At 41.3% G+C, this 144,179-nt stretch overlaps 1 protein-coding gene across 2 annotated transcripts; it reads left to right on the top strand.

The window, feature by feature from the left end:
* Positions 1–51,978: 51,978 nt before the first annotated feature.
* On the top strand, positions 51,979–116,560 carry TRS120 (transport protein TRS120). 2 transcript variants are annotated; one of them, XM_087698716.1, is made up of 11 exons: positions 51,979–52,976; positions 53,489–53,695; positions 72,570–72,752; positions 75,658–75,740; positions 76,036–76,095; positions 77,415–77,706; positions 77,826–78,106; positions 78,198–79,072; positions 79,165–80,094; positions 115,648–115,949; positions 116,071–116,560. In XM_087698716.1, exons 1-10 carry the CDS (start codon positions 52,563–52,565, stop codon positions 115,866–115,868), a joined length of 3,546 nt encoding a protein of 1,181 aa, XP_087554842.1. In that variant the 5' UTR covers positions 51,979–52,562; the 3' UTR covers positions 115,869–115,949; positions 116,071–116,560. The 2 variants fall into 2 exon arrangements, with proteins under 2 accessions (XP_087554842.1, XP_087554844.1); XM_087698718.1 differs by lacking the exon at positions 72,570–72,752.
* The last annotated feature ends 27,619 nt before the right edge of the window (positions 116,561–144,179 follow it).

The following is a 144,179-nucleotide window of genomic DNA, read 5'->3' as shown; positions in this document are numbered from 1 at the left end:
AAGGGGCAAAGATAACATAGTGGTTGATTCTCTCTCTCGTATGTGGGCCTGCAAAGTATCAGCCATGACAGAATTACATAGTGATTGGATTGAAGAGCTACAAGAGGCATATCTCTTAGATGAGGAATTCAACCAAATCTTTCAGAAATTACAGCAAGGTCTTATGGAAGAAAACTCACATTACCAGCTTAAAAATGGTCTTATTTGGTGGAAGGGCAAGATTGTTATTCCCTCTACTTCTTCTTTCAAGCGAAAAATTATGGAGGAGTTGCATTCTTCACCTTTAGCTGGACACTTGGGAGTTTTCAAGACTTATGACAGGATCAGCAAGAGCTTTTATTGGAAAGGACTGTGGAAAGATGTCAAGGACTTCGTTATGAAGTGTATGCCTTGTCAGCAAAATAAGGATAGCACCCATAAGCCAGCAGGTTTATTGCAGCCATTGCCTATTCCTACGGGTAAATGGACTCATATTACTATGGACTTTATCACTGGCTTACCTACTACCAAGAAGGGGTGGAATAGTATTTATGTGGTGGTTGACAGACTCACCAAAGCAGCTCACTTTATCCCAACAAAAATTCAGTTTACTGCTTCTCAGGTGGCCAACCAGTTTATGGAGCATATTTTCAGATTACATGGATTACCGCAGGTGATTGTCCATGATAGGGACTCAAAATTTATGAGTAACTTTTGGCAAGCGGTATTTACATCTATGGGTACTAAGTTGGCTCCATCTACGGCTTATCATCCCCAAACTAATGGACAGACAGAGAGAGTTAATAAATGGTTGGAGACTTATCTTCGCCATTTTTGCTATGATGTCCACCACTCATGCGAGCATAGGAGTTTCACCCTTTGAGGCTTTGTATGGTTACAAGGTGCCCCTACCCACAGTCATTTTTAACGAAAAGATCAACCCTCATGGGAAGGAAGAGTTGGAAAGAATGCAGACCCTTCTTCAGCAATGCAAGGTGAATCTAAGGAAGGCTCAAGATCATATGAAGATGTATGCTGATGAGAAGAGGAGGCCTTTAGAGTTCCAGGAAGGAGAGCTGGTTTTGTTGAAGTTGCCCAAATCCAAGTACTCTACATTGAAAGATGGATCCAGTAATAAGCTTGCCCACAGATTCTATGGCCCTTACAGGATCCTTAAGCGGATTGGAGATTTGGCATACAAACTAGAGCTTCCCTCTTCTACAAAGATTCATAACGTCTTCCATGTTAGTCAGCTCAAGCCCTATTATGGTGATCCAGTGGATTTAGTTGATGAGCTGCCATCTATTGATGAAGATGGTATTGTTCAATACATCCCAGAGGCTGTTATAGGTCAGCGTGAAAAGAAGCTTCGATCACGTTCTATTGTGGAATATTTGATTAAATGGAGAGGTTTACCCTCTGAAGAGGCTTCTTGGAGACCTGATTCAATATTGGATGAGTATCCATACTTGAAGGATACATTGGTGGCTGAAGCCTATTGTTTATGGAGCTAGTATTGGTGCAGACTGGTTTAGGACAGCACGTTGTTTTAGAACAGTTTTTGTCGTACCTCATTTTCAGAATTGAGCTATCTACATGAGCTTAAAGTACTCTTCAAGAGCTTCGTTTTGATATGTGGTACGTCTCATTTGGATACTTCTATCAAAAGTTATGGCAGATTTGGTTCAGCAGATTGACTGTTATTTCAGCAAGCTGTCTACTTTCTTCTGAAATTATTTGTTGAAGATTCTATGGCTCCAATGGCTTCTAAAGTTCTTCAAATCATGTATATAGCGGGGTCCTCCTTCCGTTCTTCAAATTCAGCCCTTGTAATGATAATTCTTCACTCATCTCCCATTTGTAAGCTGTAAAACAGAGTAGTACTCTGTTCTATCCATCTCTCCTTTAGCTCTTTCTAGGTTTGTTTTTTAGGACAAAAACTTTTGGGAAGGGATGGATTGTAAGAAGTTGGGAATAGTTAGAATGTTAATAATATGCCATGTCACATAGACACTGGTATATAAGGAGAGAAGTTGTAATTTTTCACATCTTTTTAACATATCAATACATATACAAACTTTCTCTCCCTACTTGCACTACAAGGGAATGGGGCAATAGCGACGCCGATTAGCGACGGCGGATATCGGCGTCGCTATTGGCGTTGCAACTGGCGTCGCTATTTGCGTCGACGCCGCAGGGAAAAAAAGCGCGGCCGAAACCAGAGCACCGTTTTCATTTTCTTTTCTTCGCCTATTGAGAGCGAGAGCGAGGGAGAGAGCCAAGGCTTTGTGAGAGAAGAAGAGGAAGAGACTTGCTGCCGCCGCTGTTGTCGCCACCACCACCGCCGTTGTTCGCGAAGGAGAGGAGGAGCCCTCGTTGCAAAGAGAAGCTGCCCACGCTCGCCATATCTCATTAGTGAGTCTCCCTCTCTCTTTCTTTTACTTGTTGAAGGTTTAAATCGTTCTCTTTTGTTTGTTTAGGAGAGGAAATGAAAGAGAAGGAGAGGGAGAGGGAGAGAGAGGGAGAGAAAGAGAGGGAGAGGGAGAGGGAGAGGGAGAGAAAGAGAGGGAGAGTGCATTCTCTCTCTCTCTCTCCCTTTTGCTTGTTTAATGTTTAAATTACTTTCTTTTTTGCTTGTTTAGGAGAGGAAACGAGAGAGTAAGAGAGGGAGAGGGAGAGGGAGAGGGAAAGAAAGAGAAAGAGAAAGAAAGAGAAAGAGAAATAGAGGGAGAGAAAGAGAAAGAGAGGAAGAAGGAGGGAGAGTGCATTCTCTCTCTCCCTCCCTCTCCCTTTTGCTTGATTAATGTTTGAATCACTTTATTTTCTGCTTGTTTAGGAGAGGAAATGAGAGAGAAAGAGAGTGAGAGGGAGAGGAAGGGAAAGGAAATGAGAGAGGGATAGAAAGAGAAAGAGAGGGAGAGTGCATTGTATCTCTCCCTCTCCCTTTTGCTTGGAGGATGTTTAAATCACTTTATTTTTTGCTTGTTTAGGAAATGAGAGAGAAAGAGAGATAGAGAGGGAGAGGGAAAAAAAGAGAAAGAGAGGGAGAGGGGGAGGGAGAGGGAGGGGGAGGGGAAGGAAATGAGAGAGGGAGAGAAAGAGGGAGAGGGAGGGAGGGAGAGGGAGAGGGAGGGAGAGGGAGAGGGAGAGGGAGGGGGAGGGAGGAAATGAGAGAGGGAGAGGGAGAGGGTGAGAGAAAGAGAGGAAGAGAAAGAGAGGGAGAGAAAGAGAGGGAGAGGGAGGGGAAGGAAATTTAAGATAATATACGTATTGATAATGGTATGCAATGTGCTTTGCATACGGCCACGTACTTCATCAAAATGAACCCAAAATTATTGTTATAGAAGAAGAAACCCTTAAATTGAGTATAGGATAATTTCTCTCAGGTCTTATGACTATGAGTAGAATTGATTGAAATAAATTTTATTACTATAGTTATAAAATTTCATAGATGGCGCGCATTAATTTTAAAATGGATTACTTATACTCAAAGCCGAGATATAACAAAAAATTATCTACCGGGACAAACAAATCGTTGAGCATGATACAAGGCCGAGATATAACATCGAAAAATCTCTCGACTACTATATACAATGCAAGGTTTATGGTCAACTTGCAACTTGACGTACATCTCCATAAAGCTATCCATTTAAGCCTCGTTTGCTATAATGTAGATAAGATGGCAAACGAAGAAGGTCTTATTGTTCAAGACCGCGAGTCGTATCTTAATCAGCGTGTCCCATATCCTTGCTCTCAATGCAAGTTGGCAATTAGATGAAAACGCCGATTGTCTATAGAACGCGTACGACGATTTGGCGAGTTTCAATCTGAGATCAGTGATCAGGCGATTGCAGATTTTCAGCAAACGGTAATTTGAAGTTAGCATTTTTCATGCATTGTACTCTCAAGCTAATTGAAAACCATATACAATAAGATTGGGTCTTGTTGGCAAATTTTGTATCCAGGGGGGTGATGTCTCGACCCAAGGGGGAGTTCACCCTTTGTGGCCAATTAGAAGAGTTCGTGGACGTGCGATGGATGGATTGCAGGAGCCAATCGACCACTCGCAAGGCCCATCTATACTGTCAATGCCAGAGGAGACAGACAACCTTCCCGACTTGCCTACAATCTTGGAGCCTGAGATGGAAGCAATGATCGATGCATTGATTCCCATGGATGTTGAGACATCTGACCCGCTTAGAGAGGAAGCATCCATACCATTATATGATGGGTGCCGAGTATCTCGGTTGAAGACATTGCTTGCACTCTTAAGTGTGCAAGCAAAATACGGTTGGAGCGATACGAGTGTGACTGAGTTATTCAGGTACCTTGCACACAGACTTCATTGTTTTTTTTTAAAACAGTATTATTGCAAACATGGATGGATTTTTCAAGGTGTTTTATGATTTTTTCATGTTATTGAAATATCATATATTTCCACTTGCAAACACCATGCCTGAGTCTCGTGATGATGCACGACATGTTTTACGGAAGCTTGGCATGGACTACAATAACATCCATGCATGTATCAACAACTGCATATTGTTTCGAGATGAATACGAGACTATGGAGACATGTCCAAAGTGTGGTGCTCACAGGTATCGACAGGACTTGCAAGGGCAGACCATCCCTCAAAAAGTCCTCATACACTTTCCGCTCATCCCCCGCATAAACCACATGTTTCGCACGTTTGCCATGGCAAGCTTGACAACATGGCATGCAGAATAGGTCCACGGATGGAGTGCAACGAATATCAGCAGATTCGCGCGCATGGAGCCACATTGACTCTACCTTCCCAGGCTTTGCGCGAGAGCCAAGGAATCTTCGGCTCGGTCTCGCCATAGATGGTGTGAACCCATTCGATCTGCGCTCGACTTCTTACGATGTGTGGCCTATAGTGCTTGTCAACTACAACATTCCTCCATGGCTTTCTACGAAGAAAGGACATCTCATCCTTAGCTTGCTCATCCTGGGCCGCTACAAAGTAAAAAATATGGACGTGTATCTTCGTCCATTAGTCGATGAGCTTAAGATTTTGTGGGAGGAGGGGGTCACGGTGCAAGATATGAGCAGGCGCGATGGTCGGCGGTCAGTCAACATTCGAGCCATTCTCATATGGACGATGCATGACTTTCCGGGATTGGGAGAGTGCTCAGGTGAGCAGACCTTTGTTCTCACCGATAATATCTATATTTTATTTCATTCAATCAAGTATTCACTAGGTCGTGGATCGCCTTGCAGGTCTCGTTACCTCAAGTTATCATGCATGTCCATTGTGTGGGCCACAGTTAGACTCCCGAAGGTCACGAACCATGAAGAAGATGGTATATCAAGGACACGCCGCTTTCTTGCCGGAGGATCATGAACTCAGGGAAGGTTTTCTTGGACGACCTCCAGCACGTATGAACGCTGCAAGCTGGTACGAGCTGAAAATGGTAAACCCGGAATCACATCCAAATGGAATGCGACAGTTCTCAGTTTTCTACGAGTTGCCATATTGGACCCATTTACAGGTCAACCACTTGTTGGATCCCATGCATATTTTCAAAAATGTGGGCAGCTTGCTATGGGACCACATCATAGGAAAGAGAGACACTATAGGGTCACGAATGGATTTAAAGGAGGTAGGTAAGATGGAGGCGCTTTGGCCCGCAGACGAGTGCTGAAGGGGGAGTGTAGCTTCCTCGCGCTCCCTGGGTTTTGTCTACCAAAGAAGAGCGCATTGTGAAGCAAGTAATCACGTCTATCCGCACTCCGATGGGTATGATGCGTTCTCTCAGATCCGCATTTTCTAAAGATGACCAAATGTCTGGCCTAAAATCCCATGATTGGCATAAGATATGTCAGGTTTGTGAACAGAATGGATTTTAATTAGCGTGGACATTTTGAAATTTGAAAAGTGACCATTATTCTTAATGCTTTCTCATTTGTGGCAGTTTGTCCTACCGATCCCGATCGCGGGATGCCTAACTCCAGAAATTCGCGGGGCCATTTACAAGTTGTCGACTTTGGTGCAATGGATCTCACAGAAAGAGATTAAGACGTCCTCTATTGAATCCGCAAGGCGGGGAGCAGTTGAGTATCAAGAATCGCGTGGTGGAGGGGGTTGCTCAAGATGCTGCGCTGAACACACACAGAATGCACAAGGAGAAGCTCACTCAAGAGACAAGAAGAGAGATGGAGGCCAAAACGTTTTCTTACTGATTTCCTCTTCTTCTTCACACTCTTCACAATGTACACAAAGTATAGATAAGATACAAGATAAAAGGAAAGTGACCTACTAAGTCAAACAATGCATAACCGACTACACTAGTCGACTGGCGCTATAACTATGCCAGCTGTAAATAGGTGTGACAGCCTGAATATAATAAGTAATGAGTCAGTGGCCATGTGAGAGTCATAATGACCACCGACGTGCACCGACGTGCTAAGTGTAGACGTGTGGACCCATCTAACCAGGCGATCCATCATCAATGTCCACATGTATTGAGCTTGTCATCTCAACACTCCCCCTCAAGCTCAACTACATCTCTGCAACTCCAAGTAAGCTTCGAAACTTTTGAAGCTTCTCTGTACCCAATGCCTTCGTGAAGATGTCAGCTATCTGATCCTGTGTGCTGACATACACCAAGTCAATCTCACCTGTTAGTACCTTCTCTCTCACAAAGTGGTAGTGTACCTCAATATGTTTTGTCCTGGCATGGAACACAGGGTTCCTAGCCAACTGTATACTGCTCATGTTGTCACAATAAATGACAACTGGACCTTCCACCTGGACATCCAAATCAGCCAATAGCTTTTGCAGCCATAGTACCTCACATGCTACAACAGCAGCACCTCTATACTCAGCCTCTGTACTCGACAAAGCAACTGTAGATTGCTTTTTGCTACTCCAAGCAACTGCTGCACTACCAAGAGAGAACATGTATCCACTGGTAGATCTTCTATCAGACATACTATCAGCCCAATCTGCATTTGTGTATCCAAACACTTGTACATCTGTACCTGCCTCATAAAAAAGTCCATAATGTAATGTGGACTTTACATATCTCAATATGCGTCTGACTGCATCCAAGTGTGGCTTTCTAGGTACTTGCATAAACTGACTCACAAGACCAACAGCGTAGCTCAAGTCTGGCCTTGTAATGGTCATGTAGATCAAACTCCCCACTATTCTCATGAACATAGTAGGGTCTTCTATCTCATCTCCAACATCAGCACTTAGCTTTACATTCTGCTCCAATGGGATTGAAAGTGGTTTGCATGCTGCCATACCATACTTGGACAACATATCCAAGCCATACTGTCTTTGGGACAGCCATATACCATCATCACATCTGACCACCTCAATGCCAAGGAAGTACCTTAGCTCACCTAGATCCTTCATCTCAAACTTCATCTTCAACCAGCCCTTAACTTCAGCAATCCCAGTATCACTATCACCTGTAATAATCAAGTCATCCACATAGATGACTATGATGACCAAACCTGCATCTCCCTTTCTCACATAAAGTGAGTGATCAGCATTAGAAACATAAAAACCAATATTGACAAGATACTCTCTAATCTTGTCAGACCATGCTAGAGGTGCTTGCTTGAGCCCATAGAGTGCCTTCTTCAACCTGCAGACATACGTGGGATGCTCTAAATCTTCATAACCTGCTGGCTGATCCATATACACTTCTTCCTGCAAATCACCATGCAAGAAGGCATTCTTTACATCCATTTGCTGCAACCTCCAACCTTTGGCTGCTGCCAAAGTAATCACACATCTGACAGTTGCCATCCTAGCAACTGGACTAAAGGTTTCATCATAATCTATGCCATATTTTTTAGCATAGCCTTTTGCAACCAGCCTAGCTTTGTACCTGCTAATAGAACCATCTGCGTTGTGCTTAATCTTATAAACCCATTTACATACAATAGCTTTCTTTCCCTTTGGCAATGATACTAGATCCCAAGTCTTATTGGCCTCTAATGCAGCCATCTCCTCATCCATTGCTGCATCCCAATGAGCATGACCAATAGCCTCCTCAAAACATGTAGGCTCAACATCCTCAACTAGTTTCACCATATAAGCATAATAATGAGCTGCATAACCTTCAAAACCAAATCTTTTAACAGGGTATCTCACCCTGCTAGACCTGCGTACCACTAGATCACTCAATGGAGTCTTTGCATCAGTGCGTGCTCTCTGCACACCTGGAGTCCTCACTGAAGGAATGCCAAGCTCATCATCTAAGCTCTCTGAGCCACTGGAGTCTCCATCAAGAACTGCATCAATGCCTTCTGACACTTTATTCTTTCCTTTGTCTTTACCTGTAGTGCTACTAGATGCACCTGAAGATGTAGAGGTACTCCTTAGTCTCCCAGACCAAGGACTACTAGATGATGTCTTTGGTCCACTAAGAGTCCGTGATTCTTGCTTTTCAGCCTACACATGAGTGTCATGATCATCATCAACATCCAATGCATCACCACTAGATGCATACCAGCTGCTCATTTCATCAAAGATGACATCCCTGCTCACTCTGAACTTACATGTGACAGGGTTGTAACAGCAATACCCTTTCTGCTCTAAAGAGTATCCAATAAAGACACACTTTTCAGCCTTTGGATCCAGTTTCTTCCGCAACTCATCTGGCACATGAACATACGCAATGCAGCCAAATACTTTCAAGTGTGAAACATCAGGTTTCTTACTTGTAAAACATTCTTCGGGGGTCATACCATGAACTGCAGCTGTGGGAGTTCTGTTCATAATATAAACAGCAGTATGAATAGCCTCAGACCAAAAATGCTTAGGCATATTCTTTTCAGCCATCAAGGCACGTGCAACTTCTGCAATATGCCTGTTTTTCCTTTCTGCAACCCCATTTTGCTGTGGGGTATACTTGCATGTGAACTGTCTCTTTATCCCATGAGACTTCAGAAAATCACTGAACTCATTTGAGAGGTACTCTCCCCCTCCATCTGACCTCAGGCACTTTACTTTCAAGCCTATTTCTCTTTCAACTGCAGCCTTGAACGTTCTAAAGTGCTCAAACGCTTCACTCTTTTCCTTCATAAAATATACCCACAGCTTTCTAGAACAATCATCAATGAATGTAACAAAGTATGAACTGCCTCCAAGAGATACATTTTGTGTAGGCCCCCAAATGTCTGTATGTACAACATCAAGAATATTTCTGCTTACATCTCTATCATGTGAAAAAGGTTGCCTTGACTGCTTATCAAACTGACATGCTTCACATACCTTTTGAAATTCTGCAACTCTAAATGTAGGCAAACCTGTAACCAACCCTTTGGTTTGCATTAGTTTCAGCCTTTGTATATTTGCATGTCCAATGCGTTTGTGCCAAATTTCAATGTCTGCAACAACACCTTTTCCTTTGGCATACATAGCAGCATTCATAGTAGGAATTCCAGCATCTAGAGTGAACATACGTCCAACTCTACTTCCCTTTGCTACCAACCTACACTTGTCATTGAAATCTTCTACAAAGCAGCCCTTTGCATTAAATCTGACTTGCAGCCCTTGCTCTACCATTTGACCGACTGACACCAAATTCTTTGTAATAGATGGCACATGTAATACATCTAAAAGATTTTTGTCCTACCATCATGCAAGGACAAGGGAACTTTTCCAATGTGTGAAATTGGGTGGCATGAGTCATCACCCGTCTGCACATAACCTACATTCTGCAAATCCTGCATCTCTCCAAACCATTCTGCATGGCTAGTCATATGATTGGATGCACCTGAATCAACATACCAAACATCTTCATGTGTTCCCTTTCCTGTAACAGCATTCAGCATATGCTACATAACAAATAGACGTTCATTTTTGTCTTCATTCTATCGTGAAGACGATGCATAGTTTCCTTGCTGCAACTTACCACTCCGAATATCATCTTTCTTGGCATAACATTGGGCTGCAATATGTCCTGTTTTGCCACAATACTGGCACACAATACCAGAGTTGTTAGAACCTCTGTTCTGCCATCCACCTCTTCCTCTAAAGCTCCCCCTGCCTCTAAAGTTACCACGACCTCCTGTAACCTGCATATCGCTGAATTGTTGATTCAATCTATTTTGCTGGTTGTCACTACCACGTCCTGTACCACGGCCTCTTGAAGAGAACCTACCACGTCCCCTTCCTGAACTGGAGTAGAAAGCCTAGACCTGTTCACCACTTCTTTCAGATATCTCACTCTGCATGTTGATCTCTTCAGTGATCATAAGGGAGACCAACTCATCGAATTCTGGAAATGGCTTTCTGAAATATACGGAAGTTACAAAAGACTTCCAAGCCTTTTCATTGTTAAGTCCACCCAAGGTAGACGACACCAAATCATCATCATCGGGCATTGCATCAATCGCTGCCAATGCATCTGCAATGCTCCTTACCTTCAATGGATACTCATTGATAGACATCTTCCCTTTCTTCAATGTATTCAACTCTTGCTTGAGTTGAATCTTTCGTGCCTTTGTATTTACAGAAAACATACTTTCAAGTATGGTCCAAGCTACATATGCATTCTCTGTATTTCTAATGTGTCCCAGCATATTATTGTCAATTATTGCAGACAACCAATACATGACCTTCTTGTCTTTTGCATTCCATTCCTTATGTGCCTTTATCTCTTCTGCAGTTGGAGGAACACTCACCTCCGGCTCCTTTTCTTCACCTGAAACGAACTCGTAGAGGCCTTTTCCAATAAGAAAGTTCGTGACATGGAACTTCCATGAAGGGTAGTTGTTCTTGTCGAGCTTCTCAATGATGGGGCTTCCACTGTTCTCTGCCATTATCACAAGAATAATACCAAACAGCAAGCAAATCTTCTGCAACCCTCGACCTGTAGTGCACAACAATACACTAGACAGCCTTTTTCACTGTCTGCTCAAAAATATATGCAATCTGCAACCTATTTGCAGATAAACCTTGTGTTTACTCACTGGTAAACACCTTTAATCTTACAGATCTGAAATCTGTAACCTGCGCACCCACTGTCGGTCGATACAGCTGAAGTCACAGCGTACCCTGAAATTGCTGTCCGCAACTTGCGGCTCTAAAACGGGCCCTGAACCGGCCTCAAATGCCCAAAATAACTGCGGGCAAGCCCTAAAGGGCTTATCTGCAGAATATACAGTGCTCTTCGCGCACACCAAATCTCACTGCAATCTGAGATTTTTGCTCTGCCCTGCTTCCGGTGCCTCCATAGGCACTATCCAAGAGAAGGAGTGGAAGAATGGAAGAGATTCTTACCCGTAGCTTGCTTGCTCGAACCTTGCTTCTTCTCCTTTGCTTCAACCTTCGAAATCAGCCTCTCTCAGTGATGCGGCTCTAATACCATGTCAAGAATTGCGTGGTGGAGGGGGTTGCTCAAGATGCTGCGCCGAACACACACAGAATGCACAAGGAGAAGCTCACTCAAGAGACAAGAAGAGAGATGGAGGCCAAAACGTTTTCTTGCTGATTTCTTCTTCTTCTTTACACTCTTCACAATGTACACAAAGTATAGATAAGATACAAGATAAAAGAAAAGTGGCCTACTAAGTCAAACAATGCATAACCGACTACACTAGTCGACTGGCGCTATAACTATGCCAGCTGTAAATAGGTGTGACAGCCTAAATATAATAAGTAATGAGTCAGTGGCCATGTGAGAGTCATAATGACTACCGATGTGCACCGACGTGCTAAGTGTAGACGTGTGGACCCATCTAACCAGGCGGTCCATCATCAATGTCCACATGTGTTGAGCTTGTCATCTCAACATTGAGACGGTCTATCTCTTTGAGAAATACCTGCCCACTAGCATGCTCACGATACAAGTTCACCTTCTTGTGCATCTTGTGGACGAAGTGGAGATTGATGGACCTGTCCATACGCGATGGATGTTCTTCTTGGAGCGCTTCATGAAAACCCTGAAAGGCTTTGTGCGACAACGAGCTCGTCCGGAAGGTAGCATGGCGGAAGGTTGGTTGGTGTCAGAGGCGTTAGTGCATATCTCACAATGGCTACCAACGGTGGAACCAGACAATGAAATGCTATGGACGCTGAAGGACGATAACAGGCTGACTGGAGATGTGGTGGTTGGAAATGGGGTAGAAAAAAGAATGGATGCCTCAATGGAAGAGAAGGTGAATCGCTTTTGTATGCTGCACCATGCCTCCATGGAGACATGGCTCGCCAAGTACCAGATTGCAAGGCAAGATCGAGAGGAAGTGCGAGCTGAATTTAAACGCAGTACGCGTCACCAACCGATTCGATATCCCGAAGGCATGGAGGAGATGCCGCGGTTTATGTCAACACGATGGTTGCACGGAGCCTTGACCGCAGCATTCAGCGAAGGGACAGAGGTCTCAATGGAGGAGTGGGAGTTCTCGAGGGGATGTAGTCCAAAGGTAATGAGGGGTTTAGAATGTGTCGCATCTAAATTTACTTGCTACATCTAATTTGAGTGTTTCAATGTGCAGTACAAAATATATAGTGCAGCGTGGTCGTGCGGACGGCATTTTCGGGTGGAGTGTATTGACCAAATGCGCTCCACAATGGACTGTGGTGTCATGGCAAGGTTTGAGCAAGAGAGCCGGCGACGAGCAACGGATTCAAACACGGTTGTGGATGAGATAGAGTATTTTGGGAACTTGCAAAGTATTATTACGGTGGATTACCGTAGCTTCTCCGTGATAATATTCGATATGCAGTGGTTCAAAGTGGTACTTGGAAGAGCTGGCGCAACAGTTCGACGAGGTCCATCTGGATTTCTCGAAATAGATTCCGAAAAAAAATGGATGGATTTGCGCGACACCTTTGTGTTGCCAGCCCATTGTGAACAGGTACAACTAGTCATTTGCTTGCTAATTGTAATACGACATGGTTTATGTCACAATGGTTTGAAGCCGCTTTGTAAGTGTTTGTGAACAGGTAATCTTCTATCCAAATCCCCGACAACCTCGATGGTGGTATGTTATACCTTCAACTCCTCGAGGTGCGAGAGTATACGATCAAAGCAATGTTCCAGGCATAGATGAAGAAAATATGCAAATAGAGGGATCGAAATTACAAGGGGTGGAGACCACCGCAAGCTTGGAGCCCGCATCGGCTAACAATGATGGAAATACAGAAGTCGTAGAATTTTTTGAGAACGAGGCAGACTCGTTCTTTTGTGGTGACATGTCTATCGACCTTCCAGTGTATGCAGAGTTGTGTCAGGAGATTAACATGGGATCATAGAATACTTCATTCTTGGAGAATTGTATTACTCAATTCGTTGTTTAGATCTTCCATAAAGGTAGATAAGATATGCATTTTAAGAGGGATTTTTCAAAAATGATTTATATTAATGTGCTTTGTATAGTTTAAATTGATTATTCTAACATCATGTTTTATCTGTGCAGGTATCGACATTTTCAGGATGAGTCGAGGGATGAGCGATGAGGAGTTTCAGGAGATGATGGCACGCATGTCTCCAGATCAGCTCGTGAGATTCAGAGAGATGCCAGATCAGGAGCTGTCTCGTTCTTCGTCAGGGCGCTCTGCTAGATCAGCTTCAACGCGATCAGATGCTTCAGCTTCGAGCAGACGATCTCGACGCTCGCGACTTGGGCCAAAGGGAGGGACTCCGACTACAGGAGGATCAAGGGGGTGCTGCTGTGGAGACACGGACGCGGTGTCTCCGTCTCGTCGTTCAGCTGGAGCTCCATCACCTCCAGGATTTGTCACACCTGTGGGGACGTCCACTCCAGTTACTCTGGCTTTTGCGCAGCCATCGGCAGATGGCACGCCTTTTGGTGGCACTCCTTTTGGTGGCACCCCTTTGAGTGGCACTCCGGGAGAGGGTACCCCCGTCGGTACACCGGATGTACAGGGGTCTCCTAGATATGCCCAGGAGCATGGACGGAGATGGGAGAGGGCCCATACAAGGCACACTCCTAGGGATTATGGATACCTAGTGGATGGCAGATCAGGAGCCATCATCATGAATGATGAGGGGAGGAGGGTGATGGCTCGCATGAGGGAGTTGTGCCAACAAGTTTTTCGGCACAACGTCCTGGATCATTGGAGGAACATACCGGAGGGGAGCAAGGAGTACATAGTAGCATCCTTGCATGAGGAGTTCCCGGTGCCAACCGCAGTGGATAGATTCTCTACGGGCTGGATGATGGATTGCATGCAATGATACATGTCACATAGACGATCCAACGCACGCAAGGCAATCAAGAGTGGGGCTCCAAAGCCCGAGTGGCTAGATGCAGACGACTGGCACCGACTGAGGGAGGAGGCTACAAATTCGCCAGGACGTTGGAGTCAACAGCGGGAGGCGGCGAGGGCACGAATCGAGGCCGGATCGGTACATCATCTTGGGAGTGGCGGCCACAGGACATATTTGGAGGACTTTGTAAGTTTCTCTTTTGTTTTGCTTATTTGTTTTTTTGAGATATTCTTTGTACTGACAATCATGTTTCTAACAGTTAGCATTTTGTTTTCTTTGCAGCACTCCATTACAAATCGCGATCCGCAAGGCCTTGAGACTCGATATGCAGAGAGGCACGGTCTCAGATCATTGATCGACCGATTGTATAGACGCGGCGGCCCAGTAAGTCACTCATCTTTCTTGTACGTAGTTACCATGAGATATTTGAATGCATTATTGTATGGTGGATTGATATGTTGTTTCTTTTTCTGCAGAATCCGTTTGATGCTCCTTTGTAGCGGGAAGAGCTTTCGGGGGACGAGGATTTGTAGCTCGCCCTTGGATCCTTAGAGCTCACATACCTTTAGTTTTTAGTCGCCCGATCTATGTAGATATTTTCCATGTATTAGTGATATTGTTTTATGATTGTACCAATTGCATTTTATGCGATATCATGTATTTATTTCATCCATCAGTTTTATGATTTCAGTATACATTCTTTTTGTTTGCAAACGCTTTGTATGCAGCAGTGCAGAAACTATTTTGTATGGCTCTCATACAGCACACAGTGCTATATGTGGCATTGCAGCTTGCTGCCCTACCACAAAAAAAAAAAATTCTCTGTTACCGTCGTTATTTGCGTCGCAAATTTACTGCACGCGTCGCTATTGTCGTCGCTGTAAGCGTCGCAATTTCTCTGTAACCGTCGCTATATAGCGACGATTCTATGGCGTCGTCAATAACGATATAGCGACGACTCTATGGCGTATATAGCGACGATTCTATGGCGTCGTCAATAACGATGCTTTTTGCAACGACGGGGGCAAATTTTGTTGTTTGTATTTTCGTCGCTTTAAACGTCGCTATAAGGTCTATATCTTGTAGTGTTGCTCCAAGCTTCCATGGCTTCTTCATCTTTCTTGTCTTTCTCTCTCCAATTCTAGTCTTTCTCTCTCCTCGTCACTCTATTTCTCTCCCTTCCTGCAGTCTTTCTCTCTCCTCTGCAGTCTTTCTCTCTCCCTAGTTCTCTCTCTGACACCCACTCATGCAAAAATCCATAACCCACTAAGCATGTATAATGATGCCAGGAGGCATATTCCATGGTGGATTCCGTGAGGTTTTTCAGTGGATTCTGTAAAACTATTTATTTGCCACGGTGGATTCCGTGAGGTTTTTCGATGGATTCTATAAAACTATATGTATTTGCCAAGGCTCATACACAAGGTGGATTCCTTGTGCAAGAAGTTGACGTGGACGCATGTCCTTTTCGAGTGTCACATTAATTTAATGTGCACGTGGGTGATTCCACAGCGGGTGATTCCGTAAAATACATATTTAAATTAATGTCATTTATGAGTTTAGAGTGCACTTGTATTAAATTAAAGTTAAGATAGAGTTCCAACCTATTTGATTATTTTGTAGCTGAAGACTGCTAAGTATTCACTTTTGTTGGGTTTTATCTTATTATTTTCTAACAATTGTGAATGCTTCAATTGATGTGTAGAGTAAGTAGCAGTGGCTTTGGGTAGCACTGGATGTTAGCGTAAGTCCAAGCGTAAATTTTATCATTATAATTGGTTACCTTAAGTATAATATATAATATTATGTATTTATATGATATTGTATTATTAGAATTATTACTCTATTTGTAAGTTATAAGTTTAAACTTCTTTAGTAATAATTAGATCATTATTCTCAGTACTATTAATTTATTTATTTTTAATATAGATTATTTTAGAATATGAGATTTAAGATATAATTTTATTGAAATAAGCTTTCTTTATGGAATATCTTGCTATTTTCTTAATGTGGTTAAGTGTAGAAGGCTTTTCTAGCTTTCTTTATAAAAACAACAAGATCACGTGCAACATATGAGAAGAGGGTGAAAACTGAGTTTTTTCGTTTCTCCCTCATCCGGAATCAAAATTCAGAGCTTCAAGAGTCGTTTTGGGAGTTTTGGCACGCTTTGGACGCGATGGTGATGTTAAAACGTCAAGTTTTAGAGTACGAAATTTTCTGCAGCAACTGTAGCATGTTACAAGATACCTCTTAACTCTTAAAACTTTGTATTTCAATTGATATTTGTACTTTTTTTGTTATTATATGTAAAATATGAATACAAATAACTATGTAAAACTATAATATATAATTAAGAATAGCAACCATGGTTTTTGCCGTAGGGGAGGTTGGGCCCAATTGTGTGTTTTTCTCTTGTCTTTCTCAATCTATTGAGTTATTCAAATCCTATTATGTATTATAATGTTGTTTGTATTTAATAGATGAGATACTTGATTTGCTAGATTTGCCACGTGTTCCGCTTCGTAACATTGGTATCAGAGCTTGGCTACGCTCTGAGTTTTCAATTGTATGATATCAGTGTGTGAAGGTGAACACCATGGAACAATTGCAATCTACAAGACAAATCACTACATATGTATATTGCAGCAGCATTTCTCATGTTTTCAACAGCCTTATATCCATAGTTGATTAACTCGAATTGATCCAATTTGTTCATCTCTGAATTTGGATTATAGCATGGACTTGGTTATGCAAACAAGATATTATAGCCAAAAATCTTTTGAAGTTTATTTCATAGTAAATCATAGCTCTGTTTTATTTTATAAAAGTTTTAATTTTAAGCATATTAAATTTTTATTTATGTAACAAGCTATATAGAAGAGGCGCTTGAAAGTAGTCTAGCTATTGCATATGCTTCACCATAAAAATCCTCTCGAACAACTATTTTTCAAGTAATGTAACTTTTTACTGGTTTATATTTTGAGGATGGTATAAAAATAAACATTTTAGCCCTCAAAAATATATGCAATTGTTATTGGGCACATATTTTACAAATTTTGAATATTTAGTGAGTTATCTAAGTCCTAAAGTGACCCTGAATGCAAATTTCACAGCAGTATGCAGAAAATTGTGTAGTAGCCAACTTTGAGCCCTATTTTTTATGACCTTACCTTCAGATTTGGTAATCCCTCATAGGGATATGAATTGTAGACCTTTTTGTTCTCTACAACTCTCTAGTTATCATCATGACCTGATTCTATGTACAAAGAAAGTTATTTATCTTGAAAGTAGGTCTTGTAGTTGACCCAGACCTAGTGAAATTTGTGAATTTCAACCTATATAGACATCTAATTTCCTAGTAGGCTAGCTTTTAATCCATTTGGAATTTGAGTATACTTCCAAAAGAAAAAAATTTAGCTTGTACAAAGATCTAAAACTTATATTAGACATGGTTTTGTCTAAATATGCATATATTAAAAGATAATCATATATAAATATGCCATAGAACTTGAATATTACTATTTTTTACCAAGAGACTAGTATTTTATCCAACTTTAGCCTTATCTTTTCCTTTTTTAGTCTTAGTAAGTAAATGTTTTGTAAAATTCCTTATAAGCTCCAACTCTCTAGTTATAAACTAACTTGATTCACAAGAAGATATAAGTTGTTTTTATTCAAAGTAGGCCTTCAATATGATTCTCACTCTAATTTTTGACGATTATAGTATGCCTTTAATGTTGTCATCTTTTGATTTGATAAACATTGAGATTAACAAATTAACTCATTCAATTGAAAACGTGCAACAGATGACCCCCCATACCCTTAGTGCTTACCCTACACTGCTAGCTCCACGTTGAGCAACTAATAGCAATTGTGGGCAATTGCTATCCCACCCCGGGGGTATGATGCCAAGAGACATATTTCACAATGGATTCCGTGAGGTTTTTTGGTGGATTTCGTAAAACTATTTATTTGCCACGATGGATTTCGTGAGGTTTTTCGGTAGATTCTGTAAAACTATATATATTTGCCAGGGCTCATACATAAGGTGGATTCCTTATGCCAGAAGTTGACGGGGATGCCTATTCTTTTTGGACGTCACATTAATTTAATGTGCAAGTGGGTGATTTTGTAAAATACATATTTAAATTAATATCATTTATGAGTTTAGAGTGCACTCGTATTAAATTAAGATTAGGACAGAGTTTCAATCTATTTGATTATTTTGTAGTTGAAGGTTGCTAGGTATTCACTTTTGTTGGGTTTTATCTTATTATTTTCTAGCAATTGTGAATGTTTTAGTTGATATGTAGAGCAGGTAGCAGTGGCTTTGGGTAGCACTAGGCATTAGCATAAGTCCAAGTGTAAATTTTATAATTATAATTAGTTATCTTATAATATATAATATTATGTATTTATATGATAATCATTACTCTATTTGTAAGTTATAAGTTTAAACTTCTTTAGTAATAATTAGATCATTGTCCTTAGTACTATTAATTTATTTATTTTTAATATAAATTATTTTAAAATATGAGATTTAATATATAATTTTATTGAAATAAACTTTTTTATGGAATACCTTGCTATTTTCTTAATGTGGTTAAGTTTAGAAGGCTTTTCTAGCTTTCTTTATAAAAGCAATAGGAATGCGCGCAAAACAGGAAAATAGGGTGAAAACTGAGTTTTTTCGTTTCTCCCTCATCCAAAATCGAAATTCAGAGCTTCAAGAGTTTTTTTGGGGGTTTTGGCATACTCCGGGCACGATGGTGATGTCAAAACATCAAGATTCAGAGTACATGAGTTTTTGCAGCACTACAGCATGTTATAAGATATCTCTTGACTCTTAAAACTCTATATTTTAATTGATATTTGTACTTTCTTTGTAATTATATGTAAGATATGAATACAAATAACTATGTAAAACTATAATATATAATTAAGGATGGCAAACCATGGCTTTTTCCATCATGCATCTCATATTCAAAGACATGCTATCCTAGTAAGCCAAGTTATCCTAATTGATAAAGCTAACTTGCAATTAACTAATATGGTTGAACCTTAAGAATAAGTCACCTTAGCCTTGCCTTCTCAGCTAGACAATCTAGGATTCCTTTTTCAAGAATCTGGACTATGTCATCCACCTAGTAGGCTGTGAGGTGTGCTTTATATAGCCCTTCTTTATTGGATACTTTGAAGAGATGGGCATTAGGTAAATCATCCATAACTTAGATCCTCAATTTCTCAATGATTTCTAACTAGTGTTTTGGGTCAGGATACTGTCTTACCTAGCACTCCTCTTTTTCTCAGTTTTTGGAGTTGAGGTTTCGAGTTTTGCATTTGGTACTCCCTGACTTTAGTGTAATGACACTATCACTCTTCCTATTTATTTTTCATTTTGCTCTTTTCTTCTTTCCCTTCCTATGTTTCTTGCCAATTAAGGAGACATCTATATTGCTAGGCCTAGGTATCAAGACTCCAGCTTGTTTTGCATGTGTCCTAGTTGTCACATTGAGTGGAGTTGGTGTGGCTTCATCATCAAGGGATTTGACAATAAAGAGACTTAGGGAATTGATGGCATGTGTGAGTTGCTAGATATACTCTTCTCCCTAGACAATCTCCATATAAATGTGTAACCCCACACTCATGGCATCTCAACTTGGCTTTCTACTTGTTGGCTTATTCCTTTTCCAAACATTGAGATGAAATGTTTCTAGGATGACCACATTTCAACAAATCAACCATTCCTGTGATTGCATTTCTCCTGATCCTCATCCCCTTCCTCTACCCAATGTCATCGATGGAATCAACCTAATGCATAAGAAGTAGATTTCGCTCTTCATAGCATGAGATGTAGGGGTTCATGTAGGGTTCTTCTTCCAATGGCTCCTCGGCATAATGTACGGGAGCATCACTTTGTGGTAGTATTATGATTGGTACTACAGGGGGTCTACGTATGCTAGGAGGATTAATTTTTGCCCTAAATGCATGACATTTGAACATTCGGTGCTTAGAGAGCTAATGGTGCTCCTTGTCCAAATTGAAACTGTCAAGTCATTGGATATTGCTACTAGTATGGTTGTTTTGGTAAGGCAATCATCATGGCAATCTACAATGAATAGCTTCATATCCATACCTTTCGTAATTAGTGTATGTTGTAGACTTGGATTCTGGGCATTTTGCTAGTATGTGGTTACCTTTATAGTGTACACATTGGACATTAGGTCTTGAAAGGGGATGGAAAGTGAAAGCATGAGCTAAAGCGAGAAGAGAACATGAGCTGAAGTGAGAAGAGAGCAAGAGCTATGGAGATTCAAGAAAGAAAAGAGAGATCAGTGTGTGGAAAATCCAAAAGTCACAATGTATTATCTATCTTCCATTATTCTATTTGTTACTAAAAAAATAAAGAATAAAGTGACATTGATGGGTGTCTACCACCTACAATGTATAGATGTGTAGATCTATATATAAGAAAATATAGGTAGCTAGGCATAGGTAGCCTTTATTCCCTAACAATCTCCTACTTAAAGGCAAATGTGTCTTAGTAAAGGGTTTAAAAAAAAGTATAGCATATACAAATATTACAACACAATGAGGAAAGATGTCCTCTCATCCTATGCATATCATCTTCCTAAGGAAGGCATATTGTTCCACTTGGAGAAACATCTATAGGATTTCTATCTGTAGGGATCTTGACAAGCTCAGTAGACTTATCCTCTACCACCTCTTTGATGAAGTGATACCACATCTCAATGTACTTTATCTTCACATGGAAAACTAGATTATGGGCCAACTAAATGGCACTCATTGAATCTGAATGTAGGGTAGGAATCATAATCATATCAAGATCTGCAACTAGATGGCCTAACCACTTGCAAGCCTCAGTGTCGGTAATGTACTGAGCCTCAATAGTAGGTAAGGCCATACATTTTTGCATCCTGGATATCTAAGAAATAGCACCTCTAGCATAGGTAAATACATACTTAGAGGCGGACCTCCTATTGTCTACATGTCCTCCACAATTTGACTCAATGTAACCCATGACTCCCATATCCTAGCTACTATAGCAAAATGCACATATCTATTGTGCGTTTAAGGTATCACACGATACCTTTCATATGTCCCAATGTCGCCTACCACATGTAGCCATATAATGTGCTACAACTCTCACTACAAATGCTATGTTAGGATGAGTGGCTATCATGGCATACATCAAATTTTCCATTATGGATGCATGCATAAGTTTGTCCATCTTGGCCCTCTCATCATCTCACTATGGACAATGTGCCTAACTAGTGCGATTGCATGTCATGTGCATACTAAGTATCTGTGAGACCTTTCCCATGTCCTTCATCTCAAAGCTGTTCTTAAGTTTAGTCTTTAAGGCATCCAACTCAATATGAGTACTCCCATCTATAAGCATGTCATCAACATAAAGTACTAATATAATAAGGCTATCAACACGGGCCTTCTTCATGTATAACATAGATCCATATTTCGGGAATACCTCTAATAATGCATGAAAGCATCAAACTTATTGTACTACTTCCTTGGTGCTTACTTAAGCCCATAATGAATGTTCTTCAATTTGCAAATCAGGTGCTCCCTGCCTCTTTCTACAAAGCCACTAGGCTGCTACATATAAATATCCTCATAAAAGTCCCCATGTTAAAAAGTTGTTTTGATATATATACGATAAAGATACAAGTCTAACTAGGCAACCAAGGCCAAGACTTATCATATGGTAGTTATCTTCACTACAAGACAAAATATCTCATCAAAATCAACTCCAAGTCTCCTCATAGGTAAGTTTGTCACCATGGCATAATCCATAGAGGGATCTTTGTGATTAGGAGGACGCAAAGCTCCAGTAGAGCATCTTAAAACTAGTTATGGGGCATGTATGGCCTTCCCTCTTTGTCCAACATCATGATCCTAAACAATAGGCAAATCATGGGTCATTACACCATCAACAACTATAGCAGGCTATCTCACTACAACTGGTTGCACTATAGGCTCCTCTTGAAAGATCATCATGTGTATCTGAATCACCTACTTTGGTCTGATATGCATTTTATCCTCATGGAAGATAACATTAAGGATATGGATGACCTTCTAAGTTGTAAATCCTAGAGATGATAGCCCATCTCACATACATCTCTGTATCCAAGAAATATACATTTGATAGACTTTTGATCGCACTTGTGTTTGGGAATATGCCACAAAGTCTCATATCCAAGGACTCACAAATGTGCGCATGAGGGAGGTTTCCTAGACCATAGTAACTCTTTCACTAAGAGAAGTGCATGGGGATCTATTAATGGCATGCACAACAATAGTACCTACATCATTCTAAAAGTGCTATGGCAATCTTACTTGACTAAGCATACCATATAGCTTTTCATAACAGTCATGTTCATGTGTTGTTTAGTGAGCAGTGTGCAAGAATAAGTGTCTTACACAACCCAAAAACATACATCAAGGAGTGTCGATTATGGAGTTGACTTTGTCTTGTTACCACACACAAAGATAATATTTTCAATTCTTAAATACCAATACATCAACACAAATTATCTATGATACCTCTTGTAGCTAAAATTTTCAAAAAATACACACACAAAAGTTGTGTTTCAAAAATTTTCCACAAACGAGACACACAAACTTTGATTTAACAACTTGGAATAATAACCATACCTTAAAGATTTGTGATCTTATGGAACTTTCAACACAACATCAAGTTTGATAGCCTTGGAGTGATCCTCCTTTCTCTTCTCTCACAAAACAATTTTTTCTCATAAGGAAAGGGCCCCTTGCTCTTCACTCTCTCCTCTTTATATACTATCTTCTCTTCCAAAACACTCGTGTTTTTGAAAAGCCAAGGCTTTTCTAATCGTTCTTCCTTTGTTCTTTAAGCTTTAATCATTCAAAAAAACCTTGTAGCCTTTTAGGTTTTTTAAGATTTTCAAAAAGCTTAACTAAGCTTTTTATTTTTATTTGCAACCTTCTGTGTTCCCTTCTTTAAGTCTCTGCATGCGTATCTCCTTTAGTTGCTGCAGTGCAAATCTGTACTCTTTGGGTGTAAACGAAAAGCATTATGCCTTTGTAAACATTTTCTTGCAAGAGTTCTACCTCCATTCTCCTTTAAGCTTCAACAAAGTTCATTGAACCAATGTGCTTGAGAAAATCTCCAATCTATGTATATTGATATGCTAATACATCAATTTTGATTGATTGGGCTAATGCGATCCTAGTCCCCTTTCTTAAATTCATTGGTTGTAAAACCAAACCTAAGTCAATTTATATTGTGATTGTGAATTTTTGGTCAAATATATAGTCTTTAATCAACAAATCTTTAGTCTTCTTGCCAAAGTCTGTGAGCAAGCCGGGTCCTTTTCTATCACTAAGATGACATAGAAGAAAATGCCGAGAGGTAAACTGCTCCCTTCCCTCTATTTCTCACAAAAACTGTTCAACTCAGAAGCATATTGTTTCTCATTCAAATCCTCAACAAGGTCCGCAAAATATTTGAAACAACTTGCGATATTATCCATATCTCACACTGCCTCTTCCAGGTTTGATTAAGCTTTTCATCTTTTTCATTTGTCATAACTATTCTTTAGACATTTGAATCAAGGACTAAATACTTGATTGCATCTTGTACTTGTGGTTTCTGTAGAATTTGAAAAGCCTCAGATACGGAGCTACTTTAGTTTATGTGTTATTGTTGCTCTCGCGAGCAAACCACCAAGACCCACAGACTGCTTATTACTTCAAGCATTTTAAGCCAAGAGCTATGGCTACCTCTTACATAGCCATGCACACTCTTACACACACCAATGTAGTGAGCTTACCTTGGAATTTGATCGAGTACCTCCTTCCACAAATTCACCAATAGCTCCACGATTCAAGATGCACTCTCAAGCAAACTCTATCTCCAAGATCTGAGCTTCGACCTCCATAGCTATGCATGTAAGAAGGGGAAAGAGAAGATGATGATTATGAGAGGAGAAGAAGAGTTTCTCGATAGTCCCTCACTCTCACACATACACTCTCTCCCTCTCTTATACACAACACTCTGTTCCTCTCTCATGCACAAGAAGGAAGTAAGAGTAAGAAGCAAGAAGAGAGCAAGTTTGGCCATATACAAGAATGAGCTTCTTCATTTATTTCTTCACTTTTATACATACCCTTATCCCTCCCTTGGGTGGCCATCCCATTTTTGGTTTAGCATTTGTCTATTCCCCTACTCTCTTTTCTTCTCATTCCTATTATCATAGGCCTCAACTTGCATCTCTCATTCTTAACATTTGCACATGAGAGAGCTCGGTACTCTTTTACAAAATGAATTGCAACGTGCTTGGTGCTTTTCTTGCTAGTATATCACAGTGCGCTTATTATTGTGTGCTTCTATAAAGAAGCTAATTCCCACATGAAACAATTAAATTAGAAATACAAAGAAATAGAATAATTTGCCAAGAAACCATAGCCAAGGTGGCTAGGTTGAAATGATATTAGATGAGAGACTACAGCATATTATGCACCCCAAGCTATGGCGGCCAAGAATATGCACCCTCTTAGATGGTGGGAGGCTGAGACCTCAAATATGAAATGTTAGAAATGGCACAAAGATCCTTGGCTAGTTACAACTTAGCCTTTTATACTTAACCCTAATAGGCTAAATATTGGCTAAGACAATTAGGCATTTTTACTCTATTACAAGCCATCCCAACCTAGAAGAGCTTTGTTCTCAAAGATGAATTTGGGACAAGATACAAAGATGGGTACAATACTAGCTTAAAATAGATGAAATCATATTAAAATAAAACTCCATGCTAAAGAAGACCAAATGAGTCGATGAAGAAGGACCATGTAAGTGGAAAAAATTGCTCTTGGCTATCCAAAATAGGTTGCAATACAAATTTGGCCATGTCTTGAAGTAGAAGTGTCCAATTTCTATGTGCGAGCTATAGAAATGTGGAGAAAAATATGAGTATCCAGCCATGCCATCAAAATCAAATTTTTATGAGAAGATAAAACAGTCCCAATTTCTCTTTCACTAGCATCCACACATATGATAAACTCCTTCGAGAAATCCGGGCATACAAGGATAGGTGCTAAAATTAAAAGAGATTTCAGCTCATTGAAAAAGTATCTTTGTTAAGACTATCTATCAATCGAGCTACCACATGAGCACAATTCTTGATGAGCCTCCTATAGAAGGATGATAGCCCAAGAAATCCTCTCAAAGAGCTTGCATTCGTCAAAGTAGGCCATTCTTTAACACATTTCACCTTGTTGGGATCCACTCTAATGCCTTGCTCTCCCACAATACGACCTAAGTATTCCACTTCATCTTCCATGAATGAATACTTTGTCATCTTGGCAAAGAGTGTGTGCCTTCATAATGTGTAAAGACCTCTCGTATATACTTCAAATGCTCATCCTTGGATTTGCTATATATAAGGATATTATCAAAGAAAACACGAATTGTTTTGAATAAGAACTGTAATATTTTATTCATGAGGGCTTGAAAATTAGTGGGCACATTGGAAACCCCAATTGGCATAACCAAGAAGTGGTATAATCCCCTTTTAGTTCTAAAAGATGTTTTGAACTCATCTCCTTCCTTCGTTCAAATTTGATGATAACTCGAACGAATATCTATTTTGGTAAAGACCTTTGTATATTTAAGTTCCTCCAAAATATCATCAATTCGGGGAATAGGATTTGTCATTTAGGGCCTCGTTTCTTTGCATACCTTTTAAGGGTAGGTACGTAGCATCCTGGCGGAGGAGCTTGTGTTGCATGCTCCCTTCGACGGCAAATAGCATCCTTGCAAGCCAGCTGCACTGGGTGCTCCATGTCGGCTACCATAGGGGGACCTGTAAAATGCAAACCAAGGATTAGGCCTTGAGGCATGATAAAACTATTCGCATGGAAGGGATTATACAGTGGGTTATCAAGCGCATATAATGAGGAGGGGAGAGGTGAGGCATGTAGTGTTTGTTGTAGAGGGATGGCCCCCATGATGATGTCCATTTCGCCTCCAGCCATTAGCAGATCTTTGGCTTATGCTAAGTTGCGTGGACTAGTTGTCATTGAGTGGAGCGGAGCTCATCCCTGGAAGGATAGACCGAAAAAGGGGAAAGGTGTATAGAAAGGGACGGTGCCCCATCTACACCATCAGAGATGTTGGTCAAGGCTTCCTATGGCGATAATGAGGGTTGCATGCCTTCCAATTGGAGACGGGAATGGTCACACGACTTCTAAATGTGTGTTGAGAGGAGGACCTGAGGAGCTTACCCTGTCAAACCCAACTCTTATCCTTGTGCTAGACTATCATTGCTTGTGTGTGTTGATATTATCTATACAAGGTCACAAAATTCATTGTTTATTTATATACATATTTACTAATCCATGTCACTTCACGAGGATAAAAGCCAATTGTAGAACTCCGGATTGTACTGGAGTGTGGCACACGCATCTCATACTCATGGCAGCTTACTTAATAATGATAGATATTTTGCAACATCGAGTATCATGGTACCTTGTCTGAGTCTACTTGCAACATGTAGCTCCTCCTCAGTGAGAACCTTATTAGCTAAAGAGTTCTCTTGGCTAGTTCTAGCTAAGTCCATACCCCGAATGGCAATTAGCACCCGAAAGGAAGTTGGCGCCACATAGGTTGGGTCTCTTTGAGACCGCCATTTGGCCAATCGCTCTTCTGAGACTGTCATGATTTGGGCTCCTAGTTCGGCCATTGCAACACGATTTTCAAACCAACGTTTCTCAAATTGACTTTGACCCTCCGATTATCGCTTTAGTTGCTCTATCTCTAAGAGATTTGGTTAGTAGAGTACATCATTGAATGTTATAGTTAAGCCTAGTTCGTCGGCTTCCTCGTCAAAGATGAGTCGCATGCGTTCATGCAGGAGCCTATCATAGTACTCATTAAGTTGTTCTTACTCTTCCCAGGATAGGGAAAATGGCAAGTATTCTCCAAGGTGCTCCTTAGGGAATGCGTCCATGTCCACAAGGACGTAGACAAATGCGAACACCTTGAGCTTAGCATCCAACCCAGTTAAGCATTCTACGACACTTCTATGTTCAACGAGGGCTTGCTCGATTGCTATCTCATGCAAGGTTCTAGGAGTTTGCCTAGGCTTTAGCATAGCTGGGGGCTCATGCCTAGATGAGCAAGATTGGTCAACACTAGGATTGCTCATGCTCTCGGGGTTTCCATGTTTCTCCTGAGGCTTTGTTATTGCGTCATGGTTCTCCTTGGATGTGACTGGTATAAATTTGTCACCATGTTGTGGCAGCGTTGCATCCACTCTTGATTGGTCAATGCAGGTTCTGTTGTCAATGGATTGAGTGTTGCAAGAAACCGTTGATGGTAACAGCTGCTTTGATTTTTCAGAGCACACGGGTGTGTCTGAGGTTTCACCACTATTAAGAGAGACATCAATGGGTTCATTGGTGGATGGACTTGATGCTTTATTCCCCAACTCTCCAGCACTCTTAGTCTCAATGCTCTTGGGGTCCACAACCACCTATAGCTGCTGTTGTTTTCGTCATTTTCTCCTATTTTTCTTGGTCAGTGAAGGTGCATAACTTAATGACTTATGACCCTAAACTAGGTCAGTTGTTGATGTGCTTGGTTTGGCCTTAGCTTTCCCCTTCTCTGGTGTGTCCTCATGGGACGTAGCTGCGACCTGTTGGACAACCTTGCTAGGTTGATTGGTCAGATGCACCATCTCCTTGGCCACATCTTTGAGAGATTTCTCCTCAAGCCTAGGCTTTAGGTGCTTTGAAAGTGCTGGAGTTGTCAAGGATACTGGTTGCGGCACCTCCTCCCCAAGTGAACTGCTAAGGACACATTCCGCAAGGGGCATTGTCATGGCCAAGGGCTGTGACTGCTGTGATCCCTGATTGGAAGAAGTAGCGGCTAGCCCAGTGGGCTAGCTACTCTTGGTGGATTGCGGTGTCAAGTCCCTAGGGCGATCGGAAGTGGTCGTGTCTTTTATTTCCCTTTGAACATTCACCTGTGTAGATCGAGTATGAGTTGATCTAGTCACCTTAGGTTGCACAAGCATATCCTTGGGCCGAGAGCTACAGATGGTGTCATGTCCCACCTCTTGGACATTTGGAAGCTTAGATGGAGATAGACATTGGGATTGAGCAGCCGCCCTTGACGACTGCTATTGTGCTTCCTATGTCTGTTTGGAAAAAGAGGGTGTAGGAGATCTAGGACTCTTAGGTGGACTTGGCACTGGCTGAATGATTTGCTCGAGGCTATTAGATGATTGTGCCATTTGCCTTGTTGAGCAATTAGCCTTCTCACAAGCAGCATGGTGCCTCTAGTGCTCCTTATCCTCTTGGGGAATCGAAGGCTCCTTGGGCACTAGTGGCTTTCGTGTATCCTCAACGATTATATCTGATATCTACTTGTCAAGCACGCTAGGCTGAGGATCTACCCTCCGATTATTCTCGTTTGTTTTCTTGACTTCGACCATGAGGTGCTCAATCACTCCAATGTTTTTGACTCAAGACTTGGTCTTTCGTTTAGGTCTCCTCCTACACTTCTTTGCTCTTGATACGAACTGGCCTTCAATCGATAGAGGAGGTTTAGCAGGGGGTTTTGGCACCCAAATCCATCGGTTACCTGCGTAATACACTTGAGCACGTAGCAATGCTTTGGATATCCATCACGGCGTTGTGCTGACCCTCCATCGATGCCTTCGTCTATAAGGCTTGGGCTTCTTTTGGGGTCTTCTACGATATTTGTAAGTCCAAAGCCCATCCTTGGCATTGTCTCCTGACCTTCTTGTTTCAATCATGGCCTCACTCAATCACTGGTTCTCGTTGTTCGACCTGTGCTTATATCAACTCTTCAAACAAGTCCTTGCCCTCGTTAGTAGGCTTGACTGTTATGTCAGCACCTTCCTTGCCTTTCCCTCGAGGTTCGATGAGGCCATCCTTGCTAAAGGTTGTGACTATCCTTACTCCCGATAGTGTCAGATGTATCCTCTATGCTACATAGTTAGCCTCACACTTGGTCGCCCTTTTGAAGGGTCTTCCTAGGAGGGTTTCCTTCCCGCAATTAGCACTATTTGGAGAAACATGAAATAGGATAGGCAAGCTTTCAGTTTCAATTGTCGCAAGGATTTTGCACTTCCCTATGAGTGCTTGTGGGTGTCCCCCGTAAGGGCTAAGAGTTGCATTAATCGGTGTGAACTCTGGTTGGCCTAATAGGGTCCATTCTTCATAAGTCAAGGTATTAAAATTTGATCCTTCATCAATCAAAGCATCGATAGTGTGCTCTCTTTCCACGGTGAGCTTGACCCTAAGATAAGCAGGTGATACTATGTCTTCGTCTTCTAGGTCTTGGCTTGTAAATTTAAGCCTTCTAACAAATGCCCTTGAGTCCCCAACTGCACGACTAGATGTGGATTCTCCACTGATGTCTTGGATCGTCAGTGCAGTGCTATTCAAGGAGCATCTATCGTCAGGACTGTCATATCTAGTTCTCGCTATTGTAGCTTGATGTTGTTGCTTTCCGCTTTGACTAGATGCAGTTCGAATGCAACACGTATGTGTTTTTGCAGTGTGGCCTTTTTGCCCTTATTGGCTAGATTGGCCCATTGAGATTCTAGGGTCTCTCTTTCTCTATGTTCAGGTATGGGTTTTTGGTTCCTCTTTTGCAAAGTCAGAATCCATGCTCGTGTAGAGCCATTACTACACTAGGGTCCAATTTGGAGGACCTATTAGGATGCGTGCTTTCTCTCCAACCTACTTGGGGGAGGTGTGGAGGGAGCAGAGCCCCCTCTGCAAGGGTCCAGGGGGCAGTCCCCCCCGGCTCGCAAGGCCGTTACGGTAAATGCCATGCGCAATTTGAAGAACCGTTTTTGTCAAGTTTTGAACTACTTGCTCTAGATTTCAGCCTAATGATAGATCTATGAGGTGGTTTCGGCTCTATATGGTCTCTTGGTTAGTTTCAAGGTCTACAGGTTAAAATTTGAAAAAATCTAAATTCGGCCCCGTCCGAGGGCCGAGTAGAAAGGGCCGAATGCAATTGGTCCCAATGTCAAATTCGGCCAGTCTGAGTCTAGTTGTCCGAGGGTCGAGTCGGCAGGGTCGAGGGCCGAATTTCAAAGTTGGTCCGAATACTTCACTTGGAGAGGCTGAGTGAAAGGCATCTAAGTGTAGTGGGCAGAATGGTCTGAGGGCTGAGTGGCCGAGTGGGCCGAGAGCCAAGTCACGTGGGCTGAGTCAAGTAGTCCGAGTGGTAGTGGACCAAGGGCCAATTCTGGGACTCAGCCCAGAATCGTCGTCACTCGGACTAGCCAAACGTGGAGCAACTCTGGCCGGCACAATGATAAATCGCTCGAATCACATGATTCAGGTCACGGCCTATCTCACATACCTCCAGATCAAAGCTATGGATGGAGGGGAAGAGTTGTATATACCTGGAATAGCCAATAAACTCCAAAATGCAAATCGGCCACCAAATCAAATCCTCATGCCCTGTTATGACAGCAGAAACCCTAATGCTTATTTTTCTTCTTTTTTCTTGGCTTTTTCCTACCCTAATGCACCCAAATCACAAAGCAAATAATTACCCTACTCCAACATGCTTTTCCAAATCCAAAAAACCAAAAATCTACTTGCTAAGGAGATCGAATACCTCTTCAAACTCCCTTGCTTCCTACCTATCTATCTCAAGCACTGGTTCGGGGAAAACCCTTACTTCAATGCTCGATTCGAAGTGCGCAAGCGCTCAAGGCTTGAATTCATTGGTCCTGGCAACGGAAGCAAAATGTGGGAGCTTTCGCTCAACTGCTAAGACCCACGGATCGCTTATTGTTTCAAGTGTTTCAAGCCGAGCACTAATGGCTACCTCTCACATAGCCGACGCACAATGCCTACCTTACAGGTGTAGTGAGCTTACCTCCATGCCGATCGAGTTACCTCCTCTCCCGCACACTCCGATAGCTCCACGATCCAAGTGCAAGCTTCAAGCAAGCTCCATCCTCAAGCTCCACGCTCTAAGCTCCATAGCCGCGAGCAAGAGAAGAGAAGAGAAGAGAAGAAGAAGAAGAGAGGAGAAGATGGAGAGCTTCTCCTCCTCGGTCCCTCACCCTCACACACTCACTCCCTCACACTCTCACACAGAAATTTTGTATTTTTCCTTTTAAATAATGGAGAAAAGAAAGGGTTTGAAGGGTCATGTGAAGAAGGTAGTTTCAAGGTGGTTTCAATCTGACGCCTACAACTAGTCTTCCCAGCACTGTCTTTTTTCTCTCTTGCTTCTGCACAACTCTTGCTCTCTTTTCTTGTGCTTCATGTTCAATCTTGAGGGGAAGAGATATGTTTTGATCTTTTGTGTGTGTAATTAGTTCATAGTCAATTTGTGTGTAAGAAGAGGGTTTTTCCACTACTTCTTTTCTGATATTCAGGGTCTGCAAGAGTACTTGCGGCCTCCCTTACCTAGGTTTCCATGGCCTTGGAAGGCTCAGTCTCATCAGTGATAAAGAGAGATGTAAGAGTATGCAATGGAAAGAAAAGTAAACATGGAGCACATAGAGAAGATTGAATGAATGCAAGATAAAGAAGGACAAAATTGATTGATGGAGTAAAAAGACACAAGGCTACAATGGTCAACCCAACATGTAGTACTTAGTGTTAGTGTGGCCACTAAACAAAAGTAGGGGAATGAGAAAATAATGAGGAGGGTTGGCTAAATGAAGAGTGTATGATACCTATAATTCATCAAATTAAAGCCACGCAAAAATATGGATGCTTGAGTCACCTCTCCCAATTGATCAGAATGGTTGGAGTGCCAAAAACGAAATGCACTAATGTACCCTCTATTTGATGTGTTTAAAACACATGAAATGACTAACGAACACAATGGTTAAACCCAGAATGTCGTCGTCTGAGGGTCACAAGTACGAGATGATTGTACATGATACACATGTTTGCTAACACCCCCTCTTAGATCTTGGATGTGGTGGAAGGCCAAAAGATGGAACAAATTAGAGGTGGGCAAGGGAAATGCCACTATTGATGAAGTCTATCAATGAAGAATGATATAAGAGGAGCAAGAACCCCTCTACAGATGAAAGCCTAATCCAAGAGAAAGCCACCATAGGCCAATGGGAGTGGAGAGGTCTTGAATGGATTCCTCCAAAAAAGGCTAGTTAGGAATGGATAAGCCAAGCCTCTAACCCAATTGGGAAATGATAATGAGAAGCTATTGAAGTCATCATAACCTACCAAAGAAGAACAAAGAAGATCAAGTGCCATAGGATGGAAATGCAAGTGGAAGGGGATGGTGGCTCAATAACAAACAAAAGAGGCCACCACATGAAAGAAAGGCCCAAAGATTATTACAATCCTTGAAGAAGCTCTTTGTGATCCTGGAAATCCCCCTCTAATGCACAAAGGACCAGGGAATCCACAGTTGCATCTCCAATATCATTACTCTCTAAAAGGGATAGGGCGTACAAGGAAGCCACCAAAGGAGATGGTGAGGAAAGGGACGAAACCTCTGAGATGGGTGGTGCTCAAACAAGAATGGGTGTGACAATAGAAAACATCTCAAAGGACCTTTCACAATAGAAGAAAAATGGATTTTGCATAGCTTCCTCTTCTACCAACCTATCAACACTATAAATAGGCATGATGAAATATCATGTGTAGAGATTATACCCTTTGATGACTTAAGATCCTAGAGTCAATCTCCCTAGGGAGTTGTATGATTTGATATACCAATATTAATGAGCTAGCCAAAGAAGACTCCTCCATCTCATAGATGTGAAGGAATATTGACTCATACATAATAGCTAGTATAGACTAAGAAGTAGAGGTAGAGGAAAGCTTCCATAATATAGCTCCATTCTTCACTCCTAGATGAAGGTGAGAGTATTTTTTTCAACACTCCTCCTTGGGGGCACAAGGTCTTCCCATGGTGAGGACACTTAGGATATCCTTTGTTGTTGTGGGAGCTCACACTCAACTGCCAAGACCCACGGACTGCTTATTGTTCAAGTATTTCAAGAAGCTCTAATGGCTATCTCTCACCTAGTTGACGTGCCTCTGATCCCATGGGTGTAATGAGCTTACCTTGATGCCTGAGTGAGTGGTCTCCTCCCGCAAGCACTCCGATAGCTCCATGATCCTAGTTGCAAGCTCAAGCAACGTCATGCCTCCTCCTTCGAGATCCATCCTCCATAGCCATGCATGGTTCAAGAGAAAATAAGAGAAGAGAAGAAGAGAAGAGAATATGGATAGCTTCTCCACCATGGTCCCTCACCCTCACACACTCACTCCCCCACACTTTCACACTCCCTCTCTCAAGCACAAGCACAGACAAGCAAAAAGAAGAGAAGAGAAGAGAAGAAGAGAGGAAGAAGAAGCCACTCTAGCCATACACCAAAGAATGAGCTTCTCATTCACTTTTTGAGTTTATATACAAGCCCTAAATCCCTTGGGCACCCTTCCCCTTTTTTACATGACTGGGCATCTTGCCAAGGTCCTCTTTCCCTATTCCCTTCTAGTTGCCTTATCCCTTCACCTATGCCCATCTAGATTTTACAATTTCCATAAGAGGGAGTGTGGCACTCTTTTTACAAAATTTTGGTGACGCCTTTGCATTTTTTAAATGTGCCTTCACCTTCAACTTGACCTTTTACGCTTTTGGCCTTTCCTCTCTTATTCATTTGTCAAGCTGCCTTTTGTTGCATTATTTTTTATTTTGAATCTTCTTTTTTTAGTCTCACATCGGGGTTAACATTAACCCCCTCCTAGTTGAGTGCTAGTCCCATGGCACATATGGGTCTTTGTTGGTGAGGCTCGACGATGTGAAGAGCGATCGTGTGAGTTGATGATGGGGCCTTGCGGAGGTTGGTCATGGAAGAGAAACTTGTTAATTGATGGCAATAATGGAGGTTGAGGGGATGCCAAGTGTATGGCGGGGTCTTCGATGTCACTAGTTAGGGGCATTCGAAGGGATCTGCAAGGAGAAGAAAAGTGCACGGCCTAAGGGGTGTGTCTATCTTACCATAAATGCAATGCATTGTGTTTGTGCTAGTGGAACTCGGAACTAGATCAAACCAACTGATAGGGTTGCATCTTAAGGGGATGAGTTGCTAAGTCAGGCCTTTTCGAAGGATTCTTTTGAGTAGTTCGTGTTCAAGCACTTGGACTATGTCATCTGCCCAATATGGCATCAAGTCAGCTCTAAGAAAATATTTCTCACCATGCAAGTTAAAGAGATGCGCATCAGGCAAATCGTCGATGATACCTTGTCTAGCGGCTTCTCCTGTGGGTATGCGGGACATGTGGTTAGCCATGTAATGTTGTTTCCCCTTACGCACAACCACAGAGAAGTCGAATTCTAACAGTAAAAGTAACCATCGAGCAATGTGTCTTGTAGCACAAGGTTTATTAACAAGATAGAGCAAAGCTTGATGGTCAACAAAGAAAGTAAAGGGCGTAGCCCCAACAGATAATGTCGAAATTTCTTCACAGCAAACACCATGGTTAAACCTTCTCTCTGTGTGGAATAATTCATTTTGGTATCCATGAGTTGTTTGCTAGCGAAACTCACCGAATAGTCTAGACTGCATCAACAAACACTTCTAACTCCCGTTAAAGCATGTCCTTGAAGATTGTACACGTGAGCCATTGAAATGTGGCTAGTGCATTAGTCAGTCCGAAGGGCATGACTATGTAAGCAAAGACACCCCATTCGATAGCGAATGTGGTCTTATGCCTATCATCAAGATGCACTTGCACCTGATTGTAACCTAAGAAGCTATCCAGGAAATTGTAGGCTTCCTTGCCAGCTACTCTTTTGATCATATGCTCAATGTACAGCAATGGATAGTTGTCTCTCTTTGTAGCAGCATCGACTTACTTATAGTTAACGCATACTTTGATTTTCTTGTTCTTTTTTAGGGCGAATACAATGGGCGAAACCCCCAGTCTATGTGCTCAATTTCGTAGATGAATCCTGCTCTCAAGAGTTCGTCTATCTCCTCCTTGACCGCATGAGCATGCTTGGAATTTATCGGATACGGTCCCACTACTTGACCAACGTTGCATCAAGTGTCATGGGAATGTTATGAGTCACTACACTCGGATCCACTCCTTTCAGCTCGTCGAGTGACCAAGTGAAGACGTCTATGTATTCTCGTAGGAGAGCAATGAGCCTTGCTTCTTCCTGCTTGCTCAAGTCATCAACTATAAAGACCAGTCGGGGCGTCTCCCCTTTCTCCACTAGATTAACCTTTTTTACTTTGGCAGGTCCTTCTATAGGCTTGCTCACTTGCCCTTGTCATTTTGGCTCCTAGTAAGATCACTATCCTATCACCTTTCTTGAATTTTGTGAATCGTTTTGGTAGGTCTGTGGTTTTTTTTGTTCTCTAGCTTTAGACTCCCTAGTTTGTCTCTTCCTTTCCTCCTTCAACCGTTGATGCCTCAAGTGTGGACCGATGGGTCTCCCTTGGTGCGTTTTACACTAGCGGGTCAAGGTATCTCATGGTCATTGTCTGAGCTTACTTTCAACTCAAAATTGAACTCTCCATCTTTGCTGGAAGAGGGAATGTCTCCTAGTGGTCATAGCTCTAAACAATGACTCCGTTCTCACTAGGATCATGGCACGTGACTCAACTAACCCTGCTTGCTCGTAGTCTACCACCCTTACATGGTCTAGCCAAGTGTAATCACACTCAATTCTAAAAACTCCTCTTTTAATTCTAGATGCATTGGCGCTCTGCGGCTTTGAGTCTACTCTGATTTGCTCAATCACTTAACCATCTGTGTCGTATTCTATGGTGTCATTCTCCTCTACACCATCCTCGTTTGTAGAGTATATACTCTGTTAACGGCCCCTAAGATTTTCTGACCTGAGTGTCACCCTTTAGCAAAGCTGAGATGGTGTCGAGGTTGACTCGTGTAGTCTTCCAAGTGTCCATTTCTACCCTCACTACTTCCGTTCGATTTCCTAAGAAGATCACACCATTGCCCCAATCTTCTATGCCTCATGCATTCTGCATCCAGGGTCAGCCTAGTAGGATATCGTAGTCGACTCCCTTCATGACGATGAATTCTATTGAGAACTCCGCATCCAATGCCAATTTTTTAGCACTCCGAACTGTTGAGGGTTGAAATGACCTGTGTTTTTTGGTTGATTTTTATTGTTTTGAGGGCTAAATGGTTGATTTTATATGATGATTGAATGGTTTGAATTTTGAGAGTGTTTTGGATAGGGTGGAATGGTTTTGATAAGCTTATGATGTTTTTAGCATAGATATGAAGTTCTGTTTGGTTTTGATAGCTTTTGTTTTGTTTTGTTTTTCTTCTGTATGGAAGGATGGAGTAATGATTGATGAAGTTTTTGTATGGTTTTTGATGGTTTGAAATGGTTTTAGTATGAGTTATTTGGTTTTGATGCCTTTTGTTGACTTTGTGTGAAATCTTCTGTAACCTTCTATTGAGCTTCTGTAGAGCCTCTATTTCTGTTCTATTCTATTCTGTATGCCTCTATAAGTGTTCTGTTGGATGAGGGTGTAGTATGGAAAAATTTTCTAGCCTTGGAAAGAGGTGAATATAAGTTCAAATTATCTCGAAGAAGTTGAAGAAGTAGTTGTTGAAGACTTGAAGTAAAGACTGAAGTGAAGTGACTGTAGTGAGCTCTCAAGGGACACTATAGTGGCTCTGGTGATCTTTCATGTCAGACACACCTCTTGGGAGGGGTATTCACGACCAAAGAAGGGTGATTGTGAGTGATTATTGAGTATTGTAGTGAGGAGATGATGTACTATTGAGAGAGAGAGAGAGAGAGAGAGAGAGAGAGAGAGAGAGAGAGAGAGTCAAAGATAGCTAAATCTATAAAAGACAATGTATCTACCTATGAGAGATTGTGAGAGAAAGCTATGGAAACTTTGAGGATAATATGTGATATCTTTCATTTCAAAGTGGTGTATCATCTTGTATTTTTTGGTTTGTCAAAGAATTCTATGAAGAATATGAAAAGCATGATGGATTTTGTTAAAGTTAAAGCCGTGGGAGAATTGTTTCTATGAAACTACGTGAAGATTTTTTGTTCTTGGTGTTCTTTTCTTTGTTGTGGACATATTAAATATGAAAAAGATGGTTGTTTATAGTACAATATAGATTTTTTTGCAATAGAAACCCCATTTTCTTAGTGTCTTTCTTGGGGCTCCACGAATGGTTTGACCTTCATCCCATGGGCTAGTCTGACATTAAACCTAGCGTTCTCAAGAGGCGAGTCACCCCAGGCCTGGAGCACCGCATGGCTAAGCACACTAACTCATGCCCCCGTATTTATGATTTCTTTCCTTGTGCCATCTCCTAGTGCTAAGATTGGAAAGATTGCATGCATCTCTGTGCCTTCCTAGAAAGTGTTGACATGTAACGACTTGGACACTGAGTGCAGCATCAAGCTTGATATCTGCATCACTGCATCATGGTCGTGTAAGTCAACTGCCTCTTGCTGAAGTGGCCTTTCCACCCACTATTTCAACTCTTGCCATAGCGTCGAATGCTGCCTAAGCAAGTCTCCTAAGCTTAGGGTCATTGGGGTGGTTATTAGTGTCATAAGAAGATTGCTAGTTGCTTGCCCCTCTCCTGGTTCTGCACTTCTTGGCCAATGGCCTTGGCTAGCTTGCTAGCCCGTGGCATTCAAGTTTCGTCTATTCAGTGGTGCTTGAGGTGTAGTGACATCTTTTGGCTTCCTTTAGTCACATAGGTGGAACCAATGTGCTCACACTAGAGAGATCATCGATTTTGTCCTCCAAGATGGGCTTAGTGTCCTTTAAATGTTATTGGGCTTCTCTCACCCACTCCTTGACTTTATCTATGGCTTCGAGTTGGCGCTTCAGATTGGGGTGCTTCTCAACCCTAGCACTTCCTTTTTCTGTAGTCTTCGAAGCGGATGTTTCTGCCTCTACGTCCATGGCTTTCTTTCCTGTGGGTAGTGTCATGGCACTCTCAATTTTAAGCGTGACCTTTGCTTCACTTTTCTTCTTCCTTCTCCTACGACTTTTCTTTCCCATTGAGGCTGTGTCTAGGTTGCTAGGCCCCAGCAGTGATATGCCGATCTGCCTCATCTTTGTGCTCAAGTCATAACATGCAACGAGATGGGCATAGCATCTTCATCAAGTGTTTCAACTCCAAACAGCCCCAATGGCACTGATGGCATGATCGCCGAACCAAAGGATGGTTTCCATATAGGGCAATCAGCAAATAGATGTGTGATTCCACACTTTGCGCATCTGAGGTCAATCTTTTCTTGGTTGACTTGCTCCCTCTTGGGGTAGCGCTATGAAATGTGCCCTAGCAGAGCTGACCACAAGTCCAACATCTCTTGGGTCTACCCTCCTAGGCCTCTATTTCTACCTCTGCCTAACACCATCACCGGCACTAGTCGATAGTCCATAAGAATCGGATCGCCCTCTTCATCTCATATGAGATGTAAGGGTTCACATATGCCTCTTTGTCATTCGGCTCCTCCACGTAGTGGATTGAAGCATCGCTCTCATTGGTAAGGCTCGAGCAGCCTAGGTATTTATCTATGGCTTCGAGTTGGCGCTTCAGATTGGGGTGCTTCTCAACCCTAGCACTTCCTTTTTCTGTAGTCTTCGAAGCGGATGTTTCTGCCTCTACGTCCATGGCTTTCTTTCCTGTGGGTAGTGTCATGGCACTCTCAATTTTAAGCGTGACCTTTGCTTCACTTTTCTTCTTCCTTCTCCTACGACTTTTCTTTCCCATTGAGGCTGTGTCTAGGTTGCTAGGCCCCAGCAGTGATATGCCGATCTGCCTCATCTTTGTGCTCAAGTCATAACATGCAACGAGATGGGCATAGCATCTTCATCAAGTGTTTCAACTCCAAACAGCCCCAATGGCACTGATGGCATGATCGCCGAACCAAAGGATGGTTTCCATATAGGGCAATCAGCAAATAGATGTGTGATTCCACACTTTGCGCATCTGAGGTCAATCTTTTCTTGGTTGACTTGCTCCCTCTTGGGGTAGCGCTATGAAATGTGCCCTAGCAGAGCTGACCACAAGTCCAACATCTCTTGGGTCTACCCTCCTAGGCCTCTATTTCTACCTCTGCCTAACACCATCACCGGCACTAGTCGATAGTCCATAAGAATCGGATCGCCCTCTTCATCTCATATGAGATGTAAGGGTTCACATATGCCTCTTTGTCATTCGGCTCCTCCACGTAGTGGATTGAAGCATCGCTCTCATTGGTAAGGCTCGAGCAGCCTAGGTATGCCTACGAGGTTAATTTCCATCCCGGGGACAGTTAGTTTTGCATCATTAGGTGCTGGAAGAGCCAATGGGGCTCCCCTCCCAAAGAAGTTCAGTGACCGACTCCCTAGGTAAGGCTAGTTGTGTAAGGTTGCGAGTATGGAAGTCTCCTTGGAAGTCTGCAATGCATGGCATCATGACCGAATCTACTGCAATTGATGCAAGGCCGAGACCGAGGGACTTGACACTCTGCTGGGTGGTTGTTTCTATCACAATGTACAAATTGAACATGTGGACACATAGGTCTCCTTACCATCTCTTGCAGTTTAGCTAGCTCCATCTTCATTTGGAACTAGCTCTTGACTCTGGTCGACACTTTTCCCTTTATCTTGGGCACTTGGGATTGACCGTTCACTAGATGTTGTGACCCTTTCTAGGGATCAAGCATTAGCTTCATCTCAACTATAGCTCCAGGAGCTTCTCTCCTCGAGCTGGTCATCGTATGGCCTCTTCAAAGACCTTAGCTAGTGTGTCTCTCTACAAGTTCAAGTTCCCTACCAAGGCCTTAGAGAGTTCATCACTGCATATTTTGCTAATAAATACTATGGAGATTGCTCTCTCGGTGGGTCATTTGTTAGTTGGGATTCTCTTATAGAGACTCTGCACAAGAGTAATGTAGTCCCTAATATCCTCTTTGTATTTCTACTTGACATTCATTAGCTGATGAACTATGAGATTGTCGAAGTACCCAGCCTCAAAGAATCTCTTAATAAATAGATTCTTGAGGTTGTTGAAGTTATTGCGTTCCACCATGTCCAACCTCCTGTACCATATCCTTCCCTTATTGCTTAGGCATAGGCCAAAAGCTTGCGAGTGTTGAGCAAGATCAATGAGGTTGTTAGCCTCGTAGGCCTACTCGAATTGCTCTATGATACTATACGGGCAATTGATATTTGTCTAGCTACTTTGCAACTGCATGGATCTTTGATTGGCTCTTGGAGCCCTGGGGGACTCCTAATCTTGCAAGCAACGAGGTTGCTAAAGTTGTCCCGCTTTGCTCTACTGATGTATTATCAATGAGCCGCTTCCTAAGAAGCTTGCTCAGCATTAAGTCTGTCTCTAGCTCTCTCTCTCTCTCTCTCTCTCTCTCTCTCTCTCTCTCTCTCTCTCTCTCTCTCTCTCTCTCTCTCTCTCTCTCTCTCTCTCTCTCTCTCTCTCTCTCTCTCTCTCTCTCTCTCTCTCCATGTTTGATCCTATTTGATTCATATTCTCTAGATTCGCTAGAGCTAACATGCATTGGACTTCTTGCATCTCTATGTCCCGTCGCAATCTCCTAGCTTGATGCTCCTGGTTGTAGGTTGCGATACTCTACAATGCCCTATGTGCTAATCTTCTCTCCTCCTTGAGATTTGCGACAATGATTTCCTCTGATGGTCTACCATGGTGGTCCATTTAGGTTCAAATATCGTATTTACCTACCATTTGTTGGATCTCAACTAGGAATCTCCCAAGTTGAGCTCATCACCTTCGTGATTTGCACTGGTTCTTGCCATATCTATGGGCTCTTGCTCCACCAAATTGTTGTTGTGGTTGGTTAGGTCGAGCAGTGTTGCGCCTCCAATGGATTTGATCCTTCTATGCGTTTGGCTCCCTGTGTTGGGGGTCTCTCTCTTGATCCTATAGATCGAGATTCTTGACTAGGTCCGAGGGGTCGTCTCCTATTGGTGGGTTCATTGTGTTATTATTTTTGGGTGTGTTTCTTCCTTTATCACAAATAACCCTCAACTTTATGTTCACTCCAAGTGTGCATGGGGTTCTTTTCGTGCACTATGCAAAATTGGGCTTTCAGTTTTGTTAAGTACACTTCAAGTGTCGAAAACCATTGTGGGGTGCGAATGCAAGATGATAAATGCAGGTCTCTCACTCCCTTGTACGTTCTTGACCAAGTATGATTCCAGGCTCAATTGTTGGCCACTCTGAAGGGTCTCTAGGATCTCTACCATGTCTTTCATCTTGGTCAAATCTTAACTAGGGTCTACGGGTCGATTTGTGGCTCTCTACAGGTTAGATAGCTAGTGAGTCAATTAGTGTTACTTCTAAATCTACACGTCTGATTGCGCGCAGTCAAGAGGCTCCACGAGCTGTTCGATGCATTTGGAAGGCTACCGGGAGGTTTTACTGCTATGAAAGGTGCTCTACATTGCCCGGGATGCATTGGAGTAGTTAGTTTTTACCATCCACCTTTAGTCTGATTTGACAGGGTCCAATTCTCAATGTCCATACGTTCGAGGGTGGTCGGATTTTTGTTTATTCAATCTCACTATGTCCAATTTCTAGGTTGTCTGATTTTCGCCGTCCGATTTTCATGAGTCCAATTGTTTGATTGTTCGAATCTGACGAGCCACGTATCTGATTGGATGGGCTGGGTGGTGTTCAAGTGGTCTGAGTGGTCCGAGTGGTTTGGTTTCCAAATTTGGACTGTCTGATTATCTGGAATTGGGTGGTCCAAGTCCAATTATGGGAATCGGCGGACTCTATTAGTCACGTGTGATTCCGACGGCCGTTGTTCCAATCGATGCAAAAATTGAATCAATGGCAGCGATTTTGGGCATGCTAGGCTACACAAACTTCTAGAAAGGAAGAATAGATAAGGGGCAAGGTTTGTATATACCTAATGTGACTAGAAAACACCCGTCCATGCAACGATTGGCCATGTACTCTCTCTTCTCTCTCAAGATCTCTATCTCTCTGTGCAGAAGCTAAAAATGAGCCTTCCACCCCCCTTCCTTGGGTCTTAAACCTTTGTCCTAATGCCCAATCATTGCCCTGTTAATGGTCATGCCTTGTCAATGGATTTCAACCTTGTTTTTGCCCTGTTTTGGGCTTGTTTTACAGTAGTAACCCTAAAGCAATTTGCTTCCATCTCTCAATCCTATCCTACTCTAAATGCAACAAAAATCACAACTTAAGTATTGAAATGATTTATCCTACTTTCCTAATCATCAAAATCCTAAAATACTTACTTGTATTGAAGATTAAACTTTGAAATCTCCTACCTACATTAAGCATCAGTTCGAGGATGAAACCCTACTTTGACGTGCTCGATTTAAGGCGCACAAGTGCTTAAGCTTGAATCCATTGGTCCCAGCAACAAAACCAAAAAGTTGTGGGAGCTCACTCTCAACCATTAAGACCCACAAACTGCTTGTTGTTCAAGTGATTCAAGACAGCTCTAATGGCTATCTCTCACCTAGTTGACGCACCTCAGATACCACAGGCGTAGTGAGCTTACCTTGATGCCCGAGTAAGTGGCCTCCTCCCACAAGCACTCTGGTAGCTCCATGATTCTAGTTGCAAGCTCAAGCAACATCATGCCTCCTCCTTCGAGCTCCATCCTCCGTAGCCATGCGCGGTTCAAGAGAAAATAAGAGAAGAGAAGATGGAGAGCTTGTCCACCATGGTCCCTCACCCTCACATGCTCACTTCCCCACACTTTCACACTCCCTCTCTCAAGCACAAGCACACAAGCAAAAAGAAGAGAAGAGAAAAGAAGAAGAGAGGAAGAAGAAGCCACTCTAAGCCACACACCAAAGAATGAGCTTCTCGTTCACTTTTTGAGTTTATATACAAGCCCTAAATCCCTTGGGCACCCTTCCCCTTTTTTACATGATCGAGCATCTTGCCAAGGTCCTCTTTCCCTTCTAGTTGCCTTATCCCTTCACCTATGCTCATTTAGATTTTACAATTTGCACAAGAGGGAGTGTGGCACTCTTTTTACAAAATTTTGGTGACGCCTTTGCATTTTAAAATGTGCCTTCACATTTGACTTGTTCTTTTGCACTTTTGGCCTTTCCTCTCTTATTCATTTGTTGGGCTAGCTTTTTCAACATTATTCCTTATTTTGAATTTTCTTTTTTTCATCTCTCATGGGAGTTAACATTTGTGCTTCCTCTAGAAAATCTATATTAGAGTACAAATATGACTTTGATTCTTTAGAATTCTTATTCTATTTCTTTTTTGACTTGTCCTTTACCTAAAGATGATGCCAGCAAGGCACAGCTTTATACTCTAGCTCTACCAAAATCTATCTCCTCATGATGCACATATTGATCAAGCACCATTAGGACCAACTCCTTTGAAGTGATAGTGTCTCTTGTGAGATGTGAGGAGACTAGTGTAGAACACATTATACTTTGGTCACAATAGATGTGAGAGAAATGTCACGCAAGGTCCTTTGAAGACACAATCTCACTAAGGAATGCAAGCCTATCCTTGATCTCCTCCATCTTAGTGATGTGATCCTTCATCATAAGCAAATTTGCAACAACAGAAAGCTATTGAAGTCTTGACTTGAGGGATATATGATACCTAAATATTTGACCCTAGTAGAGATATGCCAATCTCTTCCACACATCTACAACATTGTAGATCTATTTTACATGCACAAACGTAGAATCTTCACAACTTGAGAAAAGAAAAGAGTAAGATCCATCCCATAAAATTGCCAAGCTTGAGGTCACTCCAACATGGGGATCCATGATAGGTTGGGGAATAGGGACTATCACAAAATCCCAAAGGTCAGAAGTGTTAAGGATACAATTTGACCATAGAGGGTAGTTTGTCATTTTTTGATGCATGCAAAGAGGGTATGGCAAGCAATTGCAAAAGGGAGAGAATGATAAGATCATTGCCCTACAATCCTCATGATCATGGATCTGTGAATGCCAATCTTTAAATTGTCAATCGTTCCTTTAATAGTCCTTGCAGTATGCTCCACATAATCCCGCGAGTCATACTCATTGACCTTAGATGTCCTTCAAGAACACCTACAAAAACTACAAGAAAAGATTGTTGCCATGGATGTTCACTTGTTTGGGGTTTATTGGTCTACTAGGCAGTAAAAGACTTGTGAGCAATAGTGTAGATGAGGGGCATTCAAGGTGTAGATGAGGTGAGAGGGGTCACATGATTATGAGAATTTGGGCCACACTACAAATGTAAGGACTAACCATTAGAAGTTTGTATCTTTTAGCCAACAATTAGTTTGTTCCTTCTTTCTCCTATGTTTCAATCACTCTACTTCTTTGCTATTTTCTTCATGTTCACTTTCCTTTTTGCTACGCATTGTTATATGGTATCTTTCGCCTTTCTAAGAGCTAATGACAATGAGTTAGAGATATTGTTCACATTGTAACCAGCTAGATGGCATCATCTAGCATTGAAGACCTTCTATTTTGACCAAGGAAGCCTCTTTACAACCCATTTGTTGTTGCATTTGCTAGGGAGATACCTTCTTTAATCTACATATTGCACAAATTGTCCTCCTTATTGCCAAGTGGTTTGAGATCATTATAGATTTACTACATAGGCTTAGGAACAAGAACAAGCTAGGTGAATCTTTAAATAAGGGGAGAGAGACACACCTCCTTACACGTGCATGTAGCTGGAAAGAGAGAGAGAGAGAGAGAGAGAGAGAGAGAGAGAGAGAGAGAGAGAGAGAGAGAGAGAGAGAGAGAGAGAGAGAGAGAGAGAGAGAGAGAGAGAGAGAGAGAGAGAGAGAGAGAGAGAGAGAGAGAGAGAGAGAATGCAAGAATTCTAGGGATATTCTCACTTGCGCCATATGCCAACAAAGCGGGGAGAAGGGAGAATTTTCAAAGAAAGAGATAGAAATAGCATGCTGCATGAGAGATGCAAAGATGTAGAATGAGATGAAGGTAAAGACCATTAACTCATCAATACCAAGGAGAGTAGTCTTTTTCTAGTCTTTCCTTTTCTTTAAAGTAAGATAGGGGGAGTTCAAGATATCCTGGTAGAGTTGTGCAGGCTTGGGAATAGGCTAGGTGAAGCTTTGCATTATATATTATACAGATACATATTTGCATTATGTGTTATTGTAGATTAGTTGATGTACGTTGATTTGAGAATCATTACACGCCCCAAATAAGAGTGCATATATGAGCTTATTTTCCAAAAAAATTCTCACTAAACTAACATAGGTTGCATCTTGTTGTAACATGAATTGGCCCCCTTACCTTGTTGTAATATCTTCCACCCACACTCATGTGCCGTGCTTGCTTGCAAAAGATAATGAGCCTCAAGGCTAAATCAAAGAACAAGAGATTGCCCATATTAACAGAGAGGATTCCAAGGTCAACCAAGAACTCAATGAAACCAATGAGACGTTGGGGTTCGAGAATACACAATCATTTTTGGTCTCGTTTCTTGTAAATTTTCATATCAATGGAAGCTTTTAAGGGGGACACGTGTCGTCACATGTGCCCCCCTCAACTCACAGGTGTTCTTTCAGTCCTGCTTGCTTCTCATCAAGATCTGTCTTGCAGCCTGAGACACCTATAGAGGATTGCGGATTGGACACAGAGAGGTATAAAGGCATGCTTTGAATCCTTGTTCTGTTTCGTTCTGTTGCAGAGGGTTGCAAGTATGTTGCTCTCTCTCTCTCTCTCGGCCCCCTTAACCACCCCACCAAACCATTGCAACCACCCCCTCCCTCTCCTCCACACCACCCCTCAACAAACGACATCCACACCTCCCTCCCACTAACCATGTTGAGCCCCCCCCCCCCCCCCCCTCCAAAAAATCAATGTTGCCACTTCCCAATAGTATGTATGTGTTAATGTTATGTATTAATGTGTGCTCATTTGTGCGAATGTGTTATATTAGTTAAGTGTTTGAATAAATAAATAAATAAATATAAATATAAATATAAATAAATAAATATATATATATATAGTATGTTAGTATTATTATATGTATTGATATTATGTGTGTGTTAATGTAGTGTATTATTATGTGTGTGAGATTAATTAATGTGTTAAAGGATGGTTTGTCTTTAATCTCTCTAATATTAGGCAAAAGAGTGGATTTTGTTTTATCCTTCATGAAATGTTGCAAATTTTGGAAATACGTCCATTGGCAACTATTTTGCTCTTTCAACAACCAAGTATACATATTATTGGTATACTTTATGAGGTTTTGAGCATTGCATGGCAAAGCTTTGGCACTTTAAGACAACAATTATGCATTCTATTCCAACTAGAAAACATCACTGTATAGGCAGAAAAGTTATCTTGCCACCCCTGCAACATCTACCACAACCTTTATGTAGTTTGCTGGATGGCTCACATCCACATAGTATAGGGTTCAGAAAAAACATACATGTATATAATAGTGCTCTGGCTTTTGTTTCAATGAGTCCTAAAATTGATTAGCTTTTTGCCTCAATATAGAAGTGGCTATACTTTTTGGGTCCATAGGTCTATATATCATCACATAGGTTCCCTATTGCCAAGTGAGAATGGAGGTCAAATGACAAAGTTTGAACAGCTTTATATTATACCATAATGTTTATGCTCAAATATTTAGAACCATGGGTGCCAATTTGCAAACTAATCCTTTTGCAAAAATAAGAATAACATCTTTGAGAATTGATCCACTTCTAGACAATATTCTGTCCCAACAATGAGCGAAGTTGCAACAATTATGCTTGAACAAGGTGACGATGATACTATTGAATATTGTAGCATTCAAGTTTGCACTAGGCAAGGGCATTTGATTATTATGTCTAACTTGCGTAAGGCCTATATGTCTTTATTGTGTGTACTTCTCTTTTCAAATGGAGAGGATGAATGGCATATTCGAGTTCCTTATAGCTATGTGGATACTCATTTGGATATTCAAAGTCTCACAAATAAAGACTTTGTTACTCAATTGTAATACTATGCTTATCGACTTCTAATTCACGATGACACAAATGCATGTCTCTTATGTGGTAGCTACTTGGTATAGCAATACATTGTTGATACTTATTGTAGTATTGAGAATTTAGATTGGATTGGTGTCGTTGTAAATTAGGCAACTGTGCAAATTGAAATGTATAGGGGATTGGATGACGTGATATATGTAATGGATGGAAATGACAATAACATTAATGGAGTTGATGTGGGTAAGAGAATAGTGTTGTCATCCTCATTCACACGTGGACCTAGATTCATATACTAGTTGGATCAGGATGCTATGAGAATTGTGCATAGCAAAGGGAAGCATGATTTATTTATCACCATGACATGCAATCTTAAGTAACAAGAAATTTCAAATGCTTTGTTGCTAGGACAAACTGCATATGATTGACTAGATTTGACAACACGAGTTTTGCATGAAAAACATAATGATGTGATGAAATAGTTAATTGAAAAGGAACTATTTGGAAAAGTTGCTATGTATGTTTCTATTATAGAATTTCAAAAGAGAGGCTTACCTCATTCACACATACTGTTGATATTAGAAGCACTGTTTAAGCCCTTGGAACCACAACATTATAACAAATTTGTATGTGCGGAGTTTCATGATAAATAAAGATTTCCATCTTTATATGAGACTATTGCTAGATGCAATATACATGGTCCGTGTTGAGCTTTCAATGCAAAAAGTCCTTGCATGATCGATGGTAGGTGCACAAAGGGCTATCCAAAGAAGTTTGTGCATGAAATTGTAGTTGATAAAAGTGGTTGTCCTATGTATAGATGACAAAATGATGGGAGAAAGTATAATGCGAAGGGTAATAACTTAGATAATTAATGGATTTTGAGCATTCTGAGCAAAAAAAAAATTTTGAGCAACATGTGGCAACATACCTCCTCTAGCAAGACTTTATAGGTTCTCCATTAACATAATGTTGCATACACTTCCATTTTGTGGGATGAAGCTCCAATGATGCATCGTTACAACTTTGAATCACTTGACGGAACTCTCAAGGATATTATGCGGTGCGATAAGCCATTTGGTGGTGAGGTTGTTTTGTTGGGTAGAGATTTCAGGCAGATATTGCCCGTTGTGAAAAAGGGTAACCGTGAGGATATTGTTGGTGCAACTTTGTGCTATTCCAGTTTGTGGCAACACATCAAGGTGTTGAAATACACACAAAATATGCGAGTCACTATGAATGAGGACCATTTAATTTCATGATTGAAAGGTATCGGGGATGAAAAAGATCTATCAAGTGGTAATTACATATTGCAGATTCCATCTGCAATGGTATTGAAGGGAGGATTGATATAGGACTTAATACAATTTGTCTATCAAAACGTACATTGAATACATGATTGTCAATCATTCTTTAACGAGAGTGTTATTCTTGCATCTTGAAACAATGGTGTGGAAATTTAAAATAACCATGCATTGCAATTGATACTTGGAGAGGTTAAACAGTACTACAATGCTGATTTTGTTGATAAGATAGAAGAAAATACCTTCTTGTATAGTGTCGAATATCTTAATTCCCCTGACCTTGGTAGTGGTATTCCTCCTCACATATTGCTACTGAAGTTAAATGCTCCAATAATGTTGTTAAGAATGTTGAATCCTTCAAAAGGTTATGCAATGGTACAAGGCTAATATGCAAGGCATTTAACAATAAGATCATTTAGGTAGAGATAATAATAGGTACTAATGTTGGGGATAGAGTATTTATTCCAAAAATAACTTTCATCCTGACTACATTGGAACTTCCCTTCTTAATGAAATGTTTGCAATTCCTTGTTCATTTCGCATTTGCAATGATGAATAACAAATCTCAAGGACAAATACTATCATATTTAGGGTTGTATTTAGAGTTAAGTCACCAAACAATTTGAAAGTTCTACTTAATGAGAGAGAGAATATGGTAAATAATGTTGTTAAGAATGTTGAATCCTTCAAAAGGTTATGCAATGGTACAAGGCTAATATTCAAGGCATTTAACAATAAGATCATTTAGGTAGAGATAATAATAGGTACTAATGTTGGGGATAGAGTATTTATTCCAAAAATAACTTTCATCCTGACTACATTGGAACTTCCCTTCTTAATGAAATGTTTGCAATTCCTTGTTCATTTCGCATTTGCAATGATGAATAACAAATCTCAAGGACAAATACTATCATATTTAGGGTTGTATTTAGAGTTAAGTCACCAAACAATTTGAAAGTTCTACTTAATGAGAGAGAGAATATGGTAAATACTACCATCAACATTGTGTATAAAGAAGTTTGCAAAAACTATTGTATCTTCTCAAAAAGGAGCTCTTATTTGATTTCGGTCATTTTTTGAATCATATTTATTTATTCCCTTGATTATCCTTATGGTTAATTTTGGATTGTAAGGTGTTTTAACTTCTTTAAATAACATTTCAATCTTGATAAGCAATTTTAATTTGCTCTTTTTCTAATATTTATTATTTTATGGATCACTTTTTGAATATTATTGTGCATAAGCTTACCAAATGAGAATTCAAGGAACATTAACATTTTTGTATGTAGAAATTTTTTATTTAAATATTTGTATGTATTAATATATATGTGTATATTGATGTTTAAATAAAAGTAGATTTAAGTATTTTAATTTAAAAATTTAAATATAAAAATTATATTTATACAAATTATTATGTATAAATTTATTTTAAATCAATTCTTATTTTAAATTTATTATTTGATTGTGAGGTGCATTAACTTCTTATTTGTTATTAGGTTTTATTTTTGGATTGTAAGGTGTGTATTAACTTTTTATGTTATTGGGATTTACTTTTGGATTGTAAGGTGTATTGGATTTTCATTCTTGTTTTAACGAATAGTTTAAATTTTTATATTTTCATAATTTATTTTGCTAGATGACTCAAATAGTTTTCAAGTATTATCATGCATTGCCTTACCAAATGGGAATTCAAGAGGCATTATGTACTACGGCTAGGGCAGATGACATAATTCGTAGAAGTTTGGCCAGAGTAATTGAAAGATTGCCAGATGATGGATTTACTAATGTAAATACTATTTTATATATAGAAATTCTATACTTTGGATATGTCTAGTGCTATTATATTAGACAAATAGAAAATGATTCCTTCATATCCCGCTCTCACACTTGATGCATACCAAATGATTGGACCAAGTGGGAGTTCCAAGATTTGTCATGTTTCGTTACTTTACACCACTTCCATCCAAATTCCATAGATTGTTCTATGAATGTTGGAGGTAATCGTGCAATTTTCCTAAGTACTACTTGCTCACTTTCATTAAATGGTTTTTTGTACAAAATTGATAACTTTAATATTGTGTTTTCTAAAGTACTTTTTTATTTTCATGTGTTGTAATGTACTCTGGGAGAGGGCATGTCACAGCTTCACCATTGCATGTTCCACGTGCTACACCCACTTTAAATAGCTCTATTAAGAAGAGAATATTTTTTTTTCAATAATTGATTTAGAACATTACATACTTTCTTGCATATTTTTGCTTCTCTTATGATTGGGATATTACAATGACATTTTAAGATCATTTTTTATTAATTCATCTTTTTTGTATTCCTATGGTTTAGATAAACAATGTTATTGGTTTCCTTCTTTTGTATGGTGAAATCAATGAATTGCAAGATTAGTTGGATGTTGATAAATAACATAAACATTTCTTTCTTTTGTATGGTGAAGGCTTTAATGAAAAAAGGGAAGGGGAAGAGAAAATGAGATATTGCACGTAAGAAAGAGAGTAGGGGAGGGGGTTTTGATTGAAAAAGGGAGGTTTGGAAAAGGGGTAGGTTCGGGAAGCCCTCTGGAGGTTCGGGGCTTTTCGAACCTATAGCTAAAATAATATAGTAGTAAGATGATTGGGATATTACAATGACATTTTAAGATCGTTTTCTATTAATTCATCTTTTTTGTATTCCTATGGTTTAGATAAACAATATTATTGATTTCATTCTTTTGTATGGTGAAATCAATGAATTGCAAGATTAGTTGGATGTTGATAAATAACATAAACATTTCTTTCTTTTGTATGGTGAAGGCTTTAATGAAAAAAGGGAAGGGGAAGAGAAAATGAGATATTTCACGTGAGAAAGAGAGTAGGGGAGGGGGTTTTGATTGAAGAAGGGAGGTTTGGAAAAGGGGTAGGTTCGGGAAACCCTCTAGAGGTTCGGGGCTTTCCGAACCTATAGCTAAAATAATATAGTAGTAAGATGGGAGTGCATTACATAAACAATTAATAATACTAGTGTTTCACAATGGTTTCAGGTTCTTTCATGCTTTGTTTTTTAGATAGTCAGCTGGCCATGAATTGCATTGCTACGAAAAACATGCGTCAAGACGTGAAATGTACTAACCAATAGTGCTTCAAAGTTTGATGTGAACACCAAATGTAAAACGCCGGAGGACACTAGCCACGAAATGCCTTCGCATCGAGAGGACACTAAGCACGAAGTGTCTTTTAAGTGCAAAGCGCCTACTACTTATATAATGAACTATAATAAAATAATTAAGTTGGCCTAATTACGCGAGAGAGCATGTTGAGGGAAAGCCATATCAATTGATTGTCTAACGAACTGATGAAGTACCTCGATTTTACTTGTGGTTAGATCGGGGAAGTCTACGTGGAAGACAGCGTGGAAAGTACTTGCCTTTTCTGTTTTGATCAACATTTTGTAAGCTTGCTTGTCTTTGGTATTTGGTCTTTTTTGTATGCGGAAGGGATTCACTGCGGATGTGTTCTGAATTGTGGATTCGGTCGTATTTCAAAAACTGAAGGGGCTTTGAGGAATTGGAAAGCCAGTTGATTGCTCTGCAGAGGCCCCTTGAAGAGTCTCGTCGCAGTGCCTCGAAGAGCCTTTTCATTTCTCTGCGGAGGCGCTTTGAAAGTTGTCACAGTGACCTTCGAGGAGCCCTTTGATTGCTCTGCAGCTTCGGCTTGAGGAGTTTTCTTGCAGTGCCTCGAGGAGCCATTCTATTTCTATGTCGCAGTTTCTGAGGAGCCATTGATTTTTCTGCAGAGGTGCTTTCAAAGTTGCAGTGATTTTGAAGGATCCAATTTGAATGCTTCGCAGAGTGCATTGTACAGGGCCATCGGATTCCTCTGTAGAGCAACTTTGAAGAATCCTGCTGCAGCCTCTCGAAGAGCCATCTGATTTCTCTGCAGGGAGATTCCTGTGCAGGGCGTTTTTTTTTCCCCCAAATGTGACATGTTCACAGCTTGAAATCTTGCCTCGCCGAAATTTTCAAAGCTGGCAGCTCCCAGAAGGCTCCCATCTTGTACGATGGAGCCAGATGTGAGCGTGCGAAGTGGGTGCATGATCAGAATTGTGGTGGTTGGAGTGGGCCAAATCCCAGGGGCCTGTCTGCGTGATTATGTGTCTTTGGTGGTGAAGCACAAGCAAGTGGATCTCACCAGTGTTAGCTCCTTTTACACAGAGCACCAGAAGAGTCCCTTCTCTCAGCAGCCCTGGGACAGTGGCAGCCTTTGGTTCAAATTCCTGGTTGGCGGTGCAGCCAGAAGCCCATGGGAAGATTTTCAGGCACAACGCAAAATCCATGGTATTATCGGCCTCTGTCACTGCCCTTCTTCGCCTGACACGGTTGCTGTCTATGATCAGTTCATTACAATGTGCAAAGCTTACCCTTCAGTCCTAGTGAAACGCATGTTGGCCTTCTTTCCTGATGATACACATCAGGTAAGTTGCATGTCTGTACTTGTCATGCTTCTGACAATTCTTGAGGCTTGGCTTTGGATCTAGGCTCACATTTTTTCCCACCTTTTTGAAGAAATCAACGACTTTAGAATTTCTTGTACGAGAGAAATGCCCTTTGCATAGATCTTGTGTCCATGCTCTTCATTGGTTTTTATATCAAGACAATCTTCTCTCAGAGATTTACTGTTAAAAATTGGCATTCCTCAACAATTGTTTTCTGTATATCTGAATTGCCATACCTTTGCTGTTAGCATCTATAGCTTATAAATAATTGGTAGTACAGATCGGCAGTGTGGCTTTCTGTATACATGCATGTAACAAAGTTGTCAAAAGTCGAGGGACTAAAGATCGAGTAAAGTGGAAAATGTTTCAGCAATATCTGACAATAAGATTTAGTACCAATGCCAGTGTTCAAGGAAGTTGCTTGATATCAGTAGTGGGGCTTTCTTGGGTTGGAATCGATATTTTATGTGTTGCTTTTTGTTGTTTTGTAGGTTGATCAAGAGGAAAAGAAACGGCAATTTTTGGTGTTTGTTCCTCCTGCAGAGCGTCACACTTTAGAGTTACACATGCAAACACTCATGCAAGATATATCAGCATCTCTATTGATGGAGTTTGAGAGCTGGGTTCTTCATGCAGAGACTGTAGGGGCTACTTTAACAACACCCCTAGATTCACAAGCTTCATTAAGCTCTGAAGAGGTTAAGTTTCACACCTTGTTGACCAATATGTAGCTTGATTAAAGTGGTTTTCTAAAAAGAAATGTTGTGCTTTGATAGTAAAAATGCAGACTGTATATTATGATAGAAAAAAGGGACTGTACAATGTAACAATAAAAAGAGAACTGAAGGTCGACACCTGGCTGGCTGTACTGTGAGGTGGCCAGCCACACGGAAGTGCGATAATAAACAAAGACTGCATCTGCAGTGGGGAGGTTGAGTCAGAACTGGGCAAGGCTTCCATGTGGCCAAAGAAAGTGCGATGTGGCAATCAGCCCTCAAGGTGCCTTGCATAATGCTTTTAGTGACCTTGGAGAGTGTGTGAGAGATCTGCCGCATATGACATATTCTAATCTATGTGCACCAGTGAGCAGCACTGAGGATCAATGCGTCCTGGCTTTGGGCTGTCCAGATTTGCCAGAAGAGGATGAGCCATGGCAATGAAATTGGGGGACTTGAATGTGGACGATTTTAGCTGTGAATACTTAGATGAATAAGCGTAAGAGTTGGGAGTTATGGTGTGAATGGTGTAAAGAATTAAAGCTTGAAGATATGTAGCACCAAACTGAAGATAGTTGTGAAGTGTTCTTTTCTGGTCAACAATGTTTACCCTCCATAAAGCTATGATGGGTCACCAAGCAGAGAACATAAATGCTTTGCTAGGGCAAAGGGAATACCATAGATGCTCTGGTTTTCAAAAACATTGTCAAGGATGTCTTGTGAGATGCCAAACATGCTGGGCTGTAGGCGCTTAAGAAGCAAATGAAGAGAGAATCATACAACTCATCTACATAAGTAGTATATGAAACTAGCCTTTCTTTTTTGGAGAAGAGTGGTGGAACCCTAATTTAAAACCGATTACATCAAGCAACTAACCATAAAAAAAATAATTAAATGCAATTCAGGACTTTCTAACTTTGGGCTAGATGGCCCTCATGAAAAAAGATGAGTGATATTTCTTTTTAATTAGCTTGAGAAATTGATGAGTTACAACAAGGAAAGGCCGGTGCTCTGAAATCGGGAAGACTAGGCTGAGAGGTCAAAATCCCTCCAAGCTCCATAAACTGAAATCTCCCCTGATTCCAGCACATCAAGCCACAATCCCTCACAATTTTGGAACAACTTGCTGTTCTTTGCAAACAGTAGTCCTAGTTTTCAATTTGTCCCTTGATTTCGTATCTTGGGGATTCAGAATTGAGTTTCTTCCAGTTGCATGTGATTCAGCCCTGATGTGGACCAACAGATGGCAGATACCTTCCAATCTGCTGTCCATTGACTGAATTTACATCAGCGACCTTCATACATCACCGAGACATGCATGCACGCATCCTAGGCAGCCATTCATTTCCTAATTCTTGCTGTTTACAGACCTAATTCTTATAGTAACCTTCATGCATCATTGAGACATGCATACATGCTACCTAGGTAGGCATGCATGCCCTAATTCTTGTTGTTTACAGACCTAAGATCAGAAGAATTCCAAAAGCAACACTTCAGGTCCAAAAATGAGGCTCCAAACATTAATTCTTATCACTAGATTGAATATGCATCAGATGTGGAGGAGAGAGAAGCAAGAGTGAGATTTCAGAGTTTGCTGCCTTAAAAAGTGACCAATCAGCAGTCACTTACTTTAATTTGATAATGAGCAGCTTTGCTTCTTGAATTCGAGGCCCCAAATCAGGTTGTCCACCTCAGATGATGTATGAAATGCTGTCATTGGTCCCAAATTGGTGCTTAGATCAGGTTGCTTGCTGCTGTTTAGGAATCTGCTGCTGTCAGTTGCTCCAGATCAATGCTCAGCTGCTGTCTCCACCCCTAGAACTGCTCTTTATAGCCTTAATTCTACACTCAGTGCAGTTTTGGTTTTCTTCATTTTCCTTAGGTTAGTCTTTTCTCTAGGGATATCACAAGAATGCGTGTCTCCATTATTTGCAGTTCTAGTAAGCTATTGTTTCTCAAGGACAGACCATTCCTTGCCCACTTTCTTATCCTAACATCATGATTGACATAGGCCTATAATCTTGTAGGATAGGGTGACCCTCTTCATCGTAGCAAACAAAGGGGTTAATGTACTTGTCCTCTTCTGTTGATTCTTCAATGTAATGGACAAGAGCATCACTAGGAGGATGAGAAATGATTGCCTAATGGTCTAGGGATCCTAAGGGATTGATCTTAGTTCTTGCTACTATTTGTCTCTGCTCCTAGGGAGTTGGTAGAGCTAAGGGTGGCTGAAACCAACCTTCCTCCTCGGATAGGGTGGTAAATCCCTGATTACAACTTAATTACAGCAGCAAACAATAAATGCAAATCTGAAAATTCAAATTTACCTATTGATCTTGGACAATGAACACCTGATTGGCCCCAAACTTGGTGCTTCTTCGGGTATTTCTTTAGCTTTATTGAAGAAAAACTTAGACTTACAATTTTGGTATTTCGACTCCCCTTGTTGTCCAAAGTGACCAGCAAGTCTTCAATCTATTTTACCCCTTGATTCGGGCACTCAATTGGCCTTTATCTACTTCATAGACGATGGAAATGCCCCAAATTCAATGGTTGGCTAGTCCTCCACCTGAAATCAGCTGAAATTCACCTTCAACCTTGTTGAATCCAAGGCTTGGAGCTTCCAAATTTTGGCATGCTTCCCAAGGCTGCTGCTAAACCCTAACTTTTGCTGTAAATTAGGGTTTACAGCAGAGAAATTTGCAATTTCTTAGCCTCCAAGGGTCCAAATGCTGAGATCTTCGGAGCAAGACTGTGAAATGGCTGGGAGATGAGAGGAAAAGCTATAGAGAGAGAAAATTCAGAGTTTTGTTGCGAAGAATGATTGAAAATCAGTCAAGTGCAGCTGCTGCCCTGCCACAACAGCATGTAGATGCAAAGAACTGAAGAAATCAGTCATTTACTATTGCTGCCCTGTCTCAATAGCCTGTAGATGTTGTCTCCTACTGTTGACTGGTCTTCTTTTGCCCCTAGCTACCTCAGAAGGTCCTTCAATGGCTGCAAATGAGACCAGCAGCCTCTCTTGCTTCTCTTTTGCAGGCTGAATTTATAGAAATGCTTCTCTCTAGCCTCTAAAGACGTTTTTCAGTCTTGCATGGGCATTTTTGACAAGTGGCAGCCTTCCCGAATGGTTTTTTCAGCATTTTTCATAATTAAATATTATTTTTTAATCTTTAAATACTAAAAATTAAATCTAATAATTATTTTGATGCCTTGAAAAAATAATATGAGTGGCCAATAATTAAATTGGCTAGGCAACTTCCATTCTCGAGTGTCCCTACGCCATCTTTGATCATCAGATTGGCATTAGGTACCATTAAATACTACTTCTCTAGTGTCACCAATTGACACTTATGATCGAATGGATGATCTAGGCCAACAACTGGCACCAGATACCACCAAGTACTTGTGCAACGTAACTTATAGCAACTTTTGCCTTTGACATTCCGTGATTTCTTCGGATCGTCCCAGGCTCATAAATTTACTTTAATCCCAGTTGCACCTCACATGTGCAACATTTACTTAATTATGTGATTAAAAGTAATCCACATGTTAAGTGTATCAAAGTGCAGTGATGCGAAAGCGTAAGACAAAGACTGAGAGAGAGTGAACACAAAGAGGAGAGAGAGAGAAAAGGAGATAGTGTAAACATAGAAAATCTGCAGTGTAGTATGCTGTATAAGAGTATAGAAATATACACGGGGGTAGAGGAAATATCTGCGTGTGTCTCCGACTTGATGGCCTCGATCTCCGTTAGCCTAAGCACAGTTTGTCTCAGCCAACAAATCTCAAGATCAGAATCTGAATAATGAATATCCTGGAGTGTGCCACAAACTAGCTATAAATAGCCAAAAAATAGGAAATACCAGCCCCAGGTCGGTTGCATTAAATGCAATCGACTGTAGTAAAACTGTCCGACTGCATAGAACTGCAGTCCGACTGTACCTGTGCCACGTGGCACCTGTCTGCCCTGCTGATGTGGCATCCTGCCGTATTGTGCTGACGTGTCTGCTTGCTACCGTAGTGACATAGCACTGCTATCCGACTGCTCAGGAAATGACTGTCTAACACCCCCTCTTAGATCCTGGACGGGGCAAAAGGCTGAGGGATCTGGAATGCTACCAAAGAAGAGCTTGGGGAAGCGCCTTCGTGAACAAATTTGCAAGATTATCCTCCGTCTTGCAGTACTCCATATCAATGGTCCCATCCAGAAGCTTCTTCCGAATGAAGTGATACTGGATCTCAATGTGCTTCGTCCGGGCATGGAATATAGGATTCCGTACCAAGGCAATGCAACTCTCATTGTTGCACCGCAGAAGAGTAGGACGAGTCTAGGGGTAGCCAAGCTCCTCCAACAATCTTCGAAGCCACACAACCTCACATGTGGTGGAAGACGCAGCCCGATACTCTGCCTTGGTAGAAGAAAGGGCTACCGTGGACTGCTTCTTGCTACTCCAAGAGATAACACTTGTACCCAAGGTAAAACAGGAGCCTGTAGTAGACCTGGGTGGTCCACATCGCCAGCCCAATCTGAGTCACTCCAACCTGCAAGAACCAGATCTGAAGCATCTGTACCTGTGAAATAAGAAATCCCTAAGTCAGAGGTCCCTCTCAAATATCGAAGAATTCTCACGGCAACCTGCCAATGCACCTGTTTGGGTTCAGTCATGACCCCCGCCAAAAGACGAGGTCCTTGGCGTGTTCAATGAAATAATTGCCATATGCATCACATGTGCTAAACAATCTTTCACATTTGATTAATAACGTAATAAAATGTTATTAACAAGATGAAAGCATCTCAAAATTTCATGTCCTTGTGACATAGTGATAAGAAATATTCGGAATGGCCTCCTGGGATGCTGAATTGCCATTCCCAATCAAGCTTTGCTTGGAATTGTGTTCCTGTTAGGCATTCCCTGTTGCATTTCCTATGAAGAACGGGAACAAGGAATGCCACATGGAACCAACTTACCTAAGTGGACCGCTTGTCTGATTAGCGCTTGCTTTACCTATCTTGCACACCCCCCCCCCTTCCCCCCCCTGCGGCCCCATTGCTTGTTATCACACTCTCCCGTTTGCTTCGGTTGCACACCATGCCTTCGCCCTCCATGCTGCTTGATAGCTGTGAGAGTCCATGCTCCATGGTGCCCATTTTTATTGTGTAGATAGCGTCGAGCGGCTTTAGCCTTGTCTTGTTGAATCTTCTCTCTTCCTTTTGAGAGTCCATGCTCCATGGTGCCTGTTCTTATTGTGTAGATAGCGTTGAGCCGCTTTAGCCTTGTCTTGTTGAACCTTCTCTCTTTCTTCTTCCTTCTTTTACGACTTCCCTCTTCTCTCTTCCTTCTTCTTCTCTATTTTTTCTCCCACTTCTCTTCTCTATCCTTCTCCCTTCTTTCTTCTAAGTTCTTCCTTCTCTCTTTTCACATTGTGGCAAGCCATTTTTATTTCAATGTTTAGCCTTGAAATGACTTTATCTTCCTGTCCTGCTTGTCGTGTCAGTGGTCGAGGAAGAAGGTCCCATGATTGGTCATGGTGGGAAGAGGTAAATGCTGACTACCCATTGAGTGTTGGAGGATCTCGACCATGGACGTGCAAGCTTTGCCCATATAGGCAAACTAGTGGAGGAATAAGGTAAACCGTTGAAAGGGGCATTTCTATTTTGGATTTTCATTGATTTTAATTTCTCAAAGTTTCTTAAATATGTAGGAGCTATAAATGTTTTAATTGTTTTTGTTTTAATGCTCACTGATAAAACAATAGGGTTCCTTGTGGGCAAGCAGGATGTTGAAGCACCACGATTTTTTGGGAGGAACAACTTTCTAGACCTCCTAGACCATATTTAGAATATGCTAATATGGAATACCGATTGCCACTTGATTCATCTTATGCATAATTAGGTCAAAGCTCATCTCCTACATGAGCCAAATGCTGAGGTGCAATTTTGTCCTAATGTGGCCATGGAGAAGCAAAGAGAGCTTCGTGATTGTGTAGTAGGTTAAGAAGTTTATCTTGCGTCTAGACCACGGCATGTTGCAGTTAAACCTGCAACTTTTGTGATACCACCCCCATCAAATGTGTCTAGAGTAGGATCAACATCAAGAGGTGCTACCTTCACACCTACTACAAGTGTTGTATTGGCCATGGCATTAATAGCGCTGCCACATGTTGCACATAGACAAAGCACACATGATGCTAGTTGATATTCTAAGAAGAAGAATGAGGTGGATAGATTAGTGGCTCGTTTTTTTATCATGACCACATTCGGTTTTGTGCAACTAGATTAGAGTATTTCAAATTGATGTGTAAGAAGATAGGTGAGTATGGTTCTTTGTATGTGCCTCCATCATCAGCGACCTTACGCACCACTTTGCTCGACAAGGAGAAGTGCCTTATTGAGCAAGTAGTAGTGACTACAAAGAGCCTATTTACTAAAAATGGAGTTTTATTGATTGTTGATGGTCGGAGTGATATAAGGAGGGGATCTACTCATGGCATGCTCTCTTATTCCCATGGGGAGATGTATTTCGTATCTTCTCATGATGCATCAGGGATAGGAAAGTTGGCAAATGTACTTGCAGTAGAGTGGGTTATAGGTATTGAGCTTATTGGCCTAGAGTATGTGGTGGGATTTGTTGCAAATGGAGAGCTTGCAAACAGGGTAGCAAGTGCTATCACTTAGGAATACTATTTGCATATCACAGTTTCATATTGTATGGCTCATTGCTTGAATAACCTATTGAAGGATATTTGTAACTTGCCATGGATTGCACCTGTCATAGAGCAAGGAGCTCAAATGGTTATCTTTGTTTTGCATCACGAGTTTCTATGCCATCAGTTCTCTCCGAGGTTGAAAAAGATGCATTTAAAATATTTTAACACTTTGTTTACCTTTAACTTTTTGATGCTAGGCTATGGATAGGCTGACTAAAAAGTTGTAGGAGTTGGCACCAGATGATGAGGCATATGAGAAGGTACACCATTTAGTTGTGACGAGATGGAACTCCTTTAGCTCATCATGCATGCAATTGCATTTCTTGTAGATCATGAGTTCCAAGGCAAGGGTTAGGAGAATGGCACTGAGGTTATGGAAGCATGGAGACTTATATTGTCTCATCTAGTGCGTGATCATGGTAGTAGATAAGATCAGGGACTAGCTTTCATATTATAGGACCTTTCGAGGTTCTTTTGGTTGTGGGGAAGGACAAGAGAATCACCGCAAGATTGGGGTAGCTTTGTGGTGGGAGGACAATTATTATGATGGTCTTGAGTTGTAGTAGCTAGCCATCCGTATTTTGAGTCAATCAATTAACTCCTCTTGTTTGGAGTAATTGTGGAGTACATATGCTCACATTGCTTCAAAGAAGAGAAACCGTCTTGTTGTTGTCCAAAAAGAAAGACTAAGAGACCAGAGAGATGGTAGGGTTTGTAGGGAGAAACAAAGTGTGTATGACAAACCCTGAGAGAGAAGAGAAACTTAAAAACACAAGAACAGGAGATGATGCATTGGATCATGAAAGTTGATACAATGGAGCTGAAGCTTAGAAGATGATTGCATTGTCCTGCCTAAAAATCAAGCGGCAACACCTGTGAAGAATCTGCGCAGTGAAGGGAGAGAAACACAGTCCTCCGGGCAGTGGGCTATCAAAGTAATCATTGGAAGGCGAAGGACAAGTGTTAAGGGAGCAAACTGTAGTCCTCTGATGCCATTAGAGATGAGGAAAATGATCACTAGCTATCGAGGGAGTGAAGCGTAGCCCTTAGATGTTGGGAAGATGGCCCAGGCAGCAAACGGAAATCCTAGTGTGTCAGAGCTGTTGAACCTAGGGAGAGCAGCCCAAATGTTAACGCCAAGTACAAGATGATGACACCAAATGATGGAGGACCTCCTAGGCTACAAAACACAAATACCTGGGTGGTGATGAGCTAGTGCCGAGGGTGAGAAGATGATGAGGATGTTGTCGCTAGTTGGTGAATGTTGACACCAGGTGGAGAAGTCCCAAACATAGGGTGCTTGATGGTCACTAGGAGGGAGATGATGTTGCTAACTGTGTAGGATTGACACCCTATGGGGAAGCTCCAAAATGCAAAACGTGTTGATGGAGTGTGGCGCTTGAAGCAGAGGATAAAGATGGAGTAGGCAGCCACAAACCACGAATCGCAATGTCTGTCGGAAGGGGTGTGGGGGCAGTGGAAGGGCTGGAGAGAGAAGAAAAGGGTGTTTGATGATGAAGGAGGGGTGGAGAACGATTAAAGTGGATGAAGAATAAATGTAGTGATAGCCTATTTATAGGCATGAGTTGTCTAGGGTGGTGCACCACTGAGTGGGTGCCCATTGAAAAAGTGACCGAAATGTGGATACTAGCCCTTTTTGGGGCTGGGAGTGCAAAACCCTAAATGAAGTGTGTAAATTGAAGAAGTGGTTTCTCAACGCCCCCCCTCAGGCCCAAAAAGTAATGAAGAAAGAGGGGCGAAAAGAGATACAAAGAAGATGGAGAGGATCTCAAAGATCCAAGATTTCCACATGAAAGGTAACGTGTAGTAAGGAATAGTGGATGGGTGGAATTGTAGAACTTGACTCCACCTTGGGAGGAGAGAAGCCACTAGCTCCGGGACTCCATGCTAGAAGGAAAGTGAAGGCCTTGTCACCAAGTCGTGGCTAAACCTCCAAGGCTCCGATCTAGGTAGTACCTGAAGATCCTAGGTATCAATAGGAGAAATGATTGCTCGAAGACAACCATCCCCAAAGAGTAAAGGATGGGTGAAGAGCTGTTAGTTTGCTTGTGGTAGTCATGTCAGTCTGTCATCTCTTGGTTGTGAGCTCTTGTCACAGTTTGACAAAGACATAGGAGCTCTAGCAATTTAGGTGCATTTCCTTTATTTGTTGGCTTCCTGTGTTGTGCATTCCTAGGCAAGTTATTGCTTTCCACAGTCTGCCTACATCTGCCAGACATTGTTATTGCCATCTGGGATTTTTTTGGGGTGTCTTCTATTTTTTTTGGCATTTCTTTCTCTGTGACCAACATTTATGGTCTCTCGTAGATCAGGTCGGTTAGTTTTTTGGTACTCTTGCTATTTTTAGTTACACCCCCACTTGGCACACACATATACAGTCTTTCCTTTGCAGTGTACACTTTGACACTCTGACTCTTCGTGCTTGGTACTGCCATTGTCATTAGCTTGATCTGGTGCCCTCATTGATACTTTGGGCTGCGTGCAAGGACTGATCAATCCACCATCATTTTAGCATTCTTCTTCAGTCATTGTGATATTCTTACCTCATCCTCAGCTTCCTCTCTCTCTCTCTCTCTCTCTTTGCTTCTCTCTATATTCGTGTTACATGGTATCATTGCCTAAGTGAGAACACAATGTGGAGATTTCTTGCAGAAGAGTAGATTTTCATCGCAAAGGAGCAGCCGTGATTTTCAAAATGCAAATTTTCAGCTTGTGTTTACAGCTCGAACAGGTGGTCCACTACCCATTTGCATCCCTAGGTAGCCAGGCGATAGTCCAAGCAATAGCTTTTTTGCATCAAGCAGCACCATCCTTTGCGTTTTGCCCAAAACAAAAATTTGCATTCTTGCTGGTGTTCACTTCCCGTTGGTGGACGCGTCAACATATTTCTGTAGGTGACAACTTCCTCAACCTTGGCGACAGCTTTTCGTTGTGGGCGATAGTTTTTGTGCAGGTGATAGACTCCTTGTAGTAGGTGACAATTGTTTCTTTGTTAAACACAGCTTTTTGGGTGATTGCAGATTCAAAGATATCTTACCAGTTCACGAGCTTTGATGACTTAAAAGTTAAGAGTAGGAACTTCTTTCCATATACTCTTTTGAGTGGAGAGGAATTATTGTGATTATAGTTAACACAAGGAGTCTGTTGTTCGCACCCGTTCCCTTCTATTCATCTTTCATAGAAGGCTTCATCCTCATACCTTTTGTACAGGTGCCTATCTTATCTTCATTACCCAAAGAAGACAAACTCTATGGTTCCAACTATTCATTGTGGTCGTGTAAGGTGGAGTGCATACTAGACACCTTCGATCTTTGGGCTCTTGTTTCAAATTCCATCCTACATCCTAAGGAGGATCTCGTAGATGGAACTTCTATGGACCTTGCAGCCTTGTGGAATCGAGCTTGATTCTTTCTCTTTATGAGTTTGTATGATTGTGTCATTGTGCATATTTGCAGGTTGAAGACCGCGACGGGAGTGTGGAAGAAGCTCGTGTCTTTGTATCAGTATAAGATGTTTGCCCACAAGATTTCCTTGGAGAAGAAGTTGTGGATGCTCAATCTTGATGATTCCTCCTCTATGAAGGAGGAGATCATGAAGATAGAGGACATGAGAGGTGAACTTGCCTTGCTTGGTCGGATGATATCCTTTGAAGACATGGCTATGATCCTTTTGACTCAACTGCCATCTCCTTGGTTTGATGTCTTCTACACCAGCCTCATCACATGGAGGACCTGCGAGATGCTCTTATGGGAGAAGCTTTCATCGCTTGTCTTGGAGCATGATGAGCGACTCAGAGAGGTTGGGACCCATAGTTTTGGTTTCATCAAGGCATTTACTGTAGGCAGAGGTGGCGTGAAGAAAAAAAGGCACAAGCCAAGGACAAGAAGTAGGAGGACAAGAAGGATAAGAAGCAGCAGCAGCCCAAGTGCCCACTGTGGGGAGGGCGCTCATCCCAAGGAGAAGTGTTAGCAAAAGTACCCCCATTTGAAGCCAAAGGAGAAGGATTCAAAGGTTGCCCCGGCGACGATAGTCTATCTTTGTGCATGTATTTGTTGAGGAGGATATGACTCTTGCTTCTTTCACTTAAGAGAAGCCTTTGCTTATTGATTGTGGGGCCTCTTTTCACATGACCTATAGACGGGATTGGCTTGAGAACCTAAGTGTGAGAGGGGGCACAATCACCCTTGGCGACAACTCTATAGTTCCCGTTCATGGAGTGGGGACTATTCCTTTATTGTTGGACAAGTAGTCTTCTTTGGCCAAAGTTCTCTATGTACCGGATTTAGGTTTTAAGCTATTGTTTGCTCATGGTCTTACACCATTTGGTACCCATGTGCTATTTACACATGATGCGGTGATAGTGGAGGATGCTTCTACAGGTACCATTCTTTGGATAGGCTCCCAGGAGGGTGGGCTTTACATGCTCATAGCCTTAGCTATGCGGTCTTCCCTCGAGCTTGGGCTACTTTGGCATGCTCGTTATGGTTATCTTCACTTTGATGCGATTAGACGGGCTGCTCAGAAAAAGATGGAGGGACTTTTTGATTTCCCTCCTATTTACACTTTTGTGTCCTAGCTGTTTGAGAGGCAATCGGCATAGGCAGCCACATCCCTAGGTTGCCACTAGGAGGGCTTCTACCGCGCTTGGGTTGGTTCACACCGACCTTTGCAGACCTATGGGCACGACCTCCCTTGTGAAGGCCAAGTATTTGATACTGATTATAGATGACTTCAATTGTTATGTGTGGCCTTATTTTCTGGAGTACAAGAGCGAGATGTACTCCCGTTTCTACAAGTGGAAGGTGTTTGTGGAGACACAGGCTACCTCCAAAGTTTGTGGCGTACGAGCAAATCATGATGGTGAGTTTATAGGTACTGAAACCTAGACAGTCTTTCTCGTTGTAGGATGAGCCTATTTGGATTCCCCGTTGGTACCAACAACTCATGCAGGATCTAGGTATTTCTCACTTTTTTGCTTCTCCTACAGGTCCTTGCAGATCAGCTCACTTACAGGCCCAACAGAATAGTTTATTTTGTGTGAACTATGCTCTTATGTCATAGATTCTTCATGATAGTGAGCCTACTATCATCGAGGAGGCTCTTACACAGGATATTTGGCGTTAGGCCATGTAGGAGGAGCTCGATTCCATCGAGTATGATCAAACTAGGGAGTTAGTTCCGTGTCCTCCAAAGCGGAAGTTGATAGGTGTGAAGTGGGTCTATAAGACCAAGTACCTTGCAGATGGTTCCTTGGACAAGCACAAAACTAGGGTTGTTGCCAAGGGGTTGGCTCAGAGGGCGGGGTTGGACTATTTTGTGACTTTTGTACCTACAGCTTGGATGTCTACTATTCGGGTTATATTTATTAGATGGACATAAAGTCTGCCTTCTTGAATAGTGTCCTTGAGGAGGAGATTTATGTTTCCTAGCCTCTTGGTTTTCTTGTGTAGGGGAAGGAGGACTATGTCTACCAATTGTGGAAGGCCCTTTATGGCCTAAAGCAAGCTCCTAGAGCTTGGTACTAGAGGATTGATCGCTTCTTTCTTCAGAGTGGCTTCCATCGCTCAGCTTATGACCCCAACCTATACTTCAAGGTTGTGGATGACATGTGTGTTTTGCTCATCTTGTATGTGGATGATCTCATCATTACAAGGAGCCATACTCAGGAGGTTGATCGTACTTGGGAGATTTTGCGACAGGAGTTTGACATGACAGATCTAGGGATCCCTTACTTCTTCCTTGGATTGGAGATTTATTAGATTACATAGTGCATTTTTGTTTCACAGCACAGGTACATTTTCGAGCTTCTCTTGGAGTTTGGTATGGCTGATTGTTGGCCTATTTCATGACCCTTGGACCCAGAGTTCATGCTTTTGGCAGTCGGAGTTCCCCTTACAAATGCCATCTGTTTCAGGTGTCTTGTTGGCTCCCTCATCTGGCTTATTCGCACTTGGCCAGATATTTCCTTTGTTATGGCTTTGTTGTCTTCTTTCATGACGACTCCCTCTCAAGAGCATTGGAGCATGGCCTTGCGTGTTTTTCGTTATTTGCAGGGGACTTGGATCCTACAAGATGATGTATGGAGAGAGGGTTACTCTCTCTCTAGTTGGAGTCATTTTGACTGGGCAGGTGATGTGGATTCACAGAGGTGCACTACAGGTTATGCTTTCTCTGATGGATCGGGAGTTATCTTGTGGAATAGCAAGAAGCAGCCTATTGTAGCCCTTTCTTCTACAGAGGCCGAGTATCATGCCTTATGTTCTATAGCTATGGAGGCGGTTTGGCTTTGCCACACGTTGGCAGAGATTGGATTTCCTTAGTCAGGACCTATGGAGCTGCATGTCGACAATCAGAATGCTCTAGTTCTAGCCAAGAACCTTGTGTTTCATGCTTGGATGAACCACATTGAGATTTAGTCCCACTACATTCAAGAGCGGATCATGGATTCCAAGTTGGTGGTGGCGTATTGTCCCACGGAGGACAACGCATTTGATCTCTTCATGAAGCCTTTGTCCAAGGCTTTTATGCTTCATCACATGAGGTTGTTGGGTCTTCAGTCACTCCGAGGTTCTAAGAGAGGGTGTTAGCTTGCTTGTGTTACTCATGTTAGTATGTCATCTCCTAGTTGTGAGCTCCTGTCAGAGTTTGACAGAGACATAGGAGCTCTGGTAGTTTAGGTGTATTTTCTTTATCTGTCGGCTTTCTGTGTGCATGTCTAGGCCAGTTACTACTTTCTACAGTTTGCCTACACCTGCCAGACATTGTCATTGCCATCTCGGATTTTTCTAGGGTGTCCCCTATTTTTTTGGCATTTCGTTCTTTGTGACTAGTATTTATGGCCTCTCCTAGATTAGGTCCACTAGTTTTTTGGTGCTCTTGCTATTTACAGTTGCATCCTTCACTTGGTAGACACACACTCTCTTCAGTCTTCAGTCTTCCCTTTGCAGGTGTACACTTCGACACTCCGACTCTTCGTGCTTGGTGTTGCTATTGTTATTAGCTTGATCTAGTGCCTCACTGACGCTTTGGGTTGTGTGCAAGGATTGATCAATTCATTATCATTGTATCACCATTCTTCTTCAGTCAGTGTAGTATTCTTCCCTCATCTTCTACTTCCTCTGTCTCTCTCTTTCGGCTTCTTTGTGTTTGTGTTTCTTTTCTGTTGTGCACTCTCACAACAAGAACCTCATGATGAGTAAGTGCCTCCTCTGAGTGTGGAGACGTAGGGGCCTTTGAAGCCGAAGAAGAAGTAGGAGCCCCGTGGGAGGGCAAAGAGAGTACATCCCCCTCTGAACCTCCCTTCGCGAGAGAGCGAGTGTAGAAACTCATGGATTACGGACTTCGAAGCATCTGATCACAAAGAAAGTGCCATGAGTTGTGTTGAAGAAGGTATCTGAGGTGTTGAAGATGTTGAACTCTGAGAGGTGGCCTCTCGAACTTAATTAGTTGAGGGTGGGTAAAGGTGAGGCTCATGCTGAGCTGGGCAATAGTTGATGTCTCTCAACGGAGTAATTTGTGGAGCCGAAGTAATAGAAGTTGTCGAATAACCATTATCTCTCGACGGAGCAGATTGTCGAGGTGACGGTATCCAAAAATCACTGTTTCTCGAGGGAGTGGATTGTAGAATCATAGGTTGTTGAGGTGGCATTCCTAAAACCGTAGGAAAAGTAGAAGCAACCTTTGTAGCACATAACGGCGGTCGCAAGGAGGCCGTGATGCCTGATGATCCTCCTTGTGCTTGAGAGGACTTAGTGTGCATCGGATGTGTCTTATCCCCTTGAACATAAAAATTTAAAAGCTGGTGCAAAATAAACTTTGTGGCCCAAAAGGGAGAGGTGGGGGGATAGATGTATATACTTCGGAGGTGTAGGAAGGAAATGTCCATGTCCGTAAGCGTCGATGATGCCGGAAGAGGAGCACCCAGTGGTCTGTCCATCTGCTTGTGGAGAAGTCATAGCACTGGAGTGCTAACTAGTAAAAGGAAGGGTGGGAGGAAGAGGAAGAGAAGGGTGTCTCTCTCTCTCGGTGATGAAGCAAAAGGGGAAAAATCAATAGTAGATGATGCCAAATCCACAAACTATATTTGCATTCTCTGATGTAGAGAATCTTTGTGGCTCATTAAGTGTCTCTAGCTATGATACCATGTCAAAAAAAAAGGACTAAGAGACCAAAGAGATAGTAGGGTTTATAGGAGAAACATTGAGTGTGTATGACAAACATAGAGAGGAGAAATTTAGAAACACAAGAATTCGATGATGATTCATTGAATCATGTTATGAGAAGAAAAGCTAATATAGTAGGCTGTAGAGCCGAAGCTTAGAAGATGATTGCATTGTCCTGTCTGAATTAGAAGGCAGCACTTGTGGGAAATTTGCATAGTGAAGGGAGTGAAACATAGTCCTCTGGGCAATGGGCTATTGGAGTAATCACTGGAAGGTGAATGACTACTGTAGAGGGAGTGAACCGTAGTCCTCTGATGTCCTCGTCGCAGATGAGGAAGATGATCACAAGGAAGATGATCACCAATTGTTGAGGGAGCGAAGCGCAGACCTCAGACGTTGAGGAGATGGTCTAGGCAGTAAACACAAATCCTAGAGTGTGTTGGAGGAGCTGTCAAATGAAGGGAGAGTAGCCCGGATGTTGACATCAGGTACAAGATAATGACGTTAGATGATGATCTTCTAGGCTGCAAAAGGCAAATACCTAGGTGGTGATGAGTTGACGCTAGGGGTGAGAGCAAAGCCCGATCCATTATGTGGGAGATGCAACAAGAAGAGGAGACACATGCTGATATTGAGGGGGATGTAGGAGTTCATGGCACATACGATCATGGGTTGGCACTTCAGGAGTAGTTGGAGAAGCCTTGGATCATGATGATCTTTGATTTAGTTTGCTTGTCATGACACATGTATACGATCTTGATGACCCTTGGGCCGTTGTGCCATGCTGGCATTATATTTGTACTTGCAGTCTTGCATTTGTGTATTGGGCTATTTTGGTATGCCACATTGTGCTTTAGTCTACAAATTACTAGATTAGACTTCATATTTGTAGTCTTTTTTGGCACATTCTTTCAGATTAGTTCATTGTTTTATGGCATATGTTTTATGCATTTTATAATTGACTAGCTTGACTTTTGAGCCTTGAAACTTGAAATTTGTAATTCAATTTACAATGACTAGTTTTAGAATGATACATGATATCTTTAATGTTAAAATGATTTGTCCTTGTGGATTATATACCTTGGCTTTAACACTCCACATTAATTATGAGTGAAATATTATTTTTTAAAATGAAATTTAAAAATTTAATGCCATTCCCATTCCCATGTTCGCGTTCCCTAGGTTTGGCGTCCTTGCCACCATCCCCATCCTTATCCTTGTTTCCTGTTCCCGTTCCCTGTTTCATGTTTCTATGGTTTAAGGCTCAGTTGAGATGGGATCAAGTAGTGATGATGCATTTCAATCTGAAAATGCACATAATGTAGGGAGAAATGCAATGCCTAATCTTGGAACATGCTCATAGCATAGATAGTAAGAAGAAAATGTGTGTTGACTAAGAAGTGGGTTCTACTAGGCCACAAGATGTTGGTAACTAGCAAGGAGGTGAAGAATATGACGACCAGGTTAAGGCTCGGTTAAGGACAGCAGCAAATATCTTTACTGAATTGTTAAAGGATCCTCGGTTTACTTCGTTTTTGAATTCTTCCAAGAAGGACAACGAGAAAGTCATCTTCTAGAGCTTCGGAACAGCACGATGTGTCGAAGGAAATGCTTAAGCCGTCTCAAGATGCTCCAATATTGCAAAGGAGTAAAAGCAATTAGTGCCAGCGGGGCAAGATCTGGAAACGCAAGGCCATCTTGGTAGTACCAACCCAATGGATTTTGGACAACAAGGTGCAAATGGAAGGAGTACAACCGAGATCCTTTGATCTCCTCCACTAATCCAAGTGCCTCTTGCTGTCAAAGCAGACCAACAAGCCTCCAAACCAATTTGCCCCTTGGTTTGCTTGGGGATTAGTCTCCACCCTACTCCTTGAAAAACAAATTTAGTTCCAAATTTGATATTGGTTAGTTGGCCTCTTGAATCTCCCTGAAATTCCTCAAATTCTATTGCTAGAATTCAAGTCCTAGGGCCTCAATTCTGAGCACACATCCCGAGGTTTCTATCAAACCCTAATTTTTACTACATTAGAAATTTTCCAATATCTCCACCTCGAATAACTCAAATGGCTAGATTTTGTTGAGATAACTTGAGAGATGGCTGGGAGATGAGAGAGAATGCTATAGATAGAAATTTTAGAGTCTCATCGCGAGAAATGTTGAAAAAGTGTTGCTGCTTTTCTCAAACAACCATGGAAGCTACTACCTACAGCTTAGGACCAATAGAAAGATTGCTGCTCTCTCTTGTATATTGTCACTTGCACTAGAAGGGCCTGGGGTTGCTGTCATTGGCTTCTCGAGGGCTCCAAATTGTTGTCACTTGTTGTAGGAATGGTTCCTAATGGTTGCAAATCATATCAATAGCATCTCCTTGCTTTCTAATAGTCTCCTCTCTCACAATGGCTGGAATAGACTTGCACTAGCCCCTATAAACGTTTTTCCCGCTTGCATGGGCAAGTTTTGCCAAGTGATAGCCTTTTAATCCCATTTTTCAGTATTATTCGACTTATTAAATTATTTTTCAAAAGATTAATTTAATAATTATTCTAGTGCTGAGAAAAATAATTCCACTAGTCAACAATTAAATTGGCTAGGCCAATTTATCTTTGAAGTATCCATGAGTAGTTATTGACTCTTAGATTGCGTTAATTAATTAATTAATGCCTAGTCTCTAATGTCACCACGGACATTAGTGGCCAATAAATTGGTCAAGGCCCAAATTTGACACCAGGTACCACCTAGTATCTATCAGGTGTAACTTATTTGAACTTTTGCCTTTAGCACCAACTAATGTTTCGGGGTCTTGGGTGTCACACTGTGAAATAATTAACTTGCACCTCACATGTGCAAGTCACATTAGCACATTTGATTAACTTTTTGTCAAATGCTAAGCAAAGGAATAAAATTTTCACATCCTCTTGACGCATTGTGTTCGTTGATGGTATTCGCATGGATCTTGCAAAGGTTGAGGCAATGCATTCGTGGGCAGATTCAAGGAATGTGCATGAGATTCACTATTTCATGGGTCTATGTTCGTATTACAAGAAATATGTGTGTAACTTTGGTGCAATTGCATCTCCCCTACATGCTTTACAGAAGAAGGTTGTGCCGTCTCCAAAACCATGTCCAAGAGGGTCACAATAGATGAGGTGTATATTTGAATTTTGCATGAATGTGCATATAGCTAGGGGGAGTAATGGTACAAAATACTAGATGAAAAATGGGCTGATAATTGATGTGATCATTTTCATGAAAAGAGAGAGTTGTAGGATAGACAAAATGAAGAACTCTCAACATGTCTCCCATGATTGCTGGCTGTAAATCTGAACATTTCTTGATCAAGATTCTTCAAAAGCAAGAATTTTGGAGAGCAATTTCAACGTTGTTCAGTTTGAGTACTTCACAATCTTGATTTGATTAGTATTATCAAATATTGTACAAGCTGCCTTTTATAGGTCCAAGCCCCCCTGCTGACAGGCACCGGATGTGGCACTGGTCACCCAGTTTGAACATAGCAACTGAGCTAAACATAAGAGTGAAATTTTATGGTGGTGGCTAAATGTCTATGTAAATTGTTAATTAGAGTACTCATATTTATGATCTAAATTATCTGTGAGTGTTCAGTGTGTCCAACATATTATTCATGACAATCATGACATGCATTTGACATGCATTTACATTGTGATGGGCATGACTCTTGCTGACATTTATATAGATCCTGTGCATGTTTGTTTTGTCGAAGTGCAGGTTTACAAAACTTTAGAGGTACAAAGTATGCGATACTATTCAAAATATACTGTTGCAAAACGATTGTTTTTAACTTTACCTTATTGTGTTTGGTAAGAGCATAAATCCTGTAGAATATGTGTGCATACTGTAACCTGTAGGTCTGCATAGATGGACTCTGCCAGTTACTATAAACTAGTGCATCGCTGTTGGCTTAAAGTGGATTTTGATTACAGGTTAGCAAAGCAAAAAAGAGGAGATTAGGAAGAGCTCAGAAAACTATTGGAGATTATTGTCTTTTAGCAGGGTCCCCACTAGATGCAAATGCTCATTACTCAACTGCAGTAGAGCTTGCACGGCTTACTGGAGATTTGTTTTGGCATGCAGGAGCTATTGAAGGCAGTGTTTGTGCTCTTGTGGTATGGTTCAAGTTTACTTGATGCAATACAGCATGCTATTGCCTTTTTTTTTTGGGGGTGTTTTCTTAAGTTAGTTCACAGCTGGATACATGGGTTTGTAGTTTGTTTCCTTTCAATTCGTGGTCTTTGCAGTTTTCCGTCCTCCATTTTCAATTGTTATTGGTTATCTAGAAAGATATGTATGATCTGGCTTATCTTAGACATGAGAGCCACATACATTTTAATACACATATTTCTGTCACCATGTTGTACTCATACATGCATGATGCTTATTGTTACTAAATATAAAATAGCATATAGCAATAAAGGTTTGCAAACTGTTGTACACACTAATGTGGCTGAAAATCATAGAGGATGGAATGCTTTGTTAAACTAGAGTGAAGGAGGGAAGCCTCTTCCAACCACTTTGGTTGGCTTCAGTATTCCAAGGTTGTATTTGTAGAACTAGGCCAACATCATGGAAGGCAATTGGATTACTCATAAAACCTTGGCAATTTTGTTATGTACTTATGAACACTAGATACAAGGATATTAAGCAGCTTTACAACATGCACACAATAAATTTTTGCATTTAACCTTTTAGTCTGAAAATGACCATGTGTAAGTTTGTTATGTACCTATGAACGCTAGATACAAGGATATTAAGCAGCTTTACAACATGCACAAAACACAATTTCAGCATTTAACTTTTTAGTCTGAAAATGATCATGAGTAGTAAGTGAAGAGCATAGTCAGGCTTTACCTAATAAGACCGTCTAAATACGGCTACTACAATCAAGCGATGAAGATGGTGTTAGGCATGAATTTGAGGGAGTTAAGAGAGTATGAACATAGACAATTGAGCATTTGTGCAGTAGTGAGGGGAGGCTAGCTATAAGGTCCACACTCAGATCAGCCTGCAAAGCCCTCTAACAAATATGCTCACAACATAGGATATTGACATGTGGATCACCTCCGGAGTCCCAGTGGTGGGGACTCAAGACTTGGTGTCCCCTACCACCAGCCATACTTGGCTGGTAGATGTGTTGAGTTATCTTAGGGCTAAAGTCCCAAAGTGAGTCCAGTTCTACCACCAGCCCTGGTCCCTTAGGTGTACATGCTGTGCTAACATCTTCCAACTCTTCAATCAGCAAGCACAACCAAAAGATGCAGTTTCTTGGAATTTCCTTGCACTTGCACATGCACCATTGGCATCACCACAACTAGATGTGTAGTCAAATCATTGTAATTGCATTACCATGCATAAACCTTGCAGGGTATCCTTTTTTGCAACCATTGATGATAGGCATTTGGAACCCTTGAATTTGTCCATAGCAAGGACAACACTAGAAAACTGCCAAAATGGTCACGACTGTAGTTATCAAAAACTACTTCTAGGAACTTTGCCAGGCCAAATGGGTCCTAAATGACCTAGATTCTAAATTAATGCTAGAAGGCCTCGAAGTTGCTTATTTTACCTTGTTGTCACCTAGTAGGCTCACCACAAGGGAGTTTTGAAATTTTGAGAGTAGAGTGGAAACAGAAATTATTGTTAGAGCAATGCCTCACATATAGACTGAAATGCAAGTATCTTCTTACATCACTGATATGCTCATATAAGATTCTTCTAACCCCTAAATTGTAGCTGCCACCTCGTTAGCTTACCCAAGAGGATATTCATACAGTCTATCATAGGTGCTACAAGGTATGTGTGCATATTTCAACGCCCTCCTCAAATACAACCCTTGAGCTAGCTAAGCATAGATTAACACATGGTAAGTGTGCTGTAGTATCACTACAACTCATGGTTAGTATGTCTTGATAAGAATATGGGTAACTAGAGCTTGTTGTTATGTAGTGTGATGCGGAGTAGAGGAACTAAGGTGGTTGCATGGTGGGTTATAGTGACTGTTGCTAGGTGTGATGATTGGTAGGGACAGTTTTTGAGGTTAGTACAAATATTTTTAGGAAATACTAACTTGATGTGAAGATGTCATTCCTTGAGTGTGCACGGGTCTTCAATCTTCAATGTTCATAAAAGAAAAGGCAGAATTCTTGGATAATCTGTTCTTGCTCATTGTGTGTGTGTCCTTGAAGGTAGTATCACAATTTGGCCACAACTTTGCTGGGAAGGCATCCCTGCTACTAATACTTATGATCTTGCCACAGCTCTCAAAGAGCATACCCTGAGTGGAGCATGTCTCTATACTCATGTCTACTTGCAAATCAACATGAAAGCCTAGACATATATGGGTGCATTAAAAACATGACATTTGATTCATTGTTGATACTGCCTTAAATAGGCTCACATGTTCACACCAGCCGACCCTTATTTGTGTTGCAACATAATTTTAAAAACAGCTAGGCTCTCAAAACTTTATTGACACTGTGTCATCAACATCAATAGGCCAAACACGACCACAGCAGCCCACGCTATCAGCCTAGTCCTGATGCAATGCTGCCGTTGTATCCATGTCACCTTGTCATGGCATCACTAGCCACATATACAGGTGCTTCCAGCTGCTGGTCTGGATCCAAATTTATGCAGTTCTAAAGGGAAAATGCTTGGAGGTAGTGTTTTGAGATAATTTTAGAAATAGTACGTGGTTGTATAGAGAAGCCAATATCTGTTAGCCAAGTGATCATGGCATGACAAGAGTAAATGCACGATAGCCCAAATGATATTTATACAGATTAGCGTATCCAGCATCAATAAACTATTATATCTTAAAGAATTATCAATGTTTTGAGGTAAGTTTGGAAATATTGTGGTTGTATGATAGCCAAGTGACAATAACATGACAACCCTAAGTGCATGATAAATACTCATAAAGCTGGAACACTGCATGTTTTCAGTGTAAACAGTGTGCATAAATTGAGTAAATAGAGATACATTTTACATGCAGTTCTCAAATTTTCAAATCAGGTCCATCATTTGGGGCAGCAAGATCAATATGTTGAAGATGAAGTAAAATGTCGGTATTACGAGGTTATTCAGTTATATAGAAGGTTAGCTTTTCTACTGCTCATATTTATGTAACTTGGGTTCGATAAGATTAATATGTCATACAAAATGGTTGCTCACTGTAGTTAACGAGTCTGTCTTTGGGCTTCAGGAGTTCCTTAGCGGCTATTCAGTTATTTAGAGGGTTAGCTTTTTTACTACTCAGATTTCTGCATCTTGGGGTGGATGACATTAACATGTCATACAAAATGGTAGCTCAATGTAGTGACCAGGTCTGTCTTTGGGCTTCAGGAGTCCCCTAGTGGTTATAACAAAACACTTTTGCTATATTTTTCACAGAGCCTCAGCCATAGCTTTTGAGCTGGAAGCAATGTTGAAGCTTGCTCGGTTCCTTTGCAGGTACTCGTACGACCAATTGCACCGTCAATTTCACTTTGATTTCATGGCATAAGTTGGCCTTGTAAAAAAAATAGCTTGAAAATGCTGAATAGGAAAAAGACGTTAGAAAACCCTCTTTTTGTTTCTTTCATTTGTAGTGAGTGGCCCACACTCTTCCATTGTTTTCATTATGAAAAAATGTCTCAAAATGTAAGATATGACACCATGAAATGTGGGATCACTGCATTTCTTAATAGTACAATTTCTCAAAATGCAAGGTATGACACCTGGAGATGGGATCAGTGCACGAATTTTCTACAAACAATGAGACTAACTAGTCATCAGCATATGAGGACTTGGTAGGGCACCATTGGGGAAGTACACGGGTGTTCTCACAAAGGAACAATTTATTGAGAGGAGATGCCATCAACAGAAATACCATTATGAGATATGGCATCTGAGAACTAAAAGTAAAAGAAATTCATCAACTAACCTCTCAGTATATAATCGAAACATGCACCAATATTTTCTCAGAAGGTCTGGAGCTTTCTTTTAAGACTGCTTCTCCTCACTCTTTCTCGGCTTTCAACATTATGAACTTGTTTTTCAAAGTTTCTAAGATGCTTTGATAGTTTGATGGAGATTTACAAGACTCATCCAGAAATTCTGCTGCAGATTTTACCCCAGCTCTCAAATTTACATCTTTCTCTTGGATATGTTTGTCCTTAGTTTCCCTTGCAGTCAAATGGGAAATCTGTTCTGACCTTTGGAGAATGGGTGAACGTATCGATCAAACATTCCATATGTGGTTGTGGCTTGATAGTAAGATAATACATTAATAATCCATCATTCAACATTCTCATTCCGTAGTGAATTCTTCTTCATATGTATCAGATTATCAAGTTGTTTATTGTGTAAATAGGACAGCATGCCCCCTTCCTCCTAATACTTGAATAAACAGTGTGCAAATGTGGCGTTTCTTGCCTTCCCATCTCTTGTATGAGGATGCTGTCCTTTAGAATAGCCCCTCCAGAAAGCTTTTGTTTGATTTCTGTATTTCAATACATGTATAGGGTGGTCCTTGTAGCCTTTTGGGCTTTCTGACTAACTAGAAGAATCTGTTTTCCAAAGAAAACCTCATAAACTGTCACCTGTTTACAACAAAGAGAAAGTTTCCAATTTAGATTTCCTAAAATTGTTCAAAGATTTTCATTTTCTTTATGCAGGAGTAGGTTTTTGTATAGTTTCTGCAGTTTCTTTTAGTTTTTATGTAACTAAATTTTCATTGAAAATTATAATATTGTTGGTGGTGTTATTTACTGTGCTGGTTTACTATGCAGGAGAGAACTTGCCAGGGAAGTAGTAGATCTGCTGATGGGTGCTGTCGAAGGATCCAAAGTTCTGCCTGACATCAATGATCGACTAGTTCTAAATGTTGAAGTTGCTCGCATCTTTGGGTCACTTGGCTATGAAAGAAAAGCTGCCTTTTTCTCTAGACAGGTGGCTCAGCTGTATCTTCAGCAGGATGGACAATGGGCTGCCACAAGTGCTCTCCAAATATCAGCATTAGTGGCTAAAACTTACAATGTTCAAAGCAAGTCTAAGCATCTCAAAAGTGGCAAAGGTCTTGATGTGAGTGCAACATGATAAAAAATGCATTGACATTGTAGTATCTTTGTACTCTCATTTGCGAAACATTCTAAATCTCATAATGGTCGTGATATTTCCTTTTTTTGGTTTGCAAATGGAAGGAATCTCAAGCAACCACCAGTGAGAAAAACGGCTTCTGTTATTCAGGCTCAGATTGTCAGTGGAGCATGGTGCAAATAAATGTGCTTAACGATATGCTGTCAGCAGCTGTTCGAGCAAATGATCCTCTTGCTGCCTGGAGCTCAGCAGCTCGATTATTGAGGGGCCATTATCCTCTAATCACTCCAAGTGACCAAGTAAAGTTAGCAACCGCTTTGACAAATGCAGCAAGAAAACTTCCTTCTGGAGCTAGATGTCTAGATTGTGCTCTTCCCTTTATTAGGTAAAAGGCATTCAGCAATTGTTTTGAATGCTAGTTGTGTGTGAATGAATGTTACTGCTTTTATGGCAATGATGAAAATGTGTTGTTGCAGGTTATATTCTGTCCCAAGATTGCCTGTCCAGATGGAGATAGTGAAGAGAGCACCAGGAAAGAAGGATTGGTGGACAGGATCAGCACCTTCAGGTCCATTCATTTATACCCCATTCCCCAAGGGAGGAGACTCAAATCCCAAAAACAAAAATGAAGTAGTATGGTTTGTAGGAGAGCCTGTCCAAGTATTGATGGAGCTTGCAAATCCGTGTGCTTTTGACATTTACATTGAAAGCATATACTTGTCAGTGGGTATAGATGAGTTTGAAGCCTACCCTGCTGTGGTGAATCTACCATCAAACTCAACTCAACTATTGTCTTTGTCTGGTGTACCATTAAAGGCAGGTTCCATATCTTTGAGAGGTTGCATAGTTCACTGTTTTGATGTCGTCTCAGAACATCATTTTGAAGACATAGATCAGTTATTATCAGATGCTGCAAAGGGTTTAATTCTAAGTGATCCCTTCCGCAATGTTGGAGGTCCAAAAGCACGCCATACACCAAACCCAGATATTGTTGTTATGCCTTCTCTTCCTCTTCTAACTGCCCAACTAGTTGGCCAAGGAGCTGCTGTTCTATATGAAGGAGAAATCAGAGAGGTTCAATTAAATTTGGTGAATATAGGTGTTATTCCAGTTGTAGAAGCACACATGTCTTTGACTGGAAAGCACCAAGAACATGTTGTATTTATGGGGCTTGATGTGCTGCAAGCTGCATTACCTTTGCTTCCTGGTGCATCTGTTACTGTTCCAGTGATATTAAAAGCTGGCCAACTTCCCTCTGATTCTGAAGTTGCAGCTGTGCAAGGTACAGGAAACAATGTGGGTAGGACAGCTAAAGACAGTTCTTGTCCCCTCTTGGAAATTTATTATGCAGGTATTTTCTTGAAGCTCTTGTTGATTTTTGAATATTTGGTCAACCTTACCTTGCAGTAGCTTAGGGACTTCACTTTAACAATGTGTATCTAGGCAAAACAATGGACAGCGAAGTCACTGAAAATGGTATTGGCCAGATTCCACCAGGAAGAAGATTGATTGTCGCTTTGCAGATGCATGTGCTTCGAGGGTTGTGTTTAGTGCATGCCCGTCTACTATCAATGGAGGTTCCGGCCAAAATAAGTACAAGCAGTCCTGCTACAACAGGGAATTCAGGTGAAGATGCTGCAAACAAGAATCTGGACTCAAGTGATACCCTTGTGAAAATGGATCCTTACAGAGGGAGCTGGGGCTTGCGTTTACTAGAACTGGAATTGTGGAATCCAACAGATGTCGCTTTTGAGATCACAGTTTGTGAAAGGAGGACCAGAGAAGGGCGAGAAGGTTTGAGGCCTCTAGAGGATAGTGTTGAATTGTTGTATCCCAGCACTAGGATTGACCGTGAGTATTCAGCACGAGTTTTGATTCCTCTAGAACGATTAAAACTACCTGTCCCTAGCAAGGCATTTTTTAGCAAGTCAACAGATCTTCCAAAATCAGAGCGGCAAACAAGAGCAGAGTTAAATATGACTATCAAGGAGTTGAGCTCTAGAATTTGTGTTAAGTGGAGCTCAGGAAAAAATAGTACTGGAGAGCTTGCCATTAAGGATGCCATTCGTGAAGCACTTCAAGCCTCAGCAATTGATGTTTTGTTGCCGGATCCTCTGACATTTGGTTTTCGGATTGCACCAAAGGCAATCTCTGATGAGGTTGAGACTACAGTTTCGTCTAATGCTGAAGTGAGGATTAGTAATGATGGGAAAGAATTCAAAAATACAATTCTGACTCATGATTTGACTTCAATGCAAATGCTGGTGCGAAACAATACAGGAGAAGCAGTGACCTTGAGCTTCAGTGTGACATGCCGGGATGTTTCAGGAGAGAACTGCCTTGGTGGTGATAAAGCAACAGTTTTATGGGGTGGTATGATGATTCGCAATCTTTTGTTTTGCAGTAATTTTCAGTTAATATTATCATAGTTCATATTCACATGTACTTGCATAACATGATGCATCATGTACATTTAGTACTACATGTATTCGATGTAGACGGCTTTTATTGCCACAAACTATCTCAAATGGTAACAGGATTATGGCTTGTAACGACTTCAATACTTGTTTCTTCTCAAAAAATGCATGTAATCATGTGCACTGTGCAGCACCTGCTGTTGTTGCTGAAAAAACGGGCGCGCACACACACACACACACACACACACACACACACACACACACACACAGATGCGCATGCTCTAGGATACCTTTTGCAAAAGTCTCAATTGGCTGCGTTTAAATTGTCCTAGAATGCCTTCATTGCAATATCGTTTGAAATGGGGTACTTTTGTAGGGCATTATTTTTCTTGTGGACAAGTGGGGCACTTCATGGCTGAATGTCCAGAGAAGACTGCTGCTGTGGATGGGGGTTTTGCTACATTGGTCAGTGATGTTCCTGTGGATGATGGCCTTCAAGCACATGTGGCCCTCGTGAGGACTAGTGTGGATAAAGGAAAACAACCTTTGTAGGCATTGGATTCACCTAATTGGGATTGGGCCGATATTCGTGCCAAAAGAGGCAAAAAGTTTGATATGGGTACGGCATCAATTATGCTGAGTATTTCACAGGACCCCTTGTGGACTTTGTGTGGCACAAAGATAAGCTGTTGTCGGTATTCACTGTGAATGACACAGTTTCGATGGGCCCTTGGAAATCTTCTGCTATGAAGGCCTTTGCTGGCTATTTGCAAAACCCTCTTGCTTGGCTTGCTTTTGATCCCTGTGGTAAAGTGATCACCCCTTGGGATTGTTGTTATCCAAGTGCTGCTCCAAAGTAAGGGAATGATCCCTCCACCTCCAAAGTGGAGCTTAGGGGTTTAAATTCATTTGCAGTATTGGCTGATTTTCTTGATGAGGGCACTCTTGATATTGTAGCTGAAAAAGTGCAGTCAAGGCAAAATCAGCCTCGACATTGAACCCTTTTGTCATGATATATGGGGCTTGCCACTTGGTTATTGAAATTCTATTTGAAGGGGAGATTCTATGGCTGGCAGGCCCCTATGCATTAAATGATCCTTTGTCAAGACGGGAATTGTGGGACCATTTGGAAGCTTGTTTATCACTTGGCACACTAGGAGTATCAATAGGAGATTTCAATGTGTGTGATCATCATTTGCAGTCTACCTCTGAGTACTTGGTGATGGATGCACGTGAGAGTTGTGCATGGCATAATTTTGAGTTGGGTTTTTTGAAGTAGGAGCAAAACACACAAGCCTGCTTAGCTTTATATGCTTTGGTTAGGGATTAGGTATCACAAGATATCCATGATGATTTGGAAGAGATATACATGAGGAAGAGGTCATGGATATTTTCTTGTATATGCCTAAGGACAAAAGCTTGAGATGGGACGGCTCAACTAATGAATTCTTTGAAGCCTATGCTACTAGTGGGGTGAAACCCTTGATGGCCATGTGCTAGTAGCAGGTTTGAAGACTGGGATCATGCTTGACTCATGTAAGGTGGGAATTTATGAAAGTGCGGTCGCCATTGATGTTGAAATATTGGCAATCCATTTCTTTGATGGGATATACGTATAAAATCTTCTCTAAGTGATGGCTAATCACCTCTATAAGCATCTTCTTGGCCTTGTGCACCCTAATCAATATGGATTTATCAAGGGTTGGAATATCTTGCACAATGTGGTAAGTGTTTAGAAGGGCATTGACTATGCTAAGCACTTTAAGCAGGAAGTCATATTGGTTCAATTGGATCTTGAAAAGACTTTTGACTACTTGTATTGGTCTTTTGTGGCAGAGCTTATGCATGTTATGGGTCCTGGTCTCTGCGCATGTCCCGTCTGATAGACGGGGTCAGCATAGATGTCTCTTTACAAGTCACGTTGAATGATGGGGTCATTGAGCCATTCACTCTTGCATGCTCGGTCATATAGGGCTGCCCTTTGAGCCCCTTGTTCTTTGCCTTGAATCCATCTTGGTCCTCTCCATGTTATCTCATTTGGTGGACACGGGATACCTATTTCTCTCTTTTCCCTTTGGCCAATATTTTGTGGGCCAATCATTAGCAGATGACAGTTTCATGATTCTCAAAGCAGAACAAGATAACCTCCACAAGGCATTGGACATATGAAATCTTTTTGGACAGGCCTTTGGTCTCATATCAATGCAGCCAAATCCTCCCTCACTAGGTGTCCTAATCAGATTTGGAGTCTTTACAATGGTAAGTTATGGTGATATCTCATGGAAATGTTGCGAGGTGTCCCCTTGGGCCTCAATGTTCCAAGCTATTGCTGCAATGGATTCCTAGGAATTGAAGGCCAAATCCTCCCTCACTAGTTGTCCTAATCAGATTTGCAGTCTTTACAATGGCAAGTTATGGTGATATCTCATGGCAATGTTGCGAGGCGTCCGCTTGGGCCTCAATGTTCCAAGCTATTGCTGCAATGGATTCCTAGAAACTGGGGGCCAAGTTTATTTATTGGAAATCATAGGCCTAGCCTTTCCACGCTTGCCTTAAAGTGGCACAGTCCATCATGGTCGCCGTGCTCATTAAATTTTTACTGCTTTTACCTTGGATTGCCTCAACTTTGAAGGTTCTTATTGGACACATTCATTATATGCTATGGAAAAAGGACACTTTGCATAGTGTTATCTTATGGATCCCTTGGAGCAATGTTTGTACTCCTAAAAGTATGGGTGGTGGGGCTATTCTAGATGCGTACTCTCACATGATTGCTCTTCAATGGTCTCTCTTTTGTGCCATGTGTAGTGATCGGTACCTTTGGGTATTTGCTGGCTGTTCCTTTTTGGAAGAATGGGGTGTGGTTCATGGTAATATGACCATTCGGGATGAAACCAATCTTTTTCTTGGGTAGGGTGGTGAAGACTGATTAAGCACTTAATTACAACAATTAAAAACTAAGCCTAAACTGAAATGCACACATTACCTTAACAATCTTGGACAATAGATACCCGGTGGGTCTCAAAATTGACGCCCCTTTGAGTATTTCTTTAACTTTGCTTGCTAATGGACAGTGTACAAGTTGAGATTTCATAATCTCCTTTGCTGATCCAAAAGCCCCTTTGTTGCATATACAATTAGCAAGCAATTTGGCTAATTGCCCCTTGATTTTCACCTAGGACTTGCACAAATGGAACCGCCAATTGGCCAAATACTGCCCCAATTTACAATGGATGGGCTGGCATCTGAAATCCTTATCGATTCTACGAATTGCAAGTGCTGATTTTAGTGTATGATGCCTTCTCTTGTTGGTGTGGGTCCCAAGGTGGCCATTAAACCCTAATTTCTTCAGGTGTTGATTTTAGTGTATGATGTCTTCTCTTGTTGGCATCGTACCCTAAGATCAACACTTGACATACGTAGAATTGATAGGGATTTTAGATGTTAGCCCATCTATTGTAAATTGGGGCAACATTTGGCTAGTTGGTAGTTTCATTTATGCAAGTCTTAGGTGAAAATCAAGGGGTGATTGGCCCAAATTGCTTGCTGATTGTATGTACAACAAAAGGCTTTTAGATTAGCAAAGGAGGTTGTGGAATCTCAACTTGTATACTATTCATTAGCAATCAAAGTTAAAGAAATACCGAAAGGAGCACTAGTTTTGGGGTCAACCAGGTGTCTACTGTACAAGTTTGTTAAGATAATGTGTGCATTTCAATTTGTGCTTAGTTTTTCATTACTGTAATTAAGTAGCGATTAGGTTTTATCATCCTATCCGAGAAGGAAGGCTAGTTTCATGGTTCCATTATTGGGATACCGCTCAATCCCTTAATTTGGTGGATTGGAGGCACCTGATTGCAAGCCAAAGCTTTGTGCTTTTGCTGATTTTTCCTCTCAGTGGAGAAATTACTGCAATATGTCTTCATAGAGTGAGATGGAATCAAGCAGTGACGATGCCTCTCAATATGAACATTCACATAGGATGAAGGAAATGCAATGCTTGATCTTGGACAAGGCTCAAACCATGGACAACAAGTTGAAAATGTTGCTATTGGGCAAGATGTAGGGCCTTGAAGGCATAATGACACTGATGACTATCAAAGTGAAGAGGAATTTGATGACTAGTTTAAGAATTGGATGAGGATAGTAGCAAATCTCTTTGTTGAATTGGCAAAGGATCCTCAGTTCACCTGATTTTTGAAGGCTCCGAAAAAGGACAACAAGGGCAAGAAGAAATACCTTCGGGACTGTAAGGTGCATTGAAGGAAATGCCAAAGCCTTCATTTGAAGCTCCCAAAGATGCTATGGAAGCAAAATAATTCGTACCTATGGGGCAAGGAATGCAAATGCAAGGTCATCATGGAAGTGCCAATCCAATAGATTTTGGACAGCCAAGTATGCATGCTATGATGGGGCAGCTAGGATACTTTGGTGATAGCATGATTTTTCATACTATGGTTGGACATGGCTCGCATGTGGGAATGTGTGGCACAAATCCCTATGGTATGCAACAGCCAATGCATGGTGTGCAAAGCTTGATGTATTCAGGTAGAGTTGTCCATGCTCTTGCCACTTTTAATGCGTCGCCCAATGTGAATATGACCATTTGGGGCAGCCATATTCTAGATAGATTGTAGGGGGTAGCCATATTTAGCCGTACAGATTTGAAAAGTGGCAAGAGCATGGACAACTCTACCCAAATACATTGGGCCTTGCATACCGTGCATTGACTGTTGCATACCATAGGGATTTGTGCCACATATTCTTGTATGCAGTCCCTGCTCAACCATAGCGTGAAAAATCATGCTACCACCAAAGTATTGTAGCTGCCCCATCATTCTGAATATGGCCATATTGTTGATAGATTTTGGTGTGCAAGGCCCAATGTATTTGGGTAGAGTCGCTCATACTCTTGCCACTTTCAAGACATCTTTTGGATGATGCATTAGATAGGAGGATGTGCTTAAGATAGCCAATGTATAGTATGCAAGGCCCAATATATTTCTAATGATGCATGGATGATTGTGTGTCACGAAGCAACTGAGACCTAGAGTTATCATTGAAAGTCATGCTTCGTTGTATGTAGGGCACAAAGATATTGATGCCACAGTCAAGTCATTGGAGCATTCCTTTTATTGATAAGCTTTGAGGCATGATCTAGAGCAGTTTGTTAGGACATGCATTATATGTCAAAAGATAAAGCATGAAAGGTAAGAGATGCTGGCCATTGCCTATTCCTGATAGGTCTTGGCAAAGCATTGCAATGGACTTTATTTTTGAACTTTCTTGGACACCTACAAGGAATGATGGAATATGGACTATCATTTGCAGGTTTATCAAATAGGTCCATTTCATTCTGGTGATGAAGAAAATAAAGGCTGATCATATGGCATGCTTGTTTTTGTAGCATATCTTTAAGCATTATGGTATGTTAGAGTTGATCGTTAGTGATTGAGACCCTTGGGTGACCAGCTTATTTTGAAAAGGGTTGTTTGACAGTATGGGTACCATGCTGAAATTCTCATTATCCTTTCATCTGTAGACAAATGGTGAGTTTGAGGAAGCAAATTCCACAATGTTAGATCTTTTGAGGTGTTATGTTTCAGACCGTGAGACACAATCGGAGTAGTATTTGCCATTGGTTGAGTTTGCTTACAACAATATAATGCATAGTTCCACTGGCCAAGCTCCGTTTGAGGTAGTTAAGGGTGGTAAGAAGGTACCACCTATCTTGCAGATTAAGGATAAGGTCTTTGTTGTTGCATTTTGAAAAGGTAAGGCTCAAAAAGATGAAAGGAAGAGAGAGGTTGTATCCAAAGTTGAGTATGAGATACTATGGGCCCTTCGAGGTATTGGAGAATATTAGTGATGTGGCATATCGGTTGAATTTACCTCCACATTGATGGAGACACAAGGCCTTTCATGCCAGTTCCTTGAGGCCTTTTCATGGTGATGTGCTTAGCGTGAGGGTGAGGAGCTAGATGAGATTTTGGTACCCGAGTAGATCTTGTCACATAAGGAAAAAAAGATCAGAGGTAAAGTTTCTAGGAGATATTTGATGAAGTTTTAGAATTATTTACCAATGGATGCAAAATGGATGGAAGAGGATGACGTGGTAGACCATCCTTAGTCGTTGCAGCTTTATCTAGATACCTTTCAGTTAGAGTAGTTGACTTCATACTTAGTCAGGTTCAGCAGAGTAGGGATCCGGAGTATTGCTTGATACTCAAGGGGGGAGGTAGCACTTTCACTCCTTCAATTGTAGAAAGCTCCCGTATGTACTAGATCTCGGATGTATTAAGCACACATCCAAGGTATTATGCTGATAGTATGTCTACCATGAGGTCACTACTCAGTGTATTAGTCATTGTGAGGTGGATGCAGATGAATACGGTTATTACCACGGCTCTGAGACTAACTTTGCATCTATTTGGGATTAGTAAATGAGGAGGCAGGAGTTTTGGCCTAAGTTTTAAGTTCAAATTCTAGTAAGTTTGAACTCATTTTTTGATTAGTTTGAGAACCGTTTATGGTCACATTTGGGATCAGTTTTGTATCGATTGCTGATCAATTTTTGCAATTAATTTGTGATCAGTTTGAGGCCACATTTGCAATAGTTTGTGATTAGTTCACAAGTTAGTAAGTGATCAGTTTATGATCAGATTATGCTTAGTTTTCAATGGTTTACAGTTGGTTCCATGTATAGTAGCATGTTAGTAAATGCCATTGACAATTTCATCCATGGTTTATGGTGAGAATATGCTTTACTATGGTTGTGGAGTCATAATAGTTGAGAAACGTGAGTTAAGGATACATCCAATGGGTTTCTAACAACAATTCTGGGCTAATTCTTAGTATTATTTAATGTTTATCTGGTTGGAAATTCTCAGCAAGGTTTGGGGCACGTGGCATGGTTGGACAATAGTCGCTATATTGTGTCTATGATGCCTTATGGAACTTCTAGTATATTGTGATTTTTCTTTGTCACAATGCAGTGCAATTAAGGACAATTGCAAGGTTTTCGAGGGCGAGCTCTATCACGGGGACATGAATTTCTGAGATGCTTCAATCTTGCCGACAACATTTGATTAAGTCATTAATTAAATGTGCATGGTTGTTTAGCACATGTGATGCATATGGCAGTTATTTCATGGTAATAGGTCAAGGACCCCGAGGATGCAGTGGATGTCAAAGGTAAAAGTTGTGATAAGTTACGCCGTTTGGGCTTTGTGGGTCAATTGTTGTTAGTTTTGACCCTAGGATAGTTGTTTGGCCAATGAGTTTTAGTGGTGACACTAGGGACTAGCATTAATTAATTAATTAATGCCAGTCTAAGGGTCAACAAAGGTTGGGGACTACTCTAGATTGCAAATGGCCTAGCCAATTTAAATATGGATGGGCACATTTATTTTGGGTAGGGTCAGAAGGGTTAAAATTAATTTTCAAGGTTATTTAATTTTGAAAATTAATTAAATGACTGGATAATGCTGAAAAATGGGTTTAGAAGGGTGTGACTTGGAAAAAATGCCCATGTAAATTGAGAAAACGTTTTTGGGGGTGGGTCTTAGCCATTTAGATAGTTTTATAGTCCGAGAGAGAGAGAGAGAGGGAGCTGCTAGTTCATTTTTTGACTAGAGAACAACGATTTGCTGTAGAAGACAACCATTCGAGGTCTTAGCAAGCAGGGGATAGCAAGAGACTCCTTCTAGGGGTTGGCAACAACATTGTTGATCAAGTGACAGCATTAAATGCAGGTTGGAGCAGGCAACAGGCAGGTTTTAGGGTTTTCTTGCAAAGAAAATCAGATCTCTCTCTCATCTTGGCTTTCTCTCACCTTCTCCAATCCCTTCTCAGGAGATCTTAGCATTTCTTAGCCAAATTTGGCGGGCAACAGAGGGATTTTTCTGTAAACCCTATTTTTTTGCAAAAATTAGGGTTTAGCAGCCACCTTGGGGCCCGTGCCAACAAGAAAAGGCATCATACATTGAAATTAGCACCTAAACTTTGTGGAATTGATAGGGATTTTAGAATCTAGCCCCTCCATTGTCAATTAGGGCAGCATTTGGCTAGTTGGTGGTTACATTTGTGCAAGTTCTGGGTGAAAATCAAGGGGAAATTGACCCTAATTACTTGCTGATTGTATGTATAGCAATGGGATTAACAAAGGAGGTTGTGGAATCTCAACTTGTACATTGTCCATTAGGAATCAAAGTTAAAGAAATACCGAAAGGGGCGCTAGTTTAGGGCCAACTTACCACCCTATCTAAGAAGAAAGGCTGGTTTCACGGAGTTCTTGGTGGCATATTCTTAATGTTGGTGCCCCTTTTTCCTCCTCTTTCCCTTTCCTAGTGACTCAACTAGTCTGCTCATGGAAGTTGGTTTTTCAAAAGGTTTAGTGGCATCTTGTGGAGGATTACTTGATTGCTAAAATTTTTTAGATGAAATTGTTGGTTGTGTCCAAGTTGCTTTTGTGGAATGGGAACCGTAAAGAATGTCCTAAATTTAATTGTTTAGCATGCATGGGCTTATCTTTTGTTTTTGATGCCACTTTGGTGAGTTGTAAGGAGTTGATGTCTTTCCATACCGCTAGGAGGCTTTTTTGGATCCCTCGAGAGCATAGAGATTGGTGGAACCAGCTTTTAACGGCATTGCAGCCTAGGGAGCCCTTTTCTACCTTTGATTTTGATTGTCTATGGTAGGATTGGGACCTTGTAGGTCGACTACATCTGGAAAAGGCTTCGGTTAATCAAGTGTATCATCTTATGATTAAGGACCACCATTGGTGGCTGGTGGGTCACCAAGGCCAATATTGTTTGGGGCTTCTATAAATCTCAAGCTTGGTGGAAAATGATTGTCTTGGAGGGTTGGTTTAACAAGACATCGTATAAATGTAAAGTCTTTCTTTGGCGCATGATGGTTGGTTTGCTTCCCCTTGCTGCAGCACTTGCAAAATACTGAATTTCCAATGGTAACTTCTTTTTCTATCTCACTAGTGCAAAATCTTCTTGCCATTGTTTTCTTTTTTGCCCTTTGGCTTCGAAAATTTGGACCCTTTTGTTTGATATTTGGAGATCTACAGTTGGCACATCGCTATGTCCGTTTGATCATGGGTCATTGCCTGGTCCAAATACCTAGTTTGGCACTACCACATATAAAGATATGTTTACTTTTCTCTGCTGTTGGGGCTGTTGGCATAATTGGATTACTTGGAATGCTTTTATTTTTGATTTTGTGTTTGGTGTTCAAAGACATCTTGCTAAGTTGAAAGTCTCTTACATTGGCAGTTAGATCTTGTTCAGCACACTAATCTTCTTTCCAAGGAGGACTCCGTCCCTTGGCAAATGACAATTTTTGCTGCTTCTTTGTTGTGACTTTTGTACTCTTTTAGTCATGTTACTTTTTGCAATCTTGTAATCTTTTGATATAGTATAAATCATTCATTGAGAGAGAGAGAGAGAGAGAGAGAGAGAGAGAGAGAGAGGAAAAAACCTTTTACGAAAAAAAAAGAGAGAGAGGAAAAAGAAAGGCAATTGTTTAGGATAGGTTTGGATTTCGTGGCAGCATGTGACTACGCCTAAACAGATGGGGGGTGCAGCTTTGTTGGATGTCAATTTGCATATGACAGCCTTGAGGTTGCCCTTTTGCAGGCTTTATGTGTACAAAGTCATCCCCTTGGTTAGAGATTGCTAAATTCTTCATTGAAAAGACTAGCATCTCTCATGGTAACACGGTTATTCATGCTTCTTGGTGGCATGTGCTTAATTCCTCGAGGCCTATTAAGATCTCCGAGTCTTTTCTCCTTTCTCATTTAATTGCATCCTAGAAGGAGATCTTACATTTTTTAGTTTGGCGGCCCCTTGATATTTGTAAGGAGGTGAATTCACTGCAAGGAGAAGTATTGGCATCCTCCAGGTTGTTGGATTGTCCGGATAAAGATTTGCAGAGAGTCAAGTTTAACTGGATGGTGTGTTTGGGGTTGCAGACAGTTTTTGATGGTGTTATTCCTGGGCAGTCCTGCATTTATTCTTTTTGGCATATTCGTATTAATGTCGGTAAAAGGCCGATGAAGTGACCTATGAGACCATGAGTTACAATCATTTGCATGACCATACAACTGTCTGAAGAGAATAGTAAATGAAAAATGTAATGAACATTATAAAAAAAGCTATAAGCTAACAACAATAGAGAGCTCTAGCTGATAGGTATAGAGGGCCTAGTTCTAGCTTGAGCGATGATCTCCTATAACTGCTCTCATGGAAGTGTTATTGACGTCAATGCTTGGGTTGAGGATGTCTGGATCAGCTCAACTAGACAGCGTGATCAATCAATATCCCTCGTGTATGTGTAGATGGCCGGGTTGTGATTGTGCTGAAGTCTCCTGGATCTCCCCTCATGAAGAAATCTGTGAGCTAGCTCTAAGTAGGGCCTCAATCTGTTGTAACTACTGTACTCCTGAGAAGGGTGTCTCCGAGTCGCTGTATGTCAAGGAGGAAGAGGCCAAGGCACTGCTGATGGAAATCCATGACTCTAGCTAGTGGGCCAAAGTCACTTCTAAACAAGTAGTGGAATCAACCTCGGATCTCATAGTATGTTGGGCAGTGACATAGTGCTCTTCTATCTCTGGCTCAAGCTGATATAGCTGGCATGTGTGCTCCTCTGCTAGTATGGATCTATATCCGCTAGTCTCAATCTCTAATTGGTGTGAGGACGTACGCAGCTGACCAATAGCACATTTGATCCCATGTGAGAGGTGGGTGTCCATATATCTTGGGCGGACAATAAATACATCATCTGTGGTGTGTAGAAGATTCTCTCTGTAGAAAGCCATCTTCGTGCCTAGGTACTGCACTAGGGCTATCCATGCCCTCTTGATGTCTAGTTGAGTGAGGTCCATCCTGGTAATCTTGCCAATCTTTGAGCCGCTCAGAGTAAGAGATGGTGCATCAAGGGAATAGTGGAAGGGGGGTAGCTTGTGCATGCTAAAGCCATGTAGCTCAAATGAGTCGAACATCAATGCATACCAACAGGAAGTGTCACCCTCTTCGGCAAGCTATCGAGAAGACTCAAGAGCAAGTCGTGCATATCTATGTTTGGGTAGATCCCATAGGGTGTGTACATATGTGACTGATTGGGTGAGAGCCTCTACCACAGTCGATGTGGCTGCTAGTTGAGCTTTGATGATCTCATGTGGAATCAAGGCCTTACATCTGGTTAGCCTAGAGATCATGGATACAAGTGGCCGTTCCATCGACCTCCACCCATCATAAGTGCGACTTGATTGGCTATGGTGATTAAGACTAGGCCCCCATATCTGCACTCCATAGAGTAGTGTGGATGTAACTAGTCACCAGTGTATCAAAGAGCCACATCTTTGTGTGGAGAGAGAGAGAGAGAGAGAGAGAGAGAGAGAGAGAGAGAGAGAGAGAGAGAGAGAGAGAGAAGATTATATTAATGTCTACGAAAGGCCAAGTTGGCCTATGAGACCAAAATGTTACATACAAAATATCTGGGAAACTTTCTAGGTCCTAATAAAGCTACCATCTAATGCTATGATAAACTAATTGAGTAGGTACAAAATGGTATATAGGCTGGGTACAATTCATATGTGTTCCAAGTATGGTGTGGAACTACTCATGAGCTTTGTCATGCTAAAATGTCCCACATGGGTCTATCTAACATCGAGAGGCTGAATTGGTGGGGCAGGGCCCTCTGGTGGCAGTGTAGTATCCCTTGTATCCTCTACATGTGCGTCTTGTGGGGGTGGGGGCTGGTTCGGTGTGGGCGCTGGGCTTTGCTTCTTGCTGTGGCTATGGCTAGGGTGGTTCCCCGTGACCGGGAGGTCAGTGGGGCTGGTGGGGGCTCAAGGGTGGGGATGGTAGTTGGCTCTTGGTAGAATTCTGTGAGCAGGTGTTGGGCGGCTCCCTGTCTCTGCTCCGAGGTCCGGAGGTGGTCTCTGTGGCACTGTATTTCCAGCTGGAAGAGTCCAAGGCATCTCTGGTCCTTGAAATCCATCACTCAGGAGAGTGACCCGAATCCTTCTCTAAACAGGCAGTGGAAGCGTCCCCAGATCTCGTAGTACACTGGGCACCTACATATGTAGTGTTCTTTTGTCTCCCGGCTCGAGCTGGCAGATTTGGCAGATCCGATCTTCTAGGGGAGGGGGTGGGCTCCGTATCTACTTGTCTCGACCTGCAGCTAGTGTGAAGATGTACGGATCTATCCGATGGCACTTCTGACTCGATGGGACAAGTGTGTGTCCATGTAACTTGGGCGGGTAATGAAGCTGTCCGCAGATATGTACAAGAAGTGCTCCCGGTAGAAAGCCTTCTTTGTCCCTTGGTCTTTTGTAGGAGTCACCCATGTCTTGGCCATGTGTAGTTGAATGATGTCCATTCTGATGATACGGTTCACCTCCTCCCGACTGAGCTCCAGATGGGGGCAATTTAGGTTGTATTGTAGTGGGGGGAGGTGGTCCATGTGTAGGCCATGTGGCCGTAGCCAGGTCTCTATTCGGGCATACCAGCATTCAGTATCCCTTTGCAGTGCTAGCTGTTTGGATGACTCCAGCTCGAGTTTGGGGTATTGATGCCGGGGCAAGTCCATCTATCCATGTACTTTGATATCTCATCAATGTAGAGACCAAATAAAGTAGGTGAGAGTGGGCATCCTTGTTTAACTCCAATGGTGCTGGTTATCTCCTTTGACAGCCCCCTTGGTGTTCGCGCTCGGCCCATGACTGATTCGTATAGTGCTAGTATCCCCCAACGCATTTGGGGCGAGACCTCCAGTTCTTGTAGTCTGTGCATGAGCTGGCTCGTGGTATCGTGTCGAAGGCCTGCAGATGTGACCAGGCTTGCAGTTGTGACCTGGATGGCGCCTTCTGCGCAGACTGATGTGACCTCACTTCAGCGACTTGCATAGACTGACAGGACTGACCTGACCTGACAGGGGGTCATGCATAGACAACCTGCACATCAAAGACTTCAACACATGGACAACAAACCTGCAGACTGGTGGCAGACCTGTGTGAAACAAAGAGCTAACAATCTAACTGCTGACTTGAGACAAACCTGCGCAGTTGCATACTTGAACTAGAGGGTTCACCTGAGGTGCTATTAGCAGGTTGCTGCATTCCAGTAGGTTGACACTGAATACTGAGGTTTTGCACCAGGCCAGAACTCAATATGGTCTTCATAGGCCAGGTGGTAGATGCCTTGGGGCTTGATTCAGACGATGAAGAGCAAGCAGAAATGGTTCCTTGTACGGAGATGGTTGCATGGTTGCATTCGTACTACGTACGAACTGGTTTGTTCTGTACGGATCATACTATACTGTACGGTATGTATCCGTACCAATTCGTACAAAAAAAAGGCTATTTTTGGCCTATGAAGACTAGACCACACAATATCTTCCAACTCCTAAGCCTTATGTTTATTATCATAATTTCAAGTCTCTCACTCTCTCTCTCTCCCAACTTCCAAGATGATTATGCATTTCCGAGAGCATCCCTCCTCCCCTCCTCTCTCTCTCACACACACACACACACACAAAAGAATGAAGAGCCTCTTTGTCCATCCACCCTACACTTTGCTTTGTTGTATGATGTATTACATATACACTCCCATCTGTCTTCTAGTAGCACGTTGTGCACATTATGCACGAGGTTTTACCTTGTTACCCTCATGTATTCATCCTGTTAACTCAAGTGACATTGTTGTTTGCGCTCTAAACATGTGCTCTATTATCTATAATCCAAAATAACCAAGTTTTTGTTTTGTTTTTTTTGGTACTAATATCATATTGTACCTTATAAAATCATAAGGTACCAATTAGTATTGTATTTTATCGTACTGTGCCGTATCGTATCTTTCGTACCTCACAACCCTAGATGGTTGCCCTTTGTTTTAATGGCCAACCCGGCTCTGATGTGCAAGCTCCCTTTAAATATAGTAAATATGTCTTGGCGGAATGTAGTGAGCACACCCCTATAGTGTTTGCTTAAGGATGCTATGGGAGCGATTAGCACAGATTGGTTCCCTCTAGCTTGTGGGCTACCAATCTGCAACTACATGTGCATGTTGTGGCCTTCAGCACTTAGCCAAGTCATTGAAGGTGACTTTAAAGACCTAAGAGCTCTTTCACGTGAGCTCAAAACTCCGAGCAAGTGAGCATTGCTGAAAATATCCGGATCTGCTTGTTCTCAACACATTTCCATGTGAAATTGAAAGTTCAGAATGACAGGCTGTAACCTATAAAGATTATGTTTCCTACTGTACATATGTGACAGTATGGAGGAAGCCTCCACAAAGTATAGAGCAGGCGTTGGTCATTCTGTTTATAAAGGTTATGTTTCCAACTGTACAGATGTGACAATATGGAGGAAGCCTCCACAAAGTATGGAGCAGGTGTTGCTCATTCTAGTTATAAATTATAACCTTCCCTACTGGCACCTTTGCTCCCTACATAAATGGCAAGGGAAGTTCGACGAATATGCCGTTGAATGATTGTGTGCCTCTCCCTTCTCAAACCATCCCTAATCCTGATAGGCGACCCATCTCCCTACCTCTGTAGTTGGCCATCGCTAATCCATAGATATGCCATTTTCCTAAATTCTAGCTACAAATATCTTTAGCTTCTTGGATATTTTAAATCCTAGTTGCATATATATCAATACATCTCCCATGTAGATTTTTGCAATCTATACTTTTAATGTTACTTTATACAACATGTTTCCACTATGTCTCTCCCCCCCCCCCCCCCCCCCCCCCCCTTCCGCCCTCTTCATTGCCCTACACCAAGTAAGGTCATGTCTATGATGCATGTTAGTTCAGTAAGCAATCTTGGTTTCCATTTGTGAAACATGTACGGAGCAGCTCTAGGCCACTACAATTGATACACTCTGATATATGGGGACTAGCCCATAATGCATCTCTTGGAGGATCCAAGTATTATGTAACATTTATAGATGATTTCAACAAGTATATATGGGTGTATATCCTGAAGCATAAAGATGAGGCGTTTGTTGTTTTTAAGGACTTTAAGTGGCAAGTTGAAAAGGAATTTGATTGCTCTATCTCATTCTGAGATTTGGCAGTGGCGGTGAATATGCGGTCTCTCGTTTTTTTTGGATTTGAATGGCCCAGGATAGGGTAGGAAATTCCTATCTATAGCTATTTTTATTTCATAGGGAGCCATTCATGTCATCCGCCATACACTACTTTGCTTACATACATATATAGATCCACATATTAAGTGACAAATGCATGTATACATATGCAAGTGCAATGTGATGTATCACTTTACATACTATTAGTTATCTATATGTCCACTTACTATACTTTAAAAAATGTACTCCATTTGGTTTGTTAAATAACCTTCATCCATTGTGACTAGGTCTCCAAAAGGAAGGTAAGACAATACTTGAATAAAACATAAATCATAATTACCATGACTTTCATCTAATTACCATGATTGACTTGATGAGATTTACACATTATGGTACCCTTTGTAGTGTCATTTTGATCCTGATCTCTCTAACAATGTTAACATCTAGAGCTACAAAAGCATACCTAAAACTATCGGTCAAGGAAATTGTTGTATTGTTTGTTTTATGAATCACTAAACTGGCACAAATACCTAATATATTGGAGTAAATCATTTTTAAATCCTTTATGAGTATATCACTGCATCCTACGAAAACGTCCTTGGTAAAGTGATCACCCCTTGGGATTGTTGATATCCAATAGACACTCCAAAACAAGGAAATGATCCCTCCTCCAAAGTGGAGCGTAGAGACTTCAAACTCATTTATAGTATTGGTTGACTACGAAGGTACGGTTGAGGCAAAATCAGCCTCGACATTGAAATCCTTTTGCCATGACATATGAGGCTTGTCACTTGAAATGTGCGTGGCATTTGGTCATGCAGCATGATATATGGCACGTTCAACATGATAATCATTGGGATGTGTTATATGCTCTTGAGTGTAAAATCATAGTGAAGCTGGCAAAATCGTAGATTGCCATGGGTTCCATTTTCAGATGGTCCTTGTTAAGAATGACATCCATGGTTACTTTTTGGTTGTTGAAATTCTGTTTGAAGGGGAGGTACTATGGTTGGTATGTCTCCATACACCAGATGACTCTTTGTGTTGACGGGATCTATGGGACCAGATGATAGCTTGCTTATCTCTTGGTAGAACAATAGTATTGATGGGAGATTTTAATGTGTACTTATCATTTGCAATCTACCTTTAAGCACTTGGTAATGAATGCACCTAAGAGCCGCTTGTGGCATGATTTTGAAATGGTCATTTTGAAGCATGACATTTGGTCTTGGCTACGTCCATTGGACTCTGGTTTTACTTTTCAACCATTAGAGTACTTTGCCATATGTGTGAGAGTTGGAGTGGATCAAAGCTCAGCTGAGAGTAGAGTAGACAGTGTGGAGAGTGGAAGCACGACACCCAATACAATAGATTGAAAGTGTAAGATGAAAGTACAAGGTACAATCCTTAAACCTTAGGGTTGTAAGATGGTGTTCACACCCAAAGTGTGTGCAACACTAAGTACGTGAAAATATGTAACATAGACACATGAAGTAAAGAGAATAAAACTGGGAGAAAAAACCTCTCGTACGAAGAGTAAAAAGTGCCCTAGTGTCCTATTGAGATCATTGATACTCCTCTGTGAGCGTAGACGTGAGTGAAACCCAACAAACCCCCCTGGAGTGAAGAGTGATCAAAATACAAGGGTCATCCGTCACCAAAGGAGATTAAATTTAAAGCATTGCGAAATGCTTCAAATTATCACGAGGAAGAGCTTTGGTAAAGATGTCTACCACATTACTGGTGGTAGGACAATAGACAAGGTTGATATCTCCGGCATGTAGCCTCTCTTTGACAAAGTGATAATGGATCTCAATGTGTTTCGTGCGTGTATGAAACATTGGGTTCCGTGCCACTGCAATGGCACTCTTGACTGTCAGTGAACAAAGGAGTAGGCTCTGTGAGAGATACATCCAGATTAGCTAGCAAGCGTCTAAGCCATATACATTCAACTGTGGCAGTGAAAGCTGTCTTGTATTCAGCTTCATATGACAATGTGGCAACAGTGGACTATTTCTTGCTAAGCCAAGATATGTAAGATGAGCCAAGAAAGAAACAATTGCCACTAGTGGAGTGACGTGAATCATAATCACCAGCCCAAGTAGAATCACTGTAAGCATGTAAGAGTAGTGGCCCCTCCTTGGCATAAAGCAATCCAAGAGATCTAGTACCCTATAAGTAATGGAAAACTCGCTTGATAGCTTGCCAATGTGACATGTGTAGCTGATGCATATATTTGCTTAGGGCTGAAACTTCAAACTATATGTCAGTCCTAGTGTTGCATAGGTAGATAAGGCATCCAATTGCTGGAGCATATGTGTGTATATCAAACAAGTCAGTATCATCATGCAATGACAGCTTCAGTCCAGGTTCCATTGGTGTACAGACTGGCTTGCAATCCTGTAAGCCAAACCTCTCAAGAAGTTTACCAATGTATCTTGTGTGATAAACCGATACCTCTAGCATCATGTATGAACTGAATGCCCAAGTAATAGTGCAAAGATCCAAAGTCTAACTCAAAAGTTTGCTGCAAATTTTGTTTAAATGCTGAAATTTGATCAACATGTGTCCCTTGTTGACAAACATGGATTTTGAATACAGTTTAGCTATGGAGGCTTGAACTCGTAAGCAAGAGACGTGAATACTGATGACTAGACACAGACTTTCACTCAAGTGAATTAGGTTTCAAGATAGATTAGCTTGGACTCATAAACACAATCTTGAGTGGATAGAGTTATAGACTCTAAGTATAAAGTACAATAGCATTATATTGAAAAGTGAACCAAGTACATGTCTTTATAGCTTTCCAGCTTCTCCACTCGCCTCACTATGCATATGGGATTCAAGACATCTATTCTTGGAGCATATATCATTTGTTATTTCTCAATCTCTCCCCCCTTCCCCCCCCCCCCTACCCCCCAAATGATAAGTCCCTACACTTGTTGGCTTTTGCCCCCCCTACATGATAACATGGGCCGGGAGACTAGCTCATAGGCAGCCTAGTCAAGTTAAAGCTTAAGACTTTACATCTTTGGCAAGGATCAAAGCAAATCCACTAAGGGAAACATAGAGATCCACTATGGAAACAAATTCCTTAGAACAATCTGCCAGAGTTGGTGGTGGTAGCGGAAGCATCTTCTTTTTCTTTTTTTTCATTCATGAATTGGTTTTGGTGGTAGTCATTTTGCATCTGCTGTGCTCTTTTCTTGTGAAAGCATTCATTGGCTATATGGCCAGTCTTATCACAATAATGACATGTCATCCGACTTTTGTTGTCGGTGTTGAATCCTCGACCTCTTCCTTTGGGTCTAACAGCTTCTTTGGTGTATAAGAGATTTTCCCTAGATGATGGAATACCATCTTTTGCATTCTTGTTCTTTTGTTTGTTCTCTTCATCAAGAAGAGAGTGCTCAATATCTTTAAGTGAGAGACTGGGAACATTGCTTAGTGTTGAAACAAGGTTCTCATATGGTTCATGATTAACGCTGGCAAGTAGGACTGCTATTGCCTCATCCTCATCAATGGTCTTTTTAAGAGTTGCTAGCTGAGTTTTAAGGCTCTTGAACTTATTGATGTGTATAGTCATAGATGAGCTGTCTTTTACATCTAACTTATAAAATTGCATAAGTAATTTTACCTTTGAGTTTTTTGCTTGTGTACCAAAGATTTTGTCAAGCTTTTCCCATGCCTTATTTGCATCCCTGATGCTAGAGATGTGGTGTAATACATCTTCTGATAGACCCCATGCAATAATACCTAGAGCTTTGTTGTTCATCTTCTTCCATGCCTTTGTTTTAGGCTGGTCTTCTGCAGCATCTTCCTCTTTAGCATCTTCTGCATCATCTTCTTCAAAGAGATCCCAGAGGTCTTTCCTCATGAGATGATACATGGTTTTCTCCTTCCAAGCGTGAAAGCCTTCACCATTAAACTTTGCTATCTGCTCCAGTTCAGTCATCTTAGAAGGAGGTCTTACCATGAGAATACTCAGGCAGTGTCTATCCTTTTACAAAGAAATTGAGACTTACAAATGGATTTGATCAATAGGGCTTTAAATCATTACAAGTGCTGAAAATATGTTTTTGAGTAGCTGAGGTAAAATCAGTGAATGGCTTGTTCATGAGTGAGCTAAATACACAAGTGCCAAGAGACACTGATTGAGTATCAAGAGATACTATTGATGTTGAATCTCCTTGTTGAGCTAGATGTTGCTCAATGATCTCCTCCCCTTACTGATTTGGAGTGCTGTGGACTGAGCTAGAACTTAGATCAAAATGGCAGCAACTTGAATTAGTTGAAGAAAGTGAGAGATTGAAGTGTAAGATGAGCTTGAACTTCACAAGCTATGGCTGCCTTGTATTAGGGATTCTGTACCCGATTGTTGTTTCCTCTGTAGCAGTACATACACGCAATCAATTGACGAAATATTTGATGGAGAGAAGGCTTATTTTCCAGGCTTTAAAAGCCCTATGGTCTTGAGTCAAATTGCAGCGTGTGCAGGTCGCGCAGCTGTACGACAGCTTGTCAGGCGCAATCTGGACAGATTCAATGAATTTCCATAATGCTGGAGGTATAGTGCACCATGTCAGCAATTGAGATGCGAGAGAGAAGCTCCAAGAGCAGGGGAAGAAGTTTGCAAAAGAGATCTCAGTGAGATATTGCTTGTGTTGGGAGATCCAGGGGCTCCAATGTGAGTGGGTGCAGGTTGGCTATGGTGGCCAAGAAGAGATGTGTGAGAATGAAGTAGGATATGAACTCATACACTTGTCCTGAGCTGGAGCCGAGTTGTGAGAAGTTGGGGGAGCAGGAAGAAGAGCTAAACTGACCTCACCATGGCTCTGATACCATGTTGATAAACAAGGAACTTGAACATAGTTTAGCTATGGAGGCTCGAACTCGTAAGCAAGAGACACGAATATTGATGACTAGACACAGACTTTGACTCAAGTGAATTAGGTTCCAAGATAGATTAGCTTGGACTCATAAACACAATCTTGAGTGGATAGAGTTACGAACTCTAAGTACAAAGTATAATAGCATTACATTGAAAAGTGAACCAAGTACATGTCTTTATAGCTTTCTAGCTTCTCCACTCTCCTCATTGTGCATATGGGATTCAGGACATCTCTTCCTGGAGCATACATCATTTGTTATTTCTCAATATCCCTGTAAGCAAAAGGTCATCAACATATAGATAAATGATCAGCATGGATCCCTTCTCTTTACGTACGTAAAGAGTAGACTCCGATGAGCTGTTTATGAACCCTTGGCTGAGTAAAAAAGCATCAATCTTTGCATACCAAGCTCTAGGAGCTTGTTTCAAGCTATATAAAGCCCTTTTTCAGCTTACAAACCAAGTGTTTGGATCCCTCAATTGCAAAACGAATGGGCTGCTGTACATATACTTCTTCATGAAGTTCCCTATGTTAAGAATGCAATCTTTATATTTAACTGATGCACAATCCATTCATAATGGGCAGCCAAAGCAATCATAGACCTAATGGTAGTTATGTAGGAGGTAGGAGCAAATGTCTCCCCATAGTGAATGCCTTTCTTCTGTGCATAGCCCTTGGCTACAAGCATGGCTTTATATTTGTCAATGGATCCATTTGCATTCCTTTTCAGCTTGTAGATCCATTTTGTTCCAATGGCTTTCTTCCCAATAGGCAAAGACACTAAATCCCATGTTTGATTCTTAATGATGGAATCAAACTCAGCCTGCATTGCTGCCATCCAATGCTACACACTATGTTGTGCATCTTCAAAACATTCAGGCTCCTCATTATCAACTATATTTGCTGCCATAACAAACTCTATGGTACGTGCAGTACATGTATACGAGCTTACCTTCTAGTAGGACCAGCCATGGGAGCATCCAAATGACCATCTCTCATAGTCTGTAAATACCATCTAGGCATTTGTCTTGCCTCCTAACTATGCACAAGCTCTTGCTGAATTTCAGATTCAACACTTTGTTGAATATTCAAATCAGCCAATTGGCTGATTTTCTGCATTATCCAATGGAGTAGCTGGCTGAACATTAGGTTTACTTGCTGAAACTCCAGTTGAATCACCAAATGAAATGGACAGCAACCATTCAAGTACATCACTGATAGCCTGATATATGTCAAAACCAACAAGGGATAATTCTGATTTTTCATGAAAAGTACATCCCTACTGTAAAAATACCTTTTTAGAGAGAGGATCATATAATCTGTATCCTTTGCTCTCATTGCTGTATCCCACAAAGATGCATTTGACAGCCTTGTTATCCAACTTTTTTCTAAGTACCTTGGGAATGTGTGCATATGCAAGACACCTAAAAGTACGAAAGTGCCCAACAAACGGTTTTCGACTGTTCCAAGCCTCAAAAGGCGTGATATTATTTAATGCTTTGGTGGGGCATCTGTTCAAAACATGGCAAGCACACATAATGGCTTTCATCCAAAAACTGTGTGGCAAGCTCTTTGCTTTCAACATACATTTGGCCATCTCCATGAGTGACCGATTCTTCCATTTTGCAACCCCATTCTGTTGTGGAGTATAAGCAGTAGTGAATTGATGAATAATGCTCTTTTGCTTCAAAAAAGAATTAAGCATAGAGGACATATATTTTCCCCCTCAGTCCAAATGGAGAGTCTTCACCCTACAACCTGATTGGTTCTCAGCAAGTGCTACAAAAGCCAAAAATGCATCATACTCTTCTGACTTGTTCACTAAAAAGTAGACCTAGCAGAAGTGAGTAAAGTCATAAATAAAAGTCATAAAATAGTGACATCCTCCCAATGACTTTGTCTGCATAGGCCACATACATCTGAGTGCACTAATTGTAACTTGGCTATGGCTCTAAAATCAACATCACGGGGAAATAAAAACCGATGCATTTTTCCCAAAATACATCCCTCGCATAAGTGCTCACCCATGTGAGCATGTCATAACTCCGCCAGTAATATAGTAAGAGTAAGAGTGGATGCTAAATAGGCTGACTGATCAACTGAAAGAGCATCCCACTCATATAACCCATGACATAGAGTGCCGGTCAAGATCAAAGTCATGTGTTCCTTATTGCGCACCATGCATTTGTCATCATTAAAGGTGACTTGCAAACCACATCGTGCCAAAGAAGAAATAGATAACAAGTTCTTCTTTATACTTGGCACAAACAAAGCATCCTGTATGTGGAGAATAGAGCCATCAATGGCTTTGAGCACAATCTCCCCAATACCTCTAACAGGGTATGATGCATTGTTGGCACACTGTACAGACTTGCCAATTGGGGCTGCAACAACAGAAGCAAACAATTCTCTGCGAGATGTGATATGCCTAGAAGCACCACTGTGATGTAGTGGCCTGGCTTATTGCAATAATGGCATTTGCCCTTCTTGGCTTGCATGTTCCCTTGTTTCTTATTACCCTGTGAAGTGCCTGAAGTCGTAGAGCTCTGCAGAGCATTCTTTGCTTGGCTACCCTTGCCCTTTTGTCGTGCCATAAAAGCGTGCTCAGAAGCTATAACATCCACACCATTGTTTCTTCTTGTTTGCTCCTCCTCTGAGAGTAAGTTGACCAGTTGAATGAAAGTAAGTGGTTGTGGAGCAATCCTCATGGTGAGGTTCAAGGCCGTATGAGCCCTTCCTTGCCCTTGTTTCCAATCGTCCCTAGTAGGATTGGGATCTTGCATGTCGACTCCATGTGGAAAAGACTTCAGCTAATTAATTGTACCATCTTATGATTAAGGATCACCATTGGTTGGTCAATAAGGTCAATATTGTTTGGGGCTTGCACAAATCTCAAGATTGGTGGAAAATGACTATCATGGAGGATTGGTTCAATTAGACACCGTACAAAAGTAAAGTCTTCCTTTAACATGTCATGGTTGGTGGGTTGCCTCTTGTTGTGGCACTTGAAAAACTCCGCATTTCCAGTGGTTCCTATTTTTTCTGAATTCTACCTTACCACTGCGGAATCTTTTCGCTACCTTTCTTTCGTGCCCTTTGGCACGAGAAATGTGGTCCTTGTTGTCTTCTTCGTGGAGGGATTTGGTTGACAAGACACTGCACCCCTTTGATTGGGTCTGTGCTCAGCCCAAATACCCTACTCCTCCACAACCACAGATGAACATTTTGTTTTCATTCCTATGTTTTTGGGGTTGTTGGCACAATTGGACAACTTGAAATGTGATGGTTTTTGATTTTGCATTTGGGGTGCAAACACACCTTGCCAAGTTGAAAGGTATTCTACATTGGCAGCTAGACCTTATTCATCACATTGATCTCCTTTTCAGGGAGGACTTGGTCCCTTGTCATACAACAATCTCTACTACTTCTTTACTATGATTTTTGTATTCTTTTAGTCACTTGACCTTTTGAAAAAGAGAGTTTATGCATAGTGGCCTAGAGCAATCATGCATCTTGTACTTTTTTCATAATTAATACAGTAACCTATTACGAGGGAGAAAGAAGAAAATTATATTAACGTTTACAAAAGGCCAAATTGGCCTATGAGACTAAAATGTTACATTTAAAATTCAGGGAATTTCCCATGTCCCAAGATAGCTAACATCTAATGCTATAACAATCTAAATGGAAAATAAAGAGTGATCAATACATAGTCGATGAGTATAAAATGATGTCTGAGCTCGATACAATGTGAAATTGCTCATGAAGCACTCTCATCTTAGGATATCTCTCATGGGTCTATCTAGTATAGAGAGGCTGAAGTGGTGAGGTAGGGTTCCCCTGTGATGATGTAGTAATGCTTTGTATTTGTAGATGATGCCCCTTGTGAGGGTGTGGACTAGCTAGATGTAGGTGGCGGGCTTTGCATCTCTCTTGAGTTGTCTAAGGTGGTCCCCCGTGGTGGGGCTATTGGTTGGACGAGGGAGGGCTCCATGGTGGAGGGAGTAGTCGGTGCTCTATAGAACTCTGTGAATGCACATTGGTGTGTGGCTCCATGTCTTTGTTGCTGTGTGTGTAAGAGATGTTGTCTTTGGCGGTGTAGCTCTAGCAAGAAGAGCTTGAGACATCTCTAATTTGGGAAATCCATAACCCTGGATAGTGGCCCGAGTCCCTCTCTGACCAAGCAATGGGAGCATCCTCGGATCTCGTAGTACATTGGGTATCTCTATAAGTAGTGCTCCTCTACCTTTGGCTCAAGCTAATAAAGTCGACAAATCTTGCTCTTCGGGGGGAGAAAGTGTGCGTTGTATCTACCTGTCTCAATCACAAAGCGAGAGAGAGAGAGAGAGAGAGAGAGAGAGAGAGAGAGAGAGAGAGAGAGAGAGAGATGGTCTTGAGTTCAATTCCTACATCTGCACAATCATTTGGTTTAGGAACAAAAAGGGAGATTTGAATGTGTGTCTGTTGGTTGATAAAACAAATGGTTTACCATTGGGGAAGCCGCTTTACACACACACACACCCACCCACCCACCCACTCACCCACCCACACAGGAGTCTTCACAATGCACTTGATGCCTTCCATCTATGCTCAAGATTGAAAAGCCCCATTAGTGTTTGTCTTCCCCAGTTTCTCTCGAGATGAGGACATCTCGATTTCTCTAAGGAGAGGAGGATGTAATATTTCCACGCAATAAAAGTTAGTTGGTTAGTTTGAAAGTTAGTTATTCAATTAATAAGTTAGTAAGGTTACTAACTAAAGACTAATTAATGTAAAAACTAATTAACATTAATAATTAAGGATAAAATCGAGAGTTGTAAATCCGATATTTTTCTCGGATTGATAAGGACCGTAGCCACCCTTCACGTAAGTTATAACGTGAATGAGACTTATGAGCTATATTAATCACTAGTATTAATGTGTATAGTTTGGGATGGTCCAAAAATATTAGATTTTGGAAAAAACTAGTTTATTTAAGATATTCTAGATATTATTAAAAAAAAGATATGGAGATTTCTAGAACTGGATGTCATTTAAAAGAAAAGGCAAGTGATGTTTTAGTTAGTTTGGAGATTTTATAAAAAGAAAAAAATAAAGAGAGGATTTGCAAAATCGCGCGCGCCGCGATCGTAGTACATAGGCAGTAGACAATACATTGAACAGAGAAAAGGAGTGAACTAAGAGCTTTCTAACCAAGTGTCTTGGGGTTCTAGTAAGTGTCTTGGGGTTTTACTCCCCTTTTGGAGCCAATGCAACCATCAGATTTATGATCTGAGCATCAGATCACAGAGTCTGCTAAGAGCCCTTCCACTCTTGTTCTCAGACTTATCCCCTCCTCTCTAATTCATTATAAATATGAGGCATGGGGAGGCACAAGGGAGCATAAAGAGACTTCGAAAGGCTGCAAGAGAGAGGGAGAGAGAGAGTACTCCCCTCCAAGAGAGAGCGAGAGAGCTTGAGAGAGAGAGAGAGAGAGAGAGAGAGAGAGAGAGAGAGAGAGAGAGAGAATATTAACGTCTCTAAAAGGCCAATGTGGCCTATGAGACCAAAGTAGTATATACAATGGTGGTTTGTTTCTCATCTGGAACGAGAAAAAGATGACAAACATGTCTATAAGACTGAAAAAGACTGAAATAGTGTCCTATAAAAGTGAAACATGTCAGTGATCTCGGCATCTGTCTCCTGTGGCGCTCAATGATGGCTTTAATCTGTCTGTGGGGTGGATGTCTAGGCCTTCGTCCGGGTGGACGTGGGCGCCTAGACCGACTAAGTGCCATTGCTCTATCCAGAGGGACACCTACAGAAGATGAGGTCCAATGATGGTGTGTGTAGGCTGTGTGGCAGTAGTAGTGATATCTGCCATACTCTGTCATGTATCAGTGAAAAAGTCAGTGACTGCTCTCTGTCTATGTGAGCCGAGCTGTGGGGGCCTCCTACTCCGTAGAATTGTTGCTCTGCGCCTCTGGAGAGAGAGAGAGAGAGAGAGAGAGAGAGAGAGAGAGAGAGAGAGAGAGAGAGAGAGAGAGAGAGAGAGAGAGAGAGAGAGAGAGAGAGAGAGAGAGAGAGAGAGAGAGAGAGAGAGAGAGAGAGAGAGAGGATTTACGAAAAAAAAAGAGAGAGAGGAGTTACCCTGAGAGGCTGCACAATTTCCCTCTATCTCGATCCTCGATTTAACCATCTTCTCTTTCTCTATCCCATCTCGAATCTATTCCACATTCTTAATCTCTTGAGTCTACTTGCGGACGATGGCCTCCAAGCGAAGAATGTCGCGTGCAGATGACAATCCTATAACCAGCAACAGAGCTTCGGGTGAAGGCATCACTATCAATCCAATTGCAATACCGGTCGTAAATAATGTATTTTCAAATTGATAGATGCTTGTTTTAATGCTCGCAAGAGATGCATTAGGCTCCGTATCTTGTGATGCTAGAATATGTCATTGAAAATGATAAATCGCATCTCAAATATTCAAAGATGAAGTTTGTGAAGTGCTTATATCAAAGGGAGTTAAATTGCACCTAGTTGCTATGTGATGAATCCATGCATAGCATAAGCAACATATGGGACACTAAAGTATTAAGCATCGATGAGTCTTTGATTAATCTTTACCGAGGATAATATTGTTTAAAGTTCGCAAATGCATATACACGGTACATACATGGGAGAGATTATGTAAACTTTACATCGATGACATGCGACTCCTTGCCTTAGGAGAAAGGAAGATAAAGCCAAGAAAAAATGTTGCATAGTAGAAAAATGCTAAAAGATAATTATCACTTAGAGAAGATGCATAAATGCTCTTGCTAGATTGATTAATTTACATTGGAATGATAGGACTTATGTCATGTATAGTATTGGAACCTTTAGCATATGCCTTAGGCTAAAGGAAATAATATTAAGTAAATTCTACTCTTTGGCCCCAAGGGGGAGAGTCAATATGCGATGGAATTATTGTCGCGTCTATTATTGTATTGTTTGGGAAAAATACAATTAGTTTTGTTGGTTGATTGAACAACACCCTAAATGTTTTTCTTTCAATAAAGGGATTGTTGCATTGTGATTTGGATAAATATTCCAAGGCTTGTGTTGATGGCAAATGAATGGCAGGGGTCTGTAATAACAAGTTGCCATGGGAATAAAGAAATGTTTTTCTAGAAGATAATATTAGGGCTAATTGCTTTGATTGTGCTTGAATTCTAATTGGATTAATTAAGGAATGATATTTTGCATGTGTGGATCATCTCCAAGATCACATCGTGGATTATTCCGAGAGGGCACTGCTTGATTCATAGGCCAATGGTCGAGTGGTGAAAAGGCCAACCACAGAAATAACATCTCACTCCTAGACCGCTTGTGGGTCAGGTGGAGCTCTGGACATCCCTTACCTGTCTAGAATGGAGTTGGAGATCCCCGTGAGCCCAATGTTTGGGACGTTGGAAGATCCTATTCTAGATAAAGGATGGAAATTTCGGTGCCATGTGATTTGGATTGGGTACTTCTGTTGGACAGAAGGGATACATAATTCTCCTGTATGGGCAAGAGACAAAGATTAACTTAAAGATAAGTTAAGTAACTTGTTTGATAAAAGGACTGCTTGTTTTGTTTTTGTGCATGTGTTGTAAATTACGTGAACGAACTATACCCTAAAAGGCTTAATTAATGAAGCTAATTTTAAATGTCGCACATAAATGTGGTAGGACTTAATTAGACAACTAAAGCTATCGAGGAAAGTGCGGTGGATGTGACTTGGGTCCGTCCTATGGAAGGGTGGTCCGGGTTAGCTGGGAACTTTTCTCAAAAGACGTAATAACGAAACTGTGAAGACCTAGAGTCAGTAGAGTTAGAATCCTGATTTATGTTGTTTTAGGGGAGCGGAATGGGACTATGCCTTATGGGTAGAGAGGTTGAGCTTCGCATCCCTCTTGTTTCCCATTCTCCATGAACCAAGTGCATCATAAATCCGCTTTAACTCTATTGTTTCTACGCAAAGTGGTTCATCTGGAGCTCGACGCTAGCTACTTCCTAGAGACTTGGCTGATAGGAAAGAAACCCTGACTTCAGGTCGGTCCTAAGTGGGAACGGCTGGATACTTCCACTTCGGGGCAGACTCGGGAAAACTTAGATCGCAAACCCTGTGACATTCCTTGCGAGTGCTAGGTGGCGCTTTCTAGACTCCCTTCCCGATGGGCTACTAAGACGTGTTCCACAAGTGGACAAGCAGACACGTTACAGTTGGTATCAGAGCAAAACTTCATGATGATATATGATTGATTAATGTTTGGTTTATAGACATATCCTAAACAGAAATAACGTGAGTGGTATGGCTTGATTGTCAGATACCTTCTGCACCCACGAATGCTGACATGTAAGAGAAGAAATTTCTTCTCAAGCAAATTAGGGCATCCGAGTTTGATTGAGAAGGGTTAGACGTCGCAGCAGAAGTAGAGATATGGATTGAGACAATGGATGACTATTTCTCTGCTTCGGGAACTGCCTCCATGAATCAAGCAATGATTGGAAAACTGAAGTTAGTTGGCCAGGCTCGGTTATGGTGGAAGCAATGGTGCAAAGATCAAGGTATTTCTGAAGCTGCTGTTACGTGGACTCAGTTGAAAGATGCTGTACACGGACAATACCTTCCGCCAACCTACTAGACCTTGAAGATGAATGAATTCTTCAAGCTCAAGTAGCTGGAATTAACCCTGGAAGCTTACTACTCAAAGTTTGTAATCCCACTAAAATATGTGCCACCTATGGATATTGCACAATAAGTATCCAAGTTTTGCCATGGCTTGAACACTCCTCTGAACTACCGTCTTGAAGCAATGTGTCCAACGGATTTGCAAGATGCATTACTCCGAGCGAATCTAGTCGTCCAAGAACTTAAATCGGGCAATTGTAGCAAAGATGACTATGGAGATCAGGATAAGAGATGCCATACGTGCGGAGAGATAGAGCACATCCGTAGGAGATGTCCCTACCGTCAATGCTTCCATTGTAATGAGCTAGGACACATCCAAGCAGACTGCCCTGATCTAAGTCCAGAAGACATTGAGCCTCCAAGAAAACGAAGCTACACAGGTGCGGTTTAAAATTTCTTTAAAAGATTATATGCAGGAATTGAATAAAATCTTATGCAGATTTTGTTGCATTTCATGGGATGGTAGTTAGCTAGCTGCCTTTATTATGAAAATATAGTATCTAGGTATCCATGACGTGGTATTCGCAGCTTCGTTTGTAACCCTAGTACTCATCATTCTGTTTGTAGTGATTGTGTCCACAACGTTATTGGCAGCTCTTGTCTCCGCGACCTTCGTAACTTTCTTCTTCGGGGCCATAGTCTTTAATCGTAAGATTGAAAAGGGGATTTTGGTGAAGGAGCTTAGGGGTAATTGGATTGACGGAAATTTGATTGATGGGGAAAGGCAATCACAAGAATTTAGAAAAATCGAGAAGAGTTTTGATTCCATAGGGAAGTAGGATAGAAGGGATGGAGAATTTGATTCTAAGAGTTCGCAGAATATCCTCCTTGTCTTCATGATGAGGGTTCTCGTCCTCGCGCTTCTCCTGCCCCACTTCCTCTTGCTCTATACTTCTGAGAAGGGCCTGTCCTCTTTTGCTCAGGTTGCCTCCTAATGGGTTCTCATGCCTCGTATTTATAGTGAAATTAAAGAAAAAGGTTGTGGCCAAGAAGAAGAGCTCTTTATGGAGGGTATCTTGGCAAATCAGCAATCTAGAAGCTTTCAAGATGCAATCTGGTGTTGGAAATTTGATCTTTGTAGTCTAGAGAGGTTGCCAGAGATGCCATGACTAATTCGCATGGCTCTCGGATAATCTTGCTTCAATCCAAGCCTCTCGTCGAACTGAGAAGAGGGGGAGATTGCTTGAGTTAACTGATGAATTACAGAAGGAAAATTCAAGCTTTTTCATCCAGAAACAGGAATTTCAAAATTGGAAGGAGAGGGGGTAAGGCGCCGTTTGTTTTTCAATAAGAAAGGGAGGGGGGGAGGGAGGCACGACTTGTTCGTCGATGTCTTCTTCTCCTTCTTTATTTTCATAAGCTTTAAAGCTTAAAGCTTTGTGATTTGTCTTGCTTGCCAAGTTTTAAATGGGTTTGGTTAAATTCGACTTGTGGCCCATGACTTACGTTCACGCGGTAACTTTCGTGACAGATGGCTACAGTCCTTATCAATCCGGGAAAATGCCAGTAGAAAGACCTCCCGTGCCTCGTGCTCCTCCCCAGCCATGCCGTGGTAGTTTTTGCCTCTGCCTTGCTGATCCTCCAAAGCCTCTAGGTTGTTGAAGTCACCTCCAACGATCCAAGAGTCCACATCTCGGAGTCCATCCGTGATCTCCATCCAAAACCTGCTGCGTGTCCTAACCTCCGTAGGGGCATAGACATTGAGGACTCCAAGGCACGAGTCCCCAATATCCAATCAGATCCATAGAACCCTCCCTGCCACTATCGTCGCGTGGTCTCGTACATAGGCAGTGAGACTCGGGCCAATAGAAGTGCATACGCCTCTACTCTTGCCATGGGTACCTATGGCGTGCTTCCACTAAGTGTGCGAGCTGCCCGGAAGTACCTGTTCTACCCGCTGGGCCTGGGTGGGGGTGAGCTTCTGCTCCTATAGAAGTAAGATGCCAATCTGTCCGGCAAGGGCATGCTACAGCTCTTGCCGAACAATCAATTTCCTAGAATCACGTGCCCTACTGTAGTGGAGACTATTCATATTCCAGGATGCAAGGTGTAAGCTCATGGGGAAACCTGTGATTGACCGAATAGGCATCTGTTCGATGTGGAGGCTGCTGATGAGGAGGAGAAACTATGAGGTATACATGTACGCTTTGCCGCCGGTCTGGATGGCGAACTCCAGTCCCCCATGGTGGCCCTCGGCCGGACCAAAGGGGTAATAGATGCTCCAAGTGGTACTATCAATGCATCTATCAGCTATGCTGAGAGTTGTGACTCTGTACATTGGTAGAAACTGGCCGCTTGTGCCAAGGGCCACTCGATCACATTCCTCAGGGCTCTCCATTGTGGAGGGGCTCGAAAGATAATGCTCAAGTGTGGGACCTCGGCACGAGCCCACCATTTAATGTCCATCATGCAACCAAGCCACTGCTGTGCAAACAATATTAGTCCTTCTTCCCCCATCCACTGGGAGATGTGGTCCGGCACTTGACTCTTTAACTCCTCTATGTGTGTAGTCATTCACTCCCTTGAGTGAGAGGACTGGAGAAAAAAGGCGTAGTTTGGTCCATCCGGTGGTGCTAGTAGATGGACCTTGCCCCTCCTTGACTTACGAACCATGGAGATCCCCACCTCTAGAGGTAGTGGAAACTCTCCGCGCTCTGCAACTCTCAAGTAGGACCATGGGCCATTGCGGAAAAACTCCTGTGGCAACATCTGTGCCTGTCTCGGGAAAGTATGACGGGCGGTAGGGGCGGATGAGCTGGTGGCTGTATGGAAGGGGGAAGATTGCTGGTGCGAGGAGGATGTAGGCGTGTGTGGCTCATCACCTCCTATGGGAAAAGGGGGGGTAGATCTGGGGTGGATCACCTGAACTGGGTGCGGATCCGGGGGGGTGATCGGTAGGGGAGGTTGTGGGGGGGAAGAGGATCGAGGGATGGTGGGATAGACGGAGGTGCATGGCGGGTGTGGGGGGGGGGGGGGGGATGGTGGCCTTGGGGGGGGGTTGTGGGCTGGGGTGAGTGGGGGGAGGGGGGTTTGGGTGTAGGGGCTGTGGGATCTTAGGTGAGGTAGTTTGTGGCGCGAGTGGTGGATATGGGGGGTTGTGGTCTTGCCTGGTGGAACGGGCAGGGGGGTTGTGGAGTGCTCTGTGGAGGGGGCGTTGCTCGCCCACCTGCTCCTTGTTGTCGAGGCTGGGTCTAAGAAGCTGGCTGCGTTCCCCTTGCCGTGTCCCTCTCTGTCGTCTCTAGACTCGTGTGAAGCCGTCAGCGTCCACCTGCGGGCCTATTGGCGGAGCTGCCTTGGCTGAGAAATGCGTACAAACTATTGCCTGATACCCAAAGTCCTGGTAGGGCAGGCACTGCCCTGGTTGCCGAGTCACAATGACCTGCTGCCTAAAGGAGTGTCCATCCGTCTCAATCTCTAGGAGCTGTGGGATATTCTTGACCTCTTTCACTGCCACCCGTACCTTTGGGACTCCTGCTTGCTGTCACTGCATCTGCGAAAGACGTAGGAAGGATAGTGCCGAAGAGCCATTCAAAGTCTTCCACCAACTGGCAATACTCTATCGTCAGGCGGGGGAAAAGAAGGGTGACCGGGTGCCGAAGAAACCTGTTGTGGAGTGGAAATACCTCCACAGTAAAGCCACTGTACCAAGGGACCATGTATATGATCCCCTTCGTGGACGCATATGGTGAACTGGCAAGTAACTTGCAAGCTGCGTCTACCGAATTGAGCTGGACCATGAAGATCCCTTGGCCCATTAGGACTGCCTCCACGATCTGCGCTGTGCCGATGCACAGCATGGAGTGAAGTTAGTCCCGAAGCTGGGTCTTGGCTGGGGAATGTCCTGCTAGGTGACCATAAATTGCTGTTTCCTTTAGCTCCAGCTCCTTAGCTCGGACAGCTAAGAGCTGCTTCTCGGAGAGGACGACGCGCAAGGTGTTTGATTGGGGGGTACTCACTGAGTGCACCGGCGTCTGACCATAGGTTTCCATTGCGTGTCCCTTCTGAGAGAACTACCAATCATGTCGCTATGCTATTTGAGGGGGGGAGGGAGTTGCTGTAGATAGAGGGAGCAGCTGGGGGGTGGGGGGGGGGGGGGGGAGAAGCTGCTGTTTTTGGCAGTAGAAGGGAGGGAGGCGTTGTATGCCACGGACAGAGCCGAGATGGCGGACGGAAGCAGCGCATCGAGGGGGAGGGGAGTCTGGAGCAGAGGGTGGCCTGGTGCCGGGGGGGGGGGGGGAATGGGGGGAACAATAGGGCAGACGCAAGGGGGAGGGGGGGTAGTGAGCTGTTGGGGCCCGAGGGGGGGGGGGGGGGGGGACAGTCACGAAACGGCGAGCCAGACAGGCCGGGGGGGGGGAGGTGCGAATGATCTGGGGGCGAGCGCGATCAACGGAACTGGGGGGGCGGGCACGATCAGACGGAGCGGGGGGGGGGGGGGGGGGGGGGAGCTTGCGATGTGACGGGTAGCTTGAGCTTCTAGACTTCCTAACTAACTCATGCTCTCATAGGTGACTTTGGCCTTTTGCGGATCTCAATATATCATTTCTCATTTCTACTTTTCTTCTCTCTATTGGTAGAGTCTTTCTCTACAAAGTATCCCCATCTCTATCTCTAGCCTCTTATCTCTAGCTCTATTTTTTAAGAACTAAGACATATGCTATGTTACATGTATGTGTAGGTTGGTGCAAGTAATGCTAAATTTTCCTCTGTTGTGTCTGGACCTTGTCCCCCCCATTGCGTTGACCTAATGGAGGATATAGGCAAATTGGAGTGGGTGCAAAAGATAGTGGAAAATGCAAATGAATTGTTAACTTGATTACTAAAACGTTAAAAGTCCTTGCAATCTTTTGGATGTATAGTGATGTTGAGTTAAACTAGTCTTCCAAAACTCATGTTGCCATTGCATGGGTGCTCCTTTAGTGACTTTATGATGTGCCAAGGAAAATAGAAAAGTGCAAGGTGTCGGAGGAGTTTAAGGCATGGATGGATGAGGAGCTGCTTGTGACCATGGAGGAGGGCAAAGCCACTAAGAGAGTTAGTTTGGATGGATGTGCTAGCCTTGGTCATTGTGATCACATCCTTGTGTAGGGTTCTTCGCATGATGGATGGAGGTTTCCACCATGGGGCTTATCACTCATTTCATGAGGCCATCAAGGAGATAAAGGCTTGCACTATGATCGATGTCGAGGTTCCATGGTAGAAAGATGTAATTAGATGTTTTTAATTTACATTCAGTCTTTATTAAATAATAAAGCTCACTAATTTTTATGCCTCTTGCATGTTTCCTTAATTAGTAAAATCATCGATATGTTGGGGCGGGATGACATACTTTACCTTGTTGAGATGATGTGGAAGTGGATAGAGGCCTATTCAAGGTTGTCACATTTGATGGCGACTAATAAATCTTGGACCTACATTTGAGAATTTTTTTTTGTAAATATAATTTTAATATCTATACTTAGTATGGGGACTTATAGTACACTTTAAACATTGAGAGACTTTATACCAGGAGTTTGCATATTAAGAGCTTGATGATAGAGAGGATGGAGAGCTTGAGAGTGGAGGTAGGGCGGAGATAGGGCAAAGGAAAGCTTGAGGGAGTGGAGGTAGAGAGCTTGAGAAGAGAGATTTTGAGAATAGTATAACTACCCCAAAAGTAATCTCAAATGGTCACAAACAAGCATTTTAAAGTAGTCAGATAGTTTCTATTGGACGCTATCGAATGCTATGAGATGTGTTATCTGGACGGCACTTTAAAGCAATCAGATAGTTTCCATTGAACGCCATCAAACGCCATCGGACATGTTGTATTGGATGAGACGGATCGGACGAGTCAATCCGTCCATCCGAAGTGGCTAACTAGGGGCCACACATCCATGGCCTTGCAGTAATTTTGAATTTCGCTCATAAGAACCCCTTGCTCTTCGTGGACTAGAAACTAGCCTCGGATAGAGATACTTATCTTTTGAAGGTTTTGGAAGAAGATTTACATAGATCCCTTTAGGAGCTGATGAATTATGGAGACCAAAGAAGAATAGTCTTTGCTAGCGTGGTGTGTTGGAAAAGTGCCTCTTTGGTGAAGCCTCTTTTGTGGTAGGGGTCATTTGGGTATCAATTACACAATGCGCAAAACGTGGCTCTAAAAGAGCTTGCTTGGGTAATTCAAATTTAATTTAGTTGTGAAGATTTTCAATTTAGCCATTTATTATTTTCACTTTTAACAAGCGAATTTTCTAACTTGCATAAGATTGCTCATTTGGAGTGTGTAAGAGAAATTGGTTAGCCTATTTTTGAATCTCTCATATATACCAAAATCCATAACAAGCTTAGCGCTAAGTAGTTAGAACGACTATCCTGTCGTCGTTCTAACTTGCATATGCTTCAAGGTATGCATGAGATGCCTATGGCATGACAATTAACTTTACAAATGAAATTGGAACTTGGAAATCACTTGTGAGACTGGAGTGTTGGATTTACGTTTTGTCTCAACTTGTCGTCATGTTCATTGTTGAAACTTAAAGCAACCAATTCAAAGTTTGTAATATTATTGAATGGATAATACCTTGTGACACTCCAATGTTTACTAGAAAACCTAGTCAATCAAAAGTCCACAGTGTTGTTGTGTACGGGTGGTGAAGTTTCTGGAGAAATGCATGTTAGATTTTTCTAGCATCAAGGTTGACTGTTGTACTTGTGGTTGTGAGTAGCTGGGCCTCAAAATTTCTTATCCATATTCATTCTTGTGACAAGATGTGTTAATCATTGACCTCAAGCATGTGTAGCATGCTCAGAACATTCCTTGTACTGCAGGTGCTCTTAGTGGTGTTGAGGTGGAAGTCCCACCTTTGGGTAAGATAGTGCACACTTTTGCTCTCTGTTTCCTTGTTCCAGGTGAGTACACACTGCTTGGAGCAGCTGTTATACACCAGAAGAGTGAAATGCTCTCTCTTCAGATGAGACATACAGATGCAGCTCAGTCTTTGACCTGTAGTGGACCGCCATTCAGGCTATATGTGTCTGGTGCATCATAAACCTGCTTGCAGCATGCTCAAGAGTGATCTTCTTGTTGGGACTTGGAGAACAACTGGCCAAGCCATAAGTTTTTGTTCAAGGTGTGTTCTCTTTACCTAGTTTTAAAAGTTCAAGGTGGTCTGGTCATTTATGTATGCAGTAATGTAAGCAATCAACTCAGTGAAAAAAGTGTTAACTGGTATTCTATATGAGTTGCTTCAGGCTTCAGAAGTGACTGAACCCGCTCACGTCAGCTTGAATGTTAACATCCCTACATTTCTTCTTGTGAAACTATGGAAAAGGGCTAACTCATGCCAGTCATTGAAGTCGTGGGAGGCTTACCATACTTGCAAGAAGTCCTAATCCTTCCATTCGTACCAGCAATGCTGAGTCTAGACGTTTGACATGGTGGATTATCTAAATGATAACTGTATTTGATTGTTGGAGAACTCTATTTGCTATAATTTGAAGTGCACAGTTTTTACTGTGGTATCGGGGCGATTTTCAGATTTTCTTATTAAGATTCAGTGTTAGCTGTAGTGCGAGGTAAAGATGATGATTTTGAAGACCAGAATAGCTTCCAAAGGATGGCTAGCTGTTAAGGCTTTGAGTAAATCATTCAACACATTGGAGAACAAGCTACCTCTTTGTTCCTGTTGGAAAAGAATCAAACCGCCATATATATAAAAGTAACTACATAGCTATTCTATTCTTTGTCGTCTCCTCATTACTGGTTTGCTTCATCCAAGCTGGGAATAAACGTTCTTGAAAGTGTGTAAGAAGGGAAAATGCCCTCCCAAAAATATGCATGATTGAAATTTCCAAAATCTTCCTCAATTTTGGGATTAGAAGGATCTTTGAAGGTTCAACAAAAATATATTTCTTGTTCTTGCTCTAAGAAAAGTCTTCTACCCTAAAGAAATTTTATGGTTTTAACAAAAAATTTCTAAGGATTTTCTTGTTTACATCATTCTTTCAAAAGACAAGTCACTCTTAGCGAAGTATTGCTAAAATCTGAAAACCTACGTCCTCTCTTTGTGACATGCCTCATTTATTATGGTCGATAATTTTGCCGCAATTGTTACAACTCATCATTGATTTCACTGAACAGAGATTGAATGAAAATTATTGTGATTACACAGAAGAAATTTCTCTCTAAATATAGAGCTGGTCAAAAGAATTTATTGTTGTCAACCATGAGGACGCTATGCACTTGATTGTCTAAAATTGTTTGGTAGCTATCAAAACCTTGATGTTAGAGCAATGGTGTTGGTCCAAGGCCAACAATTGTGGCGGCACTGCTTTCTTTAGCTACATATATAGGCTTGGTTGGCAATGACAACATATTAGAAGAGACCGCTTGGAGGATCCCATAGTTGATGTTTGTGCTCCAACATTTGGAGCATATGGGCTTCTTGGTAATGAATGTTCCTTGGCATCTGCCATGCTCAATGTGGCATGGGAGGCCTAGAGAACCTTGTTTAGAAGCCTAAGTTCTAGAAGTGGAAGATCTTTATCACATCAAGCATCTTGTAGGAACATTTCCTTTGCACGAATTGCTCATAGCATTTCAATCTAAGGGAATCATGCCATCCACCCAAGCTTTTGCAAACCTTGAGGATCTAGTCAGCTTATAGGAATCCATTTGATCTTTGCTCTCCTAATTGTTATATCTATGGGATACCACCTTTATTTCCTTGTCATAGGTGGTTTTGTTGCTTGTAATTGGGTCAACATGAGCCCTTTCATTTGTGTAACATTGGTTCATATGTCAAATTTTTATTAACCTTCTTGATGTATGCTATAGTGGACTTTGAGTTGTTATGCTTAGTCAATCTCCATTATTAGTGGCAAGCCACAATTGTAGCCAAAATATATCTTAGTAGCCAACTAGATCTCACATTATATAAGATTAAACGAATCTAAAAAATGGGCATAATTGGCGTATTTTGACTTGAAGCCCCAATGTCTTGATGTTTGTCCTTATAGATTGCATGTATATGTACAATAGTTCTATAACACTTGCTACTTTATTATCTAGGGAAAAATTGATGAGATGTTTGATTTGTCTATTAATATCTTTGCAATATAGACAATAATGTTAGGAAATGGTGATAGAGTTAATGTAGGTTTAAATGTATTGTATAAATAGATTGGCACTGTTGATGTGCAATGTTAAAATCTATGCAGTCTTAGGGAATTATTATGGGTTTTCCAACCTTAGGGTTGACAATATGCATGGAGTATTCAACCTCTCATTAGAAGAATTTAATCATGTCTCCAAACCTTGCAATATAGACAATAATATTAGCAACTGGTGATAGAGTTATTGTAGTTTAAAAATAGTGTATAAATATATTGGCAATGTAAATGTGCAATGTTGAAATCTATGCAGTCTTAGAGAATTGTTATGGATTTTTCAACCTTAGTGTTGATAATATGCATGAAGAGTATTCAACCTCTCACTAGAAGCAGTTAATCCTATGCTTCCAAAGTACAGAAATGTAAGCACAATGCAATTGGATCCCATCCCCACTACAACAGTAAGTCCCATTCATCGTAGCAAGTGCAATGCCATAGCCAAAATGATTGCACAAGGAAAGTCTGTGTTTGCATTAAAAAAGAGAGAAGTGAGGTGTTCACTCACTTCAACACAGATTTAAGATTGTGATCTATAATGAGAAGTGAATAAAAATTTAGGACTTATATTTAGATGATAGGGGAGTATCTTTCTCAAATGACTCCAAGGATTTCTTGTGAAGCCACAAGATTAAAAGGTGGGTTATATGCAAATATACTTTGTAGTAAAAAGATGTTGAAAGGAAAAATGTGCATAATTCTTGTGTACTATCATGGACGTTAAGTGAAGGACATTTTAATGATTACTATTTGGGCTAAATCTCTACACACTTTGATTATAATTGGATCAATCCCCTTTGTTGTAGTTGATTATATGATACATAAAGAGAGTGTTTCTGAAAGATAACTAGATTTATACTTTTGATGTTGTGCAATAATATGATAAAGACAAAAGGGCTATTTTGGGTAAATGGATTGTCAAAGTTTACTCGTGGATTACCATAGCAACATAATTAGGGAGATTGAGATTAAAGGGTAGTGCTACAAGGCTAAAAGGTCAACCAATTCACATGCTACAAGGGGAAGGAAAATAAAAGGTGAATCGACTTGTTTTTTAACATTGATGAAACATTGAGTCATTTTGAAAACTCTAATGACTTGGAAAGCTTCATGATATATTTATGATTCCTATACTAGAAAGGCATATTGAGTGTGGAAAGCCCAAGGTAATGTTGAAACATATGTGAGTGATACTAGAGTATGTACGTCTAGCAAATGTAACTACTTATGTTAGACAATAAATAACTCATCGCTATGCATGCATGGCAAAGGTGAGTAATGATGTGTAACTTGTTTTGAGGAGGGTCTTGTTCGTAGAATTCAAAGGAACATATGGAACACCAAATTGATGTATCGAATGCCTATTTCGAGGAGGCTCTTGTTCCTAGAATTTAAAGGAACATATGGATGAGTAAATATAGAAGTACCAAATGCTAAGAAAACATGCCAATGTATACCATGGCCCAAGGGCAAGGAAGGAGAGCCAATCTGTACTATGGTTGGAGGGCAAGGAAGCAATTGTTTGTAAGTGGTTCACATCCTTCAAATAGTTCCATTGGTAGGTCTGAGACAAGTCCTTTTGCAAAATTCTTTGCACATGTATTTCACGAAGGAGACATTGTCAAGCCTAAAGCAATGCTAGTTGGATAATGCCATGCACAAATTTATGGCATACACTATGCAGAGATATGGAATTCTATTGCTAAAATGATAATATTGAGTTATATCAATATGAATATTATTAAAAAATATCCTTACATCAAATGGATGTACAATATATGCTTTTGCAATAGGACTTACTCTAGGAAATTTACATGGCGCAATTTCTTGGTTATGAGGACCTTAGATCTATGAAAGTTTAGGAAACATTGTACAATTTAAAGTAAGCACCTTGAGCATGAATTAAAAGATGAATGAATATCTAACACTACTAGCTTCATGCTTTGGATATAGATCATTATTGTATGCAAAGAAACATTAGATTGGAGTGCTTTTTATTTTCATGTGCATTGATGATTGAATGATTGTAGGTGATGTTGATAGTGATGTATATGAGGTGATCAAGTATACTAGTTCCTTGGCATTGTGGTTGTAAGACACATTATTAGTATATGCTTATTCCAAGGCATCATAGTTTGGAAATGCTTGCAAAAAATGGGATCACAACTTCTAACTCAATTTCTTTTTCACTAGAGTAGAAGTCAAAGTTGAGTGATGATGGGCACAAGCTTTTAGAAAATTGTCTTGTGCACAAATAGATACTAAAGAGCTGGATTCACATGACTATCATAGGATGAAATTCAAGCTATTTAGTTTGAGACTATCATTGGATAGAATTTGAGCCTTAAGGAAGTCATACTTGTACATGTGAAGATGTGCCTTCAGGTATATGGACTCCATTCTTTGATGTGGATTTCTCTGGGAGGATAGGTCCATGTTGAGCTATATAATTTTGATATTGCATTGCTATTGTGTCAAATAGGAGAATTTTTTTTTGATTTATGTGTTCACATGGGGGTGTTATGGTTACATTGAGCAGTGAAATGAAAAACCTACATTGAGACTCTACTGAAGTTTGCATGCCATGCATTGTGTAATGAAAGGTAAAGGTATTTGTGTGTGTATATGTGAATCAATTTAAGCATATAATTCAAGTATTTCACATCTTTAACATTAACAATAAATTATTCTTTGTTTTTCTTGGATTTTAAAAAAATCATATCATATGTAGCTAGATCTTGTTAAGAAAGATTATGAAAGAAAGTTGGATGCCATCAAAAGAGTTGAGTTGGTGGTGTTTGGACTTATGAAATTTTAATGGTTTTATTATATAGCCTGAAGTTTGATTCACAAAGTTGTGCCATTAATGTTTTGGCTTTTTTCATCTTATATTTACTTGTAAATTTGACATATAACACTAACAATGTTATTTTATGATGGATAACATAGATCAAGCATGAAATGATGATATGCATATTACCGTTGTCAAACATCCTTTGAAAGATAGGAGCTATGTTTGCACTCCCTCCATTTATCCATTAGCATGATCATGATCTCTTTTGGATCATGATCAAGTCATCTAATTTAGCATAGATATGCATATTACTGCTATCAAACATCCTTTGAAAGATAGGAGCTATGTTTGCACTCCCTCCATCTATCCATTAGCACCAAGTTTGAAATCAAACATGCAATGAGAAAATTTGATTAATTTGTTGATCGCATCCTAACTAGATAACAATTGGGGAAAAGAGACACTATATTAATTACTTGTTTTCCCCTAGTTATAGACCCACAATAGCATTAAATAATTGGGAAACCTTTGTCTTTTCTCTCCCTTCCCCTTTACTTTCATGTTAAGTAGCCCAAGTCCTAAAATGTCTTATTTTGGTACTTTCTACATATTCTCCAATATTTTATTTATATCTTTTTTCTTTATTTCCATTATTTTCTCACCATCTCTCTTTCTATGGTATTCATATGTGGTGCCATTTTAAAATAAGCCTTAGGTATCATTTGGGTTGTACTACGAGGCAATAAATTTGTCAAGACATTGTTTATAATGCTAGAAGCACACTTTTTCTTTATGTTTGCATTTGCAATAGTTTTTGATTCCCTAATGTATATATATTTGATTGTTACATGCCTTTCTCTATGTTTTTTTCTTCTCTCACCATTTCTTTTTTCCTTTCTATGTATTTGTGTGTACAGTTTTTTCTTTGTGTTTGGATTTGCAATAGTTTTATAAGTCCTAATAAATGCATATCTAATTGTTCAACACACACACACACACACACACACACACACACACACACACACACACACACACACACACACACACACACACACACACACACACACACACACACACACACACACACACACACACACACACACACACACACACACACACACACACACACACACACACACACACACACACACACACACACACACACACACACACACACACACACACACACACACACACACACACACACACACACAAAATTCGTTTCAAATTGCTACAAGGAGATACTTAAAGTTGTCATTTAAATTGCTCACTGACAACTTTCTTTCTTTCTTTCTAAATCAAGGTAAGGATTGCCTTAAGGAGGTTCTCATCAATTACCTTCAAATTTAAAAGAGAAAATTTAAACTTGTTTTTATAATATATTTAAGAAGTGTCAAATAGTGCAAGCATTTCTCTTTCTTCTAGGAGATGTGGATGAAGCTTCAATAAAAAGGAAGAGTCATATTCATATAATGGTGAAAGAATCACATTTCACATGGAGAGAAAATAAACATAAGGTTCTTATAGATGCCAAAAGGTTAAGTGATGAAGAAAAATGCACATTGATCTCTAGGTGGATAGAAGCTTGTATCCAACAGATCCTTTAACAAGTGAGGGACTTGAAATTTTTACACTTCAAGATATGATTAGATTTGTTTGATATGAAGTAGTGGGTTGCTTACAATATTGTATTTGTTCGTACTCTCAAGATGGAAACGAGATCCATAATGTGAGGTAAATGCTTTGTCAAAACCATTATAGCTAGAAAAAAGAAGAAGACAACAAGCAAGTAGGTTAGTTGAGGTAGAGACATAGCTTTAGTCATTGAAGCTACAGTTAGAGAAGCCCAAAGAGGAGAATAAAAAGAAAAATGAACAATTGGCTAGATTGAGACCTCAATGACTTCTATTAGATTCATGTTTTAACAAATATAACTTATAAGCGCCTTGACAATTTAGCATCAAAGACTGGGAACTTCAAAAAAAGTATAAAGAAGGGTATAATTGAAATGAACTTGAAAAATCTACATTTTAAGAAGCAAATAACATGCCAAAATATAGAGAAAACATTGTCAACTCAATTAAGGATATAGTTGTACACTAATTATGTAAGAATATGTGGGAGGAAAGAGCATTGAAAAAATGAATTGGATTAGGAAAGAGCACTAATTATGTGAGAATGTGTGGGAGGAAAGAGCACTGAAAAAATGAAATGGATTAGAAAAGGACACTAAAAAATGGTCTTCTGATGTAGATAGAAACTAATGTTGCTCTAATATTGTTAACCCTGAATCGAGATGGCCCCAGGTCGAGATGGTGGAGGGAGGAAGAAAAAAAAAAGTAGCAAAGACACGCAGGCGACCTCCAAAACCAAGCCAGGGCAAAAAAGCGCAATTTTAAATGAAGGGTGTCTAAAAAAACTTGGAAAACTCTTGTTAAAGAGCGCCAAGCTCCCTCCTGTGCCAATTGTAAAATATTAGATGGGTGTAGGCCAAAGGCACAAGGCTAGAAGAGGGAAATGGAAAAAGGACCTTGCCACAATGGCTGGTCATGTAAAAAAGGGATGGGTGCCCATGGGATTTTAGGGTTTGTATATATAAAGTTTAAAAAGTGAATGAGAGCTCATTCTTTGGTGTGTGGCAACAAGAGTCTTCTTCTTCTTCTCTCCTTCTCATCTTCTTGCTTGTGTGTGCTCTTGAGAGAGGGAGTGTGAGAGTGTGAGGGAGTGAGTGTGTGAGAGTGAGGGATCAAGAGGGTGAAGCTCTTCACTATCTCCTCTTCTCTTCTTCTCTTCTCTTCTCTCTTCTTGCGCACACGGCTATGGAGGATGGAGCTTGGAGGTGGAGGAGGCTTGAGGATGCCTGAGCTTGCATCTAGGATCGTGGAGCTACCAGAGTGTGTGAGAGAGGAGGCAACTCATATATCAGCATCAGGGTAAGCTCACTACACTCATAGGATCGATGGCACGTCGGCTAGGAGAGAGATAGCCATTAGAGCTCGCTTGGAACGCTTGAAACAAGAAGCGGTCCATGGGTCTTGGCGGTTGAGAGAAAGCTCCCACATTTTGGTTCCATTGCCGGGACCAACGGATTCAAGCTTGAGCACTTGCACGCCTCATATCGAGAATCGAAGTAAGGGATTCATCCCCAAAACGGAGCTTGAGATAGGTAGGAAGTCTGGGTGTTTTTGATCTTCGAAACAAGTAAGTATTTTGGTATATTTTGTTTGTTTGATGATTGGGAAACATGGAGAAATTAGTTCAGTTCTTTGCTTTTGATTCTTGTTGCATTTAGAGTAGGCTAGGATTAGGAAATCACACCGGAGAAGGGTAGGGTTTATTGTTACAAAGCAAGGAAAAATAGGGCAAAAATCGTGCAAAAAATGGCAAAAAGCTCGCTTGTGATGCCTAAGATCAGCAAGTGAGTGATTGGGGGCACCAACACCATGCTCGAGAAGGGGTATAAGAGCCAAGAGGCCAAGGGAGAGCTCATTTGTGACCATTTCAGAGAGAGAGAGAGAGAGAGAGAGCTATTGCCCGATTCAATCTGATCGCACCAACGACGAGCCTACCACTCTATCCAGGTATATGAATCCATTCCCTTAACCCCTTAGGTAGGATATGGAGGTTTGTGCCTGATACGATTGAGTAAATCACAAGGAACGATCGAAATCAAACTCGCGCTGTTGACGTGCGCCGTACTCGGCCCATCCGAACGTTCACTTCTAAGCCGAGTCCCAGAATCATCCCTCGGCCCTATTTCGCTCAGCCCACTCGCCCAAACCTACTCGGCCAGTCCGAGTCTACCATTCGGATCGTGGACCAATTCGGCCCTCTGCCACATGCGATCCTTGGCCCACTTCCCTCGGCCCAATTGCCTCTGCCCATCCGAGCGACCTTGTCCGAATTGACCACTCGGCCCGTCTGAGCCAATTTGTCCGAGTGACTTCGTCCGAGTCTGCGCCTCGGCCCACCCCTCGGCCCGTCCGAGCCCATCTTGTCCAAGTCCCAAATTCGGCCCTCAGCCCATGCGCCTCGGCCCGTCCGAGTGACCCACTTGGACCCTGTAATTCGGACCAGTTGGGTTGAGTGTAGATTTTTATCAAATTTTCAAAAATTTGACCTGACCCGGCTAGAACTCAGCAGTGCAAACTGTTGAAAGCCCTTGGGACACTTAAAACTTGATTCTGGCACACGGAATATGCAAAATCATAGGGCACAGCTGCTTAGCAGCTAGAAGTAGGCAGTTGCGAGACCCAGAGACTTTGACGCAAACCACTGAGTTGTAAAGCCTGATTGGACCAAGCACGAACGAGGCAACAAATTAGAGAAACCCTAAACCTTGCCAAGATGGCCAGAAAATTGACCAACAAATCTATTAGGCCCGAAACAACGTGAGAGTGCGTAAGACGGCTAGAAATTGGTTGCTGCACTCACCCTAAATATCCGCACTTGAAGTACACTTAAGGAAACTGAAAGCCTGATTGAGCACAAGTGCATAGGAAAAGACACACACATTGAGTGGCCAAAAATTAAGGATTGTATTCAATAACTGAAGGAACTCACCCAGATAAACCACTCAAGGAACCCATAAGTAGGAGAGGACCCAAGATATAGACAAACCATCGACGAGCAAAGTAGGACCAAGCAACGGGTGCTGACGAAGTAGATTTGACAAGTCTACTGAACCTGATTGATAGCTTGGTGGAGCACGAGAACTTGACAATGGCAGAAGAAAGTTCAGATCATAGATCTAACGAGGAATTCGACTTAGGAGTCTTTCTAGATTCTATTCAGCAGCCAGCTGGTCAGTAGTTACGATGCTCATGCCCGGTACGAGCATCGCGGCAGGACAGTATATGCTATCATCGCAGATCTAGAAGAGGAGAGAAAGCTAGCCCACAAAGCATTGCAAAGCATGGTTGAATACAATAGGGATTAGCATGCTAGGAGCCAAAAGGCAAAGCATGGAGTTGCGGAGGTGCAACAAGTGTTGAACCTGGCTGGCAGAAATCGAACGGACCATGAGAGAGCACTAGAAGGAGACTTAACGTTGAGCGAGCTTCTCATGAAGCGGCTGCTCGATAACATGGCTGCAGAGCAAAGTGCCACGATTCTAGTGACATCGCTGCTCGCAGGGTTAGGAGCAAACCGGGGCTCAAAGAGCCAGTCTAAAATCCCTATTGTTGCCAAGCAACTCGATAAGTACCAACCCCATGACGATTCATATAGCTTTGTTGAGCAGCTCGAGCAAGTTTGCGAAGCCAACGGCCTCAACAACCTAACTCAACGCTCTCAAGCGTTCGGGCTTTGCTTGGGCGACAAGGGTAGGACATGGTATACAAGCTTAGATGTCGCACAGTGAGCCAACTTCGATGGCCTCAATGATCTCTTCATTAAGAGATTTGCCGAGCCCGGATACTCCGATAATCTACTAGAACGCTTGATGAACGTCAAGCAGAAAGAGAAGGAGGATACTCACGATTATGTGACCCACGTGAGGAGTCTCTTCAAGAGAATCCCTACTTGAGAGCGGCCAACTGAAAGAGCAATATCAATTGTATTCATCAGCGGGATTCGGAACGAGGAACTATATAAGGATTTGGCAGGCAACTCGAGCTTGCAGCGAGACGCGCTAGCTAGGGTCTTTGAGGAAGCCATCCGGGTTGACGATCAGTTGAAGGAATGAAGCTCTAGGAGCTCGAACTCTGAGCAAACTAACTTGCAAAATTCAAAGAGAGCGTCAGCCTCGAGTGAGCGATCAGTCCCATTATCCTAGGATAAGGGGAAAACCACTGAGATGAACCAAGACTTGGCTGACGTTAAGATGGAATTAACCAAGTTGCAAGACGTGTTGAGACGACCAACGTGCCCACACGTCCAATGCGTGTACTATGGCGAAAACCACTTGTCAGCCGAGTGCCAAGACCCTAGGTCAAGACCTTGTGCTAATTGCGGTAGGTTCAGTCATGACGTCACGCATTGTAGATTGCCAAGAAGACTTCCATACTCACAACCATACAGTCAGCCCTACCTAGCAAACAGGACGCAGCCATTTTTCGGAAGGGGAGCCCCATTGGCCCTCCTTGCGCCTAATGACATTAAGCCGGTTGTTCCTAGGATGGAAATAAATCCTATAGGCATTCCTACACCACCTGGTCCTTACGTAACCCATCCACTGAGTGACACTCCTGTCCACTACGTGGAAGAACCAACTGAAGAAGAGACCTACGTATACCCTTACGTCTCGCATGACAATGAGGGAAACACAGTCCTCATGGATTATCGACTAGTACCGGTGACGGCGTTGGGAAGAGGGCGAGGTAGAGGCCTAGGAGGGCAGATGTAGGATCCAATCATTTGTTGGACCTGTGGTCACCCAGGACATGTCTCGTCACGCTACCCTGAAAGGGAGCAACAAAACAGAGATAAGATTGACCAAAGATATGCAGAGTGCGGAATCACTAATCTCTTTGTTGATTGCCCAAAGCGGAAGCCGTCTTCTAGTTCAGCCAACGTGCCATCTGTCCCATTGGGGCTGTTTGGTATCGAGAACCTCGATGGGGAGGCCACGCCTATCCCATTGCGGGTCATGACCCATGCCCAAACGAAGCAGGCCAGCATCTCTATGCCAGGACCTAGCAATCTTGATGCAGCCCCGATAGGAAAGAAGAGCCGTAGACGGAGGAGGAAGAGGTTGGAAGCTAAAAGCGCACTAAAAACGGAGAGTGCTACAACTCTACCTGCTGGAAAGAAGGTCTCTGACGGAGAGACAGAGACTTCAGCCTAAGACGGCCACAAAGGGAAGTGCTAAGGTAGGGGAATACCTGCATTCGAAGCGACAGCTAGAGGCCATAGAAAAGGTGAAGGAATGGGTGAAGGAAGCCCAAGAGCATCTAAAAGACGTTGAGCCCATCCTAGAGGACGAAACCGATGACCTCTCCAGCATAAGTACGCCAACCTCACCTCCACAACCAAAGTCAGGAGAAGCAACTGCACCACAAGCAGTGCCGCTAAGGCCAAGCCTCGGTGCTACAGGGCTGTGGTCTAGTCACGGCCACTGGTCAGGACGATCCAGGTTAGGAGAGAGACGAGCACCCAACGATCTCCTGACCACGTTGGTGACTACCCCCGTAACACTTAGCCTGGGAGATCTGCTTAGGCAGCATCCTACCCTCTGGCAAGATCTTAAGCATTGGGTTGAAGGGTCACGAGAGCAGGTCACGGTAGACTCTCATGACCATGACGCAGAGACACAAATACCGAGTTTGACACTGCACTCTATGCCTAAATCCTTACACGTCAATGCCTTCTAGGAAGGTTCCGAGATGCATGCAGTCTTACCAGTTTTAGCCCTAGGTGATACAACGAGAAAGGGAATCGTGGACATGGGAGCTGGGGTTAGTGTGCTTAGCCACGCAGTGCTTCAAACTTGGGGAAACCCACTTGTTGAGACTGCTAGGTTTAATGTCACACTAGCAAACGATATGAGAGTCAAGCCATTCGGGGTGCTTAAGAATTGGCCAGTGAAGATTGCAGGTGTTTAGTTCTCCATTGACTTTATAGTCATGAAGGGAGTGGACTACAACATCCTATTAGGCCGACCTTGGATGCGCAACGCTAGAGTCATCGAAGATTGGGGTAATGGCTTGATCTTTCTTGGCAATAGGACGGACGCCGTGAGAGTAGAGATGGACACCTGGAAGACCTCACTAGTCGACTTAGATGCCATCTCCGCTATGCTCAAGGGTAACGCCCATGTCAAGAAACCCTATGGGCCCTTGACTAAGTATATCCCATGCCCAGAGGATGAGCGGGATTGGATGCATGTCCTCGCTACAATCGGCCTGCTGTTCTCAGATCATGAGGCGTATGAGAAAGCCATCAAAAAAATTGGCAAGGCTAACGACACACCCTCCGTACCGGTCTGCATGATGGTAGGAAGCCTTCGTGGGAAACCGAAGCCCGTCAACTTCAAAGTCCCAACCTGCAAAAGGAACTCCAAGAGATGCTGGAATACCTAACGGACAAGCTAGCTGGCAATCCAGCTGCAAATTTCAAACCACTCTAGGATCTCTTAGATGAATCCAAGTGGCAATGGACCAGAGTGCATGACTTAAACCTCATGTATAACTGGGCCCTAGTTCTTGACCAACAACAAAAGATATACCAAGCCCTAGGAGATGACGAGCAGTCTGATGTGGAGAATTCTAACGACGAATACGAAGACTGCCAATCCTTCAGTGATGAAAGTGAGGGTGAAGTAGATACTATGGAATACGACACTGAAGGACAAGAAATAGAGCAAATACGCACAGACTCCAAGCCGCATAAAAAGAGTATCTTCCGGATGGAGTGAGGAGTCATGCGTATGGAATGTGACCACGCCTGGTTGGAACACGTAGGAGCCATAGACCTTGAGCAAGCAGGCCTAGCCCAACTAGGAACGACATCAGTATTTAGGACTAAATCACCATCTGAACTGCGCCCACTAGGGGAGACCACCTCTTCTAGCAAAGATAGAGGGTTCGACTTTGAATCGGAGGTTAGTTCGGATAGTGATCCAGAAATCCCTAGGCCGCCCACAACTAGACGCACCAAGGGGGGCCTACCCATCCACCTGAGGCGCAGACGATTAAGGTAGGAAAAGGCAAAACAACCCAGGGATACATGAATGGAAGAACAACAAAAACCGTAGGACCTCCCTAAACGATTTACAAAATTCAAAAAAGGGGATAGGGTAGTAGTCCTATTAGGTGCCAAACGTCAAGCGCAGACGAGCGAACCAATCAAGGGACCAGCCAAGGTCAAGGAGGTGAACCTAGCCTAGGAAGGGAAAACACCCCGACCATTCTTCATTATCGATGACTTGACTAATGAAGAAGAAACGAGTCTTGTCGCTCTCTTGCGAGAGTACATAGACGTGTTCGCCTGGTCCTTAGAAGAGCTTAAGGGGGTAGATTCGAGTGTCGTGACTCACAACATACCCATGACGCCAGAGACGCAAGTCAAGCAGCGATTGTACCCTATGAATCCAAAATACGCTCATGCTGTCAAAGAAGAGATTGATAAGCTGATGAGAGCGGGATTCATTTACGAAATTGAGCACACAAACTGGGTATCGCCCATAGTCATCGTGATGAAGAAGAATGAAAAAATCCGAGTGTGTGTCAATTACAAGAAGGTGAATGCTGCTACCAAGAGGGACAACTATCCGTTGCCATACACCGAGCACATGCTTGAGAGAGTGGCAAGCAAGGAAGCCTACAGTTTTTTGGATGACTTCTCAGGGTACAACCAGGTGCAAGTGCATCCTGCGGACATAAGACGGCGGCCTTCGCCACTGAGTGGGGCGTCTTTGCTTACATAGTCATGCCCTTTGGGTTGACTAATGTCCCTGCCACTTTCCAACGCCTCATGTGCATCATCTTTAAGGAGTTTTCCAATTTTCACAGAAATTGGTTTTCTTGTATCACAAAAAATTTTTGAGGGGTATGGGGTTCCCTTGATAATTTGAAGTGGATTAGGAGCTACTTGTCTTATATAAAAGCAAGAATAGTGACTTGGTGAATGCTTTAGAAAGTGATCAAGTTGACACTAAAACACAGTCTTTTGATGTTCATAGAAACTGATGCTACCTAGATATCATATAACCCCACTCCTTTAAGGAGTACGGGTTTTCCCCTATAATTTAGAATTGGGTAAGGAGTTGCCTATGGCATATGTGGAAGCAATAGTAAATTGGTGGATGCTATAAAAACTACCCAAGTTGATAGTAAAAAATGATCTTCTGATATAAATAGCAAATTATGTTGATGAGATGTTAGACCATTGACATGAGAAGAGACTCAAGAAGGGGGAGAATTTTGGGAATTATGAAAGCACTTTGTTTGAACAACCCTACGATGCCACTACTATACTCTTGGTTATAAAAAAATACTTCTAGAGTTGTTGATAAATACACCATAGTAAATGCCATTACATCCAATTAGTAGATTGAACAAATCATGCTATGTTATCAAGAGGGCTCCACCTCCTCTAAATGTTGTATGTCTATAATAAAAATATGGAACAACTAAAATGACAAGGGTTAAACTTCCTTTCCCAAAAAGAAAGTAGACATATCCTATGTAAAAATTGTGTTTGCATTCCCCTTAAAAAAAGTGAAAATAAAATGAAATAATCCAATTTATCTTTTTTAACAGTAAGGTAGTTGTGAATAAATCCTAGATCGATTCCCAAAAAGTTACACCAAATGAGTTAGACCATCAAAGAATAGCTTGAATCGGTAACATCTAAAGTGAAAGTGACTTGGATTCTATGTCATCTTTTGAATTTCACATTTCTTCCTACTAGCATGCAATAGGATTTATAAATAAAATAACATAGTTCTTCATGTTTGGATAATAGTGCATAAGTTGTACCAATGATGAAGGCAAAAGCTCTAGAAAGGGTATGCAAGTTGCAACAATGAGATTCTTAGGGCGTAGAAGGTTTCTCAAATAGCTAAAATGTCGAAGGAGAAATTCTTGAACACCCTCTCTCTTTTTGCCCCTCAATAAGTTGGAATGTGATTTCACAAACATAGGTGGTGTCTGTAAGCAAGAAATATACCAAATACAACAATATTGTGTAGAAGTAATGGAAAACGAAATGCAAATGCAAAGAGGAGGGAGAGGATAAACTTGAAATTTTGAGTGTAATGGTAAAAGTGTTATATGATTTGATTTAAGCCACGTATATACTCTTCTTAACCATTGGTGATGCTAGCAATGCCACATGTACCAACGAGTCCTTCATTTTCATGACATGATTACCATGTAACAAATGGTCAATACAGAATCCTAGCCATGTCTCCTTTTCTTTGGCATGCCTTCTATCACCTACGATATTGGGACTAGTTTGTGGATGCCACATGACAATGCATGTGTGGTGGCACTTCATGTTTTTTTACTTCTCATCATAGACATTGTGACCTATAACTCTAGCTTCCAGTAGTTACATGTTCCAACAATCTCTAGTTTCCATTACCTCCATTCAAGCTCAAGCTATCAACATAACCATATCTTTAAGAAAGTAGTCCACCCAAGAAAGGTATTTGACATTGTCTTCCAAACTTCATGGATTATTTTGCAATTTTAGGGCTTTTGTAATGAAACATCAACCTGGAGCCTGCAACATGCTAGAAAGAAATTGGACATTACTAGTATATCATTGGATTCGACCATTATTTACAATCTTTTGGACCATCTTTTAATTTTTTTTTCTATTTTTCTCATTTCTCTTGTTCTCTTCAAGGATTGGGTGTTCTTCCCTAGAAAAGCACACCCAAGCAAGGTAGTATTGCCCCCCTTGTCTTCCAAGCTTTGTGGAGTAGATTGCAATTTAAAGAAACTGGAATGTTTGCCAAATCATTTGTAACCTTTTGGTCCATCCTCATAATTTTCTTTGACATTTTCACTCTGGATCTTGGTTTATTTAGGGATTGGGTGTGCTTGTCCTATTGCATACCCATTTTTTGTCAAAATTTTAATATTCTGTGTTCATTTAAACTTTGCAACTATCTTTGAGGTACATGTAATGGCAAGATGAGACAAATAGCAAGATATGTCCCTATAGTTCGAGTGAACCCAAATTCTCAAAGCAACAAGTAGATTTGGAGAGAAAAAACAACATAGACCCAAAACATATCCAGTTAAGAAACATGATTATTAAGTCTAGGCATAGCTTATGTCACTTACGTTCAATTGCATAGGGCTAAGGGGCCATAGGTTGGATATTTTGGAAATGAAAAGTATGGCACTTTTACTGATGTAGTACCAAAAGTCCATCCAAAAAGACTAGTGTGATTGTGGCATATTTGAGGGCCCAAAAATCCGTGAAAGAGAGGGTAGATCAACAAATAAATACCCTTAGAGAAATTAGAAAAATCCTTAGAAAAAAATAAAAGGCTATCCATACGATGATTCGAAAGGCTCCCCCTTTGAGGCTTGTCATAGATATTTACAATAACTTTCAAATATCTGTGAGGTTGCAAACTAGTGTCTTGACTTACCTTGTAGGGTTTTACTAGTGTATAAAATGGGGTAGCAAGCAATTAACTGGGAAAGATCTATGCATTGAAGGCATATATGCTTGTTAGGTATATCATGTTTACGTGAGTGCTTGGCACTAATGTATGTGATCAAACATGGCTATGGTGACATCTGAGGCTTATCTTTGAGCTACATTGAATGTATTTGAGCACTTGCCACTTGCTTTAGTGCTTATTCCCTTGCAGGTTTGAAACTTATTAAATTACAAGCTCTCAGATGTATATTGTATCTTGGTTTTCTAGATACTATATGCTTGATGTATTGAGTTTTGCTTGCTCATGTGGCACTCCAGATACGCTTTAGTGAATACACCTTTGGATATCTTTTATGTAGAGATTGGTTTATTGAGATAGTGGGACTCTTCTATTTTATGTAGATGCTCTTGTGTATGCTATTGGATGTAGTTACCTCTACTTGTGGATTGATTTGATTTTGTATGCTTTGGATATCGGCACTTACCTCTGTCAACAACAATTTGTCAATGATGTATACATGCATATTGGTTATGTACTATCATTGCTCTTTGATCAATTAGTTGTGCATTTGGAAGATCTATGTAGTTGCTCTTGAGGTCTTCTACATGCATGATGTATATGCTTATGGGATACATAATTACTAACACTTTGAGTTTGTGACAATCTTTGGTACTAATGGTCTATGCTCAATCACACTACTAGTTGCACTCTTTGTATCCCAGTTGCTACCCGAATATCCATGTCAATGGGAACTTGCTTTCTTGGATATTTGCCCACAGTTGGACTAACATATACTGCATATACTGCTATCCTTATTTCAACATTGCCACAATTATAGTTTTATCATTCTCTTAGAGAACATACAAATTTTTTGGGCACCCTTTTGCTTGCAATTTGTGGATACACGTAGTCTCCTTTGTTCCCACCCTTTTTATCCTGTTTTGCATCAAATTTGGGGTTCTTTTTTGAAATTTTTAATAGCTTGTACTCTTGTCATTTTTGTAGACATTTGCAATAATTATGGCAAATGATAGTGCTATTTTCATTTTTTGAAAACCTTGATGGCAATAACTTCTAATATTGGAAGACATAGATATGGCAAGTCTTGGTGTAGAAGAGGCACATTAAACCATTGAAGTTAGAGGGCTTCAAGCCTAAGACTTATGATGCAAAGAATTGGAAAGAACTTGATGAACTATATAAGTCCATTATTATTTTGTCATTATCAAAGTAGGTGTATTTTAATGTCATTGACACTAAGGTGGTGCTTATGCATTATGGAAAAAGATGTGCGATCTTTATGACAAACAAAGTCCTGCATCTCAATTATACTAGTTGAAGGAGTTAAGACCTTCACATGGAGGGTACAGCTATGTCTACTCATTTGAATGAGTTTCACTCCATTTTTATTTAGCTTGTATTGCAATGCATTCAATTTGAAGATAATATCAAGTCTTTGTTCTTACTTGTTACACTACGTGAGTCATGGGTCACCTTTTGTATTGCTATGAGTCCTCATCTCCATGAGGGTGCTTTTAAATGTAATGATGTAGAGAGTGTTGTACTGATAGAAGAAGTAAATAGAAAGAACATTGATGCAGCCTACACTTTGAATGCATTGACTATTAGAGGTAGAAATGGTAGTAATGTAATAACCATGGTAGAGACTCCTAGGTCAACATGGGCAAGTCTTACTTTCATGGGGCAATCTTGTAGTAAGTCCCATGGACATAAATCCTCTTTGATATATCATTATGCCAAAACACTTGTGTATTCATTACATTGACAATAACTGCATACTTGTATATTGCAAATGGTGGGCACTCATTAGTGTTACTTCATTCTTTATTCTTTCAATGACATTTGAATAAGGGAAGGCTCGTCACACATTGTGACTATTAGAGTTTCCACATACAATGTCTCTCTCTCTTGCTCTCTTGCCCCATTTGCCATAGCTCTTACTTTTCTCTTACTTCTGCTTGTGTGCTTCCACTCAGGCTCTACCTTTCAATTGGTATCAGAGCCAACCATTAATGGATCTTCTTTATCCTTTGCTTCATCCCGGATTCAAAGCTTTAACTCAATGTTTCATGGCAACTGTTGTTTCTTATTCTCAAGGTATGTGTTGAGTCTTTCCTTCTTTCGACTCATTCTAGCTTACTCCACGCTTATTGAGAGCTTCCCAAGGCTTAGATAAGCCTTATTGAGTGCTTATTAAGTTGAGGAGCAACCATTCTATCCATTTTGAGTGGATATAAATTATGCTATAGAAATCATGGACAATGAGAGCTACATGTTTGAGCACTCATAGAGTTGATTTTGTGTAAAATTTTGCCATTTTTTTCCAACAAACTAAATCACTTCCAGTTTCATGGCAACCGCTTTTTCTTCTTCTTAAGGTATGCATTGAGTCTTTTCTTCTTCTAACTTGTTCTAGCTTACTCTACGCTTATTAAGAGCTTCCCAAGGCTTAGTTGGGCCTTATTGAGTGCTTACTGAGTTGAGAAGCAACCATTTTATCCATTTTGAGTGGATATAAAGTATGCTATAGAAATCATCGACAATGAGAGCTACATGTTTGAGCACTCATAGAGTTGATTTTGTGTAAATTTTTGTCCTTTTTTTTTCCACAAACTAAATCAATTCTAGTTTGGAAGGCAATAGTAAATTCCATAATGTATGCTTGATGCTTCAGGGATGCTATTTTAGTGTTTGGATGGTAGGGCTATGCTTTTAGGACTAATTTGAGCTTGAAATAGCTCCTATTTCACTATCATTTTAGTGCTGAAATAACTCGGGGAAGTTACTATATGTGTATCCTCTACATCACGTGCGTTCAAGGCCTATTTATAAATATCTTTATCTGTAAAATTTTCTTGAATTGAACATAACCCTTTTCTATTCAATCTGTAAATTACCCCTTTATATTATACCTTTTTGTATGTAAAAAATGGTATTTAAAAAATACCTTATTTTGAACCCACGTGATGCACACATATTCATGAGTAACTTACCTGAGTGAAATAATAGGGTAGCTAGCATTTATCAGTGAAAAGCTTATGCTTAATGCTCATTGATGCTTTATGGGATACTCAGTGTGATGTACCGCTACTTGGATTGCTATGTGTACTTCCTGATATGCTATGGCATGCTTTTGAGCTAAGATTGGAACTTCGTTATATTTATCTTAGTTATGGTTATATGCCTTGGTTTTAGTGGCTTACATAGTTATGGGCTTGAAGAATCTATTAGGTTTTATGCTCTTGGATTATGCTTCATCTATATTGGATACTCCGAGGTTATATACTTGATTTTTTGATCTTGCATTGCTCATTTGGAACTTGATTTTTTTCCATTGGGAGTTACCTGTGCTACTTTGGATTATGTATAATGTACTTTGGATTTTTGTTTTGCATAATGTAGGTCATGTATTTGCTTTGGCCAAAAGCCTACTCTTTATTGGACAATTGGATGATACATGTTACCATGTCTCTTTTCGTGATTCTATATGGAAGATTACTATTAGTTTCCTTATTTTTGCTTGAGGTGCTAAGGCTAGTAGCCTCTATCCTTTGTTTGTATGTGGGTTTATTGACCATGAATTAGCCATGACCGATTTACCATATGTGTCTTTATGGCATCGTTGACTTGGGCACATATCTTTAAAATGAATGAAAGTCTTGACTCATTTGCAATATATTTCACCTATGGATTACTTGCATTTTGATTCATGTGATCATTGTCTTTATGGCAAGTAGACTTGTAACACGCATCAAAAGTCTTGTTCTATGTGCATAGGTGAGCATTTGGCTCTTGTGCATTGTAATGTATATAGTCCCATGCCCTAGTCATTGGGTGGCACAAACTATTTTGCAACATTTATTGATGATTGTTTGTGTAAGATCTAGGATTATCCTATTAAATGAAAATATGATATTTTGGCTATCTTTTAGTGCTTTGTTTCTATTGTTAAGAACTAGTCTAGGTATAGGCAGAAATAACTAAGGTCCAACAATGGGGGTGAATATGTCTCTACATCATTCGAGTACTTTTGTGATAAATAAGGCATTAAGCATTGGTTGGCAACCCCATACACCCAACCCATAGGTGTGATGCCTGGGGCACAAAGTGGGCCATATGGACATCTATGCACATCCCCATGGACTGTTGGAGCACAAGGATTTGGTGCTAGTCATGTAAGTACAATTGATAGTGGTGGTTCTCATATAAATACAACAAATTCCCCATTTTTGTAGCCAGTAGCCTATTTATGATAATTTGATACCCATAATACCACCAAAGGATTATGATGGTGGTAAAACTATAAAGTTTGAGTCTTTCAGCGATGCACAAGATAAGTTGAAAGCACTTACTTTTATTGAGAAATTTGATGTAGCCCATTCTAGAGGCAACTTTATACAGACATCTAAGATATGCAAGGCAGTCACATTCTTGAAGGGAAATGCTCAGAAGGTCATCCATAGCCAATATGTGATTTTCCATGAGGAGAAGATGCATAAGTAGCCCAAGTAGATAGCTAAGGTACACAGGGTGGTATTTCAGGAAAAGCCTCCTATTACTATATAGCTAGTTCTAGTGAGACAACTTGATGTAGTTGATGATGTAGTTGTCCACGATTTGCTTGTTATGTAGGATTATGCTGTTAGGTAGAGAGGAGATGCCGTACAAGCCCTACAGCCATCTCTGAGGTGCTCTACTAGAGCTTCACATTCTTTTGATCACACTATGAGCCCTCTATGGATTATGCCATGGTGATAGACTCAGCTGAGCCACTTAGCCATGAGGCGGCTATGCACAAAGGTGATTCTTATTCTTGGCAAAGGGGTATGCAATCTAAGTTTTATTTGCTACAGAAGAATCATAAAACTTAATTTTCCTTGCTTAATGGGAAACATGTATTGGCACGCAAGTAGATGCACAAGTTGAAGAGTATACCTGGTCACCCAAAGCCAACATATATCGCTAGGATGGTTGCAAAAGTGTTTTAAGAAAGAGCATGGTGTTGACTTCAATGACGTCTTTTTGCTTGTAGTCAAGATGACTACCCCACACTTGCTCTTGGCCTTGCCTACTCAATTAGATTTGGATCTTTATTAGATGGATGTTAAGATGACTTTTTTACATGGGGACTTGAATGATGAGATTTATATACAATAGCCTAAGGGTTTTGCAGAGAAACATAGGGAACACCTACTGTGCAAATTGAAGAAGAATCTCGATGGGCTTAAGCATGCACCTAGGGAGTGGTACCATATGTCGATACATTCATGCATTCGTAGAGGTATTCCCATAGTAATATGGATACATGTTAATACACAAAGAAGGCTTGTGATGGTAGCTTTATTATGTTGATGATATGCTTATAGATGGGAGTGCTCATGCTAAGCTGCATCTTTAAAGACTCAATTCAAGAAGAGCTTTGAGATGAAAGGACATGGGATAAGCCTCACACGCACTTGATATGCATAGTATGTGCAATTTCTCTAAGGGGATTTCTATTTGTCCCAAAAAGAGTATATCCATAGATTACTTGAGCAATTCCATATGCAAGATGGTAATCCTATTGGGCTATCCTTTATCGTTTTCATATGAAGGTTATTTAGGCTAATTGTTTGCAGAGCAAATGATGAGAGAGTCAAGATAGCCAAGGTTCTGTATGCATCCATAGTGGATAGTTTGATGTATACCATGATAGCCACTCATCTTGACATAGCATTTGTTGTGGGAGTAGTGGCACACTATACGATTATACTTGGCAAGCCACATTGGGACATTGTGAAGGGTATTGTAAGATACTTGAAAGGCACAAAAGATATGTGCATTTTCCATGGCAGCTAGGATATAGGAGTCATGGGTTATATTGATTCTAATTATATAGGATATGCAAACAATTTTAAATCAATCTCTAGGTATGTCTTTATCTATGCTGGTAGAGGTGCTATCTCTTGGATGTTTAGAGCGTAGAGATACATGACCTTGTGTACTACCAAGGGCAAGTACATTGCAACCCATTGAGGCTTGCAAGGAGGCCCTATGGTTAGGCCATTGGATGTTAGAACTTGGTATGCTTGTGACTCCTACACTACATTTGGATTCGATGAGTACCATCTAATTGTCCCGTAATCTAGCCTTCCATGCAAAGACAAAGCACATTGAGGTGCACTATCACTTCATCATGGAACTGGTAGATAACAAGTCCATTGCTCTTGTTAATATGACTCCTATAGATCCACTCAATAAAAGTCTCCCAATTATTATCAAATGAGGTTACAACTTGAAAGTAGAGAATATGGTCCTAAAGGACTCACCAAAGTGCACATTTTCTTGACCCAAGCTACAACAAAACATTGGCAATCAAACTAGATAAACCTAAGAATATTAAAGATGAAGTCAAGGACATGAAAAGAAGAGTACATATCGAGGCTAAACTCAATCTCAACATCATTGGGACATGGGTGACTCTCTTATTCTAGCAAAATTCACTGCACACCCACTCGTGCCGCATTGTCTCTTACATGAGATGATCCTCATCCACTCCCTCTATTTTGTGCAAGAAAGTTATTGACTACTTATACCCAAGCAATAAGAGAAAGGTCATTAACTTACCAAACATATGGCTCCTATCATTGTAGACAAGATGATGTGATAGATTTATAGGTCCTTGTTTCATGCATGGGATCCAAGGATATCCAATGCCTTTAAGAATGATTGCCTCCAAGCATTAAAGTCCAAGGTCTCAAAGTTCTTGTACTTTAATGGAAGCTCAAAGCCTCAATCTTTGCAAGTAAGAAGAGATAAGAGGATGAGTAGAAAAGCTTCCCTTGTACCACACTTACTCACCCAAGTTCTCTTTGTCACTCATGCTCTTAATCTAAGAACTTTACAAGAAGCTAATGGAGAAATGAGACAAAGTTGGCACCTACAAGAATAATCTTTCAATTCCATTTTATGCTTTATGTACATGAGGTTTTACATTTTATATACATGAGGTTAGGATTATGGTTTATTCATTTTAACCCTAATTTTTCTTTTTTGGCTTGGTCTTTTTCAAAGGCGTTCATAGCTTGTTATGAGATCTTATTTCATTTCTGATACAATTTGTATGATAGAGTGCTTGACACTTGATTTTGCATAGAATAGTAAAAAATTGGAAAATTTAAGAGCTTAATTTTTAGGATGTTGCCACCTATATTTTTACTTCTTGTTTATGCACCGACCTTCTTTGCCTTTCTTTCACCTTTAGTCTTGCCTTTACTTTTTTATGTCTTCAGCTCCAATTCATCAACTTCCTTTCTTTACTCCCTTCATGGTCATGTAATATTGGTAACATTATCACCCTAATAGAGTTCTACTAGCTCCTTTGGCACTACATTGTGGTTTGGAGGGGGTCTTTGTTTTCATTGTTTGATGAATCACCATTTTTACACAAACAACAGGGCTACATCCTAGCAGGGCGTGTTTAAGGTATATTGGAGATGCATATGCAAGTGCAATTGTAGCATTGGTCTAATGCTAGGTGAGAAAGCTCACCTTGGTATTCTTTAACCTTGAGAATTGAATTGATATTTGGTGCATGCAGTGTGTCCAAGGGAGACAAGTATGATAATAAGACAAAGCCTTGTCTTATACTTGAGGGTCTTGGAGTATGAGGGGGGGAAAGGGCAAGGGGGTTAACATAGGAGCCGAATAATTGGAGGTCAATAGGTATTATTAACTTATGAATCAAATGAAAATATCCAAACAAGTCCTTAAGTTAGACTCTACTCCCCACCCACAACTTGAGTCCATAAAAGAAAAGCTCAAAGATCTTACAAAGAACAACCAATCGTTGTTGAGGAAGTTGGCTAGTGCTTTTGTTGCATATGTTTAATTGCACCTAGTTTATTCATATCTAGTTCCTTCACACAAGTAATAAAGATAATTTGCACCTATATCATTCATCTCTAGTTCCTTTAGTCCTTAGATTATTAAGTTCATTCTCATCTTAGTTCCTTCACACCTAGGTAATAAAGATCCTTTGCAAGCAATACTAATTTGCATCATTTGCACCCAGATCATTCACACCTACATCACAAAGCTCATTCACACCTAGTTCATTTTCACATAGGTCACAAAGTTCATTTGCACTTGGGCCATTAAGTTCATTGCACCAAAGTTCATTCACACCTTATGTCATTCGCACTTCTTCACACCTAGGTCATAAGTTATTTTGCACCTTAGGTCATTCACATAAAAGTTCCTTTGCACCTAGGTCTCACTCACAACCCACACTATGATCGGTTCCATACTTTCACTTCCACGCTAGGACTTTTGCACTCGCACTTCCACACTCGAACTTCTACACTCACACTTCCGCAAACACTCCAACCTCCATTGTTGCACTTCCACACTCACATTTCTACACTATAACTTCCATAGTTGCACTTCCACACTAGGACTTCCACATTAGCACTTCCACTCTCACATTTCGAGTATTGAAATTCCACACTAGGACTTTCAATATTACACTTCCATATACTAGGACTTTTGTAGTTGCACTTCCACACTACCCTTGCTTCTGTGCTTTTCACAGTTTTTGAAGTTTAGCCTTTACATTGCTTAGGACTCTTGTTGCTTGATCTTGCACATCTTTAGTCATGTGTTTTGAGTAAAAGTGTCTCAAAGTGCCTTGAGAACTTGTATATTTTGAAATCAAGTATTGAGAGAAACACCATACTACCTTTAGAGCTCAACAAGAAGCTTATAAAACCAAGATCAAGTAAACAATATTTGTAACATCACAAGGACCTGGCATGCATAGCACCTAGGCAACACACACTAGAATAACAACCCCTAAGGTAATTTAGGATCATAGTGCATAACCACAATAATCACTTTCATATTTAGACGTAGGACACATTGCAAGTCAAGGGGAGGGATATTCTCCAACCAAGGTTCTACCAAGAGCTAAATTCCAATTATTTCAAGGGACCAATGAGTAAGTAGTTGTTGACTGAACTGATGCGAGTACTAAGCCAAATTCAAATCATTTCAAGTCTCATTTAAGGAGTGCACAAAGGCTGAAAGGATTGAGAGGAGAAGCCAACCACCACAGAGGGTGTATACTCCATTGTAACATATCTTGTCAGAATCGGATCCAAAATCAAAGGATTGAAATGGACTTTACTAGAAATGCTAGTGGGCTACTCCTAAAAACACAAACTGATTTAAGAGTGGCCCGATCAAACTCAAAAATGTTGCCCAATTGGGCTCCTTTTTAGCTATATGGAATAGAGCCATTTAATAAGATACCCATAATTTCAACATCAACAAAAATTTAGACCCAGTTGTTCCATTGAAAACCCCAAGCTTAGAACCAATTGATTCTTTCATGTTTTCTTAGTGCCAAAATCAAGTGAGGCACAATTGCTTCCATTAAGTGAGATTTGGACTCACTTTTGGGCCTTTTAAGCTCTTTGAGATTCTAGGGAATATTCTATAAGGAAAAATGAAGGTGAGGCTATCGTTATGAGACTTTTGAGATTACTTTTTAGTTGGGAGGCTATAACTTGAGCATATAAGCTCCACATTTGTTGGAGTGGTTCATTAGAATCCTCTCATCAAGACCTTTCTAATGATATGTTAATGATATAGTTTTGAGGTACAATGGATATAGTTATCTATGGGTCCCCTTTATTTAATATGACAATGATATGGAAAATTTTACAAGACCCAAAAGTGAGTCCAAATATCCTATAATTATTGTCTAAAAACTTACAATGTGGTTTGGGCTAGTTGACCTTGAGTGGGGTCCATAAATGTATTTCATGTAAAGTCACATTATGCATCTTTTTATTAAAAAATTTTAGAGGTACACTATATTGTGTGGTTTTGTAATCTAACACAAAGCTTAAGGTAGTGGGTTAACATCTTTTGTTACGGTGAATGTGAAGCACCTACTCAATTTCTTAGATATTAGTAAGGCTCCCACATAACCTTCTTTTATGCATCAAAACCAAAATCCACACACAAAAAAAGAGAAAAGTTTGGCAAAACAATGAACATGATATTAATTGAAGCAACATAATAAATGAGTGGAGTGCATTTACAATGTGAATAGAGTATATGTACAAGTAAATTTAGGCTAATTGGACGATATAGGAGCTTGATGCAAAAGCCAATCATAAAAGTTAGGATTGTATTCTAAGGCATCATAATGGCCCATATCACTTGACATGATGCCCACATGAATGATGTATGTGAGGACATCTATGAGGAAATCCCTCGTGCCAAGGCAGCTAGCAATGTGAAGTTCCTCCTCACTGAGTATTCGATCCAAGTATGGATGTACTATAAGATGGTCCTCTAATGGTTGATTCCATGTGATGGCTAACATGCAAAGTGATGTTGGAGTAGTATAAGTGGGGTCATTCTCAATTGTTTTGATGGCATGATGTTGTTTGACATTTGTCATTAACTAACAATTGAGTTGTTTGACATTTGTCATTGTCTGACAATTGAGTGAACTACTTTTGTAGAAATGGATATTCCAATTTGGCCAAGTTCTCTAAGCCTATTATCTCTTTCCTTATAGTTTACATGTGGCTACGCTTGAAGGATGTAATCAAGTGGCTATTGATAGCTTGCTCTCTACTTACTTGTGTGGCAATTAGCTCTTTGGTAATAGAATCATGCTTGGTCAAGATGAATTCGAATTGTTCCCATCTTAACATTGAGTAGGGAATTTTTCTATATGGATAATGAAAGATAAAAATAGTCCAAGGGCATTACAATTTCATGATAGGAACCTAAGGATGACACTCAATCAATTCAATAGGGTAATAATAAGGTGGCTTGCCATGGATGCCTATAATTTGACATTGAAGGAGGGTTGGTGTGAAGACCTTCTATACAAAAACTATAGTGATTGGGAGAGCTCCCTATGATCACTTTATTGGCTAGAATTACCTTCCTTACCTTGTCACAAACATGGTAGTACATGTGAATTTCTTGGATGTAAATGTACAAAGTGGGATTTCTCCTATATGGGGAGAATATAAAAATTGTTTTGACATTTAGGTTCTCCATCCATTGAATTATCTTCAAGGTTTTTTGAAGGTAATGGAAACGATCAGTGTCTATGTAACAGTAAAACCCCATCTCAAACCCATCTTCTTTCCGAGTATAGTCGGGATAGATCATATCGTTGGTTCAAGATGCACATAACTTATCTTATCCATCCATAATCAAAAGAGTGCATCATAAATGTGTACATAGCTCAAAATACTAGGAAGTGATCCCAAGCTTAAATACTCTGCTATGTGTTCGCTT

The sequence above is a fragment of the Lygodium microphyllum genome, chromosome 18 (assembly GCF_053477565.2).
Source record: "Lygodium microphyllum isolate KBCC chromosome 18, Lygodium_microphyllum_v1.1.10, whole genome shotgun sequence".
NCBI classification, from domain to species: Eukaryota; Viridiplantae; Streptophyta; class Polypodiopsida; order Schizaeales; family Lygodiaceae; genus Lygodium; species Lygodium microphyllum.
This window is presented reverse-complemented; position numbering and strand designations above follow the sequence as displayed.

Coding starts and splice junctions, on each gene's coding strand:
- TRS120 (XM_087698716.1), top strand. CDS start 52,563: ATGGAGCCAGATGTGAGCGTGCGAAGTGGGTGCATGATCAGAATTGTG. Junction 72,753..75,657: donor GCAGTGTTTGTGCTCTTGTG/GTATGGTTCAAG, acceptor TTTTCAAATCAG/GTCCATCATTTGGGGCAGCA. Junction 76,096..77,414: donor CTTGCTCGGTTCCTTTGCAG/GTACTCGTACGA, acceptor TTTACTATGCAG/GAGAGAACTTGCCAGGGAAG.